The sequence below is a fragment of the Hyperolius riggenbachi genome, chromosome 2 (assembly GCF_040937935.1).
Source record: "Hyperolius riggenbachi isolate aHypRig1 chromosome 2, aHypRig1.pri, whole genome shotgun sequence".
NCBI lineage: Eukaryota > Metazoa > Chordata > Amphibia > Anura > Hyperoliidae > Hyperolius > Hyperolius riggenbachi.
In genome coordinates, this window is record NC_090647.1 from 130,881,623 (window position 1) to 131,025,801 (window position 144,179).

The 144,179-nt window shown below is 46.7% G+C and overlaps 1 protein-coding gene and 1 long non-coding RNA gene across 2 annotated transcripts; one reads left to right on the forward strand and one right to left on the reverse strand.

Moving 5' to 3' along the window:
• Positions 1-32,534: 32,534 nt before the first annotated feature.
• On the reverse strand, positions 32,535-98,669 carry LOC137544081 (glycoprotein-N-acetylgalactosamine 3-beta-galactosyltransferase 1-like). Its single transcript, XM_068265145.1, has 4 exons — positions 98,612-98,669; positions 64,527-64,704; positions 59,338-59,996; positions 32,535-33,935 (listed from the first exon to the last, which is right to left on the reverse strand). Exons 2-4 carry the CDS (start codon positions 64,693-64,695, stop codon positions 33,711-33,713), a joined length of 1,053 nt encoding a protein of 350 aa, XP_068121246.1. The 5' UTR covers positions 64,696-64,704; positions 98,612-98,669; the 3' UTR covers positions 32,535-33,710.
• Positions 98,670-107,269: 8,600 nt separating this feature from the next.
• Positions 107,270-111,399, forward strand: LOC137544082 (uncharacterized). The gene is made up of 3 exons (XR_011025720.1): positions 107,270-107,349; positions 107,604-107,705; positions 111,316-111,399. It is a non-coding gene; the product is annotated as an uncharacterized lncRNA (long non-coding RNA).
• Positions 111,400-144,179: the final 32,780 nt, after the last annotated feature.

The following is a 144,179-nucleotide window of genomic DNA, read 5'->3' on the forward strand; positions in this document are numbered from 1 at the left end:
CCCAGCATGGCACCACAGCATCCAATATGCTCACACAGAGGCACCATAGCACCCAGCATACCACCATTGATGTACCACAGCTCCCAGCATGTCTGCCATTGAGGCACCACAGCTCCCAGCATGCCCCATAGAAACTCCACAGCTCTATGGGAGTATGCTGGGAGCCGTGGTGCTTCAATGGGGGCATGCTAAATGCTGTGGTGCCTCTATGGGGCATGCTGAGTGCTGTGGTGCCTCTATGGGGCATGCTGATTGCTGTGGTGTCATGCTGGGTGGTGTGTAGTGCCTCAATGGCGCATGCTGGGTGCTGTGCTGCCTCTACTCTACCTGGGGTACATCTGGGGCACCCTAGAATAGATCAAGGGCACGTGCCACTGATATTTGGGGTTAGCAACGCCCCTGATGTACAGGTCCTTCTCAAAAAATTAGCATATTGTGATAAAGTTCATTATTTTCTGTAATGAACTGATAAACATTAGACTTTCATATATTTTAGATGCATTACACACAACTGAAGTAGTTCAAGCCTTTTATTGTTTTAATATTGATGATTTTGGCATACAGCTTATGAAAACCCCAAATTCCTATCTCAAAAAATTAGCATATCATGAAAAGGTTCTCTAAAGCTATTAACCTAATCATCTGAATCAACTAATTAACTCTAAACACCTGCAAAAGATTCCTGAGGCTTTAAAAAAACTCCCAGCCTGGTTCATTACTCAAAACCGCAATCATGGGTAAGACTGCCGACCTGACTGCTGTCCAGAAGGCCATCATTGACACCCTCAAGCAAGAGGGTAAGACACAGAAAGAAATTTCTGAACGAATGGGCTGTTCCCAGAGTGCTGTATCCGGACCCTGAGGAAGATTGTGGAGAAGGACTGATTCCAGACCTTGGGGGACCTGCGGAAGCAGTGGACTGAGTCTGGAGTAGAAACATCCAGAGCCACCGTGTACAGGCGTGTGCAGGAAATGGGCTACAGGTGCCGCATTCCCCAGGTTAAGCCACTTGTGAACCAGAAACAGCGGCAGAAGCGCCTGATCTGGGCTACAGAGAAGCAGCACTGGACTGTTGCTCAGTGGTCCAAAGTACTTTTTTCGGATGAAAGCAACTTTTGCATGTCATTCGGAAATCAAGGTGCCAGAGTCTGGAAGAAGACTGGGGAGAAAGAAATGCCAAAATGCCTGAAGTCCAGTGTCAAGTACCCACAGTCAGTGATGGTCTTGGGTGCCATGTCAGCTGCTGGTGTTGGTCCATTGTGTTTTATCAAGGGCAGGGTCAATGCAGCTAGCGATCAGGAGATTTTGTAGCACTTCATGCTTCCATCTGCTGAATAGCTTTATGGAGATGAAGATTTCATTTTTCAGCACGACCTGGCACCTGCTCACAGTGCCAAAACCACCGGTAAATGGTTTACTGACCATGGTATTACTGTGCTCAATTGGCCTGCCAACTCTCCTGACCTGAACCCCATAGAGAATCTGTGGGATATTGTGAAGAGAAAGTTGAGAGATGCAAGACCCAACACTCTGGATGAGCTTAAGGCCGCTATCGAAGCATCCTGGGCCTCCCTAACACCTGAGCAGTGCCACAGGCTGATTGCCTCCATGCCACGCCGCATTGAAGCAGTCCTTTCTGCAAAAGGATTCCCGACCAAGTATTGAGTGCATAACTGAACATAATTATTTGAAGGTTGACTTTTTTGTTTTGAAAACACTTTTCTTTTATTGGTCAGATGAAATATGCTAATTTTTTTATTAGGAATTTTGGGTTTTCATGAGCTGTATGCCTAAATCATCAATATTAAAACAATAAAAGGCTTGAACTACTTCAGTTGTAGTGTAATGAATCTAAAATATATGAAAGTCTAATGTTTATCAGTACATTACAGAAAATAATGAACTTTATCACAATATGCTAATTTTTTTAGAAGGACCTGTACAGCCTGAGCTTCCTGATTGGTTTCTCACCATGTAACATCCAGGATGTTTGTGGAAAAGGATGGAAGAGCTTTATAGGAAATTATTCTTCTACAATTACATTGAAAATGAAAAAGCAGTTCATCCTCCACTTTTATCAGGTCCATTTCTTCACATTTTTGTGAAGAAATGGACCTGCACTCGTCTGGTGGTAACACATAATGTAAACATGGTGTGTGCATGGTGTGCACTCGTTGTCTGGTGGTTACATGTAATGTAAACATGGTGTGTGCATGGAGTGCATTCGTTGTCTGGTAGTTACATGTAATGTAAACATGGTGTGTGCATGGTGTGCACTCGTTGTCTGGTGGTTACATGTAATGTAAACATGGTGTGTGCATGGAGTGCATTCGTTGTCTGGCGGTTACATGTAATGTAAACATGGTGTGTGCATGGTGTGCACTCGTTGTCTGGTGGTTACATGTAATGTAAACATGGTGTGTGCATGGCGTACACTCGTTGTCTGGTGGTAACACATAATGTAAACATGGTGTGTGCATGGTGTGCACTCGTTGTCTGGTGGTTACATGTAATATAAACATGGTGTACACTCGTTGTCTGGTGGTTACATGTAATGTAAACATGGTGTGTGCATGGTGTACACTCGTTGTCTGGTGGTTACATGTAATGTAAACATGGTGTGTGCATGGTGTACACTCGTTGTCTGGTGGTTACATGTAATGTAAACATGGTGTGTGCATGGTGTGCACTCGTTGTCTGGTGGTAACATGTAATGTAAGCATGTTGTGTGCATGGCGTACACTCGTTGTCTGGTGGTTACATGTAATGTAAACATGGTGTGTACATGGTGTACACTTGTTGTCTGGTGGTTACATGTAATGTAAACATGGTGTGTGCATGGTGTGCACTCGTTGTCTGGTGGTAACATGTAATGTAAGCATGGTGTGTGCATGGCATACACTCGTTGTCTGGTAGTTACATGTAATGTAAATATGGTATGTGCATGGTGTGCACTCGTCTAATGGCAGGTCAGTTTCTAGGCTAAAAATGCACCCAGGGCGAGGGTGTAAAAATCCAGCTTCCCCCCCCCCTTCCCCCAGTATAGGTAGCCAGGGATAGGTACCCCAGTATAGGTAGCCAGTTATAGGTCCCCCCAGTATAGGTAGCCAGGCATAGGTGCCCCAGTATAGTTGTCCTCAGTATAGGTTAGCCAGGTAGGTGTCTCCAGTATAGGTAGCCAGTATAGATGCCCCCAGTATAGGTTAGATAGGCAGGCGCCCCCCGGTATAAGTTAGATAGGTAGGTGCCCCCAGTACAGGTTAGCTAGGTGGGTGCACTTAATATAGGTAGCCAGAATAGTTGCCCCCAGCATAGGTTAGATAGGTAGGTGCCCCCAGTAAAGGTTAGTTAGGTAGGTGCCTCCCAGTATAGGATAGATTAGGTAACTGCCCCCCAGTATAGGTTAGATTAGGTAGCTGCCCCCCAGTATAGGTTAGATAGGTAGCTGCCCCCCAGTACAGGTTAGGTAGGTAGGTGCCCCCTAGTATAGGTTAGATTAGGTAGGTTCCCCCCAGTATAGGTTTGATTAGGTAGGTGCCCCCAGTATAGGTTAGATTTGGTAGCTGCCCCCCAGTATAGGTTAGATAGGTAGCTGCCCCCCAGTACAGGTTAGGTAGGTAGGTGCCCCCCAGTATAGGTTAGATTAGGTAGGTGCCCCCAGTATAGGTTAGATTAGGTAGGTGCCACCCAGTATAGGTTAGATTAGGTAGCTGCCCCCAGTATAGGTTAGGTAGGTAGCTGCCCCCCAGTATAGGTTAGGTAGGTAGGTAGGTGCCCCCCAGTATAGGTTAGATTAGGTAGGTGCCCCCCAGTATAGGTTAGCTTAGGTAGGTGCCCCCAAGGATAGGTTAGATTAGGTAGGTGCCCCCAGTATAGGTTAGATTAGGTAGGTGCCCTCCAGTATAGGTTAGATAGATAGCAGCCCCCAGTATAGGTTAGATAGGTAGCTGCCCTCCAGTATAGGTTAGCTTAGGTAGCTGCCCCCCAGTATAGGTTAGATAGGTAGCTGCCACCCAGTATAGGTTTGATAGGTAACTGCCCCACAGTATAGGTTAGCTTAGGTAGCTGCCCCCCAGTATAGGTTAGATAGGTAGCTGCCCCCCAGTATATGTTAGATAGGTAGGTGCCCCCCCCCCATAATGGAGGGGGAGCCGCGGGGAGAACAGCCCGACCTCTCCCCGGGCCACCCTTCGTACTCCCCCCTCGGACTGCAGAGTGATTGCAGCAGGGAAGCGCTCACTGTAAATAGTCACCTCAGCGATTGGAACCAGGTAGGTGAGTTACTATTTACAGTGAGTGCTTCCCTGCTGCAGTCCGAGGGGGGGGCATGGAGGGCAGCCCGGGGAGAGGAAGGGAGGGAGAGGTCGGGCTGCCCTCCCCGCGGCTGTGGCTCCCCCCCCCCCATTACAGCGCACCCCTCGCAATAGAGCTCAGGGTGACCGCATGGGCCGCACGGCCCTAGAAACGGGCCTGTCTGGTGGTAACACATATTCTAAACATTGTGTGTGCATGGTTTGCACTCGTCTGGTGGTAACACGTAATGTAAATATGGTGTGTGCATGGTGTGCACGCGTTGTCTGGTGGTAACACGTAATGTAAATGTGGTCTGTGCATGGTGTGCACTCATTGGGCTTGATTCACTAAGACAAATAGGGTGCCTTATCAGAATTAACATGCCTTATCAGAGTTAACACGCCTTATCAGAGGACCATAGTAAGCGCTACAAACTTATGTCTGCTAATTGGCAATGACGAGAGCTCCATTCGTCCTGCCCTGAGCCCCTGCGGGTCCATTCACTTTAAAGGACATTATCCCCACACTTTGGTCCAATAGGCTGCCTGTCACTTGACAGGAAACTTGACAGGCAGCCTATTGGGCCAATTAAAGTGCGGGGATAATGTCCTTTAAAGTGATTGGACCGCAGGGGCTCAGGGCAGGACGAGTGGAGCTTTTGTCATTGCCAATTAGCAGGCATAAGTTCGTAGCACTCACTATGCTGATAAGGCGTGTTAACTCTGATAAGGCATGCTATTTGTCTTAGTGAATCAAGCCCATTGCCTGGTGGTAACACGTATTATAAACATGGTGTGTGCATGGTGGGCACTCATTGTCTGGTCATCATTATGCACATCGTTTGTTAAATCCAGTATGCTTTGTTTGCAGCATAAACATTTGACAAAATTGTTTTCTTAAAAAAATAAACTTACAGAGGGAGCAAGTCGCCTTCTGAATGAATAAGGTATGCTTTGCCAATGCAAATAAAAAAATGAGGAAATTATCAGAGCAGCTCTAACACCTATTTGTCAGCACAGACTGGAATTGGAGAGCAGTAAGGTGGATAGGATATCTAGCAACCTAGGACTGTATTTTTTTAATCTGCTATAGTAAGGTTAAAGCTTGCCATACATTGGCAGACTGTCACCCAATGTGATTGACATTAAATCCGAGAGGAATCTAATACTGCCACACACTAGCGCTAGCTACATGCTTCCCCCTTCCCTTCGTTATCCCTCCCACCCCTCCGATCGCCGCCGGTGCTTTTACCCTGCAGGGAATCCCGTTCTAAACGGGATTCCCTGTAGGGGCTTCCCCATCGCCATGGCGACGATCGCGATGACGTTATCGACGTCGTGACGTCAGCGGGTGTTCCGATCCAACCCTCAGCGCTGCCTGGCACTGATTGGCCAGGCAGCGAAATGGGTCTGGGGGGGGGGGGCGGCGTGGCGGATAGTGGTGAATCGGCGGGTAGCGGCGGCGATCGTTATGCACACACAGCTAGCAAAGTGCTAGCTGCCTGTAGCAAAGAAAAAATTATGTAAATCGGCCCAGCAGGGCCTGAGCGGCACCCTCCGGCGGCTTACCCCGTGTCACACACGTAGTTACTGCCAAGGAGGTTAACGACACTCACCTGTCCAGCTGGCACCCTTCTTCTTGTGTGCCTCCGTCATCTCCCGCTGCCTGTACTCAGTGACCCAGAGGTGTTGACCCAGCAACCAGCCAAGGCAGAGCTGAAAGCTATGACGGGTGAGGTCTGAAGTGGGAGGCAGGTTTTTATGTGGACATCAGACAATGGATGCAGGCATGCAAATTCCCACACAGCTGAATGGTAATTACTCAATCCTGAACTAGTCTGATTGAAAGCTGCAAGCTGACTGTGAATGGAAAGAACTCTCATAACAAATACATGCAAAATTATGCAACAACATGCATGTAGGAAATCCAGGGCTATCTGGCTGCAGTTCAACTGCAGCAAGCAATAGGTGGAATCATGACAGTATTCTGAGCTGCTCTGAACTGCAGAGTGATTGCAAATGACAATGAGATCCATTGCAAATGCAATCCAAACTGAGCAACCGAATGCAAGCATAGAAGTCAGAACTGCCCGGTTGCAGTTCCACTGCAACCGACAGAACATGCTACAGGAGAGATCCTGACAGAAATGTTTGTTTTGGCCCACAAAGGGTATTGAATGATAATTGAATGTGTATTATCATTCAATGGGTATTGAATGAGAATACACAAATATAAAAAAAAAATAAAGGAGCTTAAAAATACAAGTAATCAGGGCTGTGGAGTCGGAGTGGGAGTCAGAGCACTTTTGGGTACCTGGAGCCGGAGGTTTCTGTAAACTGAGGAGTCGGAATAGGATTAATTTTTTAACATCTCCACAGCCCTGCAGGTAATGGTATAAATATAAACACTACTACAACATATAGAAGTCCATAGAGAATATATAAATAGACCATCTCACCTGCGCGTCACCCAGGGCCGGATTTACCATAAGGCACTGTAGGCACGTGCCTACAGGCGCCTGATGATGGAAGGGCAGTTCACTCCCTTCCCTAAGTGCCTCATTCTCTATGCAGTGTCCTGATGAGAGTGTAAATGAAAGTTTACTCACCCTGCTCTCGGCATTCTACTAATGAGATCTCTCTTCAGTGAGGAGCACCTCTAGCTACCTAATACTGAGGTTCTGCTAGCTACCTAATACTTGGGGACATCTCTAGCTACTTAATATTGAGGATAGCTTTGGCTACCTAATTCAAAGGGGCACCTGGAGTAAGCATGGCAAGAGAAGTAAGGGAGAAGTGACAGCTGGGACAGCCAGCACACTTGCGGTGTGATTCTGCGTGTATTTGTGGGTTCATGGAGGGCGAAGTCTACAGTGCCACGACATCTGTGCCTATAGGCTCCTGTGAGGTAAATCCGGGCCTGGCGTCACCAACAGTCTCTCCTCTGTAGTGACGGCAGAGCGGAATCGGGTATTCTCTTTACAGAGGTCAGAGCCTAACAGCTGCATTAGTTGATCAAATCTAAAAAAAAACCTAGCTATCAAGACCTATCCCACTAGCATTTTAAAAAAACTGTATCTTCATTACTTCTATATTATTTACTACATAAAAGTACTTACGGTGCTGTGGATATCCGTGTGTACTCGATGAACTTGCCTGGATGAGTCCTCAGATCTTCATAAAGAGCAGTAAACTGCCCTTTCATAGGCCTCTCCACAACAAGAGGATGGACCCAGAAACGGTGACGTCTCCGAGGTGGAATCCTCCTCCTCCGCATGCTCATCATCAAGTTGGTCAACATAGATAGCAGCAAGACCTCTTCAAAATCGCAAGAATCCATCCTTCCAACAGCACACCACAAAACCACAACCTACTCAATCGCCTTCTCAAAACCCACAAGGAGAAACAGGAAGGAAGTCCTTACATGTAAATTTCAGTAAAAAAAAAATCTTCCTGAGGTGACAACTTCCTTCCTGGAGCTTCCTGGAGCTCAGAGGCAGTGAGAGGGTTAAAAACGCATACATGGAAAATGCATGCGAATTCACATGAAAATTTGCATACAAACACGTACGAATTCGCATCCGCATGCAAATTCATTTATGCGTTTTCCGCAACAGAATCACACAGCACTGGTGGAAACTGGCCCTTCCTCTTTCTATTGTGATCTCAATCATACTTTGGACTTTGCTGGTCTTGAGCACGTAGCTTCCTGCAGAGGTCCATACATTAGCAGCATTATCCATGGAATTCCTCATGTCACAACATTGAATCTGAGTGCCTGCCTCACTCCTCTTTGCAATTTTTGATGATGTTATGAATAGGTTTCCTTTGTATGTTCTTTGGGAAAATATTACATTTATATTGAATCATTTAAGCTTTATTCTGGTTGTGCACCTTCCTGTATCTTTAAAATCCTTGCTGAGAGCAGAGATTTTATGACTTGTTTTGCAAACAGCTTGGAAAGTAAACTTTTAAAACCATTATCTGCATGTAATAGATCCATTCCCCATGTCACTAGATGCATTATTAACATGCCAAGAAGCAAAGATGTAACAAAGAATGTCACCTCTGGCTCACACTACTACATTTTCTCATTTAAGTGTATGAGACAGGTCATGCTGTGATTTTTGGAATTCTGCCTGGGTTGACTAAGCCCAAGTTTTTATTTCCAGTCCATCATTTGATGACTATATTATCTGTATGTCACAAGGCTGTCACGGATGTCAGTAGTTAGCAGCATTATTCATGCATGCTAACAAGCTAGACTATGTGACACACAGACACAGACAGGGTCTCTTCTGGGCCACACACTACATTTTTTGTTCATTAGTATTTCGCTTGGTACTGGTCTCCATTACGACAACACATTTTTGGAAACTCCACCGATTTTGCTTGTGTCCAAATTCTGTTTTGAATTAGTAAGATGTTGAAAATGTCACAAAAATATGTGTCAACAATTGCTTCTGGAAAGCATTTCCAGTGATCTTCGACTTTTTTCACTTTCCTTCAGTCAGGGAGGAGAAGTCAGCCAAGGTGGGGAGAGGGAAGTGAAGAGTGAGTATCTGCACTCATGTGGGGAGTGGGAGCAGGGAGGAAAAGGGGGCACCACCACAATCAGTGTACAAGGGGGTACATGGTATACAGCGCACATGGAGAACATAGTACACTTGCCCCCAACACAGTGAAACCCAGGCCTTGGCAAGGATTAGGGTCCGGGATGAATCATCCTCACTTAGGCAGACACTACTGCTCATGTTAGCCAGCAGAGTGTCTGTGCACTGCCAGTAGACACTGCTTTTCCAGCAGTGCCAGCAGGACCTCTGAATTACTGATGGTCATGTCTAGGGGAACTCATGGAGAAGCATGTGATTTGTTTACCCCACTTCCACTCCCATGGGACGAGTAACTACGTCCCTGCAAAATGCCATAACTGCTTGCAGGGGCGTAGCTACTACATCCCTCTCCGCCGCGCGTTCCCACGTGCCCTCCTGCACCCCATGCGTCCAGTGAAAAATGGCACCGGTGAAATAATGGCGCATGCTTCCGCCCGATATTTGTTTAAAACAATATTTATCATTTTAAAGGTTACAATAGTACAGACCTTGTGAACATAATTTATCGTTTTAAATACTGCTTTTTTTGTCCTGCCTGAACGTTATTTATCATTTTAAGCCCTGCTTTGCTGCTGTTTGAAAATATGTCTGCCCGCCGACTTTAACGTTTAATAGCAAAGCCCCCTTAAAAGCTAGAAACACCAAATTTTCAGGTTATGTTAAGAAGAACCATGGACAAGGGGCTCCTCCCCACCTCTGGTGCCCCAGAAGCAGGTGGAGGCGATGACTCCCTGGGGGGGTTCATGGTGGCATCTGGGAGTCCCCTTTAAGAATGGGAACCCAGGTACCCACTCCCCTCCCAGGAGAAATGAGTATAGGGGTACAAAGTACCCCTTACCCATCTCCATAAATAAAATAAAAACCCAACAACCAGATCTTTAAAAAAAAAAAAAAAGACGACGTGGGGTCCCCCTCCCGAGCCTCTGTAACCCCTTGTCTCCCATGCAGGCTGGGATAGCCAGAATGCGGAGCCCCGGCCGACTGGGGCTTCGCACCCTGAGCTATACCAGCCCACATGGTCCATGGTATGGGGGGGGGGGCTCCAATCCATGGACAAGGGGCTCTTCCCCACCTCCTTTGCCCAAGGAGGAGGTGAGGGCGACAACTCCCTGGGGGTTTCATGGTGGCATCTTTAAGTCCCCTTTAAGAATAAGAAGGAGACCCCAGATGCCTACCCCCCTCCCAGGAGAAAAGAGTATAGGGGTACAAAGTACCCCTTACTCATTTCCATAAACGGTTAAATGAAATAAATACGTAACAACGAGATCTTTTTTCTAAAAAAAAAAAAAACGTAACCCCTTGTCTCCCATGCAGGCTGGGATAGCCAGAATGCGGAGCCCCGGCTGACTGGGGCTTCACACCCTGAGCTATACCAGCCCGCATGGTCCATGGGACTCCAGGAGGAGGGGCGGCCAAGCCTTCCCCTTGCCCCCGGAGCCCTTGTCCAATCCATGGACAAGGGGCTCTTCCCCACCTCCGTTGCTCCAGGAGGAGGTGGGGGTGATGACTCCCTGGGGGGGAGATGCCCGCCCCCCTTCCAGGAGAAATTAGTATAGGGGTACAAAGTACCCCATACCCATTTCCACAAAGAGTTGAATGAAATAGAAATACAACAACGAGAAAAGTCCTTTAATTTTCTTAACCAGAAATACTTACCTGTACCTTTAAAAAATGTTCTCACGCCAATACCCTCTATCTTGTGAGCTTCAATTAAATTGATTGAAGATCTCCGCACCTGACGCCACACACGCCACCCCATGCGCAGCTATACTAGTAATTAGTATAGCTGAGAATGCGTCCTTTAGGATGCATAGCCGCTGTCTCCCGCTGTCCTCCCTGCCTCCTCACCTGTCACCCTCACCTAGCCTGTCACCTGCTGCAACCCTGGTGCACCCCCACCTCCTCCTCTCTGCCTCCCACACCTGTCACCATTACCCATGCTGGAACTCTGTGCACCCATAGGGTAAACCCCCCCCCAGGGAGTCGTCGATCCCACCTCCTCCTGGGGGAAGAGCCCCTTGTCCATGGATTGGACAAGGGCTTCAGGGGGGGAGGGGAAGGCTTGGCCACCCCTCCCCCCCAGAGCCCCCCCATACCATGGACCATGCGGGCTGGTATAGCTCAGGGTGCGAAGCCCCAGTCGGCCAGGGCTCCCCATTCTGGCTATCCCAGCCTGCATGGGTGACAAGGAGTTACAGAGGCTCGGGAGGGGGGACCCCACATTGTTGTTTTTTTGTAAAGATCTCATTGCGTTTTTATTTCATTTAACCTTTTATGGAAATGGGTAAGGGGTACTTTGTACCCCTATACTCATTTCTCCTGGCAGGTGGGTAGGCATCTGGGGTCCCCTTCTTAAAGGTGACTCCCAGATGCCACCATGAACCCCCCCCCCCCCCGGGGAGTCGTCACCCACACCTCCTCCTGGGGCACGGGAGGTGGGGAAGAGCCCCTTGTCCATGGATTGGACAAGGGCTCAGGGGGGGGGGGGGGAGGAAGGCTTGGCCGCCCCTCCCCCCCGAAGCCCCCCCATACCATGGACTATGCGAGCTGGTATAGCTCAGGGTGCGAAGCCCCAGTCGGCCCAGGCTCAACATTCTGGCTATCCCAGCCTGTATGGGTGGCGAGGGTTTAAAGAGGTTCGGGAGGGGGGAACCTATATCATTTTTTGGGGGAAAATTACCGACAATCAGCACACATTTTTTTTTAAATATTGTTTCCCACTATCTTTTTAACATATCCTGCAAATTTGGTGTTGCTAGGATGTAAGAGGCCTTTGCTATTAACTGCTAAAGTCGGCGGAAATTGTTTCCCTAAAGAACTGTCATTTACAAGCATTTAAATGTAACTTTTTTTTCCTTTGAAACTTTAAAATCGATTTTCTGAAAAAGTATAAGGTCTTTTTGAAAAAAATTTGTTTTTCCTCTTGTTCCCACTGTTCTTCTTAACGTAACCTGAAAATTTTATGATTCTTGCTTTTAAGGGGGCTTTGTAATTAACCGTTAAAGTCGGCAGGCTTTTAATTTTCCCACGGTCAGAAGAATTTTAAAAACTATTTTCTCGAAAACTATAAGGTCTTTTTGAAAAAAATGTTTTTCCTCTTGTTCCCACTGTTCTTCGTAACATTCCCTGAAAATTTGGTGTTTCTAGCTTTTACGGGGGCTTTGCTATTAAACGTTAAATTCGGCGGACAGACATTTTCCAAACGGCTGCAAAGCGGGGCTTAAAATGTTCAGACAGGACAAAAAAAGCAGGATTTAAAATGATAAATTATATTCACAAGGTCTGCATCATTTTTTAACATTTAAAACAATAAATATCGTTTGATAATGTAAGTGAATGGGGTGCCATTTTTATCTGTCGGTGCTGTGTGCCATTTTTCACTGTTCTGTGGATCTAAGTCCCCATGTGAATGACCGCAGCCATCTATGCGTCGGCACTGCCATTCACAAAGAGTGTCCACGCATCACTTCTTCTACGATATGCGTAGAATTACTATGCATCAGAAAGTGAGCGGTGAGGACATCTTGTGGTCAAAATGTAAAATTACATCTACATTTTTTTTTCAATAAAGAACCTATTTTTAACATTGATGTCTTTGATGAACAGAGGCGCCAGCAGAATAAAAACAATAATTAAAAGTTTTAAAATATGCTGGGGAGGCAGTGGTGGACTTACCTCCGAAAGCAGACTAGACTACTTGTCTAACATAAATAAACACTTTATTAGTACCCCAATAGATGCAACGCGTTTCACAGGACCAAGCCCGCTTCATCAGGCAATAAAACAAGGGAAAAACAGTAGCTCTCAGGTAGCACGTATAGCATATAGCAGAGGGATAAGGTGGCAACTCTGGTGCTGCGTTGCAGAATAAATCTTCATTTTCACTCACTGCCCATACAGTTCTATGAGCCTGTTCTGCCTTGTACCTGATTGTGTTATTCTAACTCGCTGCATGCAGGCTTTGTATTAAAGTCTATGTCTATCCTACATTGAAGTTCACACTCGTAACACATACATTATGCAAATGACCACTGTAAACCTAGCCTCAGTGCTATTGCATGAAAACATATAATACATTATTTACCTCTCTATTGATCTTGTTATGCAGTACTGTGTAAAGTGGTAGTGAATAATAGTAAAACAAATTATACTATAAAACACTGCAATAAAAGAAATAGAATTAGAACAACAGTAACAATCAGCAGTATGGCCACCAGGTGGCAGCTGTGCGCTTCTATGAAAGCATTTACTGCAATGTCACAGATGTGTTCAGTTGCATAAAGTGACCTGAAATTAAAAGGGACAATGTGTTCATTGTTCCATGAACTTACCTGGTCTTCCTTCATGCCCCCTGTAGGCTAGGTCCACACTAGGTACATTAACGTACCTGTGGCTCCGTTTTTCAGACCGGATCAAAACCGGAGCTACGGATACCAGTGTTTAAAATAACAGCTGTCTTCACCCATAAAAAACGGATCCGTCTGCGTTTGCGGGGACCTGTTTTCAAAACCTGAACAGAAGTTCCGGATCTGCTGCGTTTTCACGCAACAGATATGGATCCTGATACACGCAGGGGTACTGAAGAGCAATAGGAAAACGGATTCCCTCTACACAGGCATCTTTGGACACAGTTTTCTGTGTCACAGCCTGTGGGGGAAAAGGCAACCTCGATGCTGGTGGGGTATAGCATATTTATTTCCTTTTAAGCAATGTCAGTTGCCTGGCTATCCTGCTGATCTATTTGGATGCAGTAATGTCTGAATCACACCAGAAAGAAGCATGCAGCTAATCTTGTCAGATCTGACAATAATGTCAGAAACACCTGATCTGCTGCATGCTTGTTCAGGGCATATGGCTAAAATTATTACAGGCAGAGGATCAGTAGGGCAGCCAGGCAACTGGTATTGCTTAAAAGGAAATAAATATGGCAGCCTCCATATCCCTCTCGCTTCAGTTCTCCTTTAAGGGGCTTACTTTCTACATTCAGACCCCCCAAGCCTGGCAGGGAGGAGGGGCCCAAGCTTCCTCCTCCTCCACAAAGGCCCCCCCCTCCATTTCTGCCCTGGCTGAGCCACAGATCAGTGCAGCAGCAGTGGCGGCCAGGGCATACCTCTGCAGCCACTAGGTGTCCTCTGCCTTCCTCTTGTTCTCAGCGAAAGGCAGAGGACACTACATCAGGTCAATCAGACATGATGTGGATATGGGAAGGCACAGAGGATGAGCTATTGCAGCTGTAGTTGCATAGCTACAGACCTCAGGGCCCCAATGCAAAATTTGGACTGGGGCCCACCCCAAATCTGGGAAGAAGCACATTATTTAATGTAGGAATGGAAGGCCATTCCTACATTAAATACTGTGCTCCCTTCCAGACCATTATAGTAGCCAGATGGTAGCTAGTTGTGCCTCACTCCCTCACCTCCCCCCATAGCTAGCCAGGTATAGGTGCCCCAGTATAGGTAGCCAGGTATAAGTCCCCTTAACAAGCAAACTGCGCCTGCCCCAAGTTTTTAACTTCAATTGTCTACACTAATCCCAGTCAGAGTGTTCGGGATCAAAAGTCCAGCCAGGTTCATACATAAATGATGAATGACAGCGCTTAGTGTAACAAACATGCTGCCCCTGTGATATCTGCGCCTGATGCAAAGAACCGACCCTGATGTTGCATTTACCACAATATTATGATTATCTAATTTAGAACAACATAATAAATTCTATTGCAAGCCACCACTCACATTTTTCATCCCCTTATTGATACAGGTACATGTATTATATCCCATCCGTTTCTCTCAATCATCAGCAATGAAGCAGATCACGCTAACCTCTGTTATGTCCCCTTGGACTTTGCTTTTTTAGTTTGAATATTCATTGGGTCGCCAGCTGTGAGATTTCTCTCAGCTTTTGTCACCCACGCCATCTAGTGGGCAGCCTTCTGAATACCACAAGATGCATCACATTCTAAACTGCATATTGTAATACAACAGAAGAAATGGAAAAACGGAGGAGCGCTCCATAGTGTAAAACAGATTTATTAAGTTAAAATGCGCATAAAACAATTGCACTTACTGGAAAGTAGATGCATAAAAGCATATCAAGTGAGGGCAAAGCCCTATTCCTGGAACCCTGGAAGGCCGCCTTCTACGTACTCCGTGGCCTGCGGAGATCGTGGTCCAGATGGAAAGGACAGGAGGTGGCTGACCCTGGGGAGTGGTGCGTGCTGGCAGCGTCACAACGCGTTTCGGCGAATCCTCGCCTTTATCAGGTGACGCCGCCGACCAGCACGCCGGTTTAAATAGAAATTGATTGTGGGTTGACCCAATAAGGGTTGCCATGGCGACCAGTGGGAGGTCACAAGGGCGGGCAGTGTTTGTTGGACTGCTAATATGTAAGACCAATGATAAGGCTTGTAGTAGTGGGAGTGCTGACCCCAGTGGAGGGAAAGTTGACCACTGGCTGAAATGGCTCAGCTGTCCATCCGGGGGAGTGGCCAAAGGCAACAGCAGCAGCAGCAGGTTGCCTGGCAACCCCTGTATACAACAGGGGGGAAGGAGGCTGATCTGAATCTCAGGCTGCTCCGCTGGAGCTACAGCGTTAACTGTATAGTCAGAAAGTGTGCCTCAAATGAGGATGGAGGAATGGGGCAAATGGGATAAGCAGATGTCTACTTGCGGAGACTTGTGTAAACGAGCGATGGGCGGGAATAGCATAAACTCCGTGGTCTCTGTCCGGTGATAGGAAGAGGTGAAACCAGAGGGGCGGGGCCCTGGGTACGTCAAGTCTCCAAGACGGGGTGACTGTGGGCGGGCCGGGGGAAGCCTCCGTGTAATAGAGAGGGGAGGGGAGTAATACAACAGCACTGCTTAAACAATGTACACCAATGTTTGATCATCCATATCTCTACCCATCAAAAATTCCTCCCTTTAGTATTACTTATCTATCTGTGAGATGAATCCGATGAATCTTTAATTTGGTGGCATATATACAGTAGTGGTGTGTGGCCTGATATGAAGCAATGGCTCAAGGGTCCAGTGTGAATTGTGGCATGGTGGAGGCTCAGTGGTTTATACACAGTTTGCCCAATTTATGTTTTTTCGAGGAAAATCAAAGTGGAGAAACTGAATGAAGAATATGTGGACTGGATGACAAGCAGGATTTTGAGAGTGCCAAGCAGAACAGCATATGTGAGAACAGCATTTGTGATTATGGGGCCGATTCAGCGCGAACTCCATGCTGATTCAGCGCAAGCTCCATGACCAGCACCGTAACCTAAATCCAGGGATGCACGCTACATTCGCTCTTGCAGCACAGTGTGTGTTCCTTAGTTCCACGTGTTCCTTTACATGCCGGCCGCTGCTGTGAAGTGTCGCTACACTTCACTAGTGTGGCTGCTACAATGTTAATTGACATAGTTACCAGGGGCGTAACAATAAACCCTGCAAGGGATGCAGCCGTAGGGGGCCAGATGCTGCAGGGGGCCCCGTGGGGGGAGAGGTTTCTTTTCCCTGTCCTGAGACACTGACAACTAAGAACACAGAGAGAAAAAGTTTTCTGCTCTTTGCACAATTGGTCTAATGACTTTATCTGCTCAGTCATTGATGACGAATCATACAAAGTTTTTTAGACAGTCCCCATTCATTGTGCAGCAGGCTCTTGTGTACAGCCCCCAACCTCTCTACCCCTCCACAAGTGCTGTGTACAGTAATGATGCTGGAGATCTCTACTGAGCTGGAGCTCTGCTCCATCAGAGGTGGACAGTTTGAGTGTAATAAGCTGAGGGTGGGAGCACACTCGTCTGTCGGTTTTCTGTATCCATTTTCTGCACACCATGGGCTTAATACACTAAACCGTGATAACTCAAATGTGATCACACCTTATCAAAGATATCACACCTTATCAAGTTAACATGCCTTATCAGAGTAGCACAGCGAGTGCTATGAACTTATGCCTGCTAATTGGCAATGGCACTCTTCCTGCCCTGAGTCCCTGTGGGTTCGTAGCACTCACTATGCTACTCTGCTAAGGCATATTAACTTTGATAAGGTGTGATATCTTTGATAAGTTGTGACATTTGAGTGATCACTGTTTAATAAATCAAGCCCCATGTGTGCCTGTATGTGTGAAAACATGCACGTTTTATCACAGGAGCTTATGTAATTGATAGAGAAAATGCGTGCAATGCTTCACTGCTGTCTGTTTTTGTCTGCATGGGGAGAACACATTCAAGTGTGCACTAGCCAATTCAATAACATTGGTTCTTTGTTTACCTGTGCAGAAAGTGAGGTGGGGAAGGGGGAGGGGGCCCATTCAAAGTTTCGCAGGGGGACCCAGTGATTTCTAGTTACGCCCCTTATAGTTACTATGTTAATTACATAGTAACTATATGAATTAACATTGTACCTATGTTAATTAACATAAAAGCAACGGCTCTTATGAAGTATTGTGGCCTAACGCCAATTGGCGTCAAGTCCTGGGGCTCTAATTTGCATGAGATCGCTGCGCGCGCATCTCATGCTCGGAGGGGACGGAGCTCCACCCCCTCTTCAGTCTCCGAGCTGCAATTGTAGCCCGGGAGACTGTTAGACGGCATGATCGCCGTCTATTTACTTGTACAGCTCTGCCATCAGCAGCAGCGCTGTACAGGGGACAAGAGAGCGATCGGCTCTCATAGGCAGAAGCCTATGACAGCCGATCGCGTGATTGGCCGGCTGGGGGGAGGGAGGGGATTTGTTAGGAGAAAAAAAAAGAGTTAGTTAAAAAAAAACCATAACATAAATATTTATTAAAACATAAGTAAACACAAGGACGACCCCACAAACAGAGAGCTCTGTTGGTGGGGAGAAAAGGGGGGGGGGGGGGAATCACTCGTGTGCTGAGTTGTATGGGCCAGCAGCTATGCCTTAAAGCTGCAGTGGCCCATTTCGTTAAAATTGCTCTGGTCTTTAGGGGGGTTTTCCACTGCAGTCCTCAAGTGGTTTTAAAGAAACGTGCGTTGCTATGTAAGCAACACGCATAGGTAACCTACACTGCAAAAGCAAGGATAGCATGCAACCCAAGATTTAGGTCGTGGTGCTGGTCATGGAGCTTGCACTGATATAGCAGCGCAGCTTCATGAATCAGCCCCATGGCCCTTATTCAATTCACTTCTTCTCCCAAGTTTTCTCCTAGGAGATAACTTATTCTGAGTATTTTTTTGCATGTTGGTCATTTTATTGTTAAAGCCCCATTTGCAATTAACTTTCTCTCCTGAGCTTTCTTCATAGTAGCTGCTGTATGACTGGTTCATTCTTCCGGAGAGGTGGATCTACCCATTCTTCTCTATTTTAATCTTTTAATGTGTTATATTATCCTGGGCGTCTCCTTCCTATAGTTGTTATAATCTAAACCTTAGAATTAAGGTTATATTTTTTAGTTTCTCGCCCTGTTTGAAATTCTGCCCATACTTGCCTCCTACATCGAAGAGCCTCCTCCTACATCGAAAGCGAAAGACAAAACTCAACCAATGAAAAAGGGTTTCAGGGCAACAAAGCAGTGTATACAGATATACAGTAAATTACTTTTCATATAAAAACAAATTCAGTTGATTGCAAATGATTTAAGATTGGATACTTAGTGTTATAAAACAATATTCATAAAAACACAGGACAATAGTAATTTTGCAAATGGGTAGTATTCAGGGTCCTTTCAAACTTTATACGTTGCAGGGTGCAACTGACAAAATCATTGTTTTGTGACGCAGATGCAATGATTGTCCTATACCCCATCACATTGATTGCAGTGCGTTTCAAGGGGTTCCATCGAGATAACGCAGTGGATACACTTGCATTTACAGGGTAACGTACATATATCCACTGTATGGTCGCACTGCACCGTTATTGTGGGATGCAACTTTTCTGTAATCGTTGTGATGCGATTAACCTCCTTGGCAGTAATCCTGAGCTCGGGTTGGGGCGGAAAACCGCAGGTTAGCAGCCGCTGCCGGAGGCTGTGTGCAGAGTATAGCCTTACAGCGGGCGTTTCTACATACCTCCCGGGGGATCCCGACATCAGCCGCCATTCTTCTTCCTCTGCTCCGGGGCTCCGCTTCCTCCTGGTGAGGTTGCCGGCTGTCGTCATGACGACAGCCGTCAATTTCACTTTAGAGTTGCAGAGCCACCCGGATGATGGAGGCATAACTGCAGCGCGGGAGCCCAGGGAGGTGAGTGATTGCAGAACTGCAGATCTCCCTGGCAGCATGATTTTTTCCAGGTTTTAGGGTTTGAAAGAGTGCAAAGAAATTGCACCGCTTTTAGACCCCAATATCCGGAAAGAATCATACCGCCAAGGGGGTTAAAGAATAATCTCATCTTATTGTTGATGGTGTGGAAGGAGCCTAAAGCCTTTTACACACTTTCAATTATGATTGGCCAATCACTGACCAATTTTAACACCTCCATGTAGTATGAGAGCTTATCTACACCAGTGTTCCCCAACCCGGTCCTCAAGGCCCACCAACAGTGCATGTTTTGCAGGAAACCACAAACATGCACAGGTGAGGTAATTAGTATCTCAGCAGAGCTGATTAACTACCTCTGTGGATTTCCACAAAACATGCACTGTTGGTGGGCCCTATGATCACCGGCATCAATGAGATGCCTCCGTCACTTCCGAAATAACGTATTACTTCCTATTTGCGTACTTATAGCACACTAATAGAAAATAAATGCGTGAGGACATCTTGTGGCCAAATAGTAAAATTACACCTACATAATTAGGGACTGAATTTTTTTTAATACGGTATGTATGTCAAGAGGGTATATTACTGTTAAATTATGGACTTTTAAATAGTGATGGATGTAAAACTGAAAAAATGCACCTTGATTTCCAAATAAAATATTGTCACCATACATTGTACTAGGGATATAACTGAAATGTTGCAATAACTGGAACTAATAGGAAAATAAAATGTGTGGCTTTTATCCACAGTAAAACATTTAATTGTAAAATTATAAATGGCCGAAAACTGAGAAATAATGATTTTTTTTATTAGTCCCATTAAAATGCATTTATAGTAAAATAATACTTATTATAATGTACCACCCAAAGAAAGCCTAATTGGTGGTGAAAAAAACAAAGTATAGATCATTTTGTTGTGATACCTAGTAATAAAGTTATTGGGGAATGAATGGGAGAAGTGCTGAAATGTGAAAAATCCTCTTGTCCATAAGGTGAAAACAACCCACTGGCTGAAGTGGTTAAACCACCAGCAAGCAAGAAAATACTCAAAATAATTTTGATAGTGCTATTTTCACCTACTTTTTAATATGTTTTCAGTCACAAAGTACTAAAAGGTTATTTTAAAGAGAAGATAAACAAATTTTCTCCTAGGAGAAAACTTGGGAGAAAAAGTGAATTGCATAAGGGCCATAGGCTCTCCTAGGGCATACATTCAAAACTCTGTGCGATAATTTGAGCGTGGGCATAAACAAGAAAAAACCCAGTTAAGAGAGCCATTTATAGCAGTAGTAGAACATTGGTAAAATTACCAATATTATACAACCTAATTGATATAGTAAAATATCGATAATATTTGCCTATATTTCACTGTGACCTCCCTACTCTACACACAACCCTGCCTGGTAAACTACTAATAACCCCCGGCCTTCCCTCCAGGCAACTACGGTAATAACCCTCCCCCAGCACCTGACCTTAAACCCCCCTCCCCCCACGACAAGAAAATGGTTGCCTGCTGTGCAAACTGAACCAGAACCGTCTGCTATGCAAACTGCGGTTACTAATAGGGGTCGCTTCACACCCACTATTTATTCCTACAGTTCATATAGTGGGAGGCCCGGAAGCCATTTTGTCATGCTACAATTAGCTTTTCCGTTCCTGCATGATATTTCCCAACTTATCACTAAAATGCCTTTTAAGTCTCCAGGAAGCAAGAAAATATTCAAAATAATTGACAGTAATTCTTTTTTTACTTACCATACTTTTTACTGAAAAGTTATTTTAAACAGAAGATTAAAAAAAATCTCCGAAGAGAAAACTTAGGAGGAATGGTAAATTGAATAAGGGCCTACATACAAAAAGGGCATTGAAGGGCTGAAGGTTGTTACTGTGCAGTCTTTCCGACCATCACCTCTGTATGAAAGTGGTCGTCACTCAGGGTGCTGGAAGCTGCTGGCATGCACTTGCTATGCTTGTGGTGAGAAGAAGACTATGTGAATAGAAATGTGCAGACTGTTTGTGTTTTGTAGAAAGGCAGCAAACTATGTTGGAACCTCTTTTTATTTCCAGGGTTGCAATGCTGACCTGCTTATGTCCCTCCTCCCTTTTATCACAAAGCACTTCTTTCTTGACTCCCAGCATGTATCTCTACAGAGCTTATTACTAAACTGCCACCCGAAAGAATAGTCCATTGATTGTTTTAGGTGACAAAGGTGACAAGTCTTTTGCAGGTTTACAGTCTTTTCCAACTAATATGATAGCTAAAATGTAATGTCAGTGCCTCCTGGTCGATAGGTTTTTGGATTTATTTCTATTCAAGAATTCCTTTGCAAAAACCATCATAATTGAGAATATATATATAACTTAAATGCTATTTTATTTTATTTTTATGAATTAGAGGCACTCATTCCAACCTCATCCCCACAACATGGCACATTTGTTACAGACCTGAAGAAGCAGGGTCAAGCTGCAAAACGCGTTGTCCACTCTTGTGCAATAAATACCTCTTCTAGTAGCCGTGGTATGACTGGTTTATTCTTCTCGAGAGGTGGATCTACCCATTCTTCTCTATTTTAATCTTTTAATGTGTGTTATTATCCTGGGTGTCTCCTTTCTATAGTTGTTATAATCTACACCTTAGAATTAAAGTTATATTTTTTAGTTTCTCACCCTGTTTGAGAGTTTGTCCATACTTACCTCCTACATCAAAGAGCCTCATTATCTTTAGAATGACCACCGAGGGTCGATACCCCGACTCAAGCGGAAGCGGGAATCTTCCATGATCGCTGAAAGAAGTTGCCATTCATTAACAACCTGAAAAACAGGAGTAGAACACCTAACCTCCATCTTATAAGTTGTTATTTACAGTTTGGTATCTCCCTTTGTCCTTTTTTCCAGTATACTGGGAGTCCCAGGACAACCCACCAGGCTTAAATTAGAGAGGAAAACATTTTATAGTAAACAAGAAAGCGAAAGACAAAACTCAACCAATGAAAAAGGGTTTCAGGGCAGCACAGCAGTGTATAAAGATATAAATGACTTTGCATATAAAAACAAATTCAGTTTATTACAAATGATTTAAGATTGGATAATTAATTTTATAAAACAATATTCACAAAAACACAGGATGACAGTAATTTGCAAATGTGTAGCATGATTCTGGGTCCTTTCACATTTTGTACGTTGCTTGGTGTTGCAATGGACAAAATCATTGCTTTGTGACGCAGATGCAATGATAGTCCTATGGGGTTATCACATGGATTGCGGGATAACACCGTGGATATCCTTGCATTTACAGGGTAGCATGCATGTTTACATTGGCAGTGAGGCTACTCTCATGCCACTGTATGCCTCACTGCACCGTTATTGTGCGATACAACTTTTCTGTAAACATTGTGATGTGATTAAATAAAGAATAATCTCATCTTACTGTTAATGGTGTGGAAGGAGCCTAAAGCCTGGTACACAGGGCTGTTTCTTGGGCAGTGCGGGCGGGGTTACTGCATGCAAAGTATATTATACTAGACACTTGCGCCACGGGTTTGCATGCAAAGTATATTATACTAGACACTTGCGCCATGGGTTTGCATGCAAACCATATTGGAAGCTAAAGTTCCTTCTAGTTTAATAAATGTTAGCACTTGTCTTGGATGCAGGGCATGCATTTTTCAGTCTGGCAGAGGCGGTGTATGCCTGTGCGATTAACCATTCAATTGCAACATGTGTTTAGGGATGCGCAGCCTTTCCCCCCACCTTTCCTTAACTTTGTAACTATGTAACTGTCAGGTTAGCTGCTCCCAACCCCTCCTCCTGAGTTTCCTGTTTGCATGATAAGTAGTAGCAGATTTGCATATGATTTGCATCTGAATTGAATGCGAAGTGTGCAGAAAATCTATTTAGGTGCTGCACACTGAGCTGGTGGTCATTTCAGATGCAGCCTTAGTGGTATGCGCTGGCGTTCTCCTCGCAGATCTACTTGTGACCTGTGGCTGTGTGACTGTCCCTAAAGAGTAAGGGTTCACTAGTCCACGGGGGGTGGGGGGAATGGGGCGCAGTTTTTACACCCTCGCCCTGGGTGCAATTTTGCCTAGAAACTGCCCTGCTGGTACACACTTTCAATTATGATGCAATGATAGCCCTATGGGGTTATCACATTGATTGCAGTGCGTTGCAATGAGTTCCATCGAGATAATGCAGTGGACACACTAGCATTTACAGGGTAACATGCATATATCCACTGTATGGTCTCACTGCACCGTTATTGTGCGATGCAACTTTTCTGTGAACGTTGTGATGTTTATATCTCATCTTATTGTTAATGGTGTGGAAGGAGCCTAAAGCCTGGTACACACTCAATAATGATTGGCCTATCCCTCACCAATTTTACCACCTCCATGTAGTATGAGAGCTTATGTACACAGTATGCTCATAGTATTCAATATCTGTTGACCCTCATACTACATGGAGATGGGAAAAATTGGTCAGGGAATGGCCAACCATAATTGAAAGTGTATACCAGGCTTTAATGGCCATTTGTCAGAATAAAATTACACACTGTCAACCAACTTTTCTGCAGGATTGTGAAACCTGATGCACAGATATGTAAATCACATGCATACAGTAAAGGTACCCATACAGGGGCAAACCCGGGATTTTCAAGGGGGGTATGGGGATTCCTGAAAGGTCTCCCTCAGCCACGCACAATAGAGCATAATAATATGGCAGGACATCATTCTGGGTATACAAAATGTAATTCTCCGTCCGACCAACCAACAATGGGATGGATCAGGAGCAGTTTGAATACAGATAATAATGAGGACAGCCGACATTAGTATCGAAGGGGAAAGTGAAACATTTCACACAGCAGGGCACAGGGCTGTGCTCATACCCGACTCTGTTAAGTTCCCCAGATTCCCCAGAGCTGCTCCATGCTCCGTACAAATGCTGCTGCTCCATCCAAAGTCAACTGTAGCAGAGAAAGAAAGGGGGCGGAGCTGTGAATTGCAGGATACCTGCAGTTATTCTGGTGTCTCAACTTGTGCCTGTCCCCAGACACTGCACCGGCCCTGGTCTGAGGGGGGATTCTGGGCAGCTGTAATCCCCCCCCTGCGTTTGCCTATGCCATACACACATCAGCCTTCCCATTCCATTCCTGGCAGATGCAATCACTCTGGTTGAATCTGCCAGAAATCTGTTGTACCAACATGTCTGAATGATCAAATTTAGGTCAGTTTTGGCCTAAAATTGATCAGAAGTATCAATTGGACAAGATGGAATATTTGCATCGATCAGGGAAGAGGCAAGAGCTGTGGTTGACGGATGGGCCTTTCCGCTACATTGAACAATGCAGCGCTGCTATTTGATTGTTTTGTTTTTTAACCTCCCTGGCAGTACGCAGTTTTAGAGACTGCATCCCTGGGAGGATTTTTTAAAATAAAAATTGTCACTATATGCCTAAGCTAGTACTTCGCTAGCTAGTTATGTCCCCCAAGCCCCCCGACACCTAACTAAACCCCCCAATCGCCGCCGGTAATATTTACCCCTCCGCGATCCAGCAAGAGCCGCAGCTTCACGACCCAGCTTCACTGTCGCTATGGCGACGATCGGACATGACGTCATAGACGTTATGACATCATGCGCAGTCCCGATCCTCCCCATAGGGAAGCCTGGAGCTGATTGGAAGGCTGCGCCATCGCAGGATCCCTGGGGGGTACGTATTACGACGGTGATCAGGGGCGATCGGTGGGGACCGGAGGCACTTGGGGGACATAATTAGATAGTGAAATGCTAGCTGAAACCTATTGCACAAGTTTTATTTAAAAAAAAAATTGACACAGTGTCGGGCTTACCGCCAGGGAGGTTAATCTATGTCTTGTGTGTGGTAGAAATCTATCACAATCGGATCAGATTCTGATCCGATAATTATCAATTGGTTTGCTACAAAATTGATGAATGTATGGCTACTTTAAAGCAAGTCTGAAACGAAAAATAAAAAAAACCAAAAAACAGATCTCCCCTAAGGAGACGGAAGGCTCTGGGTCCAATAGAGCCTCCCCGTTCTCCTCACTGTGCCCGCGTTCCAATGCTGTGTCCCCCATTAGCAGCCTCCAACAGATGGGTCAGAGACTGCTCACATCTGCTGCTGTGGGAGGCTTCCGTAAGACGGGTGGCTTCGTACTGCGTATGCACGAGTAGGGATTGGCTCACCGGTAGCTACCTACTCGAATTTGTGATGCAAATGAGGCTTAATTGCCTCAGCTGTGTGCATGGGTGATGGGGGAAGAGAAGTTTAATTACCCAGAATTCCGTCAGCTTCTATGCGTCCCATACGTCTTGCACGCGGCCTATGGGATGCGTTGCAAGACTCTCTACCGCGCACTTCCTCCTTCAAGCCAGAAGGAGGAAGTGCACGGTAGTGAGTCTTGCAAAACATCCCATAGGCCCAGAGCCGGGCCGAGGCAGAGGCTAGGTGGGCTCCAGTCTATGAGCGCAGGGCTGCAGGGGCGGGGAGAAGGGGGGCCAACATCTATATCTAATTTCTCCCTTTCAGCCCCTTCTCCTGCAAGTTGTGTCTTCCTTACTGTCCTGAGCTGAGTTATAGAGCATCAGGCAAATGCTGGTCACCAGACCCTGCTCAGCTAGGAAACAAGCAGATAAGAAGAAGGAATGTGAGAGAGCTGTGTAGTGCATATAAGGGAACCCCCGCATCCCTACAGACGTGCATACTCCTCTGGGCACAGGCTGCTTGCTCTGCTCATTTCTATATACTCCACCAATATCATAGCTCCCAACTGTCCCTTTTTCGGAGGGACAATCCCTCTTTGGGAGCCCTGTCCCTCTGTCCCTCTTTCACCCTCAGTTGTCCCTCTCAGGGCCGGTTTAAGCAACAATGGGGCCCCAGGGCAAAATAAACCTGGGGGCCCCCCCAACATACACCCCGGAACAAAAATCGCCATTAGGGGACCTTTTTTGCAGCTGGTATAGTCAGGGTGTGAAGTCCCAATCGGTCGGAGCTCCACATTCTGGCTATCCCAGCCTGCATGGGGGACAAGGGGTTAAAGAGTTTCAGGAGGGGGGACCCCACATAATTTTTTTTTTTAAATTCCCACACTCTAAACATAAAAAAAAATTGGGAAAATAGGAAAAAATGCCAGGGATCTTCATACAGCCATATTGCGGCTGTATAGCGATCCCTGGCCAAAGCGCTGCGGCTGCGTATGGACCCCCTGGAAACCCCGTCAGGAAATTTATTGCGCTTTCATTTGATGCATGTAAAATTACACTACCGTTAGGTTTGCTACTAAAAGTGACATTTACCGCATTTAAAAGTATACTTTTTTACTTCGAAACTTTAAAATCGATTTTCTCAAAAACTATAAGGTCTTTTTGAAAAATTATTTTTTTCCTCTTATTCCTAATGATCTCCTTAACATATCCCGCAAATTCAGGGTTTCTAGCATTTAAGGTGGATTTGCTATTAACCATTAAAGTTGGCAGGTTTTTAAATGTGTATTTTTTTTCCTTTGAAACTTTAAAATCGATTTTCTCAAAAACTATAAGGCCGATTTGAATTTTTTTTTCCTCTTGTAGCCACTGGGGGCCCCTACAAGCTCTGGGGCCCTGGGGCAGCTGCCTCCTTTGCCTCTATGGTAGCGCCGGCCCTGGTCCCTCTTTCAGGACTTTGTCCCTCTTTCTATGTAATATATATATTTCTCTACTAAAAATGTGTTTGATAGACGCTAAACTTTATTCCCAACCTTTAAATTGATATATTACTAATTTTAAAATGTTACTATGAAGGAAAATGAACCAGGATAGAAAGGACCAGCGTGGTTTGAATTATAAAACAACATTTTTCTTATGAAATCTTTATGGTATGTGTGACTAGAGGCGTGGTGAGGGTGTGGCCAGGGGTGTGGCAGGGGCATGACTTAAAGAGAAACTCCAACCTAGAATTGAACTTTATCCCAATCAGTAGCTGATACCCCCTTTTACATGAGAAATATAATGCTTTTCACAAACAGACCTTCAGGGGGCGCTGTATGACTGATTTTGTGCTGAAACCCCTCCCACAAGAAGCTCTGAGTACCGCGGTACTTTTGGCAGTTTGTTACAATGTAACAAGGTTCACAGACAGGAATTAGCTGTTTATAGCTGTCTCCAACAGCCAAAACAGCTAGGAGCAGCTACATAACCTGCCCACAGTAAAAATGTCACCATGTAATAAATGTCACCATGTAAATTGGGGAGAGGAAAGATTTTACAATGGGAAAACACTGACTAAATCATTTACACATAATTATGGTAAAAAATGAAGCACTTTTTTTTACTACATTATTTTCACTGGAGTTCCTCTTTAAGTGTCCCTTTTTCTAATTTTAAAAAGTTGGGAGGTATGCAATATTGTTTAACTGGTTCACCCCCAAGGGTTTTTACTCTAACGGACCAGAGCAATTTTCGCTCGTCAGTGCTCCTCCCTTTTATTCCCTAATAACTTTATTATCTATACCTCTTTTTTTTCGCCACCAATTACGCTTTCTGTGGGTAGTACATTTTGCTAAGAATTTGTTTATTCTAAATGCGTTTTAATGGGGGGGGGGGGGGGGGGGGAGAAACAAAATTTGAAAAAAATAATTATTTCTCAGTTTTCAGCCATTATAGTTTTAAAATTAAACATTCTCCTGTGGTTAAAACACACACATTTTATTTGCCGCGTTGTCCCAATTATTAAACCGTTTAAATTATGTCCCTATCACAATGTACGGCGACAATATATTATTTTGAAATATAGGTGTTAGTTTTCTGTTTTTTTTTTTTTTTTGTTCTGGCCATAATTACAAGCCCTATGTAATAAATTCCCCAATCACTCAGCACGGGATCCCGACGGAAATGGTGGTGGCAGCGCCGCACACACGTGCGGAGCAGCGGCGGGAACGCGCGACGTATTAAAACGTCGTGTTGCCATTATCAGGCAAAAGCATGACATTTTAATACGATAGATTGCCGTTAAATGGTTAAAACTGTACTGACAGTGCTCATTATGTCCTTGGCCTATGGCATCTTGCATACCTCCCTCATTAGGGGGTTTGCACCCATCACCCTGTGCTCCTCACAGTCCCAGTATTTGTTGAGGAGTAGGGACGCAGCGGTAGCCATGCTTATCTCACCTCCTCTGATCTCCAGCAATGTCCTCTGCAGCTCACCGCTCACTCAAGTGCCTGCACTGCCTGATTCTGATGCATAGCATCATTACACACAATGGGCTCGATTCACAAAGCGGTGCTAACCCAGTTAGAGACTTTAGGGGCTCAATTCACAAAGCGGTGCTAACCCAGTTAGAGACTTTAGGCGTGATAACCATTGCACCATGCTGGTGAAAAGCCAGTTTAGGCGTGATAAGTTTAGGTGTGATAAGTTTAGGTGTGATAAGTTTAGGCATGCTAAGTTTAGATAAGTGTAGATAGCGTGCAAAGTCCCGCACGCAAAGCAGCACCATTAAATTCTATGCAAAGTGCACCAGACTTTGCTAGCGCAAAACTTTTGATCAGCTGTGCACTGCGGTGTTAACGCAGTTGGTGCTTAAACTTACCACACCTAAACTTATCATGCCTAAACTTATCACACCTAAACTTATCACACCTAAACTTATCATGCCTAAACTGAGTTTAGGCGTGATAAAGGGCTTTTCACCAGCGTGCTAACTGTTAGCACCGCTTTGTGAATCAGGCCCTATGGGCTTGATTCAGTAAACGGTGCCAACCCAGTTAGCACACTTAAAGACTTTGGGCGTGATAACTAGGGTGCTAACTGGGTTAGCACCGTTTACTAAATTCACATCGCGTGCAAAGTCCCACGCTGAAAACTTTGCGTGCGCACAGCGCGGTGTGCATGAAATGTCGCATCGCGGTGCGACAAAAACGGTGCACCCGATGCGGCTATAAGGTCGCATCAGGTGCGACTTTAACGTCACATGGGGCCTGATTCACAAAGCGGTGCTAACAGTTAGCACCCTGGTGAAAAGCCCTTTATCACGCCTAAACTCTGTTTAGGCATGATAAGTTTAGGTGTGATAAGTTTTTAGGCGTGATAAGTTTAAGCACCAACTGGGTTAGCACCGCAGTGCACAGCTGATCAAAAGTTTTGCGCTAGCAAAGTCTGGTGCACTTTGCATAGCGTTTAATGGCGCTGCTTTGCGTGCGGGACTTTGCATGCGATCTAAACTTATCTAAACTTAGCATGCCTAAACTTATCATGCCTAAACTTATCATGCCTAAACTTATCATGCCTAAACTGAGTTTAGGCATGATAAAAATGGTTATCACGCCTAAAGTCTCTAACTGGGTTATCACCGCTTTGTGAATCGAGCCCAGGGTGTGACGTTAAGGTTGCACCCAATTCGACCTTATAGGCGCATCGAGTGCGCTGTTTTCGCGGTGCGCATGAAAAGTTTTGCATGCGGGACTTTGCGCGCGATGTGAATTTAGTAAAGGGTGCTAACCCAGTTAGCACCCGAGTTATCACGCCCAAAGTCTTTAGATGTGAATTTATCATGCCTAAACTAACTTTAGGCGTGATATAGGGCTTTTCACAGGCGTGCTAACACTTAGCACGGTTTACTGAATCGAGCCCAATGTGAGAAGTTCAGAATGCCGGCCAGAGAGCGAGCAGTGATTTGTAGTAGAACAGACTGTAGACATTGTTTGAACGCCCAGAGGAGGTGAGATAAGCATAGCTACTGCTGTGCCCATACTCTGCTGAAAATACAGAGGCTAATGGAGCACAGGACAGGGAACCATTAGATACTAGGGAGGCTTTATGTGGGAGGGGGGAGCCACTAGACACCAGGGAAGCGAAATGATAAAGAGAGGGAGGACCATCAGACACCAGGGAGGACCAATTATAAGAGAGGGGTGTGGTATATGTAAAATTAGGGTGTGGCCTGGGTTGGATCTAAGGCCTGGTGCACACCAAAAACCGCTAGCAGATCCGCAAAATGCTAGCAGATTTTGAAGCGCTTTTTGTTATTTTTCTATGGCGTTTTGCTAGCGTTTTGCGGATTGCTGCAGCGGATTTCAGTATAGCAGATTTCATATATTGTTACAGTAAAGCTGTTACTGAACAGCTTCTGTAACAAAAACGCCGGCAAAACCGCTCTGAACAGGCGTTTTTCAGAGCGGTTTGCGTTTTTCCTATACTTAACATTGAGGCAGAAACGCACCTGCAATCCAAAAAATGCCTCACCCCGGCATTTTTCGTTTCTGCAAAACGTCTCCTGCTCCACCGTGCACCACCCCATTGAGATACATTGACCAAGCGGATCCGCAGCCGCAAGCGGCTGCAGAAACGCTGAAAAAGCCGCTCGGTGTGCACCAGCCCATAGAGTCCCTTTTTCCTGATTTCAAAAGTTGTGAGGTATGACCAATATGGGGGGGGGGGGGGGGGCATTTTAAAATCCCAGCCTCTAGTACTAGAGGACCTTGTCCCAGCCATGCATAGGCCGCCTGCAAGACATTTGGGATTCATAGAAGCCGACGGAATTCTGGGTAATTAACCCCCACGTCTCCCATGCACGCAGCTGAGGCAATTAAGCCTCATTTGAATCACGATTTTTAGTAGGTAACTACTCGTGAGGCCATCACTATGCACAAGTGCGCAAGAGAGCATGCTCACGCATGTTCAGTATGGAGCGGCCAATCTTCGGGAGCATTCGGCACCCAAAGATTGCTAAAGCCTCCCACAGCAGCAGAAGTGAGCAGTCTCCCACCCCTCTGTTGGAGCGTGCTAATGGGGGACACAGCTGTCCCTCTCCTTAGGGGAGTATCGCTTTAGACTTGCTTTAAGTTGTAACTCATGTAACTATAAACAAAACAATCAAGAACAAATGTCAAAACTTATCTTTGCTCTTGAATAAAAGCAGGGGAGCCTCTAGGCGTAGGCAGTACAGGCCATTGCCAGGAGTGCCATTGGTCCTGGGGGCGCCATGTTGCTGGATTAAGACATGCCCCTTGGATGAAGTCATGCCCCTGAATAAGCCCCACCCCCACAGGGGTTCTATTACTTGCTTTTAATGCGTCTGCTTAGCATAAATTGCAGGAAGCTGCCAATGTGTCCCTCTGTGCCTTGTACATCCCCCCCCCCCGTGTGCCTCCTTCTGTTCCTTTTGTGCCTCCTGTCTCCTTGTGCCTCCTTCAGTCCCTTGTGCCATGTCTGACCCCGTTTTTCCTTCTGTCTCCCTTTATGCCTCCTGTCTCCCTTTGTGCCTCCATCTGTCTCCATGTGCCTCCTTCAGTCCCCCTGTGCCACCTCTGCCTCCTTCTGTCCTCTTGTGCCTTTTTTTGTCCCCCTGTGCTACCTCTGCCCCCCTATTCCTCATTCAGTCCCACGCTGCCTCCTTCTGTCCTCATGTGCCTCCTTCTGTCTCCATGTGCCTCTTCAGTCCCCATGTGCCACCTTTGTCCCCCTGTGCCTCCTTCTGTGCCCTTTTGTGCCTACTGTCTCCTTGTGGCTCTGTCTGTCCCCCTCTGCCTCCTTCTGTCTCCCTGTGCCTCCTTATACCCCCTCTGTTTTCTTCTGTCACCCTTTTGTGGGTCCTTCTGTCCCCCTTTGTGCATCCTTCTGTTCCCCTTTGTGTCTCCTACTGTCTCCCTGTGCTGCCTCCTGGTCCCTTTGTGCTTTTTTCTGTCCCCATTGTGCCTCCTTCTGCCCCCTTTGTGCTTCCTCCTGTCCCCTGTGTGCTTCCTTCAGTCCCCCTGTACCTCCTTCTTTCCTCCTGTGCCTTCTTTTGTTCCCGTTTGTGCATCAATCTGTCCCCCATTGTGCCCCCTTTGTGCCTCCTTCTGCCTCACTTTGTGCCTCCTTCTGTCCCCCTGTGTGTCTCCTTCAGTCGCCCTGTGCCTCACACTGTCCTTTTTTTGTTCCTCCTTCTGACCGTCATGCCTTCTTCTGTACCCCTGTACTGCCCGTTGCCCCTCTGAGGACCTCCTTCTGTCCTCCTGTGCCTCCTTCTGTCCTCCTTTGTGTCTCATTTTTCCCCCCATTGTGCCTCATTTAGTTGCCCATTGTGCCTCCTTGTGTCCCCCTGTGTGCCTCCTTCTGTTCCCTTATGCCTCCTTCTGTCCTCTGTGATTTCTTCTGTCCCTCATGCCTCCTTCTGTCCCCCTGTGCCTCCCTATGTCGCCCTGTCTGCCTTATTCAGTCCCCCTGTGCCTCCTTCTGTCCCACTTTGTGCCTCATGAAAGTGGAGCCCTGCCTATGTGTATTTTCTGGTGAAACGCTGCCGCATATACGTTTATTTTTATGGTGAAAAGCTGCCACAATAAGTGTAATTTCTGCTGAAACAGTGACGCATTAGGATTATTTTTAGGTGAAACACAGCCGCATTATGTTTCTTTTAATGGGGGGGGAGGGGGGGGGGGACGCCACAGGTCTTCTCGCCTGAAGTGACAAAATGGCTAGGGGCGCCCCTGAATACAAGCATACATTGTATATCATCTGCGTTCCTCTTCTTTTGATTGTAGTTTGTTTGCATTTATAAATGGTTTAAACACAATCTGCGTTGAAGTAACTAAACCGTCTAGGAACAAAGCATCAGGTTGTGTGTTCCACATCAGAAAAGGACACAGACTATTAAATGATTATGTAATAAAAACAGAGCTTGGCTACTGTGAACAATATGATAATGTACATAAATAAAAATACAAAAATACAACCACATACATTAATAGGGATGGGCAATGAGATGCAAATAATTCCAAATTGATGCAGGATTATTACATTTGTATGCAAAATGCTTGAAATGGACCAATCGAGTGAAGCTGAGGTAGGATCCTATATTGGTCCATTTTCAAGATGCATATGTATGCATGAAAAATGTGCATGACACTGCATCAACTTCCTCATAATATTCAACACCCCTGTCCCCTCCCCCTCCAAACACACACATACACAACATTGTTCCCACAACTTAATGCCACTTGTGGATCACTCCCTGCATAGAGCAGAGCATACTAATAAGCTACGAGTCAAATAGTGTTTCTGTACAATGATCATTGGAAAACAGCCACCCAACAACAAATAGGTATGTTTTGGGCGACAAATTGTGCAAATGTAGACGTAGCTCAAAGTAAGGGCTAGGTGACACTTGGGCGCTTTTCAGTGCTTTGCTGATTGTCAGGTGATCAGCAAAGAAATTTTACTAATGTATCCCTATGTGATCGCCGCGTTCACGCTTTGCATATATATCGCAAACGTGCTGCATGCAGCTTTTTTGGGGCGATTGGGATTGGATTCTGGTTCTATTGAACGGGAATCACAAATGCAAAGCGCAGTAATTTCACAACGCAAAAATCGTGGTTGCAGTTGCGATTTGCATCCCAAGTGTGAACCAGCCCTGAGTGAAATCCTTTTTGTGACGTTGTGGACGTTTTTATCAATCAGAAGATTCATACAGGTTTTTTTCATCTTTTTGTCAATAAAAGTGCAAGTATTTGTGATATACTGTATATATTATATATACACAGTAATCAGTGCTATCACACAGGTCCCAGTACAGTACACTGAAGAGCAGCAGTCGATCAGATTGTGAGAAACAGTCCCTCACTTAATTCCCTGGAGTTGCTGAGTTGGCTGAAGTACTTGTATTTGTGGTTTCAGTCACATTAGCATTATGATATGGCATTCTGGCTGCATTTTCTGGCAATGGTAGCTGATAGCGGTACTGGTATCCATACGCCCGCAAGTGGTATGTGAAATATTCCAGAGTGTGCATAAGTTCTGCATTCACATAGTGATATGTTATCACCAGATCCGAGCAACACTGTGGGCCCTGTGAAAAAATAAGAAATATACATAGTCATTCATTAATAATGAGGAACTTATTGAACAGAAACGTTATGACATATTAGAACAAATAATGACCTGACTGATTCATATAAATCAAGAATGAATCCTGATTGGGTGGGTTTATAGATCATATCAACCTTAATCAAGACGCGGTTATGAAAGCTGCCCTTTCACAATCTTACCAAATCTGCATAGAAGAGGAGGGGTTCCCCCTGCTCTGCTAGCCTTTCCTTGTAGAGTCGCTCTCAAGTCACATGTTTTGCTTAGGGCCCTTTTCCATTGGCGAAAGTGATGTGATGCAGCTATGCATCACTTTCGCCTGCGCCCACCTCACTTCCTCATTTCCGGATGTGGAAGTCAATTGAAGGGATGAGACGCGGCTGCGGGCGGATGCAGCTGTGCGAGAATCTGCAGCATGCTGCAGATTCTCGGATCGCTCCGCACCACTCCCACAACATGCACACAGTGGAAACTGTTCCATTGCCGTACATGTTTTTCTGCATACCCGCGGTGCAATGAGGCTATGTAGCCGCATCGCACCACTTCTAGTGGAAACGGGCCCTTAGAGTCCTGTCCAACCTACATCTCTGACCTGGTCAGCAGATACACATCTGGCCGCTCCTCCAACAACCTCCTCCAAACCACCCCACACAACTTGCAATCCCATGCACGACTACAGGACTTTTTCTAGAGTTGCCCCCATCCTGTGGAACTCTTTCCCACTGCCCATGTCTATGCTCTCCTTACCAGGGTGCAGTTGAGGTGCTTCTGGGTTATGTGTGTGCTTAGGGGTGCTGCTTGTGTTGCCCCCTTTTCCTGGGGGCATAGGAGGCCTACATGCAGCACCCCTGTTAATGTGCAAGCATTTTTGCATGGACTAACTACCACAGGGCATAACAGTGTAGTTAACCCTCCTGGCGGATTGCTAAAAATCCGCCAGGGGGCAGCAAATCGTTTTTTTTATTTTTCATGTAGCGAGACAAGGTCTCGCTACATGATAGCCGCTGCTCAGCGGCATCCCCCCAGCCCCTCCGATCGCCGGAGGCGATCGGAGATCAGGAGATCCCGTTCAAAGAACTAGCTGCGTGTAGCAAAAAAAAAATTATGCAAATCGGCCCAGCGGGGCCTGAGCGGTGCCTTCCGGCGGCATAGCCCATGCTCAGCACGGGCTTACCGCCAGGGAAGTTAAAGTCTGGTACCTACCAGCAGCACTTTTTTTTAAGGGGCAGTGTTTTGAAAAGCTCTAGCTGATGTAATTCTATGTGTGTGATCCCATTTGAGCGATGTGATTTTTAAAAAATACCCCATAGCATTGTATTAGCAAGACCTTTACAAATCACAAGCACTTACAAAAGTGCTGCTAGTGGGTCCAAGGCCTAAGCCCTGCAAATTCTGGCAAGCGGATACAAATTGGCGCATGCTGTGTTTTTAATTAGCCGAGATGCTGATCTGCAGCGATTATAAAACTGGTGCTTCTTGGTCGTGAGCACACACCTTGCCAGTCTTTTGCAGCACTACATAGAAGAGTAAACAGGGTGAATATGTTACGGCCAGAACCCGAAGTGTGGCCACTTCTAGTTCTGGCCGGCCACTTCGGGTTCTGGCCGGCCAATGCGCGAAGTGGCCGCAGCGCATCGGCCAATGTTAGAAATGGAATGTTTCCTTTTAATATGAATGTAGTTTTCCTGGCCGTCTCTGGCCAAATGTAGCAAAAAAAAAAACAGTTTGTTCATTGAATGAGATGAAGCCGCCCGGCTTCTGCTCCGCCTCCTCTCCTCCGCCCCTGCCTCTCTCTCTCTTCTCCCCGACACTGGCAGCGGGGGACATGCGTGTCCCCTCCAGAGTCGTTAGTCGCGGCAGGCAATCCTGTCGTTCGTCCCTGCAGAGCGGGGGCTGGCAGAAGCAATGTCTGCAGCCTCCCCGCTCTGCTTTCCTGGCGCCACGAACGACTCTCGGGGACACGTGTGTCCCCGCCGGCTGCCCGAAGAAGATAGAGAGAGAGAGAGAGAGAGGCAGGGGCGGAGGAGAGGAGGCGGAGCAGAAGCCGGGCGGCTTCATTTCATTCAATGAACGAACTGTTTTTTTTTTTTGCTACATTTGGCCAGAGACGGCCAGGAAAACTACATTCATATTAAAAGGAAACATTCCATTTCTAACATTGGCCGCTGCGCTGCGGCCACTTCACGCATTGGCCGGCCAGAACCCGAAGTGGCCGGCCAGAACTAGAAGTGGCCACACTTCGGGTTCTGTCCGTAACATATATATTTTAAATGGATACTTTAGGTAGCCCATCATATTACACAGTGGTAAAACTGTGCAGTAGCGATTGTATCATTAATTGGAACCTTAAAACTCTGAGACACAGAACCAGAGGGATTAATGCAGTAAATGGAGAAAGAACAACTGATGAACAAAGCGGGGGCTCAGTGGCAATGTTGGACAATGACGTCAGGACCTTTAGGATCTCAGCTGCTCCAAGCATTGGGTCTGCCTCACAGATAGATCCTTCTGGAGTAATCACTACATAGGATGCAGCTGCCGGCGGGACTATTATTTCACGTAGGCCTCTTTCAGACAGGCAGCTGACAGGCAGTGAATTCACTGCCTGTCAGCTTCTCTCCTGCACCGGCTAGGTGCTTGCTAGAGCTCGGTCTTGGCATTAGATAGGCATCGTCATCATCACCCAGCACACGGAGCTTGCCTGGACTCCAGACCTACCATGGCCCGAACGGTTCGGCGGCGAATGGTTCCAGGCAAACTTTCGATGGTTCGCGTTCGCCAGCGAAGGCGAACTTTTGCGGAAGTTGAGTTCGCCCCCATAGTGCGCCATTAGTGTCTACTTTGACCCTCTACATCACAGTCAGCAGGCACATTGTAGCCAATTAGGCTACACTCTCTCCTGGAGCCACTCCCCCCTTATAAAAGGCAGGCAGCGCTGGCTATTACACTCACTCGTGTACCTGCAGTAATTAGTGAAGGAACAGCTGCTGGCAGACTCTCATAGGGAATGATTCGTTAGGCTCTTGTAGGCTTGTTAGCTTGCTCCTGGCTGATTGTTATTGATAAAATAGAACCCCTCAACAGCTCTTTTGAGAGCTAATGTTCTCCTGATTTTTTTTTTTATTGCCCACTGACACTGCATTATACAGCCATATCTGTTGCAGCTGGACCTTGGTAGTTGCTATTACGGTGTCAGCCAGGCCCTGCCTAACTATCTATACTGGGACACCTACCTACCTATACTGGGTCTCCTACCTATGGCTAGCTAACTACTGGGTCACCTACCTATGCCTACCTACCTATACTGGGACTCCTACCTATGCCTAGCTAACTACTGGGGTGCCTACCTACCTATACTGGGACTCCTACCTATGCCTAGCTAACTACTTGGGCACCTACCTATGCCTATCTACCTATACTGGAACACCTACCTATGCCTACCTATCTATACTGGGACACCTACCCATGTTTACCTACCTATACTGGGACTCCTACCTATGCCTAGCTAACTACTGGGGCACCTACCTACCTATACTGGGACACCTACCTATGCCTACCTACCTATACTAGGGCACCTACCTACATACAAGAAGATAATAAGGTTGCTTCATTGTGGACAGACCAAATTTGACCAGCTGGACAGTCACGGTTGTTCTATCATTGAGCTACCACAGCCGGGCGACCATATGGGCTTGAACACCGCCACGGCCTGCACTCTCGCCATGGTGCGCACCAGTCCAGCACGGCCATCACTACACAAACAGCAGTTTGCGGTGCGTTACACAGTGAGTTTGTGGTGTCAGTGTGAAGCAGTACTCTAATTACACTACCTGATTAATGTATACACATGCAAGATGTTTGAAAGCACTTTAGGCCTGCAATTTAGCATTCAATGTGATTTCTGCCCTTAAAAAGGCTGCTTTGCATCAAATCCAGATTTTTCCCCGGGACTTTTGGGGGTCTATCCCACTCATCTATGCCCCCCTCCAGGTGTTAGACCCCTTGAAACATCTTTTCCATCACTTTTGTGGCCAGCATAATTGTTTCTAGTTTTGAAAGTTCGCATCCCCATTGAAGTCTATTGCGGTTCGCGAACGTTCGCGCGAACCAAACCTTTTGCGGAAGTTCGCGAACCTGAAAATCGGAGGTTCGGGCCATCTCTACTACTACCATGTACCCTTGTTGATGTCTCTCGCTGGCCACGGTCAATGTCCGAAAAGTGGAACATTCAGCATGTGAGATATGCTTGCAAATTTATGTGATCTTGTACATTCATTTCTTTTGCAATTTGCAAACTGAATTAAAGGTATTGCACCGTGGAGTGAAGTTCTCTCTCCAGTTTCTGATACAGACACTTGTAAAATCCCATCGCTGAGAGAGCTGCACTGGATGCTACCTTTCCTCCTTTCATTGCTTGACACTGGCCTTGGAGAACTGATTCACTTTGGACATAATGGGCTCTATTCACAATAAGCAGTTTGGTAAAAGCATTTTGGACAGTAAAATACCTCCTGCGATATTTTACACTTTTTTCTAAATTCACAAAAGTTTTCCCCCCCATGATGCAGAAGTTCGGTAATTTACAGAACAAACATGCCTCAATTCACAAAGCCCTGGTCAGTAAGTGTCATTTACCAGCCTTCTAGCAGGACAGCAGGCATGCAGGGAGCTGTGTGCGACTCTGAGGGCCCATTTCCACTATTGCGGTTTCCGCCGCGATTCCGCAGAGTTTCCCCGTACATGAATCGCACGGAGAAACTGCCATAGGGGATGACGGCGCCGCGGCGGAATCACTTGCGGGAGCGATTCGGCCGGGACCCCCGCAGAATCCGCAGCGGAGGCTGCGAATCCCATAGCCGTGCATGGCACGGCTCATGGGATTCGCCTGCGATCCCGCCCACCCGCTCAGTGCGGCGTGCGTCTGCGAGACGCACGCCGCACTAGTGAAAACGAGCCCTGAGGTTTTCCATCCTGTGCATATTTAAACTCATCCATTTAGATGTGCTGCAGCCACCAGGGGGCAGTCTTCTGTGTGCTATTATACGAATATGCACATCTAAAGGGATGCAGGGATGCCTGCACAATTGTCAAATTCTTCTGCTTTGATACACTGAAATATCCACCGGCATCCCTGTTGCATCCAATCACAGTGAGAAGCAGATTGTGTGGCTTTCCCTATTGTTAGCCTGGCTCTACCCAAAGGCTGTCTGTCGAGTTACTGCACAGAAACAGCAGGGGGAGAGCCAGTTATCGGCTGCTGTGAGCTGGAGAAAAACAATGAACACTTTTTGCCGGTAATTGAAATGCTGAAATCTTTGTGAATTGACATTTCTTGACAATTCCCAAGGTAATTACCGCACAAGTCGGTAATTTACCTCACTAGCAGGGCCGGATTTGTGGGAAGGCACTATAGGCCCGTGCCTAGGGTGGAGCCATGGAAGGGGCGGGCTAACAAACAGTCAATCTGCTAAACAATGTCCCGTCTCCCAACAGGAAGTGGGCTACCGTCCACACCGTTCCCCACAATGATTTATTGCCACAAAGTTTGTTTGCAGCCACCCCGACCTACCCCTGTGTCGCTCTGCACAAAGCATGTATTTATAGCTGCTCTCCGGTGTACCGATCATGTGTGGTGTCTCCGGGGGCATCCATCGTCTAGAATCACATTTCGCTCCCCGCCCCTTTCAAATTTCTACTTTCAGTGCTGAGTAGTAGCTCGCATGTGCCCATTTATGCACTGCTCAAAGAGGAAGGAAGGCTGTCACATTTTGCTGCCCTTCTGCCTCGTGGTTCACTCGTGCTGCAGTAGCTTCGAGGTCTGACACTTCCTATAGCAGTGTGCTCTTCTCTTCCCACACCTCGTATAACACACTCACAGAGAGAAGATAATAGCTGCAACTGCAAGATCACTCATCGGAATGTGTTGTGGGGGGATGGGAGCCGGACCACTGTGCAGAGATTTAGCCTAATGCAGGCAGCCCAGTCCTCAGCTTCTCACTGTTCTTGTTCCTGGAACCACCAAATACGGTACTCATCCATCCTTCATCAGTTTGTCCTTTGTTTATTTGAAGTGTACAGAATTGTGAAAACATTTACTAGTGTGAACCAGGGTCGAACTGGGCCACAGTAGTACAGTTTTTTCCCTCGGTGGGTCCCGCCTCCAGGTCTTGGATGAACCCCCCCTCCTTGACTGACAGAGCTCCAATTGCTGCCTGCAGCACAAAAATTATCTTCTCAGTGCTGTAAGCACTCATGCTGAGAGCAGTGGTGTAGCTAAGGAGCTGTAGGCCTCGATGCAAATTTTACAATGGGGCCCCCCAAGCACTCTATACATAACAATTGATACGATGCACCAAAACCTGCCAATGGCAACAACAGTGTCAGAGGTGCAAGTAGGGGATGGGGAACAGCTTGTTAATGATTACCACTGTTCAAAGTATCTATAGAAGTGATTATTATGAGCACAGGACCAATAGAGAGGTAATACTGTAGTTGAGTTAGGGCCCTTTGGCCCAAGGGCCCCGACTTGCAACCTCTGTGGTCGCAACCTCTGCAAAGTAGGACATTACTTTATATTGAAGGAGGGGAGGGGGCTGCCCAGCAAAGTTTTGCTGGGCAGCAGTGTCTCTGAATTACAATGCTGCTAAGATCATGTACATTTGGCCCTGTCCATAATACATCATGACCACGCCCACCTTCTGTTGCATTGGCACGCCCTTTTTTACCGCAATCATGGGATGTGTGGGCCCCAGGTTGAAATTTCTTTGGTGGGCCCCCAGTGTCCCAGTCCGACCCTGGTGTGAACTGTATGCCCAGCTCCTAATGTTGTGTTAATATATATAGGGACCCTTCTGGGTGATTGCTTTCTGATCAATGCTGTTTTGTTCTCAGTTTTAAAAAGCAGAGTGCCATTTTAAGATTATAAACTGGCAGTATTTTTTCTTTACAGTACAGGAAAGTGCTGTGATTATTGTAAGTAGAAATGTCATCCACTAGCTTTATCAGCACTAAAATGATCAAAAAGGCAAAAAATAGATCCGCAATTATATAAGAAAACACGAAATCTCTGTATAGCCAGACATATTAAATTACAATGGGCACAAAGAGCCAAAGTTGTCATGCTTCGGACCTTAAAATGTACCTCAGGTGAAACCTGCAAGAAAAAAAACCAAATGCTTACCTAGGTAAAGCGAAGTCTCTGGATAGTCCAGAGTCTTCCTGTGTCCTCCTCCTCCTCACTAGTGTTGGGCGAACATCTAGATGTTCGGGTTCGGGCCGAACAGGCCGAACATGGCCGCGATGTTCGGGTGTTCGACCCGAACTCCGAACATAATGGAAGTCAATGGGGACCCGAACTTTTGTGGTTTGTAAAGCCTCCTTACATGCTACATACCCCAAATTTACAGGGTATGTGCACCTTGGGAGTGGGTACAAGAGGAAAAAAAATTTAGCAAAAAGAGCTTATAGTTTTTGAGAAAATCGATTTTAAAGTTTCAAAGGGAAAACTGTCTTTTAAATGCGGGAAATGTCTGTTTTCTTTGCACAGGTAACATGCTTTTTGTCGGCATGCAGTCATAAATGTAATACATATAAGAGGTTCCAGGAAAAGGGACCGGTAATGCTAACCCAGCAGCAGCACACGTGATGGAACAGGAGGAGGGTGGCGCAGGAGGAGAAGGCCACGCTTTGTGAGACACAACAACCCAGGCCTTGCATGAGGACAAAAAGCGTGCGGATAGCATGCTTTGTACCGCCATGTAGTCATAAATGTAATAAAGATAAGAGGTTCCATAAACAGGGACCGGCAACGGTAACCCAGCAGCAGCAGCAGCAGCACACGTGATGGAACAGGAGGAGGCGCAGGAGGAGAAGGCCACGCTTTGTGAGACACAACAACCCAGGCCTTGCATGAGGACAAAAAGCGTGCGGATAGCATGCTTTGTACCGCCATGTAGTCATAAATGTAATAAAGATAAGAGGTTCCATAAACAGGGACCGGCAACGGTAACCCAGCAGCAGCAGCAGCAGCAGCAGCAGCACACGTGATGGAACAGGAGGAGGCGCAGGAGGAGAAGGCCACGCTTTGTGAGACACAACAACCCAGGCCTTGCATGAGGACAAAAAGCGTGCGGATATAGCAGCAATGCTTTTTGCCGCCATGCAGTCATAAATGTAATACAGATGAGAGGTTCAATAAACAGGGACCGGAAACGCTAAACCATCCCAGATGTTCATCGGTCATGTTACTTGGTTGGGGTCCAGGAGTGTTGCGTAGTCGTTTCCAATCCAGGATTGATTCATTTTAATTTGAGTCAGACGGTCTGCATTTTCTGTGGAGAGGCGGATACGCCGATCTGTGATGATGCCTCCGGCAGCACTGAAACAGCGTTCCGACATAACGCTGGCTGCCGGGCAAGCCAGCACCTCTATTGCGTACATTGCCAGTTCGTGCCAGGTGTCTAGCTTCATGCCCGGTTTCAGGTCCAGCGGTGCCAGCCACAAATCCGTCTGTTCCTTTATTCCCCTCCAAATTTCCTCCCCTGTGTGCTGCTTATCCCCAAGGCAGATCAGCTTCAGCAACGCTTGCTGACGCATGCCAACAGCTGTGCTGCACTGCTTCCACGATCCTACTGCTGCTGGTGCTGGGTTAGCATTTCCGGATGAGGTACAGCTTTGAGATGCGTTGGAGGAGAAGGAGTCAGAGAGGTAGGTGCTGCTGTTGTTATCCAGCTGTTTGCGGCGTGGGCAACACCCGCGCCGTAGCAGGTGAGGAATCGCTGCCAGGCTCCACAAGGTTCACCCAGTGCGCGGTAAGGGAGATGTATCGACCCTGGCCGAACGCACTCGTCCAGGTGTCAGTGGTGAGGTGAACCTTGCAGGCAACGGCATTCTTCAAGCTTCGGGTTATTTAACTGACCACGTGCTCATGCAACTCAGGCACTGCAGAGCGCGCAAAGTGGTAGCGGCTGGGAACCACGTAACGTGGGATGGCCACTGACATCATGCCCTTGAAGCTGTTTGTCTCCACCACTCGATATGGCAGCATTTCGCAGGCCAGAAGCTTGGCTATGCTGGCTGGCTGTTACTGCCACGGCCCGGGGGTCATTTGCTGGCAATTTCCTCTTGTGCTCAAACATCTCAGAGACAGACAACTCAACCGTAGCGCTGCACACCGAAGGGCTGTTGGTTGTTGTGTTTGATGAACACTGGGAGACCTCAAGAGCACTAGTCCGGAAAGTGACAGTGTCAGCATCGTCTGATGTTTGTGAATGTTGTGAACCACGCAATGGCTGGGCTACTGCTGCTGCTGAGGCGGGTCTGGTGGTGAGTCTGGTGAACCCAAGGGAGGCAGTGTTGCTGGTGGTACCCTGTCCTGCCGCGTTTGCCCACAGAGTGGGATGTTTGGATAGAATGTGGCGGCTCATGCTGGTGGTGGAGAGGTTGTTAATACTTTTCCCCCTGCTCAGGCGGGTCTTGCACACCTTGCAAATCGCCATGGTAACATCCTCAGTGCAGTCTTCAAAGAAAGCCCAGACTTTAACTGGCTGAGGACTCGGACCTCGTGCGTGATGTGCTGGTGCTGCTTAACCCACTGCTGGACGCTTGAGAGGTCATCCAAGTAATTATCTGGTCCTGTTCTTTTGGATCTGTGAGGGTTGTTGTCCTGGACAACATGGGCAGTATTGAGTGGGTTTTCTTGGGTGCTCCCCTGTGGCCTGTACGTGAACCGTCAGGGGAAACACCTCTTCCCTTGCCCCTCCCTCTTTCACCGGATTTCTTCCTCATTTCACTTATCCTTAAAGTACACGCTGACTGGCAGCAGTACAGTGGCAGTACAGAAATGCTATACAGTGGTGGGTGAGCGGTGTACCACTATTGTCAGCAGTGACACAGAGCACAATGCTATACAGTGGCGGGTGAGCGGTGTACTACTGTTCCCAGCAGACACAGAGTGGAAGTAAACACAATGCTATATAGTGTGGCTGAGCCGTGTACACAGAGTGGCATTAAACACAATGCTATATAGTCTGCTATATAGTCACCCCGAACAGGGTGATGTTCTGCAGAACCCAAACAGTGGCAAACACTGTTCGCCCAACACTACTGGGAGGGAACGCAGATTTTAGTACCTAAACACACGATACAACATGTTTTCCGGGGTCGGACTCTGAGGCACATACAGATGGTCCCGATCATCATCCTCATCATACAACTCTTCTCCTGAGTCTGACCCACCCACCACCTCTGCCACCCCAACATCCCCAGACACAGACCCCTCATCGTCCTCAACATTAACTTGGGATGCTGGCCTGAGCCAGACCTCCTCCTCCACATCAGGCCCCATCATCTCCTCAATGGCAGCCCTCATTAATCGCTCTGGCGACGGACTGATGGACACAACGTTCTCCTCCGGGGAGGGCTGCTGCTGACCACTGGCTGCTGGGGTGGATGTTATAGCTTGCGTGGGGCGTTGGCTGTTGCTGTTGTTGGGAGTGCTGCTCACAGCGGAGGTCTCTGGGGAACTCATGTTGAGCTCATATAGTGGTTGACGGTGAGTGGAGTATTACTGATCCCAGCAATATACACACTGACTGGCAGAGTACGCAATGCTATATAGTGTGGCTGAGCGGTGTACACAGAGTGGCAGTAAACACAATGCTATATAGTCTGGCTGAGCGAGCGGTGTACTACTGTTCCCAGCAGAATCAGAGTGGCAGTAAACAATGGTATATAGTCTGGCTGAGCGGTGTACACAGAGTGTCAGTAAACAATGGTATATAGTCTGGCTGAGCGGTGTACACAGAGTGGCAGTAAACACAATGCTATATAGTCTGGCTGAGCGAGCGGTGTACTACTGTTCCCAGCAGAATCAGAGTGGCAGTAAACAATGGTATATAGTCTGGCTGAGCGGTGTACACAGAGTGTCAGTAAACAATGGTATATAGTCTGGCTGAGCGGTGTACACAGAGTGTCAGTAAACAATGGTATATAGTCTGGCTGAGCGGTGTACACAGAGTGGCAGTAAACACAATGCTATATACTCTGGCTGAGCGAGCGGTGTACTACTGTTCCCAGCAGACACAGAACAGTAAACAGAATGCTATATAGTGTGGCTGAGCGAGCGGTGTACCACTATTCCCAGCAGACACAGAACAGTAAACAGAATGCTATATAGTGTGGCTGAGCGAGCGGTGTACCACTATTCCCAGCAGACACAGAACAGTAAACAGAATGCTATATAGTGTGGCTGAGCGAGCGGTGTACCACTATTCCAAACAGACACAGAACAGTGAACAGAATGCTATATAGTGTGGCTGAGCGAGCGGTGTACCACTATTCCCAGCAGACACAGAGTGGCAGTAAACAGAATGCTATATAGTGTGGCTGAGCGAGGTACACAGAGTGGCAGTAAACAGAATGCTATATAGTGTGGCTGAGCAAGCGGTGTACTACTATTCCCAGCAGACACAGAGTGGCAGTAAACAGAATGCTATATAGTGTGGCTGAGCGAGGTACACAGAGTGGCAGTAAACAGAATGCTATATAGTGTGGCTGAGCAAGCGGTGTACTACTGTTCCCAGCAGTGACACAATGACAGGGGGGACCCTGGCTAGCGTGGCTGGAGCGCGAACTACCCTGCCTGCCTACCCAAAGCTAAACCCACAGACAAATGGCGGAGATATGACGTGGTTCGGGTATTTATTTACCCGAACCACGTGACCGTTCGGCCAATCAGAGCGCGTTCGGGTCCGAACCACGTGACCCGTTCGGCCAATCACAGCGCTAGCCGAACGTTCGGGGAACGTTCGGTCATGCGCTCTTAGTTCGGCCATGTGGCCGAACGGTTTGGCCGAGCACCGTCAGGTGTTCGGCCGAACTCGAACATCACCCGAACAGGGTGATGTTCTGCAGAACCCGAACAGTGGCGAACACTGTTCGCCCAACACTACTCCTCACCATTGTAGCGCACAGCACTGGACAAAAAGCTTCTGCACTCTCCACTGTGTACGACCAGGGCTGTACTGTGCCTGCACAGGTATGGAGACGCCTGCGAGGTGAGCTGGAACTGCATGTACACAAGAAACTCCTTGTTACTGAAAAGGTGAGGCCATACTCACGCAGGCAGTACATCAGTCCTTGTGTATGAAGAGGAACGCTGCTGTGATGTTCCAGAGGGTCCTAGGCTGTGGGGGAGGGCAAGGAGGACACAAAAAGCCTCTGGAGGATTCCTAGGTAAGTATCTGTATTTTGCTGCAGCTTTCACCTCGGGCTGCCTGTAAGTAATGACCGATTGGTCTGAAACTTGTCCGCTTTTGGTTTTGTCTTTTTATTGTATAAATATGTCAAAGAAATGTTGTATTTTCCAACATTTTTTGCCTTTTTGGACATTTTAGGTGTGTGTGTAGGGGTGTGTGTGTGTGTAGGGGTGTGTGTAGGGGTGTGTGTGTGTGTGTGTGTGTGTGTAGGTGTGTGTAGGTGTGTGTAGGTGTGTGTAGGTGTGTGTAGGGGTGTGTAGGGGTGTGTGTAGGTGTGTGTAGGTGTGTGTAGGTGTGTGTAGGGGTGTGTAGGGGTGTGTAGGGGTGTGTGTAGGGGTGTGTGTGTAGGTGTGTGTAGGTGTGTGTAGGTGTGTGTAGGGGTGTGTAGGGGTGTGTAGGGGTGTGTAGGGGTGTGTAGGGGTGTGTAGGGGTGTGTAGGGGTGTGTAGGGGTGTGTAGGGGTGTGTAGGGGTGTGTAGGGGTGTGTGGGTGTGGGTGTGTGTGTCTAGGATTTTTTTTTTGTGAGACACTAAAAGGAACCTAAGAACCCCTTTACATAGAGTGTGGTAAGATTGGACAACATTGTACAGACTAGCTTCCTAACAGCATGTCTGTACAGTAGTCATTCTGAAACTGGCTTCACTAGGATGATTTGAACCACAAGGAATATTGCCATCTGAGAGGGCTGCACCCAGAGGCCTAATGCTAGCCAAACATTTTGAAAGGTTAAGTAACTAACCTGTCTTTCCAATTCATTCCTACTTGTACCTTAGTGCATCTAATTTCCATGGCTTCCCCACAACTTAGCTGTGTTTCTGAACCTGTGACCTTGCAGCGCTGGGTCAAATCCCACACTGGGCACTAGCTGCATGGAGTTTGCATGTTCTCCCCATGTCTGCATTGGTTTTTTCCAGGCGCACCAATTTCCTCCCACATCCCAAAAACATACAGATAATTTAATTGGTTTCCCCCTAAATTGGCCCTAGACTATGTTGGTCATATGAGCATGTAGGGATTAGATTATGAGCTCCTCTGAGGACAGTCAGTGACATGACTATGTACTCTGTAATGTGCAGCAGAAGATGTCAGTGCTATATAAATACATAATTATATGGTAGGACATTAGACTGTGATTAATAATTGGAAGATTTGTATAGCCATTTTCTCCTGTTGGACTCAAAGGGCTCAAGAGCTGCAGTCACTGGGACTCAAGAGGCCACCCTGTAGTGTTAGGAAGTCTTGCCATGAACTCCTTACTGAATAGGTACTGACTGTAGCCAGGATTCAAACCCTGGTCTCCCATGTCAAAGGCAGTGCCCTTAACCAGCACACTATCCAGCCACCGCCAGTGACATGACTATGTACTCTGTAAAGTGCTGCAGAAGATGTCACTGCTATATAAATACATAATAATAATATGGTAGGATATTAGACTATGACTATGGTAGGATTAGATTGTTAGCTCCTCTGAGGACAGTCATTGACATGACTATTTAATCTGTAAAGTGCTGCAGAAGATGTCAGTGCTATATAAATGCATAATAATAATAAAAATAATCAAGTTGCTCATGCCGATGGGGGAAACATGGAAGCTTGAGGAGGAAATGTGTTGGGTGGGTGGGGGAACGGATGAGGGGAGGGGGTGTTAATTAAGATGCTGTTGGTTGGGGGGCGGTTGGGGAAAGTTGGCCTTGGGTGGCAAAAAGTACAAATCCGGCCCTGCTCACTAGTAGGGAACTGTGATTTTCTGAGCAGAGATACGTTTAGTGAATTGTAACTTTGGAAGGTGATCACAGTAAAAATTAGCAGTTTTCAGCATTACCAAATGCTTTGTGAAAAGAACCCAATATCCTTTATCAGTCCTGGTTGTAAAACGCAGCGCGCATATATTTGTCTATTATTCTGTCCTGTGCAAGAGTTCAGGTCCACTTAAAGCATTGTCTGAAATTAGTTTTCAGGTGATGAGGGGGAGGCATAAGGTGCTGTAGTTAAGAAGATTTCTGTGGATTTACGCTCTTAGAAATTGAGTGCCTAAGATAATGGCTACACCCTTCGGAACATGCACATTAGCAATGCACATTAGGTTGTGTGAGAAATGACTCACATGCTGTGTCTCAGGCTGCTCTATTAGTAGGTCTGCCTATCATGACAAACATGCTACGCCCAAACATGAACACATATTGCACAACAGTACATGTGACCATTATCTACTACTAGATTTACATTACAAATCAAACAAAGAGGCCATAGATATTGTAATAGAAAAAAAGAAAGGAAAAAGAATTGCATCTTTTTTTACCTTGGCAGGCACACCTATAATACAGTACCTGAAAGTTAACTATTTCTATAGGTTCCCTTTCTAGTATTATGGAATACTTACAACAGCAGGTATTTGTGATCATTCAGATTTAAGTGTGTAACTGGTTACCCACAATGCATCACTACTGAATATGCAAATTATCTCTTTATGCCCCAGAAGCCATACCCACATCCAAAACCGCTGGTGTGTAGCAAGCCTATAGCTTTCAATTGTAAAGAGCCACACCAACCCAACATGCAGACAGCCTGTTTCAGACTGTTGGAATATTATGGAATACTATGGTTGTGAAATAGACTTGGAGAAAATACTCCACAGACTGTAGACAGACACACATTGGAAGTGCAGGTTTCATCATTTTTCTTATTAGTGGGCCCGTTAGGCCATCTGTTAAGGTTAGGCATCCGCAAAAGGGTGGTTGTTATGGTTAGTAGAGATAGCCGGAACAGTTCGCCGGCAGACCGTATGCGCGAACTGCGAACATATGGCGTGTTCGACCCACCCCCTATACAGCATCATGGAGCCAAACTTTGACCCCTTACCCCACAGTCAGCAGACACATGGCCAGGGCCGGCGCTACCATTAAGGCAAAGGAGGCAGCTGCCCCAGGGCCCCAGAGCTTGTAGGGGCCCCCAGTGGCTACAAGAGGAAAAAAAATTTTTGGAAATCGGCCTTATAGTTTTTGAGAAAAACGATTTTAAAGTTTCAAAGGGGAAAAAAAACACATTTAAAAACCTGCCGACTTTAATGGTTAATAGCAAATCCACCTTAAATGCTAGAAATCCTAAATTTGCAGGATATGTTAAGGAGATCATTAGGAATAAGAGGAAAAAACAATTTTTCAAAAAGACCTTATAGTTTTTGAGAAAATCGATTTTAAAGTTTAGAAGGAAAAAAAGTATAGTTTTAAATGCGGTAAATGTCACTTTTAGTAGCAAACCTAAGGGCCCGTTCAGACTACAAAATGCGGACCGCAACGCATGCGGACCGCAACGCGTACGAACGCACGCATGTCCGCGTTCGTATGCGTTGCGTGGCTGATCCCATCACTGAAAAGTGAATGGGACAGCCGCGCGTTTTTGTAAAATCTGCGTGCAGCATGCGTTCCCGGACCGCATAGGTCCGGAACGCATGCTGTGTGAACATCAGACATTGCACTCTATGCAATGTCTGATGTCGTGCGTTTTGGCCACCTGCACGCGTTTCCAAAACGCGGCTGGAAACGCGTGCAGTGTGAACGGGCCCTAAGGGTAGTGTAATTTTACATGCATCAAACGAAAGCGCAATAAATTTCCTGACGGGGTTTCCAGGGGGTCCATACGCAGCCGCAGCGCTTTGGCCAGGGATCGCTATACAGCCGCCATATGGCTGTATGAAGATCCCTGGTATTTTTTTCCTATTTTCCCAATTTTTTTTTATGTTTAGAGTGTGGGAATTTTTTATTTTTTTTTTAAAATTATGTGGGGTCCCCCCTCCTGAAACTTTGTAACCCCTTGTCCCCCATGCAGGCTGGGATAGCCAGAATGTGGAGCTCTGACCGATTGGGATTTCACACCCTGACTATACCAGCTGCAAAAAAGGTCCCCTAATGCCGATTTTTGTTCCGGGGTATATGTTGGGGGGGGGGGGGGGCCCCCAGGTTTATTTTGCCCTGGGGCCCCATTGTTGCTTAAACCGGCCCTGCACATGGCAGCCAATCAGCTAGCACCCCATCCTGAACTCCCCACCCCCCATCAAAAAGCATTTGTGGTGGCCATATTGGATTCATTCTCTGCTGGCTGCTGACTATTAGAGAGCAGGGTCAGACTTGCTGCAGATAGGTAGGGAACGCAATAGCTAGGCCTGTGTTCTTGTGCCTCACTTGCTGCGAAAGCACTCCAAACAGCCCTTTTGAGGGCTAGCCCTGTGCCCTAGCCAGTGTTTTTTTTTTTTGCGTGTGTGATACTCCACAGCCCACTGACACCCAGAACTCTGCGCACACTACTGCTATTTTTGTTGCCTCATTAAGTTGCACGCACAGAACCACTCCAGTGCATTATTTAACTGTATTCTGATAATACTATTGCATTTCTCTGTGTGTGACACTCCACAGCCCACTGACACCCAGGGTTGTGCATAATGTGATTTCTGCCATTTAGGGATTAAAACCAGACTTTGCGTCAACTCCGTAATTTTTGGTTGGACTTTTGGCATGGATCCCCCTCCGGGAGTACATTTGAAATCAGCGCCGGTAGACTTGGGCGCAGGATACAGCGGTATATGGCTGATCCTGCTTCTGCACAAGTCCCGGCCGTGTTAAATACTATTCCCCCTCTAGGCCGCCATGGATAGTGGGGGAATGAAATAATTCGGCTTCCAGCGATTGCTGGAGGCCGAACTATTATGCTTTTAAGCAACCTCGGCTCCGTCTTGTGACGGAGCCTACGTTATTAACTGAGCGCTGCAATAGGAGTGATTCCTATTGAAGTCTATGGAGGCGCCGGCTGCGCCCAAATCTAGCAGCGCTGAAAAGCACTGCTCCGCCCTCCGGCATGCCACAGTCCAGGTGTTAGACCGCTTGAACCAACTTTTTCATCACCTTTGTGGCCAGTCTTTGTAGGTTTTAAAATTCACCTGCCCATTGAAGTCTATGGCGGTTTGCAAACATTATCGGAAGTCCGCAAAAATATTATGTTCGCGACATCGCTAATAGTTAGACATCAGAAGGGGGTGGTTAGCGTTAGCCTTTGGCAGAGGAAGTGTTTGTTCTGTATAAGAATAGGGTTAGGTTTAGCTCTTGTAAAAGATCAGTATCATTTACTGATAATTTACTATCAGAATTAGCACTGCAAAAGAGTAAAAATAGTTGAATATTTCCGGCGAATCAGGTAAAAAGGGTACAGGAGCCCTTATAGGAAAAAAATGGTCAGCCCTTTTAGCGGTAGAAAACAGAAACTTGGGTGCATGGTGGCGCCCGCTATCAGGTGTCTGCAGGAGCCGAAATGTACCATTTTTGCTGCAAATCGCGGCTTTTTAACTGGCTAACATATTAAATTTGGGCGCCGGGAGGCACTGTCAACTAGCCCTTGGTATACTGTATTTTACTAAATATTTAAAAACTATAAATAAATTGGAGGACGCGCGTTTGGCGTTCTGACCTCCATGCCTCTCTGCTCCATGGACCCAACGTGACTACCCTCACCCACTCCTTCACCTGCTCAACAGCACCAGCGGTAAATGCCTAGCAGTACCAGCAGCAACACTATCATAAGAAGCCCAGTGGGCATTACAGTTAACAAGATGCTTAGTTTGTTTTTGCTTGGCATACTGCTGTCATCTGGGACTTGAGGTCTATATGCATCTCGGGGTGATCTGCATCTGGGTTGTTGGACTTGTCTATGTGACTGGCTGCCATAACTTGGACGGCATAATGCTTTCTGCATGCGCTGCTGCTAGCTTTAAACTTATGCAAACTGGAGCACTTTAGATCACATCCATTCAAAGGCGTTAAAGCTGAAATCATTCTGCTCACATGAACTGTGCATCATCATGGTTTGTGCATTATGCTGGTGATGTGCAATTTTACTTGCTACACTGTGCAACTATACATGCTGGTTTCTGTATGCATGGCTGCATGCTTTACACTTATGCAAATTGGAGCCACTTGTACCACACGCATCCAAAGCTGCTAAAGCTGAAGTCTATCCTGCTTACATGAACTGTGAATCACCACTGCTTGTGCATTGTGCTGGTGCTGTGCAGTTTACACTGTGCAATTATACCTGCTTGTACCTTGAATGAAGTGCCTTATCTGCTTTTCTACCAAAGTTGAATCTACATCGGCAGCTGTTTATTCAGGACACTGAGCACTGAGCAGCTACCACATTCTACCCGAAACATTACCAAGGTGTACACCTTAGGCAGGGGGAGGGGGGGGGGGGGAGGTCATGGAGCTTGGGAGCACATTTTATGGGATTTTTTTAAAGTAATTATTATGTGAAGGATTAATAAAGATTTTGTGATAATTTTCAAGTAAATCGATGTTTGTTTTCAATCGGGTCATATCCACCTCCATTTTCATCTCATAGTTTTTGCTCTATAAATATTTAACAGAACATGGTTTAAAAGGCTAACCCGCTGTAGCCAATTTAAAGGCCTTGTGCATCCAGAGCCGAGACAAGGCCCTCCAGCACCCAAGTCTGAGACACCAAAATGCACCCCTCCATCCCTCCCACCTCAGCCATCACATTGATTACTATTGGACTAAGAGGCGTCTCAGGGCCCCTAAGCCCCCTCCCCCCCCCCCCCTCCCAACGCCTTAATCTCTAGTTGCCTGGCTTGCAGTCACTGCTGCCATGTATCCTCTTTTCTTATTTCTCTCTGCTTCAAACACAATAGGGGAATGATAGCTGATGAGTTGTGCGCCACCTTCTACACTGCACTCTGAGGCTGGAGCCTCTCTTGCCTCTGCGTCAGCCCGGCCAAGTCTGCATCTACACATGATACTAAATCATAGTCTTGTGCCTCCTCAGTTCTGTAAGCTTAGGGCTAGTTCACACAGAGGGTTTGACCTGAGTGGTCGCTCAGGGCGTCATGTTCAAAGGTGCCAGCAAGGGCACTAGCTTCCCAACAAGATATAAATGCATGTGGAAGGGGGAGGCCAGAGCAGCAATGGGTCCTGGGGACGGAGTGAGGGAAGGAATAAAGCAAAAAAGTCCCTTTGGTTTTTTATTTGATAGAACCAATTATTCCGGTTTCGCAGGTAAATCATAATACAACAAAATATACTTAAATGTTTTTTAAAATCAAGTTTATCTAGTAACAATTAACCTTGCTCTTAATTGCGGATTTGGTTTGAAGAAATGATAGACTGTCTCTCTAGTAATGACTTACATTCACACCCTAATCTTTTCATTGTCACAACTTGTTTAGTCATACTACTAGCAAACTGGAACGCCCACGAACAATGCATACAAGAGGAGAGGCATTACTACGACAGCAGTCATTAAATAACTGATAGCAAAACAAAAGAATATAGTATATGACCCGGATTCTGGCCAAAGGCCCTGTGAGGTTTCTATTAATAAACTTCACTGGCTTCTACTGTTCACATGTTCCTGCAGCATATACTGAGAGTCATGATGCTCTGAAAATACCTGGAACTTCCTCCAGCCTGATAGCTCCCTTGCCTTCCTCCTGCGCCACATGCGTTTTCTGCAAATTGTCCTGGAAAGTCCTTCAGACTGGGACGTACTGCGAATGCGTGGCCCGGGCCAGACATGTGCCCCCATCGCTCTGAGTGTTCTGCGTTTGCACACTGCTACTGCACAGGCTCAGAAAGCTCCCGTCCACAAGAGGGAGCACGGCAGGGGAGTGCGCACGACCAGACTGCACTGACTAAAGGACTTTCCGGGCTGAATTGCAGAGGATACAGGCGGTGCAGGGGGATGACGAGGGAGCAATCAGCCTGGAGGGGGCTGGAGGCAACCGTAGGTATGTTTTTTTTTTTTTTTTTTTAATATCCCGTCTCAGGTGCACTTCAGTTATTTGTTTTAAGTCTCGTCCACAGCGGCTGTTTGTTCCCTGTGACAGCAGGAATGCAACGGATCGGGACAGCGGCGCCATGCGTTAGACCCACATTACATCAGGTACAGTGAAGCATAAAAGGAATGCAATGGATCGGGACAGTGGCGCCATGCGTTAGATCCATGTTACATCAGGTGCAGTGAAGCATAAAATCAATGCAAAGTATGCTTCACTTCTACTGTTAACATTTTCATTTACCAGTAATGCACAACATGCAATGCGTTCCCATACAGCAACCAGTTATATCGCATCACACCCACTGGTGGTTGTCTGTCACATAGGAGGTGCAGCAGCTGTTACACTGCACCCCAATGCACCACTGTGAACATGGCCTAATGTGCAGGTGAAGTACAGGCATTCCGCAAAGCTGCTAAAAGAAACTGGTGGCTGGATAGTGCACTGGTTAAAGGTGGCCATACACTGGTCGATTTGCCATCTGTGGTGGTCCCCCCCCCCACATACATTACCTGCTCCGCCGGCGCGTGTCCGGGATGTCACCGCTGTCTTCTTCTCCGCTGGGCTCCGGGTTCCGGCAGGCTTCACTTCTTTCTGTCCCGGGAAGTTTAAACAGTAGAGGGCACTCTACTGTTTAAACTTCCTGCCGAGACAGGAAGAAGTGAAGCCTGCTGGACTCGGACCCCAGCGCGAAGACGGAGCAGCAGTGATGTGGAGTGGTGGTAATGTATTGCCGCTGTATTGCGTTGGTCGTCGGGCATTCGAACGCCGCTATCGACGCACTCCCGACCGGCCGACCATCGAGAAAAATCTTCCGCACAGACGGCTCGACGGGAACGATTGATTTCGGACGGAAACCAATAGTTTGCGTTTGCGCAACGATTTCACAGTAGATTCGATCACAGTGATAGAATCTGCTGTATATCGGCGGGAAAATCGTTAGGTGTATAGGCGCCTTAAGGGCTCTGCTTCTGACACAGGAGACCAGGGTTAAAATCTCGGCTCTGCCTGTTCAGTAAGCAAGCACCAATTCAGTAGAAGACCTTAGGAAAGTCTCCCCAACACTAATACTGCCTTTAGAGCGTGTCCTAGCCGCTTTGTTCGCCAGGAGAAGAGAACGATATTAAATGTTATTTGTCTTGTCTAGTGTCAGTTTGCTGCCAATCCTTGGATTTGAGCAGGTGTTGCTTTATTAACAGGCAAATTCTTACAGGAAGAATTCTTCCAGTAAAGTTAACACTATTCTCTCCAAAACCACAATAAGGCCTAGTGCACACCAGAGCGGTTCGGCTGCAGTTTGCGATCCACTTGCGGGTGCGGATCTGCTAGGGTAATGTATTTCAATGGGCTGGTGCACACCAGAGCGGGAGGCGTTTTGCAGAAACGCATACTCCCAGGCTGCTGCAGATTTTAGATTGCGGATGCGTTTCTGTCTCAATGTTAAGTATAGGAAAAACGCAAACCGCTCTGAAAAACGGCACTTCAGAGCGGTTTGCCAGGCGTTTTTTGTTACAGTAGCTGTTCAGCAACAGCTTTACTGTAACAATACATGAAATCTACTATACCAAAACCGCTACACAAAACCGCAAAACGCTAGCTGAAACGCTGCAGAAAAATAAGAAAAAGCGTTTCAAAATCTGCTAGCATTTTGTGGATCTGCTAGCGGTTTTTGGTGTGCACCAGGCCTAACTGTTTATCCTATACAGGGAGTGCAGAATTATTAGGCAAGTTGTATTTTTGAGGAATAATTTTATTATTGAACAACAACCATGTTCTCAATGAACCCAAAAAACTCAATATCAAAGCTGAATATTTTTGAAAGTAGTTTAGTATGTTTTTAGTTTTAGCTATTTTAGGGGGATATCTGTGTGTGCAGGTGACTATTACTGTGCATAATTATTAAGCAACTTAACAAAATTCAAATATATACACATTTCAATTATTTATTTTTACCAGTGAAACCAATATAACATCTCAACATTCACAAATATACATTTCTGACATTCAAGAACAAAACAAAAACAAATCAGTGACCAATATAGCCACCTTTCTTTGCAAGAACACTCAAAAGCCTGCCATCCATGGATTCTGTGAGTGTTTTGAGCTGTTCACCATCAACATTGCGTGCAGCAGCAACCACAGCCTCCCAGACACTGTTCAGAGAGGTGTACTTTATTCCCTCCTTGTAAATCTCACATTTTATGATGGACCACAGGTTCTCAATGGGGTTCAGATCAGGTGAACAAGGAGACCATGTCATTAGTCTTTCTTCTTTTATACCCTTTCTTGCCAGCCACGCTGTGGAGTACTTGGACGCGTGTGATGGAGCATTGTCCTGCATGAAAATCATGTTTGTCTTGAAGGATGCAGTCTTCTTCCTGTACCACTGCTTGAAGAAGGTGTCTACCAGAAACTGGCAGTAGGACTGGGAGTTGATCTTGACTCCATCCTCAACCCGAAAAGGCCCCACAAGCTCATCTTTGATGATACCAGCCCAAACCAGTACTCCACCTCCACCTTGCTGGCGTCTGAGTCGGACTGGAGCTCTCTGCCCTTTACCAATCCAGCCACGGGCCCATCCATCTGGCCCATCAAGACTCACTCATTTTATCAGTCCATAAAACCTTAGAAAAATCAGTCTTGAGATATTTCTTGGCCCAGTCTTGACGTTTCAGCTTGTGTGTCTTGTTCAGTGGTGGTCATCTTTCAGCCTTTCTTACCTTGGCCATGTCTCTGAGTATTGCACACCTTGTGCTTTTGGGCACTCCAGTGATGTTGCAGCTCTGAAATATGGCCAAACTGGTGGCAAGTGGCATCTTGGCACCTGCACGCTTGACTTTTCTCAGTTCATGGGCAGTTATTTTGCTCCTTGGTTTTTCCACACGCTTCTTGCGACCCTGTTGACTATTTTGAATGAAACGCTTGATTGTTCGATGATCACGCTTCAGAAGCTTTGCAATTTTAAGAGTGCTGCATCCCTCTGCAAGATATCTCACTATTTTTGACTTTTCTGAGCCTGTCAAGTCCTTCTTTTGACCCATTTTGCCAAAAGAAAGGAAGTTGCCTAATAATTATGCACACCTGATATAGGGTGTTGATGTCATTAGACAACACCCCTTCTCATTACAGAGATGCACATCACCTAATATGCTTAATTGGTAGTAGGCTTTCGAGCCTATACAGCTTGGAGTATGGCCCAGTGCACACCGAGCGGTTTTTGGAGCGATCCGCCGGCCGCATCCGCCTGGAAAAACGCTTGGCTAATGTATTGCAATGGGATGGTGCACACCGGCGGTTTGAGTTTTTTGCCAAGCCGCAAACGCGCCTCCTGCTGCGCGTTTGCGGATTTCTGAAGCGTTTCGTCCTCAATGTAAAGTATAGGAAAAACGCAAACCGCTCTGAAAAACGCTACTTCAGAGCGGTTTGCCAGGCATTTTTGTTACAGTAGCTGTTCAGTAACAGCTTTTACTGTAACAATATGTGTAATCTGCTACACAAAAACGCACCCAAAACCGCTAGGTATGTTTAGAAAACCTCTCTAAACATACCTAGAATCGCTCTGAAATCAGCTCCCAAAACCACTAGCGTATTGCCGATCTGCTAGCGGTTTTGGTGTGCACTGGGCCTAAGACAACATGCATAAAGAGGATGATGTGGTCAAAATACTCATTTGCCTAATAATTCTGCACTCCCCGTATTATCTTTGTCTGCTTAAAATAATAAGAAGAAAAAGGAGAGCAGAGGAGTGTTACCTTTTACAGCTAATATTCGTTGAAAGACAAACCTTTTTTAGAAGAGCAAAATTACAGTTAAGGTAGCCATGCATCTAGCGATGATGGGCAGATTCGACCAAGAGACACATCTCTCTCTAATCAAATCTGATTAGAGAGAGAGAGCTGTCGGCTGCCCATACACCACAGGCTGATTCCAATTTCATGCTGAAATTGATCAGGAATCCGCCTTGTGCGCTGCATCTGCTGCCTCGACGACGCCTTCTCCCCGAATGTATAATGAGCCCCCACCGGGGGCGTAGCAATAGGGGTTGCAGAGGTAGCCACCGCATCAGGGCCCTTGGGCCAGAGGGGCCCCGAAGGGCCCTCCCTCAACTACAGTATTAGCTCTGTATTGGTCCTGTGCTCATAATAATCACTTCTATAAATACTTTGAATAGTGGTAATCATTAACAAACTGTTCCCCATCCCCTTCTTGCACCTCACACACTGTAGTTGCCATTGGCAGGTTTTGGTGCGCCATATCAATTGCTATGTATAGAGTGCTTAGGGGGCCCATTGTAAAACTTGCGTCGGGGCCCACAGCTCCTTAGCTTCGCCACTGAGCCCCCCGGTGCACTATACTTTTCCTGTCCCCTGCTTGTCTGCTGCTAGCTCTTGCTCCATACATGCGCCCCATGTTGTTCATCCCAATATCGCTTGCCGTTAACGCCAAGTATATGATCAAGCAAGCCCGAGGCACCAGGAAAGCAAGGGGAGGGCTGTAAGCAGCAGGATGGCAGTAGCAGTTAGCCCGCTGAACATTCGTTCTGCTACACTGAATTTGCACATAGCGGTGGGCGGCTACAAACAGCTGGATTTGGCATTCGAGGGATGAAGGGGCAGTGAACGGGCACTTACAGTGATCTCTGAGCTGCCTGTCACTCACCGGATGTGCCACTCGCCAAAGAGCATATGATCTAATCCCTGCTATCCTGTCACTTACTGTCCTCAGAGGACCTTATAATATAAATCTACAATCCAATCCCTGCCGGGTTGGGGGCAAATTTGGAATGCTGTCGGTCCTAGGGCAACTGGTGATAGTGGGCCTTGGGTGTTAAAAAAAAAGTACAAAGCCGGCCCTGCCTGTTGCTCTTTAGTTAAGCCACTGGTTCGTAAAGCATAGTAAAGGAAACACTTTTTGGAAGAAATGGTAATAGGTGAATTGAGGTCTTGCTCACCATAGGTGCCCACACCTGCGACTGTTACAGACTTTGTTATCGACCTGTGGAAGCAGGTTAGTACCCGTGAAACGCATTGTCTTTACACTGTCAGGGTGCTGGAGTGTAATGGGAGACATTCTATGTGCCCTTAGTCCCACAACCAACAACTATGGCATGTTAGGGAGGAATGTACTTCATTCCCCTACACAATGGATGTTACAATCAGAGACGCCACCCTCTACATTTACAGTAACTTTCTTTTGTCATGGAATGTACTGTTATTTTTATGGCGGTTAGTGTAGAATACCAAAAGCTGTCTGCAGAATTCTTCAATAAAAATCAAGAAAAGTTGAACTCACCTCTATGATGGGATAGTAACAGTAGCTCTCATAGGAGCTGCCTGCGGGAAAATGCCCAAACATATGAAAATCGGGTATGAAGGGGTTAAAGCGCTCTCTTTTCTTATTGTCTCTTGTGTCTACAGGGGTAACACCCATCTTCTCCATACAATAACCCAATTCCAGATCCTCCACAGACGATCTGTGAGTGCACACTCCCTTGCTAAATCCGTCTATAAAGCGTTGTAGGGCCTCCTTGCTGAGGACATAACCAGCTCCACCACTCATGTAGCCTTGATCGACAAAAGGTTTAAAACGTTTGCCAAAATAGACTGGCTGGTCAGTTGTGTAATTGGAAAGCATCAATCGCAAGTTCTCTATAGCCACATAGGTGTCATCATCGGCCTTCAAGAACCAGTCAGCTTCGTGAAAGTGATGCTTGTGTATGTATTGGAAGGCCCGAATGGTTTTCCAGTAGAGTTGCTCTCTTCCCTCTTGGACGTCCAACCCAATGGTGGGGAAACTCTCACTGGTGGCAGAACTCATGAATAAAACCTTATTGCAGTGACGAGCCCAGGTGTTCTTCACGTGGATGGTTCTAGACTCCAAATGCTGTGGTGCCGTCATAACCCAACACAACACCCGTACTTTATGGAAAAGTTCCTCCCTCACGATGTCATCTAAAATATCCAAACAAAAAGACATTAGTAAAAAGCAGTCACCGCTGATTGCATGAATTTGAAATGTTTGAAATTAAAGGGGCACTACAGTGAAAAACTGTAAAATGTAATATATGTGCAAACATATACAAATAAGAAGTACATTTTTTCCAGTGTAAAATGAGCCATAAATTACTTTTCTCCTATAATGCTGTCACTTACAGTAGACAGAAGAAATCTGACAGACGTGACAGGTTTAGGACTAGTCCATCTCTTCATAGGGGATTCTCAGCAAGGCTTTTATTCTTTATAAAGATATTCCCTAAAAAGGATTTAAACAATGATGCTGGCCAGCCTCCCTGCTCACTACACAGTTTTTTGGCAGTTGGACGGAGCAACTGCCATTCACTAAGTGCTTTTGAAAAAAAATAGATCCCTGAGAATCCCCTATAAAGAGATGGACTAGTCCAAAACCTGTCAGTTCTGTCAGATTTCTACTACCTACTGTAAGTGACAGCAACATAGGAGAAAAGTAATTTATGGCTCATTTTACTCTGGGAAAAAGTACTCCTTATTTGTATATGTTTGGACATATTTAACATTTTACAGTTTTTCGCTGTAGTGTCCTTCTGTAGTGTAACTTCTTGTTGCTAGACATTACACAAAAGACCACAGGATATTACACAAGCTCCTTTTTGCACACCTTAAATTGAAATTCATGCAAAAGGTTTTTTACATTTTTAGCGCTTACAAATGAAAATTTTACTTGTAGAGCAGGGCTAGAGGGGAGTGGCCAAATGACACATGATGGATTATTTAAACAAAGCCCACTCCACATAAATGTTCTGCAATATGAACATACTGCAATAAAGTACTATTATGTGCCTCTAGATTTCTACTGACTTAACCCCTCAACTACCCCCCTCCCCCATCATAGAGCAGTGGATCCTCCTACTTTACCTTTATCCAGCGAAGCGACAGGTCCTTTCTCCTCTCTTCGCTGTAGCCGCTGTACAGCCTATCTCCTTGTGGCTCCCATCTCTGCATGTCATGTGACATACATCAGGAGTCACAAGGAAATAGACTGTACAGTGGCTACAGTGAAGAGAGGAGTGAGGACCTGTTGCTCTGCCTGTAGAAAGTAAAGTATGAGGCTTCGCTCTGCACTTAGGCACAGGATCGGGCCCCCTTAGCCCCAGAGGTTACAGGGGCTTTTGTTAGGCCCCTGCCTGTGCACTTGGCTCCCTAGGAGGGAGTGCAGCTTCCCCAGCCCTCAGAGTGAGTTCAGCTCTCAGGCCTGGTGCACACCAAAAACCGCTAGCAGATCCGCAAAATGCTAGCAGATTTTGAATCGCTTTTTGTTATTTTTCTGCAGCGTTTCAGCTAGCATTTCGCGGTTTTGTGAAGCATTTTTGGTGTAGTAGATTTCAGATATTGTTACAGTAAGGCTGTTACTAAACAGCTTCTGTAACAAAAACGCCTGCAAAACCGCTCTGAACTGCCGTTTTTCAGAGCGGTTTGCGTTTTTCCTATACTTAACATTGAGGCATAAACGCAACCACAATCCAAAAAATGCCTCACCCCGGGAGTATGCATTTCAGCAAAACGCCTCCCGCTCTGGTGTGAACCACCCCATTGAGATACATTGACCAAGCGTATCCGCAGCCGCAAGCAGCTGCAGAAACGCTGAAAAAGCCGCTCGGTGTGCACCAGCCCTCAGTCTCTGGCATGTCGGTCACAAAAAACATAACAAAAAAAATTTCACGGAGTTTGTTTATATCACAAGGTCTACAGTGATCAAAAATAGGCTTTAGAATTCTAATTCATTGCTATGGGTTATTGACTTTTTCACATTGATATGAAACAATTTTATTTTTTGATTTAAAACAACAAAGTATCTCACCTTCCTTTGGAGACTATGAGACACAAGCAACTAAGTTGCAGCAACAAGACTTCAGTACAGTTCAGTGTAGATTTCAGTGATTGCAAGCAGTATGGTGTCAATCTCTAGTCAGATACTGAGCATGGTGGCATGCAACAGGTTGAGGCCCGATTCCAGAAATGAGCTCCGGAAAAATTCGGATGAAAGCCTAATGAGTTTCATTCATTCAGTTTCATCCTCTAACTAGTGCAGGTGTGCGTGTGTGCGTGTGTGCGTGTGTGCGTGTGTGCGCGTGTGCGTGTGTGCGCGTGTGTGCGTGCGTGCGTGTGTTTAAACTTACCCGGCAGCCTCCTTCGTTAACCCATTTCACGCTGCGCTCCAAGCCGTGGTCACATGACTACAAACACTTCCTCCTTCCGGGTTGAAGGAGGAAGTGTAGTAGTCACATAATGTGGCTTGGAACGCAGCGTGGGACGGGTTAAAGAAAAAGGCTGCTGGGTAAGTTTAACACATCCAAAGCTTTAAATATATCCCCTGGAGCACCATCAAACCCATCATCTTCAAATGGAAAGAACATGGTACCACAACAAACCTGCCAAGAGAGGACCGCCTGAAACACACACTGGCTAACGAGTGCCTTAACCTCCTGAGCGTTTCACCGCTCAGGGGGTTTTGCTAGCCTGAGTCCCCATAGTTAATTTATTAGATCAAATGGCTGCAAAAGGATTAGCTAGCACTAGGCTAGCTTGTATAGGTGGCCAGCACCCCCCGATCACCATTTACACATTACCCAGCCTGGTTCCAGCGATGGCCGCAGCCTTCCCGCGCAGCTCTGGTCTTCTCTGTGGGGAGGATTGTACATGACGTCTCCAACGTCATGCGCAGTCGCGATCCTCCCCATAGAGAAGACTGTAGCTGTGCAGGGAGGCTGCGGCTACTGCTGGAACCAGACTGGGTAATGTATAAACGGCTGGATGGGGTGATCGTGGGCGGTCAGGGGGGGGGGGGCTGGCCACCTATACAAGCTAGCCAAGTGCTAGCTAAACATTTTGCAGCCATTTGATCTAATAAATTAATCATGTGGGACTCCTGAGGCTACCGAGCGGTATGCCTGACAGTGTCAGGCATACCGCTCAGGAGGTGAATCAGAGAGGCAGCACAGAGAGCAAAGGTAACCCAGCAGGAGTTGCAGAGTTCCACACTAGAGACTGGAGTATCTGTCCATAGGACCATAATAAGCCATGCACTCCACAGAGCAGGGCTTTAGTTTCCAGAAAAAAAGCCCTTGCTTTGCATTACAAATAAGGCACATTTTGAGCTTGCCAAAAGGCATGTTGGCAACTCCCCTAATGTTTGAAGGAAGATGCTCTAGTCAAATGAGACTAAAAATTGAGCTTTTTGCCCACCAAGGAAAATGCTATGTCTGGTGCAAACCCAACAAATCCCATCACCCCAAGAACATCATCGCTACAGTGAAACATGGTGGTGGCAGGATCATGTTATGGGGAGGTCTTCAGGAGCAGAGACAAGGGAGTTGGTAAATACAGGAATATTCTTGAGCAAAACCTGTGTCAGTATGCCAGACTAGGATGGAGGTTCATCTTCCAGCGGGACAATGACCCAACGCATAGTGCTAAATCAACACTTGAGTGGTTTAAAGTATAAGAGAAATGTAGTTCCAGCCCCTAGAAGTCATTTGTGCCCCTCTCTGCAGCTTCGGTCTTCTCCGGGGTCCCACTGGCATCCTCTAAGGATCGCCGACCCCCAATGGATTGGCATCTTCTGCCCATGCATGGGTGCGTGCAAGAGCCCGCTTCACCAGGAGCATGCTGCACAGTACGCTCCCGGTGACATGGGCGAATTCTAGCATTGGGCAGACGCATGCGCAGGAGGCGCTGATCCATCAGGGGTTGGCAATCCTTACAGGCTGCCAGTGGGAACCTGTAGAAGACCGGAGCTGTGGCGAGAGACACAAATGACGTCTAGGGGCTGGAAGAGGCCCCAGGTAAGTAAAACTACATTTCTTTTCTTGCTTCACTTATCCTTCAAGGGGAAACATTTAAAATGTAGGAATCGCCTAGTCAAAGTCAATCCAATTAAATTAAAATAAAGTTGAAGATTGCTTTTCACAAGCGCAAACCATCCAACATGAAGGAGCTGGAGCAGTTTTGTCATGAGGAATGGGCAAAAATCCCAGAGGTAAGATGCGGCAAGCTCATAGAAACTTATCCAAAGAGACAAGGTGGCTCCACAAAGTACTGATTTTAGAGGCTGCAAAACATGAAAAATGGGGGAGGGGGTAAATACTTTTGCAAAGCACTGTATTTATGCCCCTAGCCTGACTGCACAGGCATCACTCAGACACCCTGCTACACACAACTAGTTTGTGATAGGCAAACGTTTTGTTTCAGAGCTAACAAGCTATTTAGATTCAATAAGGAAGAGGAAGTTGGGGTTAATAAATCACTGCTGGAAGCTGTGATATGCTAATCGTGATGTCTGCTCCTTGGGTGGAGCCAATAAACAAACTAGGATCATTTTTTGTGCAACGACGATCTTGGACAATTTGAGTTATATGTGAGCGTGTCTTGCGCGTCATACTTGTTTCCATTTTTTATCATGAAATATAGGCAAATAACTGTAAAGATGAAAGAAAAGGCTATAGTTACCCCGTATTATAGTGAAATTGGCTGTCTTCCTCCAGTACAATACACGGTATGGTAACAGCAGATGACTGATGTCTATTGTATCGCTGGTCCAGAGGAACGTTATAACAAAGCCCACAACAAAGCCAAAACTGCACGGCAGCCAAGATATCTGAGCTCCACAACAAGACATTTCCCAGTTCTGTGGAAATAATAATAATAATAATAAAATATATATATAGTGTAACAGGATGTAAGATGGATATCAAATACGGTAAAAAAAAAAAAGTTGATGACAGTCCGAAACATGGTGTCAGTGATATAGCAGCACTGAAGCAATTTTTCGACTAGACAATAGATTGTAGAGAGAATAGAGAGAGCCAGCGCACACCAAAAAGCACTGGCGTAATCGCAAATGCTCAGCGCTTTTTGAGGCGACTTTTTCACAGTGATTCTGGGCATTTGCCTAGCAATTCTCTAATCATGCCTAGCGATTTTTGGAGCATTTGTGTAGCGTTATTTTTTTTTTTTTTTACAGTAGAGCTGAAACTGAACAGCTTCTGTAACAAAAATGTTTGGAAAAGTGCTCTGTTCTAGTGCTTTTCCACTTTCCTATATTTAACATTGAGGCTGAATCACCTCAGAAAAGTGCAAAAATGCTGCAGAACACGGGAGAAAAAAAAAAAAAAAAAAAAAAAAAAAAAAAAATCACATCGCTTTGGTGTGATCCATCCAATTCAAATACATTAGCCAAGCACTTTTCAAAGCGCTAGCGTTTTTAAAGGTGCTCAGAAGCGCTCTTGGTGGAGGGGGAGAGGGACCTGCCAGCAGTAAAGAGGTCTCCTATGATGCATTCCAGAATGTAAATCAGAGAGAGGAAAGATTTACAATGGTAAAAATAATTATTGTAAAAATTACGCATTTTCATTACGTTATTTTTACTGTAGATCCTCTTTAACCATTTCAGCCTGCGGGTATTTTTCACCTTATGGACAAGAGGAATTTTCCCCTTTCACCGCTCCTCCCTTTCATTCCCCAATAACTTTTTTACTACTTATCACAAATAAATGATCTATACCTTGCTTTTTCTGCCCTGAATTAGGCTTGCTTTGGGTTGTACATTATGCCAAGTATTATTTTATTCTAAATGCATTTTAATGGGTTAAGTAAGAAAAAAATTGGAAAAAAAAATTATTATTATTTCTCAGTTTTCGGCCATTATAGTTTTAAAATACTACATGCTACCGTAATTAAAACTCACACATTTTATTTGCTCATTTGTCCCAGTTATTGCAACGTTAAAATTATATCCCTAGTATAATGTATGGTGACAATATTTTATTTGGAAATAAAGGTACATTTTTCAGTTTTACATACATCGCTAATTTCTATACATTTATAATAATATTTCCCTCTTGAGATACATATTATTTTTATTCCCTAAAGTCTATAGATGTAATTTTACTATTTGGCCACAAGATGTCCCTGCGGAGCAAAATACTAAGTAGTGTACAAGTACGCTACAAGGGAAACAATGTGTTGCTACATTATAACTAGGGAAGTGACGCTGGCTTCAGTGGAACCCTACATCACAGGTGGGCTGCGGGTAGATTAATAAAAGGAGACAAAGTTCCCATTCATAAATCTAACGATCAGGAGGCGGAAATCATCAGCGGGAGGAAGCGCGGCCGCTCTATTTAAGAATAAACACTGTTTTTGAGCAAAACCAGTGTTTATTCTCAGCGGATATGTTCGGATTGGCACAGGGGACCCTGCAGCCAATCCCCCCTGCTACTAGCAACATCATGATTGCAGGCATTTGCCTCTCACGATCTCGTGCAAACACCCCCAAACTGCAGGGACCTGACTAGCGCGTCCCTGTGCAAAATCTTGTCAGAAATGGAAGGAATCATTGTAAGAAGAAAATAGTGAGCTTCTGAGAGGAACTGACGGCAAGGTAAGTATGTAATATTTATTTAAAGCTACATCATGTGTTAATTGTACTCGGTTCAGGTCCAATTTAAAGTGTACCTGAAGGCAAGGTCTGTCATGTGACAAATGGTGATCTCACCCAAGGGATCGAGAGCCTCCAATGACCAGAAGAAAATGGGCAGCGAGCATCCAGATCCCAGGGGAAGGCAAGTTAAAACCGCTGCTGCACTGTCTGCACATATCTCCCGTCAGCTTGTTAATTGTCTGTTTGCCATCAGCCCTGACCGCAACCTTCCTACTAGATTCAGGCTCCTCTTTAGCCTGAACTACTTCATGTTGCAGCACCTCTGGTTTTCCTCCATCATCAGTCTTTGGGGTTGTGACCTGGGGGTTGACAGGCAGCCCGTTGCCCACTAGTGATGGTGGCCCATTATGCCTTACTGGTGCTCTGGTAAAGACTCATAGCCACTTAGATGCCTTGGAGGGCACACACCTGCCTTTCCTTTTCATTAGTTAATTGCAACCATTTTGTAATGGCCATTAAATATTTTAATAATTAAATACAAAAGTTTGCTTTCTTAAAACAGAAAGAATTTGCAATAATTTAGGTTGGAGTGAGCTTGAGATGTCTCCCAGTGCATCACTGCTGAATATATGCAAATTAACCATTGTTGCCCTTAGAAGCTAGACACACCTCCAGAACCACACCACTGGAATACAATTATGTGTCAACTTGATTTATTTGTACAGAGCCATAATAATCCAACATACATACAGACTGTTTCAGATTGTTTGACCCTCATCAGTGCATGGCATGGATTAATTTGGCTCTAGTGTAAGGGGCTACAATGGTCCTAAAAGTTCCCTCTGGGTGTTTCAAGCCCTACTTCATAGAGACATATTAATCCATGCCATGCACTAATGAGGGTCAAACAATCCGTAACAGTCTGTATGTATGTTGGATTATAAAGGCTCTGTACAAATTAACAAGCTGACACATCGTTGCATTCCAGCGGTTCTGGAGGTGTGTTTAGCTTCTAAGGGCAACAATGGTTAATTTGCATATATTCAGCAGTGATGCACTGAGAGACATCTCAAGCTCACTCAAACCTGAATTATCGCAAATTCTTTCTGCTTTAAGAAAGCAAACTTTTGTTTTCCATAGCATTTTAGTAAGGGGGCTTTTAGGACCATTGTAGTCCCTTACACACTCCAATGAGTTCTGGGTCACCATGAGCTTGCTGGATAGTCTGTACCAATAATTAAATAGAAAATACACTAAAATATTGTAACCCTTTAAGGTACACAAGGTATTGTACAATTGCTTACTATCTTTACTGGTCACTTTACTTACTGTATATGAAGGACTGGTGCCATCTGTCTGCCATTCTCACCCACTTTTTCCTAAGATCTTACTTATCTGCAGGTTAGTGTTACCAGAAATCATTCCCTCTTCTTGCAAAGCTCTTTTTGTCTGTGCGAAAGACAAGGAACTAATTCCCACCTCTTGTGATGACTTATGGCAGAATCTGGAAGACTTCTTTAATAAGGGAGCCTTTAGCTGTCCACGGTCCACCGCCCCCTGGGGTTTGGAAGGAGTATAGCGGGATATCGGTACCCATTCCCCTAATCATTATATGCCTCATTTGCTTATATAAATCACTGCTTTTGTAAACTCAATGAAAAAAAATAAAAAAGGAAACAAAGGCAAGTTCTTACTGGGCTTGGTACTGTATGTACTCAGGTTTATCCCATGTCAGTTCAGGAACGCTTTAAAGGACAACTGTAGTGAGAAGAAAATGGAGGCTGCCATATTTATTTCCTTTTAAACAATACAATTGCCTGGCAGCCCAGCTGGTCTGGTTGGCTGCAGTGGTGTCTGAATCACAACAGAAACAAGCATGCCACTAATCTTGTCAGATTTGACAATAATAATTTAAATCGCTAGGCTTACTTCTTTAACATAGAAATCGCAGTAGGTATTTTCCACTAACGCAATTAATTTTTTTACAAAGCGCAATCACTTTCTGGAGCAATTTTGAGAGTGATTTTTCAATGCAAATGCATTGTGTATGTAAAATCGCAATTGCTTAACTAAATTAATGAAAAATCACAATCGCTGGCATTTGTGATTAGCAATTGTTAGTGGAAAATGGCCCTATTAGAAGCAAAGGATCTGCAGGATAGCCAGGCACCTGGTATTGCTTAAAAGGAAATATACCGATATATGGCAGTCTCCATATCCCTCTCAGCTTCTACCTGAGGAAGATTCTTATTGGTCAGGCCACTGGGTCAATGAAAATCCTCAGAAGAAAATTTAAAGATGCCTTTTGCCAAAGCTTTCTTTTCTCCTCACTGGGTTGCAATATAGAACTTTTGGTAAACTCTGGCAAAAGCATTTTTTCTATCTCCTGCGAGGGTTATCTATTCAATATTGTGGCAATCAATCAGAATTCTTCCTGTAAAAAGAATTAGGCTAGGTTCACAGTGGTCGGTTACATAACTTACGCATTATAATGAGAGAGTGAACAGCAATGGAGACTGTACATAGACTTAAATACAAAGCCTGCATGTAGTGAGTTGGAATAATGTGATCGGTTACTGTGAACAGGCCTACAGAATTGTATGGGTAGTGAGTTGACATGCAGAATTATTCTGCAACACAACTGACCACCGTGAACAGGGCTTTAAGAAAACAACTGTAATGAACGATGGAGAGGCAGCGGCGGGGAACAGCGCTACCACCGCAGCTGCCTCCAGCTCTCTGCCTAGCAATGTATTCGTGCCTCGGGCGTCTAGCACGCCGAGGACGGGTCTGTCAGCCGCACATAAGGTCGCATTGTCGCGTGCGCGCGCACAGACAGGACCTTTATGCGGGGAGGAGGCGCGTCAGCTGACCGGCCGATCGGCTGACGTCAGAGGAGACGCTCGCCGCTCCTCATTGGCTGATTAGAGGGGGAGTGCCGAAGGGGTCTCCTCTGCCTTATAAGCCTAGCTGATTCATTCGCAACTTGTCTGCTGTTGCGAATACTTTGTGTTAGCGCTCAGACCTTAGATAGTTCCGGTGTGCTTTGATCCGGGAGGAAACCGGGAATTTCACACAAGATAGAAATTATTTGATAGCTGTTAATATACTTCATTACTGTACTAACAGATTCAAAGATAAAACAGCAATGTGTGCACACAATGAGGCCTTGTGGAAAAACAGGTACAAACTTGAAACCGACACAGCTCTTGCAACTTCTCTGTGCCTCCACGTTTAAGAATACAACAGTCCAATCTTGTTCATCACAGGCAAAGAAAAACGTGGGCACCAGTAAAATGCACACCTCTGGTTTTAATGATGCATAGCAGCAAACATTCCAACAGATTTGACAGCAAATAGGCAATACTTCACCCCATCCAGGTGCACCCAGCATAGAGACCCCTCGGTCAACAATTGTTTCACATCAGAGATGCATCATCAAGGACCCTTCAGATCTTGGCAGTGTGGGACAGAGCTCCACGCCAGCAAGACAGCGCTTCCCTTTTAAAGAACTTCCGGGTGCGCTCACATGATCCCGCCAGCCAATCAGATTCTCCTGTACGCATGACACGGCCGCATGCGTACAAAAATACGCATGCGACATATGGGTTGGCTGCCTCCCACGGCTGAGTGTCGCATACCATGCGTCCATTCATCCGCGTGGGATACTTCATTACTGTGTTATTATCTGTGTATGACTCTGGCTCGTTCTGACTACTCTTCCACTCAGTGATTCTGTACTTCTGCCCATCTGATCTTGCTGCAAACTCTGCCTGTTTATATCTTCCTGCCTCTGCCTTCCGATTTTGTACTGCATCTGTCCGTCTGTTGCCAACTCGATCAGTCTGACCACTCTACTCTCACCAGAGGGCCCCTTGACTCTGGTGAGGGGTTCTGTACTGTGAGTACCCACCAGCTCCTCTAGGGAGGTTTAAGCTAAACCTATCAGTACTACTGTTGCACCAATCACTATACTTGCTATTAGCTATCTCATCAGCTGTCTGGTATATCTGTATTATAGGTGATACTGCAGATCACCTGATAATCAGAACTCTGTTCATGCTGACACAAATCGTTACAACAACATAATAAAAATAAATAAAAAATGTATTACAAAGTAGCAGCAATTTGAGCTTTGTACCAGACTAACACAGATGAAAAGTTTAGCACATCTGTCAGAGGAAAGGACAGTCTGAATAAAAAACAAAATGGGTTGATCAACGTATAGCTGGGAGGAGGACATTTTTTGCACGGCATTCTTTCTTAAAAAGGAGCCTTAGGTGAGAGGCAGATGAAGGCTGACAAATTTGCCTTTACACAATGCAAACTATCTGTCAGGCACGCAGGGCCGGATTAACACACTAAGCACCTCAAGCAGCTGCTTGGGGCCTCAGTCAGAGTGTAATGGGCCCCATCAGCATGTAATCAGGCTCTTCACTGTTCCTCCTTTTTCCTCCTGGCAGGAGGGGAATCACACTCACACTTAGCAGCCTGGCCCTAGCAAATGACACTGATAACAGCTGAAAGCAGAGGGGCTTTTTAAATTAACCTCTTCAGTAGCACAGGCTGTATTGTAGTGTGCCTGTCTGTGCTGTTTTCCAGTTACAGGCGTCTCTTGGTCACTGAGGGCAGGAGCTGTGACACCATGTGGAGAGTAGAGATGGCCTGAACCATTCGCCGAGCGAATCTCTCTGTGCCCTGTACTACTTCCGGGTTGCTATGACCCGTAGTAGTACGCCTGCGCTGGCCCGGCGGTGCACGTCTTTGATAGCGTGCCTGTTGCCGGACAGTCTCTGCGCATGAGCGTGACGTCACTCATGACGTCACACACATGCACAGAAAGTGCCCGGCAACAGCAGCGCGATCTAGGACACGCACCGCCGGGCCAGTGCAGGCGTACTACTCCGGGTCATAGCGACCCGGAAGTAGTACAGGGCACAGAGAGACAGAGATGTTCGCCGGCGAACAGTTCGGGAACCGTTCGCGACATCTCTAGTGGAGAGAGCATGGACAGGCATACACAGAATACAGCCTTTGCTGCCTGAGGGGATAACCTATAGCCCTGCTGCTTCCAGGTAGGTAAGGTGAAGGGGACAACTTGTAGAAAAAGTGCAGCTACAAAGAGCGTATTAAACAAAGTAAATTGGGCTGGGCAAACTTTATCAGCCCCCTCCCCCCCAATTAGATGTATCAGTTGCTGTCTGAATTATTATTATTTAGTATTTATCTAGCACCGACATCTTCCACAGTGCTGTACAGACTATATACAGTTTTGTCACTAACTGTCCCTCAGAGGAGCTCGCAATCTAAACCCTGCCATAGTCATGTGTCTGTATTGTAGTCTAGGTATATACAGTATATATGTATGCCAATGTAGGGGGAAGCCTATTAACTTATCTGTATGTTTTAGGGATGTGGGAGGAAACCAACATGCCCAGAGGAAACCCACGTAGATATGGGGAGAATATACAAACTCCTTGCAGATGTTGACCTGGCTGGGAATCAAACCGGGGACCCAGCGCTGCAAGGCGAGAGCGCTAACCACTACGCCATCGTGCTGCCCTGTATCCCCATCCCTCAATCCAATGGAACAAGGGGCCACACACCTGCCTTTCATTCAAACTGCTCACACCAGAGCCTTCTCACCTGTCCAGAAGGAGCACTACCATTCTTTATGCTGCGTCCTCTCACCTATAATAATAAATATATATATATATATATATATATATATATATATATATATATATATATATATATATATCTATCATTCAGATATTCGAGGGGGGCCCAAATCTGCTACTTTGCTTAGGGCCCATTCAGCCTTAATCCGGCTCTGCAGGCACGACTGATAGGGGAAGGGGGAGGAGATTTCCCCTGGGTTGCCTCTTCTAAAACATTTGAGGCTGGTGTGATGCCCTGACAATTTTAACTACTGTTAGTAGAGCTCTGCATCGTCCCCAGCCACTTGTTTCCAAGCCCCGCCCCATTGTATATACAGTATATGTATTTCTAGCTCATCTAACTTGGGGTTTGAGGGGGAAAGAATTTTTCTCCCCTTTTTGGATGACCCTTCTAATGGACTACCAGCACAGAATTAAAGACTAAATGAGCAGTGTATATGTAAAAAAAAAAACCTGTGTGATCCTACTTTGAGAGGTGAACTGAAAGGGAATAAACAACCAGTCATGCCCATTTTGAGGCATACGTATGAATTGGCAACCGGGAGTTAGCTTATCCTGCTGCACAAGTTCCCGGTGGCGTTAAATACTATTCCCCCTCTAGGTCCCCGTGGATGGTGGGGAATGATGTAATTTGGCTTCCAGCTTTTGCTGGAGGACGGCTTACAGTGTTTTAAATGTAACTTCTGCTCCGTTTTATGACGGCGCCGAAGTTACGCAGTGTGCACCACTATAGCCATAATTCCTATTATGGCCTATGGTGACACCGGCTGCACCCAAATCTCCTGTGCTGTAATTACAGCGATCGCACTTTGAGGGCTGGACACCTCCTAATTGCTATTGTGTTTTTTTATTTGTGTGGGTTGTGTTTGTGTGTTAGAGGGTGGCATGCAGGCTAGACTCCTAGTGATTCTTTTTTTTTTGGGGGGGGGGAGGGGGGGGGAAGAGGGGAGGAGGGGGCACAAGTGACATGCTAGTTTATTTTAAGCCCCCTGGTTGGGGGGGGGGGCTGCTCTATGGGGGGGATATTGGATGCATGCTGCATGTATGAGCAGACACCATACTGAGCAGAGCATGTGAGGAGGTATCTGTGAGAGTACTGGGGGTGTGGGGCAGGCATAGTGAAATATTCAGGGAAGGGGGGAGAGGCAGTTAATGGCAGACAGTGTGGCTGCATTATGGAGGAGGAGGCAAATGTGACATGTAGGGGCATAACTACCTAGTGGCAGGCCCCACTTCTGATGTCTGTTGGCTGCCCTCCCCCCCCCCCCCCCCCCCTCAACCTCATCATAAGGTGGGGGTGCAAACTAGAGATGATGGTCCTGTGGGCATGCAGAGTGACAATGTAGCATTATATGTTACCTGCTCCCAGCAGCAATACAGGTCCTCTTCACACCCCTTTTGTGTATGAGTGCTTTGCCACTCAATATGCAGCTTCTGTCACATGAGGAGGCAGGAGGGAGGTAGGAGGCAGGAAGGGCAGGCTGCAATTGAGGGGAATAGTGAAATAATGGGGTAAGAGTGGATACAGCAACAGGCAGTGTGGCTGATTTATATGGGAGGAGGTGAATACTGAGGCCCCATTCACACTTAGAAACGCAAAACGGCGGAGATTTTTTTCGGGGTTTCGCAGGAGTGATTTTTCCGCAATTTCACATGGAAAAATCACTGAACAGTGCGGCGATTTTGCCGCGATCGCATTTAGCGCTTCTAAAGGACTGAAACGCGATCATCGGTAAATCGCCTGAAAATGGTGCAGGCAACGCATTTGCGTTTCGCGTTTTTGGGCGATTTGCGCCGATTAGCGCACATTGCCCAAGTAAGAACGGGCCCGTAGGGTTTCATTTAACGTTTGAGCGTTTTGCCGAAATCGCGGCAAAACACTCTAGTGCGAATGGGGCCTTAATTTAGGCTCACCAAGTTGATGGGGGAAATGGCTGCATGACTGAGGGGACCCTAAGGGCTCGTTCCCACTGTTGCGACGCGATTTCGGCCGCATTCCGACGCTTGTAAAAACGCATGCGGATGCGTTTCCACATGCGTTTTTACCCGCGATTTCGCATGCGATTTCGCATGGCAGGGTGCCATGCGAAATTAACCATGACACTGCCAGGGCTAAATAAAATTGAAAAAGGTGCGAAATCGCACGCGAAATCGCGGGTAAAAACGCATGTAACAAACGCATGCGTTTTTACTATTAAATACATTAGCGGCGATTCGCACGGATTCCCGACGCAGGCGAAATCGTTGGCTCTTTTGTGCGTTTTTTTCACGCTGAAAAAAACGCACCTCAACAACGCTACAGTGGAAACAGGCCCATCCACTTGTATTACATGTGCGGATCTGCATGCGTTGGACGCATGCAGATTCGCGATAGTGGAAACGAGCCCTCACTGCACACAACACCACACTGAGTACTTAGAGAGGGAAGGCGGTGTATTGTGTGTTGTGTGCTGATTATAGAAAAAAAAAATCCTATCTGCCAAGCATCTGGGAAAGGAAAGCAGATGCAGTGGAGCAGATTATGTAGCTGGTGAGCATTCTTGTTGATCCTTCAATCCTTATCAGCTGGAAGATCCACTCCACTATGCCTGGTGAATTAGTACAGGCTTCGCAGATAGGAATTTTCACAATGCTACTTGTGTGTGTTTGTCACATTATTATACAGCATTAAAGCAGACCTGTAATTAGAGGGGAGCAAGAGCAGGGGCGCCTCTGGCTATTTTGTCACTCCAGGCGAGAAATCCTGGTGTCCCCCCCCCCCCCCCGGAGCGCCCACCCATGAAAATAATCATAGTGCGCCAATGTTTCACCAGAAAATAATCGTAATGCGGCAGTGTTTCACCAGAAATTACACTTATTGCAACAGAGCGAGAGCATCACTAAAAAACACATGTAAATGCGGCAACGTTTTACCCGAAAATACACGTAATGTGGGCAGAGAGGGCACAGAGGGACACAGCAACAGCTGCCTGCAACTTACGCTAAGCAGATGCAGCAGAAGCAAGTAATAGAACACCCACAGGGCAGGGCTTAGTCCGTGGGCAGTGCTTTATTCAGGGGCGGGACTTAATCCAGCAACATGGCCCCCCAGAGGCAATGGCACTCCAGGCAATGTACTGCCTATGCCTAAAACTGCCTAAAATCGCCTGAGCAAAACGCTAGTGTGAATGGGCCCTTAAAGTTATTTCACTTTCTACCCTGCCTGCTGTCTCACCTGTTGGGAATGTCAGTGTTGCACTCAAATAATGTAAAAGAAAAGGATGACCTTTTACACTGTGGGGTTTGAGTGTACACAACTCTCAGAAAGTTATCACTGCCTGGAATCTATATAAATTCTTTATACAACTATTGAGCGACAGAAAAACTTGAAAGTCTGGAAGGCATGGGTGTGTGGATTGTCCCCTTCACTCCCAGTGTCTATCTCCTTAGACAACACATGTAGCACTAGCAATGTCAAGGTTTCACTGGGCACTTCAGTAGCAAACATACACTCCTTGTATTCGTATTCATCCATTATTGTGTCAGGTTAGAAATGGACACAGCCGTTTCACTACATATAGAAGCCCTAGCCTGCAGGAATATACAGAAGCCCTAGCCTGCAGGAATATACTGAGGCCCTAGCATGCAAGAATACACAGAAGCCCTAGCCTGCAGGAATATACAGAAGCCCTAGCATGCAAGAATACACAGAAGCCCTAGCCTGCAGGAATATACAGAAGCCCTAGCATGCAAGAATACACAGAAGCCCTAGCCTGCAGGAATATACTGAAACCCTAGAATGCAAGAATACACAGAAGCCCTAGCCCGCAAGAATATACAGAAGCCCTAGCATGCAATGCAAGAATACACAGAAGCCCTAGCCTTAGGGAATATACTGAGGCCCTAGCATGCAAGAATACACAGAAGCCCTAGCCTGCAGGAATATACAGAAGCCCTAGCATGCAAGAATACACAGAAGCCCTAGCCCGCAGGAATATACAGAAGCCCTAGCATGCAAGAATACACAGAAGCCCTAGCCTTAGGGAATATACAGAAGCCCTAGCATGCAAGAATACACAGAAGCCCTAGCCTGCAGGAATATACAGAAGCCCTAGCATGCAATGCAAGAATACACAGAAGCCCTAGCCTGCAGGAATATACTGAGGCCCTAGCATGCAAGAATACACAGAAGCCCTAGCCTGCAGGAATATACAGAAGCCCTAGCATGCAAGAATACACAGAAGCCCTAGCCTGCAGGAATATACAGAAGCCCTAGCATGCAATGCAAGAATACACAGAAGCCCTAGCCTGCAGGAATATACAGAAGCCCTAGCATGCAATGCAAGAATACACAGAAGCCCTAGCCTGCAGGAATATACAGAAGCCCTAGCATGCAATGCAAGAATACACAGAAGCCCTAGCCTTAGGGAATATACTGAGGCCCTAGCATGCAAGAATACACAGAAGCCCTAGCCTGCAGGAATATACTGAGGCCCTAGCATGCAAGAATACACAGAAGCCCTAGCCCGCAGGAATATACTGAAGCCCTAGCGAATATATGGACCTTTCCACCATTAAAGGGAACCTAAACTGAGAAGGATATGGATTTTACCTTTTAAAATAATACCAGTTGCCTGACTCTTCTGCTGATCCTGTGTGTCTAATACTTTTAGCGACAGCCCCTGAACAAGCATGCGGATCAGGTGCTCTGACTGAAGTCAGACTGGATTAGCTGTATGCTTGTTTCAGGTGTGCGATTCAGCCACTTCTGCAGCCAAAGAGATCAGCAGGACTAACAAGCAACTGGTATTGTTTAAAAGGAAACATCCATATCCCTCTCAGTTTAGGTTCCCTTTAACTAGGGTTTCATCAGGTATGCAAGTGACAGTTTCTGTCCAGTTCGGGACCAGGTCGGACTGGGTCAGACTATAGCATAACCCTCACTGATAATTACAGCCATAAAACACTTTCCTTTCAGTAAATGGCTTCTGAGAGCAGGAAAGAGATCAATAGGGTCAATAATAATTCAAGGATTTGAGCTCTGGCATACTTCAATTAATGTGTCATTGAGCAGAGACAGTGAAACAGTAAAAACTATAAAAACTAGATTTAAATATAAAATAAACTGTGAGATATCTAAAAAAAAAAAAAGTCATTTTTAGGAGACTGAGGATAGATACAATTGTTTTTCTCAGTTTATTTTCACCTCTGATGTCCTTTAGGCTACTTACACACTAATACATTGCGTTTTAGGGGACGTTATGGTTGCATAACGTGCCCCTAACGCAATGCATGGTGGTGCGGGAGAGGACGTTAGAGTGAGCCGCGTTAGGCGGCTCTATCCGCATAAGGTCTCCCAGAGTGGCGCGGATTTACCAGCGGGACCACGTGATGCGGATTGCGGAGCGAGACACTCCGCATCACGTGGTCCCGCTGGCCAATCAGTGGCCGCCAGTGCAGTGCATATTAAGTAGCCATGTGCGCGGCTACTGTAACGGCAACTCCCCACCTCCTCTCCGCTCCCCACTGAGCATGTGCAAACAGTCTAACGTTGAACGCACAGCATGCTGCACTTTCAATACAACGTGCAGCGTTACATGTAACACAACGTGGGCACTGTGAACAGCCCACTTGTGTTACATTGCTGTGCGTTGGGGGAGTGTTACAGGCTGCACTAACGTGCACCTGTAACGTCCCACTGTGAAAGCAGCCTTAAGGTGCGTACACACGCACTACAAAAGGCAACGACGGGTCCGCCGGACCCTCCTGCTGGGCGGTCTTTTAGCCGACAGTAGCGCATGTGTATGCGCTGTCGGCGGACTGATAATGCTGTTTCTGAACGATCCGCTCAGCGAAGCAATAACACAAGGAAGTCTAACCACAATCTATCACTTACTGCAATGGAAGGTTCACATTTGCCAGTGTGGAAGACGTTTTTTCCCACTCAAGTTTTGAAAATGTGCAGGGTGAAGAAGTATTACCCACATGTGAAAATCGCATTTAGATTTGAACAAGTTCCTTGACTTATATTTGTTGTGAGTGCTAATACGAACTTGCATGCAAGACAACAAATCGATTGATCTCTGCCTAAGGGTTCATTGCTGCATATGAATAGGCCATGTTCACATCTTTAAATGCAGATGCCTTTCTGTGTAACGTTTGTTTTAACTACGGCCGTTTTTTGACATAGGCAAACCGGACAGATCGCTGAAGTAACAACTGTTGGAGTGGCACTGTAGAGCTATTCTTAGCACACTGATAAAAACGCGCCTAGTTAAAAATGGCGCCGGCAAAAAAATGGCGCCCCCTTCTGCCCGATATATGTTTAAAACGATATTTATCGTTTTAAAGGTTAAAATAGTGCAGACCTTTTGAACGAAATTTATCGTTTTAAAACTTTTTTTTTTGTCCTGCCTGAACGATATTTATCGTTTTAACCCCTACTTTGCTGCCGTTTGGAGAATATCTGCCCGCCGGCTTTAATGTTTAATAGCAAAGCCCCCTTAAAAGCTAAAAACACCAAATTTGCAGGGAATGTTAAGAAAAAAATTGTGAACAAGAGGAAACTTTTTTTTTTCAAAAAGACCTTATAGTTTTTGAGAAAATCGATTTTAAATATTCTTCGTCTGACCGTGGGAAAATTAAACGCCCGCCGACTTTTTTTTTTGTAACACTATTTTTATTGTTTGGATTTAAAGAGTAGCATATGATCACATCATCCAACTTTCGTAGTCATTAAAGTATAGTACATTCAATATAAACTTAGGTAAGACAGTAATAAGTAACATTTGGTTGGTTTGACAAATATCAACTTGGGTAAACAGGATGATGTCATAAAGATATTAACATTAACATTATCTTCGGTCTAACATATTAGACTCTGATAAGTTCCCTTTTGTGAAAATGAAATAGAGCATCATGTGTCTATCGTATAATTTTACTATAGTCTAGGAAGGTAGGGAACATAAACCTATAGGGGAGGGGGGGGGGGGAATTGTGAAATGCCCGCCGACTTTAGCGGTTAATAGCAAAGCCCCTTTAAATGCTAGAAACACCAAATGTGTAGGGAATGTTAAGAAGAATAGTGGGAACACGAAGAAAAAAAATTGTTCAAAAAGACCTTATAGTTTTTGAGAAAATCGATTTTAAATCTTCAAAGAGGAAATGTATCTATTTAAATCGCGTACTGACATTTCCGTGGAAACTTTTTCCGCCGACTTTAGCAGTTAATAGCAAAGTCCCCTTAAATCCTAGCAACACCAAATTTGCAGGATATGTTAAAAAGATACTGGGAAACAATATTTTAAAAAAAAATTGAATTTTTTTTTTTTAAATCTAAATTTTTGGGTTATGTTCAGAGTGTGGGAAATTTTTTGAAAAAAATGACGTGGGGTCCCCCCCTCCCGAGCCTCTTTAACCCCTTGTCTCCCATGCAGGCTGGGATAGCCAGAATGCGGAGCCCCGGCCGACTGGGGCTTCGCACCCTGAGCTATACCAGCCCGCATGGTCCATGGTATGGGGGGGCTTCGGGGGGGAGGGACGGCCAAGCCTTCCCCTCCCCCCGGAGCCCTTGTCCAATCCATGGACAAGGGGCTCTTCCCCACCTCCGGTGCCCCAGGAGGAGGTGGGGGCGACGACTCCCTGGGGGGGGGGTTCATGGTGGCATCTGGTAGTCCCCTTTAAGAAGGGGAACCCAGATGCCTGCCCCCCTCCCAGGAGAAATTAGTATAGGGGTGCACCCCTTACCCATTTCCATAAAGGGTTAAATTAAATAAAAACACAACAACGAGAAAAGTCCTTTAGGGCTGGTGCACACCGAGCGGCTTTTTGGGCGTTTTCAGATCTGCTTGCGGCTGCGGATCTGCTTGGTCAATGTATCTCAATGGGGTGGTGCACACCAGAGCGGCAGGCGTTTTGCAGAAACGAAAAATGCCTGGGTGAGGCATTTTTTGGATTTCGGATGCGTTTCTGCCTCAATGTTAAGTATAGGAAAAACGCAAACCGCTCTGAAAAACGCCTGTTCAGAGCGGTTTTGCAGGCGTTTTTGTTACAGAAGCTGTTCAGTAACAGCTTTACTGTAACAATATATGAAATCTACTATACTGAAAACCGCAGCAGCAATCCGCAAAACGCTAGCAAAACGCCTCATAAAAATAAAAAAAAGCGTTTAAAAATCTGCTAGCATTTTGCGGATCTGCTTGCGGTTTTTGGTGTGCACCAGCCCTCAATGTTCTAAATTAACCAGAAATACTTACCTGTACCTTTAAGAAAAAAACCCCACGTCAATTAGGTCCCACGACAGTATCCTCTATCTTGCGACCTTCTGTTACATCTTGATTGAAGATCTCCGCCGCCCCGACGCCACACACGCCGCCTCCGCCGCACTGCTTTCAACTATACTTAGTATAGCTAAGAGCAAAAAGCATCTTTAAATTTTAGCTCCAATGGTCCCCATTGGTTCCTTAACAGACCAATGGGGATCAGGAGGATCCCCATTGGTCGATAAGGAACCAATGGTGAGCCTTGGAGCCAAAATTTAAAGATGCTTTTTGTTCTCAGCTATACTTAGTATAGCTGAGAGTTGCGTCTATGCATCTATATAGACGCATTAGCGCTAGCTGCCGCTGCCCTCCCTGCCTCCCCCCACCTGTCACCCTCACCCATGCTGGCACCCATGGGTGCATTGGGTGCCAGCATGGGTGAGGGTGACATGTGGGGGGAGGCAGGGAGGGCAGCGGCAGCTAGCGCTAATGCGTCTGTATAGACGCATAGACGCAACTCTCAGCTATACTTAGTATAGCTGAGAGCAGTGCGGCGGAGGCGGCGTGTGTGGCGTCGGGGCGGCGGAGATCTTCAATCAAGATGTATCAGAAGATTGCAAGATAGAGGATACTGTCGTGGGACCTGATTGGCGTTGGATTTTTTTCTTAAAGGTACAGGTAAGTATTTGTGGTTAATTTAGAACATTAAAGGACTTTTCTCGTGGTTGTGTTTTTATTTCATTTAACACTTTGTGGAAATGGGTAAGGGGTACAAAGTACACCTATACTCATTTCTCCTGGGAGGGGGGGTGGGCATCTGGGGGTCCCCTTCTTAAATATTGTTTCCCAGTATCTTTTTAACATATCCTGCAAATTTGGTGTTGCTAGGATTTAAGGGGACTTTGCTATTAACTGCTAAAGTCGGCGGAAAAAGTTTCCACGGAAATGTCAGTACGCGATTTAAATAGATACATTTCCTCTTTAAAGATTTAAAATCGATTTTCTCAAAAACTATAAGGTCTTTTTGAACATTTTTTTTTCTTCGTGTTCCCACTACTCTTCTTAGCATTCCCTACACATTTGGTGTTTCTAGCATTTAAAGGGTCTTTGCTATTAACCGCTAAAGTCAGCGGGCGTTTATTTTCCCACGGTCAGAAGAAGAATATTCAAAATCGATTTTCTCAAAAACTATAAGGTCTTTTTGAACAATTTTTTTTCTTCGTGTTCCCACTATTCTTCTTAGCATTCCCTACACATTTGGTGTTTCTAGCATTTAAAGGGGCTTTGCTATTAACCGCTAAAGTCGGCGGGCGTTTATTTTCCCACGGTCAGAAGAAGAATATTCAAAATCGATTTTCTCAAAAACTATAAGTTCTTTTTGAAAAAAAAAATATTTTTCCTCTTGTTCACAATTTTCTTCTTAACATTCCCTGCAAATTTGGTGTTTTTAGCTTTCAAGGGGGCTTTGCTATTAAACATTAAAGCCGGCGGGCAGATATTTTCCAAACGGCAGCAAAGCAGGGGTTAAAACGAAAAATATCATTTGGGAGCAATACAAATATAATTATAAACGATAAATATCGTTTTTAAAGCCGGCGCCATTTTTTAGCTGTCAAAAACGAAAAATAACTAGCGATAGTTGTTCTCTATGGGGCGCCGTTTTTTAACTACGATAACTGGCGCCATTTTTAACGGACCCGGATAAAAACAACTAGATTGCAAGGATTACTCTTGATTTGAATTTGATATGGTCACATCCCTTTGCACAACCCTTTCCTCCATATGGTCTGTGTAGGATGAGCACCGCCTTTTTGTATGTTAGGGGTATATCAGACAATGGCACCTCCAGCGGCAGCCATTATGCTCCTTGTCTGACTATGTCCGGTATCTGAAGCTGGAGAGAGCAATCCACTGTTCAAATAATAAATAAACAAAATGATAATAAATATAGATTTGCGTTGCTTTTTTTTTTTTTCTTACAATTTTACATTGTTAAAAATGATCATCCCATATCAGTGTTTTTCTTTTACATTTGCTCTGAGAAACACCCACCTTGCTGCAGGTGTAATTGGCTGCACAGAGCAGATTGCACTATTAGGGCTGGTGCACACCGAGCGGGTTTTTGGGCGTTTTTACAGCCGCTTGCGGCTGCGGATACGCTTGGTCAATGTATCTCAATGGGGTGGTTCACACCAGAGCGGGAGGCCTTTTGCTGAAACGCATACTCCCGGGGTGAGGCATTTTTGAGATTGCGGAGGCGTTTTTGCCTCCAATGTAAAGTATAGGAAAAACACAAACCGCTCTTAAAAACGGCAGTTCAGAGCGGTTTTGCAGGCGTTTTTGTTACAGAAGCTGTTCAGTAACAGCTTTACTGTAACAATATATGAAATCTACTACACCAAAAACGCTTCATAAAATGCTAGGTGAAACGCTACAGAAAAAGAAAAAGCGTTTCAAAATCTGCAAGCATTTTGCGGATCTGCTAGCAGGTTTTGGTGTGCACCAGGCCTTAGGGTGCGTTTCCACTAGTGCGGTGGGGAATCGCAGCGGATTCTCCACGGACGAATTCGCATGCAGGAGCAAAATCGCATGCGGTTATATGCGAATTTTACAGCGAATTCACATACGATTTCGCATGGATGATGCTGTGTGCGAATTTAACCATGTAAGGGTGCGTTTCCACTAACGCGAATTCACATGCGAACCCCGCATGCAAATTCGCATAACCAATAAAAGTAAATGAGCCTGTGTCCACTTGTCAGGAAAACGGAGCGTTTTCTTGTGCAGGAAAAAACTGCACAGCAGAGCCATCCGAATTCGGACACCACACATACCGCATGCGATTCCGGCCGGCGCGAGTCCCCTGGTCCCTGCTGTCTTCTTTCCGCACTGGGTTCCGGACCGGCTGCAGCTACACATAACTTCCTGTCCCGGCAGGAAGTTTAAACAGTAGAGCGCCCTCCACTGTTTAAACTTCCCCTGGACAGGAAGTTCAGTAGCTGCAGGAACGGTCTGGAGCCAGTGAAGAAGACAGCGGGGACCAGGGGACTCGCGCCAGCCGGAACAGGTAATGTATGCAGGGGGGGGCGGCAGGAGCAGCAGCTCCACAGATTGTGATCAGTTTCAGGCTGAAATCGATTCACAGTCTGTTTGCAGTAAAGGTGGCCATACGATCCCTCTCTGATCAGATTCGATCAGAGAGGGATCTATCTGTTGGTCGAATCTGATGGCAAATCGACCAGTGTATGGCCACCTTAACCTCCTTAGCGGTATGGACGACCATTACCGCCGGAGGGCGCCGCTCAGGCCCCGCTGGGCCGATTTTGTTAAAAAAAATTTAAAATCGTGCAGCTTGCACTTTGCTAGCTGCAAGTCATACTAATCTCCTGTGTAGTCTACTCCTCAATCTATTTTTCCTCTCCTGCGTCCTGTTTGTCCACTGTGATCAATGGAATTCTCCGTCCTCCATTTTGAAAATGGCTATTACCCCATAACAGCTTCCTGGTCAGCACACTGTTAAACTGTAACATCGCCCACTTGAGCCATAGGGAAACATGGACACATCAGTTCTCCTCTCAGCTGTAACTGACAGCAACTGATATATAACTGACAGCAACTGATATATTTCAGTTCTGACAAAATGTTGTAGGAACTGGAAGGGATCACTGTAAGAAGAAAATGGTGAGCTTCTGAGAGGAACTGATGGCAAGGTAACTATGTAATGTTCATTTGAAGTTACCTCATGTGTTTATTTTAAATAATTTTACTCAGTACAGGTTCTCTTTAACCCCCTTGGCGGTAATCCCGAGCTGAGCTCGGGGTATGCCGCCGGAGGTCGCCGCTCAGGCCCTGCTGGGCCGATTTTCATTCTGTAAAGAGCAGCACACGCAGCCGGCACTTTGCCAGCCGCGTGTGCTGCCCGATCGCCGCCGCTCCGCGGCGATCCGCCGCGTGCAGCGGCGAAAGAGGGTCCCCCCAGCCGCCCGAGCCCAGTGCAGCCGGAACAAACAGTTCCGGCCGGCGCTAGGGGCTGGATCGGGCGGCTCTGACGTCAGGACGTCGACTGACGTCCATGACGTCACTCCGCTCGTCGCCATGGCGACGAGGAAAGCAAAACAAGATAGGCCGCTCGTTGCGGCCTATCTTGTTACTTTCGATTGCCGGAGGCGATCGAAAGTGCGGATCCGGAGCGCCCTCTAGTGGGCTTTCATGCAGCCAACTTTCAGTTGGCTGCATGAAATAGTTTTTTTTTAATTTAAAAAAAACCCTCCGGCAGCCTCCCTGGCGATTTTAATAGAACGCCAGGGAGGTTAAGGAAGCCCCAGGTAAGTAGGGTACCTGAGACGAGAAGCTTGAAGCAATGGAGTTACAACATAGAGACACAGGATTGGATTCTTAACAATCAAACCAGTAATTCACTGTAACTCCTCAAGAATGAGGGATTATATACACTTAGGTGCTACCAGGGGCGTAGCAATAGGGGGTGCAGAAGTAGCGACCGCATCGGGGCCCTTGGGCCAGAGGGGCCCCGAAGGGTCCACCCTCTATCACAGTATTACCTCTCTATTGGTCCTGTGCTGGTAATAATCACTTCTATTGATGCTTTGAATAGTAGTAATCCTTAACACACTGTTCCCCAACCCCTTCTTGCACCTCTGACACTGGGGTTGTCCTTGGCAGGTATTGGTGCGCCGTATCAATTGCTATGTATAGAGTGCTTGGGGGGGCCCCATGTGAAACTTGCACCGGGGCCCACAGCTCTTTAGCTACGCCACTGGGTGCTACGTGCTGATGCCATGTATACCGCTAATGGAAGTGCGGCAGATTCAGAAGAGGGATGGGCACCGCGTTACAGGACAGGTAGTGTATAAATGCACACATACATGTACATTTATACACGGGGGACATCGCCCGGGATTTTGTTGCGTTCGTCCCGATATCACTTACCGTTACCATCGCACACCCGATTGACCACGACGGCACGACATCTTGAAGCACAGTGGTGTAGCATATACGACATGCTCAGCCCGAAATTGGTCACATTGTCGATCCGGCATGCACTTGGCAGCACTGATTTTCTTCCGATTCAATATAATTATTGAATCGGCTAAAGGAAATAAACTTCTGGTATGCACTTTGCTAGCTGCGTGGGGGATTCGATTCGATCGCCGCCGCTTGCCGCCGCTCCGCCGCTACCCGACGTGAAAGGAGCCCCCCCCCCCGCATACCCCGTGCGCAGCCTAGCCAATCAGTGGCAGGCAGCGCCGCGGGGTGGATCGGGACTCCGGATGACGTCACGACGTCGATGACGTCATCTCGATTGGCGCCATGGCGACGGGGGAACCCTAAAGGAAATCTTGTTCAGAACGGGATTTCCGGACGGGCTAATGCGCCGGCGGCGATTGAAGGGTAGGGAGGGATGCCGCAGGGAGGGGGGGGAATCATGTAGCTAGCGCTAGGTTAGCTACATGATTTAAAAAATAAATAAATAAATAAAATAGTGCTGCGCTGCCACCCTGGCAATGTTGATAAAACGCCAGGGTGGTTAAGTGAGATCTTAACTTAGTTGCCTGTTTTTGTACCCGTTTTAGAAGGTCCATGTCCTTTCCATAGTGTGGTGTCATAAAATTGTATCCCGTATCCCATACCCCAGATGTGGCCTCACAATTGATTTATAGTAGGGATTAGTATACTACCATATCGAGATTTTATTTCCCCTTTTATGCATACCAGAAGTTTATTTGCTTTAGCCGATTCAATAATTATATTGAATCGGAAGAAAATCAGTGCTGCCAAGTGCATGCCGGATCGACGATGTGACCAATTTCGGGCTGAGCATGTCGTATATGCTACACCACTGTGCTTCAAGATGTCGGGCCGTCGTGGTCAATCGGGTGCGCGATGGTAACGGTAAGTGATATCGGGACGAACGCGACAAAATCCCGGGCGATGTCCGCCGTGTATAAATGTACATGTATGTGTGCATTTATACACTACCTGTCCTGTGACGCGGTGCCCATCCCTCTTCTGAATCTGCCGCACTTCCATTAGCGGTATACATGGCATCGGCACGTAGCACCTAAGTGTATATAATCCCTCATTCTTGAGGAGTTACAGTGAATTACTGGTTTGATTGTTAAGAATCCCATCCTGTGTCTCTATGTTGTAACTCCATTGCTTCAAGCTTCTCGTCTCAGGTACCCTACTTACCTGGGGCTTCCTTAAAGAGAACCTGTACTGAGTAAAATTATTTAAAATAAACACATGAGGTAACTTCAAATGAACATTACATAGTTACCTCGCCGCCAGTTCCTCTCAGAAGCTCACCATTTTCTTCTTACAGTGATCCCTTCCAGTTCCTACAACATTTTGTCAGAACTAGTGTTGGGCCGAACAGTTCGCCTGGCGAACCTCTCTGGGCCTCTTACTACTTCCGGGTTGCAATGATCCGGAGTAGTACGCCTGCACTGCCCGGCGGAGCGCGTCCTAGATCGCGCTCCTGTTGCCGGGCACTCTCTGCGCATGAGCGTGACGTCACTCATGACGTCACGCACATGCGCAGAGAGTGCCCGGCAACGGGGGCGCGATCTAGGACGCGCTCCGCCGGGCAGCGCAGGCGTACTACTCCGGGTCATTGCGACCCGGAAGTAGTAAGAGGCCCATGGATTTAGAGATGTTCGCCGGCGAACGGTTCGGGAACCGTTCGCCACATCTCTAGTCAGAACTAAAATATATCAGTTGCTGTCAGTTATATATCAGTTGCTGTCAGTTACAGCTGAGAGGAGTGTGTCCATGTTTCCCTATGGCTCAAGTGGGCGATGTTACAGTTTAACAGTGTGCTGACCAGGAAGCTCTTATGAGGTAATAGCCATTTTCAAAATGGAGGACGGAGAATTCCATTGATCACAGTGGACAAACAGGACGCAGGAGAGGAAAAATAGATTGAAGAGTAGACTACACAGGAGATTAGTATGACTTGTGTATGTTTATTTTGACTTTTAATTTTTAGTTCAGGTTTTCTTTAAAGGAAACATCCAAGCTTACAAAAAAAAAAAAAGATCCACTTACCTGGGACTTCCTTCAGCCCGTGGCAGCTGCCCTGTGCCCTCGCAGAACCAGACCTCGCCAGGTCGGGTTCCGAGTCAGCGTCTTCTGGTCCGGCCGACGTCATCAGGACGGTACTGCGCAGGCGCAAAAATAGTAGTTCTGCACCTGTGCAGTACCGTCAAGTGTGTACACAGCTTTAGCACTTGTGATTTGAAAAACTCTTTCTAATGCAATGCGATGTGGGATCACACATATAGCATTGCATAAGCAAGAGCTTTTCAAAACACAAGCGCTTAGAAAGGCACTGCTATTGGGTTACAGGCCTTAAAGGAACACTTAAACCGCAAATAAAAAAATCAGTTTTACTTGCCTGGGGCTTCTACCAGCCCCCTGCAGCCGTCCTGTGTCCTCGCAGTAACTTACTGAGCCTCCGATCCCCCCGCCGCAAGCTAGGTTTTTTTTTAGTCGCTGACAGGCCCTGACAGGGTGTCGGCAGGCTTTCTGCACAGGCCTGGCCAGTTGTATCCTTCTTCCAGTGGCGTAGCTAAGGAGCTGTGGGCCCCGATGCAAGTTTTACATGGGGCCCCCCAAGCACTCTATACATAACAATTGATACGGCACACCAAAATCTGCCAATGGCAACTACAGTGTTTGAGGTGCAAGAAGGGGATGGGGAGCTGTTTGCTAATGATTACCACTATTCAAAGCATCTATAGAAGTGATTATTATGAGCACAGGACCAATAGAGAGCTAATACTGCAGTTTAGGGAGGGCGCTACTGGGCCCCTCTAGCCCAAGGGCCCCGATGCGGTCGCAACCTCTGCAACCCCTATTGCTACGCCCCTGCCTTTTTCATGTTCCCATCCTCAATAGCATCCTGCACAAATGCAGGATGCCATTGCGGACAAGAACTCGAAGAAAAATATGCGTGGCCAGGCCTGTCAGGGAGAACAAAACTAGCTAGCGCCGGGGGACTGGAGGCTCTGTGAGTGACTGCGAGGGCACGGGATGGCTAGAGGGGGCTGGTAGAAGCCCCAGGAAAGTAAAACTGGATTTTTTTATTCCTGGCTTAAGTGTCCTTTTAGGCTACTTGCACACCAAGACGTTGTGTTAGGTGCTACGTTAAGGTCGCATAACGTGCACCTAAGGCAACGTATGGTGGTGTGGGAGAGGACGGTAGAGTGAGCCGCGTTAGGCGGCTCTATCTGTATAAGGTCTCCCAGAGTGCCGTTGATTGGCCGGCGGGACCACGTGATGCGGAGTGAGACACTCCGCATCACGTGGTCCCGCCGGCAAATCAGCGGCCGCCAGTGCAGTGAATATTAAGTAGCCATGTGCGCGGCTACGTAGCGGCCTCTCCCCGCCTCCTCTCCGTCCCCCACTGAGCATGTGCAAACAGTCTAACGCGGCTATAGCCGCTCTAACGCCGTAGCATGCTGCACTTTCGGCAGAAAGTGCAGCGTTACATGTAACGCAACGTGGGCTGTGTGAACAGCCCACTTGTGTTACATTGCTGTGCGCCTGTGACGTCTTGGTGTGTAAGCAGCCTTAATGTGCAGTTCAGCTGCTTACTGATTTGCCAGGGGACGTGGCCCACACAGTTGCTATGTAATGCAATGTGTGTCGCAGCCAGTTGACATGTGGGGCCATATGCAATTCACCCCTCCACCCCTCAGCCTGGTCGATGGCAGAGAGACCTACGTAATCTCAGCCCAAATGTCCTAGCAAGTCCCCTTCTCTCCCTCTCCTCCCACCTACCCACACTAACATGCCCCAATGAAGCGGCTGCACAATATAACCTTGCCCTCTCATCTGCTTTAGATCAAGCTGCCCCCTCAATCTTCCGCCCTATCAAGCCCCCCAACCCCCAACCCTGGCACAACACCCACACACGTAACCTCAGGAAAGAAACTCGAGCAGCCGAACGGAAATGGAGGAAATCACATCTCAATGCTGACTTCCTAGATTACAAGGCCAAACTGTTACTCTTCCACACTGCCCTCTCCGAGGCTAAACAAAGGTACTTTGCAGCACTGATTGTAACCCAAGCTTCCAACCCTCGACAGCTTTCTGCTACCTTCAATTCCCTCCTCAACCCCACTCCTCCCCCTCCCAGCTCCTCCCTCTCAGCCAATGACCTTGCCAACCACTTCACCACTAAAATCGCAACAATACGCAATGAAATTTCCCTCCTCCATCCCTCCCTTACCAATGCGTCTCAGGTTGTCCCCTTGCCTTCCCTCCCAGCGGCTCCCTTGTCTCATCCACCCCTCGCCTCTTTTGCTCCTGCCACCATTGATGAAGTCAGCCTGCTGCTAGTGGCTTCCCCCCCCACATCCTCTCCCTGTGATCCGGTACCCGCGAATACTATTCGTCCCCACTTCTCTGACCTGGCCCCAGTCCTCACCTCCTTGTTCAATCTCTCCCTTTCCACAGGCATCTTCCCCAAAGCATTCAAACAGGCCACTGTGCTTCCCCTGCTGAAAAAACCCTCACTCGACCCATCCCTACCCTCAAACTACCGCCCAATCTCCCTCCTTCCCTATGCTTCTAAACTCCTCGAACGCCTAGTCCACCAGCGCATTACCCAATACATCAACACCAATGCCCTACTTGACCCCCTACAGTCTGGATTCCGACCTGCGCACTCAACTGAAACAGCCCTCGCCAAGGTGGTCAACGACCTTACCCTTGCCAAGGCCAAAGGCAGTTATTCCATCCTGCTCCTCCTTGACCTCTCTGCAGCATTTGACACTGTTGACCACTCCCTCCTCCTCCAATCACTACAGTCCATGGGCATCCATGGGCTTGCCTTGGCCTGGATCTCCTCCTACCTATCCAATCGCTCCTTCACCACTTCCTTCAATGGCTCCTCCTCAACTCCTGCCCCCCTTTCAGTTGGGGTCCCCCAGGGCTCTGTTCTAGGCCCCCTTCTTTTCTCCATATACACTTCCTCAATTGGCAAGCTTATCTCCTCCCTGGGCTTCAATTACCACCTTTATGCAGATGACACTCAGATTTACCTCCATACCCCTGATCTCTCAGCCACCACCATAAACAAGGTCTCCTCGTGTCTCTCAGCAATTTCCTCCTGGATGTCAGCTAGGTTCCTAAAGCTTAACCTAGACAAAACTGAGCTCCTGATCCTTCCACCCCATGCTGCTGCACCCATCCCAGGCTTCCACCTCACAATCGACAACACAACCATTCTCCCTACCTCCCAGGCCCGCTGCCTGGGTGTCACCTTGGACTCTGACCTCTCCTTCATCCCACACATCCAAAACATCACAAGAGCCTGCAATTTCCACCTCCGTAATATCTCCAAGATCCGCCCATTCTTAACCCCGGACACGACCAAACTGCTCATCCATGCCCTCATCATCTCCCGCCTTGATTACTGTAACTCACTCCTTTCTGGCCTCCCCCTGAAACGCACTGCCCCCCTTCAATCAGTGATGAACGCGGCTGCAAGACTCATCCATTCTTCGCACCGCTCTGCATCCACATCTCCCCTTTGTGAATCCCTGCACTGGCTCCCTATCCGTCTCAGGATAAGTTTCAAGATTCTATGCCTGGCGTATAAATCTGTGCACAAAACATGCCCTACCTACATCTCGCAGCTTGTTCACAAGTATACACCAGGTCGCCCCCTCCGTTCCTCCAACGACCTTCGCCTCACCACCCCGCGCATTTCACACTCCCATGCCCGCCTGCAGGATTTCTCAAGAGCTGCCCCCACCCTCTGGAATGCCCTTCCACCACCCATCAGACTTGCTCCCTCTTTCAACACATTCAAGCAAGCCCTCAAAACCCACCTCTTTATGATGGCCTACCCACCTCCTACCACACAGTAACTCTCTAAGGAATATTTAACAGCCCCCCCCCCTAGTGTTTCCACCCCTCCCTTTAGATTGTAAGCCTCTGGCAGGGTCCTCCACTCCCTAGTGTAATCTACAGGATCATGTGCTCCTGTCCTATGACAGCCTGTACTTGTATTACTGGGCCTACCTAACCAGCCCATATTGCATGATCATGTATTTTGTACAATTTGTATGTATAACTTTGTTCTATGTATGTCATCCTTGTATCATTGTATATATTTATTGTCCAGCGCTGCGTAATATGTTGGCGCTTTATAAATACAATAAATAATAATAATAATATGCAATTCACTTTTTCACCTGAGTTTTCTCCTAGGAGATCATTTTTCATTTTCAATTTAAATTGATTTTCCAGCACTGTTCCACTAAAAAAAGTACCAAAAAGTAGGTGAAAAAGTGATCTCAAAATTATTTTGAGTATTTCCTTGCTATATGTTGGCTTAAAAGGCATTTTATTGACAAGTTTAAAAATATCACCTCGGAGAAAACTCAGGAGAAAAAAAGGTAATTGCATATTGGTCATGGGCCCGTATGCAATTCACTTTTTGGGCTGGTGCACACCGAGCGGCTTTTTGGGCGTTTTCAGATCCGCTTGCGGCTGCGGATCTGCTTGGTCAATGTATCTCAATGGGGTGGTGCACACCAGAGCGGCAGGCGTTTTGCAGAAACGAAAAATGCCTGGGTGAGGCATTTTTTGGATTTCGGATGCGTTTCTGCCTCAATGTTAAGTATAGGAAAAACGCAAACCGCTCTGAAAAACGGCACTTCAGAGCGGTTTTGCAGGCGTTTTTGTTACAGAAGCTGTTCAGTAACAGCTTTACTGTAACAATATATGAAATCTACTATACTGAAAACCGCAGCAGCAATCCGCAAAACGCTAGCAAAACGCCTCATAAAGATAAAAAAAAGCGTTTAAAAATCTGCTAGCATTTTGCGGATCTGCTAGCGGGTTTTGGTGTGCACCAGCCCTTTCTCCTGAGTTTTCTTCTAGGTGATATTTTCATAACTTGCAAATAAAATGCCTTTTAAACCACCAGCAAGCAATCAAATACTCAAATAATAATATTTGTATAGCGCTTTTCTCCAATCGGACTCAAAGAGCTTCAAGGCAGCCACTAGAGCGCACGCAGTAGGCAGTAGCAGTGTTAGGGCCAATAACTGAATAGGTGCTGGCTAAACCTACGTACACACATGCGACAACGATCGTTCGTTGTCAACGACGAACGAACTTTTAATTGACGAAAGAACAACCTAAGTAAAGTTAGTTTTAGAACGTGTGTAACGATCACATCGTTATAACGAACGTTATATCACGTAAAAGCACCTATTGTGCCTGCGCATAAAAATGAAAAGTTCCATGGAGAAATAGTGAAATGCGCATGTCAAGCCTAGTACGAACGACCGTTTCCAACGATGTACTACTTTTGCAAACGATCGTCGTTGGGAAAAATCCGCCAAGCTAGATCGCTTGTTTTTAACGATCTAGCTCGTCTGTCGTTAGACTTCATGGTCGTTGGCTGCTTTTTTCTAAAAGATCGTCGTTTGAAACGATCGGGGAACGATTGTTTCAAACGACTATAGTCGCATGTGTGTACGCACCTTTAGGCTCTTTTCCCACTTGTTGCCGAGCAGGAGTGTACCGTGTAGTGTTCGCTCTAATGGTCCGCTGTGGTCCGGCTGGAGCCCAGGGATGATGTGTAACGTCACACATGTGACGGGTGCTACATGCCGATGCCATGTATACCGGTAATGGAAGTGCGGCAGATTCAGAAGAGGGATGGGCACTGCGTCACAGGACAGGTAGTGTATAAATGCACACATACATGTACATTTATACACTGGGGGACATCGCCCGGGATTTCATCGCGTTCATCCCGATACCACTTACCGTGACCATCGCGCAGGGACGGATCTAGGGGAGGGCAGGCGGGTATCTTGCCCAGGCGCAGTTTGTTGAATTCTTAAAAAGGGGGGCAAAATTTGGATGGGGAATGGCAGTTTAGGCGCCAAAACCTGACCTTGCCCCAGGCGCAACTTGGTCTAGATCCGTCCCTGCCATCGCGCACCCGATTGACCACGACGACCCGACATCTTGTAGCACAGTGGTGTAGTATATCCGACATGCTAAGCCCGAAATTGGTCACATCGTCGATCCGGCATGCACTTGGCAGCTCTGATTTTCTTCCGATTCGAAGAACAGTGGTTAACCTTTTTGAAACCAAACTGGTTTGGTTTGGAGAGCAGACCAGGGCCGGTTCTCTCATGAAGCAAGGTGAAACATTTGCATCAGGCGCAGAGATTACAGGGGCAGCATTTTTGTAACAGCATGCAGTCAGAGTAGGAGGAGAAGCGAGAGGTGAGCGAGGGGAAGAGGTCAATATTGGGGAAAAGCAGCTTATTGTGTTGTGTGAGGAGTCCGAAAGTGAGTGAGGAGGGGGGGAGCTAGGAGGGCAGCAGTGTTTCATTTGACTTGCACAGCAAAAGGGAGGAGGTGGCACTGTTGTCCTGACTGAGGAGGGGGTGCATCCCCACAAGTTTGCCTCAGGCAGCAAATAGTCTAGAACCGGCCCTAGAGCAGTCAAAACAGTTTTACATGACCGTATGAACCAAAAAAAGGCATCAATGGTGGGTTTTAGTCACATCCTTCAAAAGTGGAAAAGCGATACTGAGATATTTATAGCAGTAGCCGTGTACATGTTTTCAGGAGTGTAAGAATTATGAAATAGTTTTCCTTCTACATTCCATCATGTATTCAACGGTTCACACAAAATTAGGTTTTATCCAAATTAAATAAAAGTGGGGCCCAGTGCACACACCGAGCGGTTTTGGATGCAATCCGCCGGCCGCTTCCGCCTGTAAAACAGCTTGGCTAAAGTATTTCAATGGGATGGTGCACGCCGGCGGTTTGAGGTTTGTAGCAAACTGCAAACGTGCCTCCTGCTGTACGTTTGCGGTTTGCAGAAGCGTTTCTGCCTCAATGTACAGAATGAAAAGCTCTGAAAAACGCTACATCAGAGCGGTTTGCCAGGCGTTTTTGTTACAGAAGCTGTTCAGTAACAGCTTTTACTCACCGGCGTACCTACCGGGGATGCGACCCCCTCAGCCGCAGGGGGGCCCGGGGCTGCTCTGGGGCCCGCTCACTGTGCGCGGGGGGAGCGCTGCTCTGGACCCCCCAGCAAGGTGCTCAACTGGCCGCAGCGTCTGATAGACGCTGCGCCAGTTCATTCCCCGCAGCCCCGCTCCAGCAGCCTGCATAGTCTCCGGCAGGCAGAGCAGGGCTACGGCAAGATGGCCGCCGAAGCCCTGTACGATTTTCTGGTGACTGCTGCCCACATTACGATTTTCTGGTGACTGCTGCCCACATTGTGATTTTCTGGTGAACTCTGCCCACATTACGATTTTCTGGCCCACATTACGATTTTCTGGTGAACGCAGTGCCCACATTATGATTGTCTGGTGACTGGTGTCCACGTTACAATTTTCTGGTGACTGCTGCCCACGTTACAATTTTCTGGTGAACTCTGCCCACATTATGATTTTCTGGCCCACATTACGATTTTCTGGTGAACTCTGCCCACATTACGATTGTCTGGTAAAATGCTGCCCACTTTACAATTAATTTACAGTGAAACGCTGCCCCATTATGATTATTTGGCACCTATGGGGGGGGGGGGGGGGCCCATCCAAATATTCGCAGGGGGGCCCAGTGATTTCTAGTTACACCCCTGCTTTTACTGTAACAGTATAAGTAATCTGCTACCCAAAAACGCTCCCAAAACCGCTAGGCATGTTTAGAAGACGACTCTAAACATGCCTAGAATCACTCTGAAATCCGCTCCAAAAACCGCTAGCGTTTTGTGGATCTGCTAGCGGTTTTGGTGTGCACTGGGCCTAAGACAAATTGCCATCCTATGCTGGCCGATAACATGATAACATTGTATGATTCCTCAACACCACAGACCCTAAACAAGCGTGCAGATTTGACTGCATTTTCCACATGCTGGTTTTAGGTGTGCGATTTAGATATTACTGATGCATGAAAAGGTCAGGCAACTGGTATTGTTTAAAAGGAAATAAATAGGTCAGCCTCCATATCTCTCTCAGGTCATGTGTACTTTAAAGGGGCCCATACGCTGGTTGATTTCAGCCATCAATCAAGTCTATAGAATTGATCAGAAATCGATTCTATCAAATCGATCCATTTGCGGCCAATTTCGATCGATTTGATCCATCTGACAGGATGGAAAATCTAGGTTGATCTGCTGCTGGCAGGGAGGGAGTAAAAAAAATGACCAAACCATCTGTTATTTACGTTGCCTGACAAAGCTTCCCTATTCTGGATTTATAGGTACAAAAGTCCACCAGCGTAGATGCAGGAGTGACATATACAGGGGACAGTGACATGTGGATTTTTAAAGGGATCATGCTAAAACATGACACACAGTGTAATAAACAGTATATCTAATATATCGAATTAAGTACAATTAGTAAAGAACAGTAATATTGTACTGGTTTAGAGCACCTTTATGCCACCTTTATGTAATATGTGCGGAAATGAAGCTTTTTTGACCACTGGAGGGCAGCCCATATGCTTGCCCCCCCATTACACAGAGTTACTATATATCTAAATACTGTATATATCTATATAGAACACATATATGACACATACATATGAAGAAACAGATGTATATAGATTTAAATCTACAAAGATAGAGAAAATATTGATACTCACCAAAGTATAAAGCCACCAGCAAGCTCACCAGATTGAAATGCATCAAACAATCCTGATTGACGCAGAATGTGAGAGTCGTGATACGACCCAGGATAGGCTGTCACAACATTTAAAGTGGACCTGAACTCTTGCACAGAACAGAAGGAAACCTAGAGAAATACACCCTGAGTGTATTCAGAGAGTTTAGCCTGTCTAATTCCCCTTATCTGTGACTAATCACAACTGTAATTTGATCTCTCAGCTGTGTCAGCTGGCTCCCTCAGCAGAGCAGCTAATTTGTAAAACAAAGGATGTTAACCCTATGCCAGCTTCCATGAAAGCAGCAAGTAGACACACTGCAGATATATTGCAGGATTTGTATCAACTGTAAGGCCTGGAACCCACTGAAATCAGCAAACGCAAAACGCAACCGCTAGCGTTTTGTCTGAGCGGTTTGCAAGCGGATTCATGCGCGTTTTTGGTCGTGTTTTGCAACATTGTATTTTTTTGCCCAGCGGTTTTGCGTTTTGCGTTTTGCGTTTTCATCCTGATTGGTCCTGTGAATTATTTTTCATTTTGTTACAGTGTGCTGAACCGCAAAACGCTAGCAAAACCGCTCAGTTTAGGTTTTGCTGAGCGTTTCTGCTAGCGTTTCAATACTTTACATTGAAGCGCTAACGCTCCCAAAATGCCGCAGGTCCTGCGTTTGCGTTTCTGGGAAACGCAAACGCTCCTGTGGAAGTTGCCCCATCCATTAACATTAGCCCAGCGTTTTGGCAAACTGCTAGCGTATCGCAGTGCTGCCAAAACGCTGCCAAAAGCGCTCCTGTGGGTTCCAGCCCTAAGGGCTCGTTCACACTAAGGGCGTTTTTTCCCCTTTTTTCAAGCGCAGACGATTTTCACCCTAAAACGCTTGTGCAATGATTCCCTACAAGAGAGTTTACATCTGAGCGGTTTGTTTGCGATCCGCTCAGCAAAGTATTTTTTTTTTAGGCGATTCCATCTCAATGGAAGGTATAGGAAAAAATAAAAAAGGCAGAACGCTTACAAAATCGCTTTGTGCAGTGATTGCGTTTGCAGAGGAGGAATTTCCTCCTTGGCATCTGTAAAATCATCTAACTGTACATGGTCTGAAAGTGCGCCTGAAAATAAGACACACTCCGCTTCTCTGCCTCCTTGGGCTGGCGCACACCTAGAGCGCTTCTGCGCGCTTTTTAAAAACACTAGCGCTTTGAAAAGCACTTGGCTGATGTATTTGAGTGGGATGGATCACATCAGAGTGATGTGATTTTTTTCCAATTGCAAACGTGGATTATGCAGCATTTTTGAGGCGATTCAGCATCATAGGAAAGTGGAAAAACTTGCTAAAAAGCGCTAGAACGGAGCAGTTTTCCAAGTGTTTTTTTTTTTGTTTTTTGTTTTTTCTACAAAAGCTGTACACTTCTTGCTCTACTGTACAAAAAAATAAATAAATAAACACCAAAACACTTCAAAAATCGCTAGGCATAAGGGCTTGTTTCCACTGTTGCGACGCGATTTCGGCCGCATTCCGACGCTTGTAAAAACGCATGCGGATGCGTTTCCACATGCGTTTTTACCCGCGATTTCGCCTGCGATTTCGCATGGCAGGGTGCCATGCGAAATTAACCATGACACTGCCAGGGCTAAATAAAATTGAAAAAGGTGCGAAATCGCACGCGAAATCGCGGGTAAAAACGCATGTAATAAACGCATGCGTTTTTACTATTAAATACATTAGCGGCGATTCGCACGGATTCCCGACGCAGGCGAAATCGTTGGCTCTTTTGTGCGTTTTTTTCACGCTGAAAAAAACGCACCTCAACAACGCTACAGTGGAAACAGGCCCATCCACTTGTATTACATGTGCGGATCTGCATGCGTTGGACGCATGCAGATTCGCGATAGTGGAAACGAGCCCTTACTAGAAAATGGCTAGGCATATGCCTAAAATCGCTTAGAAAAATCGCTTCTAAACATGCTGAGCGTTCAAGCTTACGCTAGCGCTTTTACGTGTGCACCAGCCCCTTCTCCGTAAAATACTTATAAACTCCAGCAAACACAGCTCAAAAGGCAAGGCTCCATCCTACAAGTCAGGAGTGGAGGTGTGAAATATATCACCTGCTATTTGTAGGGGATTTAAAAAATAAAAAAATCAATCAATAATAATAATTATAGTTTAAAAAAAATCCATAATTAAGATCAAGTGAATACACTCTTTTTCAATTGAGAATTTCATTTGAGTGAAAAAAAAATAATTTTTTTTACCGCACATTTATCGCACGCGGTAATTTAGGATGAAAATGAATGTACGTTTCAATTAAGCGAGACTTTGGTTGGTAATTTTCACACACTTCATTTCCACATGCGGTAACTTATTGTGGACAGAGCCCATTGTAGCATTAGTATACAAAACATGTACATCAGTGAAACGTACGCACTATTGCTATATATTGGTAAAACTTGATAAAAGAACTAAATCACAGCACATTTTCTATCTGATTCCTAAATTAACATTTATAAATATTTCTTAGCTAAGAAGAGACAGGATAAAACAGAGACTTTTGTACTTACAGCCCTCTGACAGGTGCATATGGAAATTCTTATGCCAGGTATTGTAATAAGAAAGGACATACATTTCCCTCAGGTATTTTAGTGCCTGTCAGTGATTGGAGCCACATGTTTTCTGTGAGATAATGTGAAGGATTCACCAATCAGCTTCCCAGGGCTATAGCATATTAACATGCCATTCACAAAGGAAGCCACACCCAGCTCCCAGCCCAGCATTCAGGTGTCATTTTACTCTCTGTAGGTGAATGCATGTGGAAGGGACACACCTGTAAGCATCACCTTACACTTTTCTCTCCTTGCTGCATGGACCATTTATTATATATTTTTTTGTAGATTTGGAGCAAAATATAAAGTACAGTAAGTCCTCTTTCCATTCATGTTTAGGGAGTGTGTAATGTGCCTTATTGTACTTTACGCTTATGACCTATTTTAGAGCAGGAACCCAAATCCTTGCACAGTATGTGTTTTATATGCCATGTCAAATTTCACCTCATGGACATTACACTGGCTCCTGTCTGACTGTTGTTTAGTGAGGGCAGTTTATAGGTACATGTGTTATTTGGCTGCCTAGTCTGTTGGGCTCAGGTTGAGCCAAATGATGGCTCACTCTGCAGCCGCTGAAATACCGGGCAGTGTTAAAGAGAACCTGAACTGAAAATAAAAAGTCAAAATAACCATACACAGGTCATACTTACCTCCTGTGTAGTCTACTCTTCAATCTTTCTCCTCTCCTGCGTCTTGTTTGTCCACTGTGATCAATGGAATTTCCTGTCCTCCATTTTGAAAATGGCCATTACCCCATAACAGCTTCCTGGTCAGCACACTGTTCAATTGTTATATCGCCCACTTAAGCCATAGGGAAACATGGACATTACCTTGTTGGACTGGGAGGTGGAAAAACTGAGAAAATCCACCTGCTGGCCAAGCAGCAGAAACCATCTGTTATCACTTCCAATAGAAACCTGCAGCAAGTCTTCACTGTGAGCAGCAGCACCTGATTACTGCTGCTTGGTCAACAAGTGGCTTTCCTCAGCTTTTCCATCTCCCAGTCTGACACTGCTAGAAACTGATCTGGTTACTGGTTAGCCATAGGCAGGGAGGGATTTGTTTTTTTTACCGCCCCAGACCCACTATCTCCAGCCGCCCAATGACAACAGTGGGGATATGAAGGGGTTATCCGACATACGGAGGTGGGTGGATAGATATACTTAATATAGGGTGACCATATTTTGATTTTCAAAAAAGAGGACGATCACCACAGCATGTGGGTGTGGTCATGGGTGGGGCCAAATATACAAGACCTTAGCAGTGTGCTGTCCAACTTCGTGGGCATGGAGGGCCGTTTTTTTTTCTTCCAGACCACATGGTGGAGGGCCGGCCAACCACAAAATGCAATCAGATTTGCAGAAGATTTCCCCACAAAATGCAATGAGATTGGCAACAGATTTCCCCACAAATGGAATCAGATTGGCAGCATATTTCCCCACAAATGCAATCAGATTGGCAGCATATTTCCCCACAAATGCAATCAGATTGGCAGCATATTTCCCTACAAATGCAATCAGATTGGCAGCATATTTCCCCACAAATGCAATGAGATTGGCAACATTTTCCCCCACAAATGCAATCAGATTGGCAGCATATTTCCCTGCAAATGCAATCAGATTGGCAGCATATTTCCCTATAAATGCAATGAGATTGGCAGCATATTTCCCCACAAATGCAATGAGATTGGCAGCAGATTTCCCCACAAATGCTATGAGATTGGCAGCAGATTCCCCACAAATGCAATCTTATTGTCAGCAGATTCCCCACAAATGCAATCTTATTGGCAGCACATTTCCCCACAAATGCAATCTTATTGGCAGCACATTTCCCCACAAATGCAATCTTATTGGCAGCACATTTTCGCACAAAGTGCTACGACATTGAAACGGAAAGGTCTCCTGTGCTGAATAACGACACGCAGCAGTGATATCACACGTGTCTGAGCACCCCGGGGTGTTATATATTCTGTGAAGCCGCATACCTGGCCGGTGGGGGCACCCGTGAGGTCCGGTTTCGGCTTCCCCTCAGCATGTTGCTAGCGTCTGGAATATACCTTCGTCCTTGTACGCGGCTGTGTCAATGTAATTGCGTCAGGAAAGCCGGCTCTTTGGGAGCCGAGCGGCCGAGCCAAAAGAGCCGATGCTTAAAGAGTCGGAATTCTCATCACTAGACTGAGTCTCAGTGATGGGAATTCCGGCTCTTTAGAAAGCATCGGCTCTTCTGGCTTGGCCGCTCGGCTCCCTTTAAAGAGCCTGCTCGTATTTGGCTCCCAAATGGCTCTTTGCCCGGACATTTCAAAAACCTGCCAGGACACCCCGGACAGGTCGGAAAAAGTGGACCTGTCTGGGCAAAAGAGGATGCCTGGTCACCCTAACTAATAGATTAGGAGATTAGACTCTGATTATGGTAGGGATTAGATTGTGAGCTCCTGAGGACAGTCAGTGACATGACTATGTACTCTAATGTGCTGCAGAATGTTAGTGCTATATAAATACATAATAATATGGTAGAACAGACTCTGACTATGGTAGAGATTAGGGTGTGAGCTCTTCTAAGGACAGTCAGTGACATGAGTATGTACTCTGTAATGTGCTTCAGAATATGTTAGTGCTAGATAAATACATAATAATAATATGGTGGAACAGACTCTAACTATGGTAGAGATTAGAGTGTGAGCTCCTCTGTGGACAGTCAGTGACATGACTACGTACTCTGTGAAGTGCTGCAGAAGATGTCAGTGCTATATAAAAACATATTAATACGAATATGGAAGGACATTAGACTGACTATGGTCGGGGTTAGATTGTGAGCTCCTCTGAGGACAGTCAGTGACATGACTACGTACTCTGTGAAGTGCTGTAGAAGATGTCAGTGCTATATAAATACATATTAATAAGAATATGGAAGGACATTAGACTGACTATGGTCGGGGTTAGATTGTGAGCTCCTCTGAGGACAGTCAGTGACATAACTACGTACTCTGTGAAGTGCTGTAGAAGATGTCAGTGCTATATAAATACATATTAATAAGAATATGGAAGGACATTAGACTGACTATGGTCGGGGTTAGATTGTGAGCTCCTCTGAGGACAGTCAGTGACATGACTATGTACACTGTAAAGTGCTGCAGAAGATGTTAGTGTTGCTGGTGGGGAAACAGACTGCAAGATAGGATAGAAAAGAGGGGAAGAGAGCACTACATGGCAGAGAGGGGGAGGGTAATGCTGGGAACACACGGGTCGTTTTTGCGGCAGATAGATAGTTAGATCATTTCCGACATGTCCGATTTCTCGTTTTGCCGCTCGATTCCTGATAGAGTTGAATGGAAAAAGATACGAAAAATGAGCGGAAGATAAGAGAATAGAGTGGGGAATTGAGCGTCAAAATCGATCAAGCGGAGAATCGAGCGGGAAAAACGGCCTGTGTATTCCCAGCATTAGAGACAGATTATGATACTGAGGAAAGTGTGGAAAGAGGAGGAGGAAAAGACATTTTTATTACCAGGATTGCAGTCTGAGCTGCACTGTTTGTCTTGGATATGCTAGGGGAGGAAAGACCAGTAAATAGCAACAGCCTTAGTTTCCCCTCCCTCCAGTATTGGAGCTTATCTTTATTGCAGATATCTTTATAATTGCTTTACTTGCCTGTGACTTCTCCCCCATTTAGGATCTGATCACCTTGGGTGACAGTTGGGCCAGGCTGCACACACGTGTGTCATGTCAGCTATAGCTGGTGACGTGCTGTGTTGCTATCTGCCAGGCGGATTGCTCGGGGCTGCCATACAAGCCTGATTATCGGCTGAGGCGATCGTTATCGGTCGCCTCGGGCCACTTAAGTCAGGCATGTGTACAGCCAGGCCTATACATGACTTAAAGGACAACTGTAGTGAGAGGTATGTAGAGGCTGACATTTATATCCTTTTAGCCTTCTGGGGACTGGGCAGCGTAAATCCTATACCGCACTTGTTGCTGCCTAACTCTGATGCGGCGTAGGATTTACGCCACCTGCCATTTCTGCTCCCGATGCGATCGTGTGCACCCGAGGGGGGAGATTAAGCTGACATCTCCCCTCAGTGATCAGGAACCATCGTGATTGGTGTCAACTAGTAAAAACAATTATTTGCTCACCTGACGTCATCACTAAAGTTCTTTGTTTGTTTGTTTTTTTGCGGTGCAGTAAATGCAGCGTTTTGTCTGTGTGAACCGGGCCTAACCCTTCCATTACCAGATCGACATGTATGCACGCCGGAAATTTTAAAGTACTTTAAATACTTTATTCCACAAATTTAGGAATGTAATTTCTGCCCTTTAGAGATTATGCCACACCTCTACCTAAAATCCATATTTTTTTCGTGCAAATGTTGGCACTGTGTCCAGGTGTTAATACGTTTACATCTGTTTTGTGGCCAGAAATAGTCCCTATAAATGTTAGAATTTGCCTGCCCATTGATGTCTATGGGGGTTCGTGAACGGATGCCATCACTATACATGTAGTATCAGCTCAGGTGTCCTTTAAACATTGACAGTTTATCACAAAAAGGGAAGCAAACTGCATTTTTTCCCCTGCAGTTTGTCTTCTAATAACTGTAGGAGCTGAAGGACAGATCTTAACCACTTGAGGACCAGAGGTTTATACCTCCCTAGTGACCAGGCCATTTTTTACAATTCCACACTTCACAACTTTAACGATTTGTTGCTTGGTCATACAATTTGGCACCCAAATTAACCTCCTGGGCGATACAATAACATCGCCAAGAGGGCGGGGCAGCACTTTTTTTAATGTTTTTTATTTAATCATGTAGCTAGCCAAGCGCTAGCTACATGATGGCCGCTGTGCAGCGGCATCCCCCCACCCCTTCCGATCGCCTCCGGCGATCAGAGCAAACAGAAAATCCCGTTCAGAATGGGATTTCCTATTTGGCTTCCCCCATCGCCATGGCGACGATCGCGATCATGTCATCGACGTCGTGACGTCAAAGGGAGTCCCGATCCACCCCTCAGCGCTGCCTGGCACTGATTAGCCAGGCTGCGCATGGTGTCTCGGGGGGGCCCTGTAACGAGGCGGGTAGCGGCGGATCAGCGGCGAGCGGTTGTTGCATGCAGCTAGCAAAGTGCTAGCTGTGTGTAACAAAAAAAAAATGCAAATCGGCCAAGCAGGGCCTGAGAAATCCTCCGCGGCGGTATAGCCCGAGCTGAGCTCGGGATTATCGCCCAGGAGGTTAATTTTACCTCCTTTTCTTCTCGCAAATAGAGCTTTCTTTTGGTGGTCTCTGATGCTGCGATTGGCTGCCGCTGGCAGGCTGATCGTTGCGGCCATCTGTTTACAATGACAGGAACTCGCACTCAAACGAGCGCGTCTAATCTCACTCCTCGTGAGATGACGCTATATGGCGTGATGAAGGAATCAACAGAGCCACTCTGCGGTCGCCAATCAGCGTTCGCAGAGAGGTTGAGTCAGGAAAGAGTTAACTGAAGCATAGATCACTGCTGCTATTAAACTCTCTGGCTAGCAAGAAAAAACAATCATAAATTTAGGTTTAGATAAGAAAGTCATTAACAGAGCTGGGGTCAGTCTGCAAGCTATAGGAGAGGGGGAGAGCAAACTAGCAGAGCTGATATTCAGTCTGTAAATGCGTGCATTAAAACTCACCCAATCTCAGTTCTGTCTGCTCTGTACTGTGCCCATACACTCGTCAGATTGGCAGCAGATAGATAAGAAATGCATCTGATGATCTATCTGATGCGTTTTTAGAACATTTTTTACCAGGATAGAATTCCAATAGATTTCAGTTTGAAATCTATTGAAATTCGATCTGATGGCATTTTTTTGCCATCAGATTTCCATTAAGGCCAATGCAAACTGATAAGCAATCTCATCAGATCGACCTAAATTTTCCATCCTGCCAGTTCGATGGAAATCCATCGAAATCGATCAAAATCGGCCATCGATCGGTCGATTGGCCAACCGATTTTCAATCGATCAATCGATCGATCGATCGGGATCGATCGGTCGGCCAGAAAATCGGCTGAGTGTATGGGCCCCTTAATCCCTGGTATTTCTCACAGCTTGTATGTCCATCATACAGAGGACATGCTGACTGTCATAACACAACTGGAAGTGAGAGAGATGCAGGGCTTGGGGAACTCTGGAATTCAGGCATTAGTGCCTGATTTCTATGGACCAGAAGAGATTTATTTATTTATTTATTTATTTATTTATTTATATAGCGCTGACATAGTACGCACCGCTGTACAGAGTATATTGTCTTGTCACTAACTGTCCCTCAGAGGCGCTCACAATCTAGTCGCTACCATAGTCATTTGTCTATGTATGTATCATGTAGTGTATGTATCATAGTCTAGGGCCAATTTAGGGGGAAGCCAATTAACTTATCTGTATGTTTTTGGGCTGTGGGAGGAAACCGGAGTGCCCAGAGGAAACCCACAGAGACACGGGGAGATCATACAAACTCCTTGCAGATGTTGACCTGGTTGGGATTCAAAGTGGGGACCCAGCGCTGCAAGGTGAGAGCGCTAACCACTACGCCATCGTGTTGCCCTTATGATGTACTTTGACATATGACCTTCTGATTTTATCTGATTTCATCACCCAAGGCCTTGGCCTTTGTGGCCATTCCAGAAATCCTGTAAGTAACACCGCCCCTGTGTAAACCTATTTAAAGGGAACCTGAGATGGGGGAGTGGCATTTAAAAGAAAATGTACATACCTGGGGTTTCCTCCACCCCCTCTAGGCTGATCGCTCCCTCACTGTCCTCCTGCGCCGTTTGGATCTTCCGTAATTTGGCCATGAAAGTCCTTCGGCCTGGGGCGTACTGCCCATGTGCAGCCTGGCCACGCGTATGCTCCCATCACCGGGAGCCCTCTGAGAAAGCCCCCTGTGACTGGGGAGCATGTGCAGCCGGTCTGTGCCTGCAACGACTGGCCCCGACTGAAGGACTTTATAGGCTGAATTACGGAGAATTCAGGTGTCGCAGGAGGACGGCAAGGGAACGATCAACCTGGAGGGGGCTGGAGGAAGCCCCAGGTATGCAGTATATATATATATATATATATATATATATATATATATATATATATATATATATATATATATATATATATATACACAGTATATAGTATATAGTCCCCCGTCTCCGGTTCACTTTAAATAGGTTTACACTGGGGTGTTTAAAATGGAGCAATTGAATCAATCCTCGGTTACTTTCCATTTCAAGCAGCATACATTTGCATCAGGGCCGGCGCTACCATAAAGGCAAAGGAGGCAGCTGCCCCAGGGCCCAGAGCTTGTAGGGACCCCCAGTGGCTACAAGAGGAAACATTTTTTTTTCAAATCGGCCTTATAGTTTTTGAGAAAATCGATTTTAAAGTTTCAAAGGAAAAAAAATACACATTTAAAAACCTGCCGACTTTAATGGTTAATAGCAAATCCACCTTAAATGCTAGAAACCCTAAATTTGCAGGATATGTTAAGATCATTAGGAATAAGAGGAAAAAAACTATTTTTCAAAAAGACCTTATAGCTTTTGAGAAAATCGATTTTAAATTTTCGAAGGAAAAAAGTATACTTTTAAATTCGGTACATGTCACTTTTAGTAGCAAACCTAACGGTAGTGTAATTTTACATGCATCAAACGAAAGCGCAATAAATTTCCTGACGGGGTTTCCAGGGGGTCTATACGCAGCCACAGCGCTTTGGCCAGGGATCGCTATACAGCCGCAATATGGCTGTATGAATATCCCTGGCATTTTTTCCTATTTTCCCAATTTTTTTTTTATGTTTAGAGTGTGGAATTTTTTTTTTTTTAAACTATGTGGGGTCCCCCCTCCTGAAACTTTATAACCCCTTGTCCCCCATGCAGGCTGGGGTAGCCAGAATGTGGAGCTCCGACCGATTGGGACTTCACACCCTGACTATACCAGCTGCAAAAAAGGTCCCCTAATGCCGATTTTTGTTCCGGGGTATATGTTGGGGGGGGGGGCCCCCAGGTTTATTTTGCCCTGGGGCCCCATTGTTGCTTAAACCGGCCCTGATTTGCATAATTCTGCGCCAACTGAGTTATTTGCATCTCATTGACCATCTCCAAGACGTGCTTACATTTCCTGCTAGATTTATTTAGATCATCTTAGATTTTATTGCTAGCTTAAATGCTGCTGCTAAGGCCCCGTTCACACTTGCGGTTTTGCAAAAACCGCACCGGATGTCCGGACCGCACCGGAGCCGGATCGGACCTGAACCGTACGGTTCCTGTCCGGATCCGGTCCGGATCCGGTCCGGTTGCATACGGTTTCCGTGCGGTATGAACACGGTTGCGGTCCGGATCCGGATTCTTAAAGAGATAACAACCTGTATAAATACCTGGGGTTCTGGGAGGTCAGCAGAAGCTCTGGGGTCATTGTTGGAGACAGCTGGACGTGTGGAGACCATCCTTGGATACAGAGACAGCAGTTGGGACCATGGATCCAGTCATTTTTTACGCTTATTACCTGGGAATTCTCTCCTTCCTGTTGTTTACCTACTACTATGTGGGGAGAAGGCGTGCTCCTCGCAGGAGATGGTGGGTGCACCCTCTACTAGCCAGGAGGCAGAGGAAGAGAGAGTTCCAGGCCCTCTACCGGGACCTCAGACGACACCCACAGAAGTTCTACAGCTACACTCGGATGTCTATTCCCCTGTAAGTATATAGGCCTAAATACACCAACCCCCACCATTCCTAAACACCCCACCCTCACCCCCACAACACCTCATCCCTGTATACCTAGCTAAACACACCACCCTGACCCCCACACCCCTGTATACCTAGCTATACACTACACCCCCACCCTCCACAACACTCCCAAACCTCTGTAAACACACCTCCCCCATCCTCCACCCAACACCTTGTCCCACAACATACTTTACAGCTTCTTCCTTTCCATCTCCTGACAGGTTTGATACCCTTTTGGAGATGGTGAAGGATGACCTTAGGAAGAAGGATACCACGTTCAGGAGAGCAGTCACACCACAAGAACAACTACTCATCACACTGAGGTATGTAAAAACAAATTTTTTTATTGCAAAAACAACCACTTTCCAACATGGAAACATTCTTCCAACATGGAAGACAAAAAATTAACATATCTATGGTATAGCCCGGTCAGTTTTAAGGAACACCAACCACCAACTTTGTGCTGGAAGAGTTGTAGGGCATAGCTGCCCAAGTGTCTTTCGGGGACACCAGGCCCTAAAATTGAAGTGCTTCAAAAACCTAACCACTGGCACATGACCCTCTGAGCCATAGATGAAGGACACAGGGCAGTGAAAAGGCTAGGCCTCTCACCGACCAGTCAAGGTGTCCTTCATCCATGGCTCCAAGGGTCTTGTGCAAGTGGTTAGGAACAAGAACAAAGTGAGGAGCAAGAGGAACCGATGGCAGAGGTGCATGACTACAGGTGCAGTGCAACAGGCACAAGGTTGTGACCCAGGTAGTGTCTTTCGGGGACACCAGGCCCTAAAATTGAAGTGCTTCAAAAACCTAACCACTGGCACATGACCCTCTGAGCCATGGATGAAGGACACATGGCAGTGAAAAGGCTAGGCCTCTCACCGACCAGTCAAGGTGTCCTTCATCCATGGCTCCAAGGGTCTTGTGCAAGTGGTTAGGAACAAGAACAAAGTGAGGAGCAAGAGGAACCGATGGCAGAGGTGCATGACTACCGGTGCAGTGCAACAGGCACAAGGTTGTGACCCAGGTAGTGTCTTTCGGGGACACCAGGCCCTAAAGTTGAAGTGCTTCAAAAACCTAACCACTGGCACATGACCCTCTGAGCCATGGATGAAGGACACAGGTCAGTGAAAAGGCTAGGCCTCTCATCGACCAGTCAAGGTGTCCTTCATCCATGGCTCCAAGGGTCTTGTGCAAGTGATTAGGAACAAGAACAAAGTGAGGAGCAAGAGGAACCGATGGCAGAGGAGCAGGACTACAGGTAGTGTCTTTTGGGGACAAAAGGCCCTAAATTATTAGTGCTTCAAAAACCTAACCACTGGCACAGGACCCTCTGAGCCATGGATGAAGGACACAGGTCAGTGAAAAGGCTAGGCCTCTCACCGACCAGTCAAGGTGTCCTTCATCCATGGTTCAAAGGGTCTTGTGCAAGTGGTTAGGAACAAGAACAAAGTGAGGAGCAAGAGGAACCGATGGCAGAGGAGCATGACTACAGGTGCAGTGCAACAGGCACAAGGTTGTGACCCAGGTAGTGTCTTTCGGGGACACCAGGCCCTAAATTATTAGTGCTTCTAAAACCTAACCACTGGCACAGGACCCTCTGAGCCATGGATGAAGGACACAGGTCAGTGAAAAGGCTAGGCCTCTCACCGACCAGTGAAGGTATCCTTCACCCATGGCTCCAAGGGTCTTGTGCAAGTGATTAGGAACAACAAAGTAAGGAACAAGAGGAATCAAAGGCACAGGAGCAGGACTACAGGTGCTGTGCAACAGGCACAAGGTTGTGACCCAGGTAGTGTCTTTCGGGGACACCAGGCCCTAAATTATTAGTGCTTCTAAAACCTAACGACTGGCACATGACCCTCTGAGCCATGGATGAAGGACACAGGGCAGTGAAAAGGCTAGGCCTCTCACCGACCAGTCAAGGTGTCCTTCACCCATGGCTCCAAGGGTCTTGTGCAAGTGATTAGGATCAACAAAGTAAGGAACAAGAGGAATCAAAGGCACAGGTGCAGGACTACAGGTGCTGTGCAACAGGCACAAGGTTGTGACCCAGGTAGTGTCTTTCGGGGACACCAGGCCCTAAATTATTAGTGCTTCTAAAACCTAACGACTGGCACAGGACCCTCTGAGCCATGGATGAAGGACACAGGTCAGTGAAAAGGCTAGGCCTCTCACCGACCAGTGAAGGTGTCCTTCACCCATGGCTCCAAGGGTCTTGTGCAAGTGATTAGGATCAACAAAGTAAGGAACAAGAGGAATCAAAGGCACAGGTGCAGGACTACAGGTGCAGTGCAACAGGCACAAGGTTGTGACCCAGGTAGTGTCTTTCGGGGACACCAGGCCCTAAAGTTCAAGTCCAGCAAAACCAAAAGTTAAAAAGCCCTGTGATGGTATCCTTCCTCCGAGGATCGGAGGTATTCAGAGGAGCATGTCCAGGAACAATTTGACTCTTTTTTTCAAATTGTATCGGCACCACTACTAGAAAAGGTGGGAGTTGCTGCCTGGAAATCTGGACTCTCTTGGGTGCTGGTCGTGGATGAGCTGGACCCTGACAGCGGTGGCCCATATTGACTGCCTCTGTAGCCGGTGTACATCTGTGATGATTGCCAGGTGGGCACCGCTGTTGGTTGTGGGGGTCTAAAAATTGGTGGTTGCAATAATGGCGTGTCCATGTGCTGTTTAATCACCTCCAGCAAATTGGAATGGCACGCCATCAGGTTTTGTGAAGGCACCTTTTCAAGATATGGTATTAGAGACATCACAGTGTGAAAACACGGGTGTGCCTGCAATTTCAGTAGTTCCTTGCTTTGTTGATGCATTTGCTGCATCATGTTCTGCAGCTGGCCCACCGACTGATGATGCTGCGCACGCAGTTGGTCGATTTCTCCTCTGTGCATCTCATGCATCATTTTAAGCTCGTCCCTGTAGTGCCCATGTACAGCGTCGAGCTCACATTGCAGTGTAGTGATGTGGGACTTGTACTGCTCCATGATATGGCCCCTGTCCTCATCTTGCAACTGCCGGGTTATGAGAGTTTGGTGGCTCTGAAGAATCCCGAGAAGTCCGGAGACAGCCCCGGACATCTCGGACTCTGTCTCTCTCCTTGTTGGGGGGAGGGTACCTCGACGCCTCACTGGTGTGGTGGTCCTCACTGGTGGTGTGGCAGCATCTTCCCGTCCTCTGGCCTGTGTCGGGGTTGCCCTGCGCGCTGGTTGTGCTGCAGTCTCTCGGTGCTCCTCACTTTGTTCTTGTTCCCCTGGAGCTTCCATAGCGGTCGATTGTGGAGGTTCAGCTTCTTCCACACTCGGTCCTGCAACCTCAACATCCAAGCTCTCTTCTGCCAAGTCATCATCAAAGGACGGAGTTGTGATTAAGGACTCCCTCCTCCTACTCCTCGCCTCGGGGCAATAGGTTACATCGGCGACGTCATCATCCACCAAGCTCTCCTCACTGCTGAACCGTGCCTCCTGGGTCGGTTCCTCTTGCTCCAAATTGTCTTCAGTCCTGTAGATAAAAAAAATATTTATTGGTGTGCCAAACAGCATGTGGCGTCAATTCACAGAGCTAGCAAACACTAGCAATCACTTTATCACCCGTTTCTACCCAACATTTGATAAAGCTTGTGAGAAAAGTTCGCTAGCCATGGGAATTGAGGCCATAGCAATACATGGCCGAAGTCATGGTAAATGAGCTCTCAGTTCCTGCCCACAGTAGTGGTACTTACAGTCTAGGTTCCAGGCTTGCATTGATGAAAGACAATTGCTTGGCAAATTGGTAGTCTTTTTGTCGCCTTCCCCCGCCACTGCCACTTCGTTCGGCAAGTTTTTTCTTCCGTAGCCATTTCACATATGCATCCCGTATATTGCGCCACCTTGTCTTGTACCTTTCTCCTGTAACGACATGAAAAATTGATTTCGATTATTTCTCTTGTAGGTACATCGCAACTGGACAAACATATACATCGCTACATGTCACATTTCGTATTGGGAAGAGCACGGTGGCAGGCATCGTCGTGAGGACTTCGAGGATCCTTTGGACGCGACTGAGGGCCAGATACATGCCTGTGCCGGACACCACGAAATGGGAGGAGATCGCCCAGGGCTTCTGGACCGAGTGCAAGTTTCCTAATTGTGTTGGCGCACTGGATGGGAAACACATCCGGATTCAGAAACCCGTGGGGAGTGGCAGCCATTATTTCAACTATAAAAAATACTTCAGCATTGTTCTAATGGCAGTGGCAGATGCGGACTACAAGTTTGTGTACGTGGACGTGGGGTCGTACGGTAGTTCCAATGACTCTGGAATTTTCCAGCGTACGACCCTTTGCCGGCTGATGGAGGAAGGCAGACTGCGTCTCCCCCGTGACAGACCCTGGCCTGGGACAAGGGCACCGGCCTACCCCTATGTGTTTGTGGGGGACGAGGCCTTCGCCCTGTCCGACCATGTAATGCGTCCGTACCCAGACAGGGGACTTGATGCCAGCCAGCTACACTTCAGTGCTCGGTTGAGCCGTGCAAGGAGAATGGTGGAGTGCACATTTGGGATCCTGGTGTCAAAGTGGAGGGTGTTCCACACGCCCATGCTGCTGAAACCGGGCAACGCAGTTGTCGTGGTGAAGGCAGCATGCATCCTCCACAACTTTGTGCGGCAGGAGGAAAGAGAGACTCCGGAACCCCCGAATGTGCTTCCACTAATGCCCCTGCGGAGGTATGCAACCAGGCCAAGGGTAGTGTCACTGCGGAACAGGGACCAACTGAGACTTTATTTGACCACACCACCTGGACGAGGGTGAATGTTTGGTTTTTAATATGTTTTGTTGAAATGTGTTTATTTTGGAGTTTCAAGTTTGAGTGATTTTAAATGTATTAATTTTTTAAAATAAATTGATGTATAATAATTGGTCATTGTGTATGTTTTATGTGCACAGGTGGGGTACATCGCAGGTGGGTGGGATACATCACAGGTGGGATACATCACAGGTGGGGTAGAGGTGGGTGGGATACATCACAGGTGGGGTAGAGGTGGGTGGGATACATCACAGGTGGGGTAGAGGTGGGTGGAATACATCACAGGTGGGGTAGAGGTGGGTGGGATACATCACAGGTGGGGTACTGGTGGGTGGGATACATCACAGGTGGGGTAGAGGTGGGTGGGATACATCACAGGTGGGGTAGAGGTGGGTGGGATACATCACAGGTGTGGTTACAGGTGGGTGGGATACATCACAGGTGGGGTACAGGTGGGTGGGATACATCACAGGTGGGGTACAGGTGGGTGGGATACATCACAGGTGGGTGGGATACATCACAGGTGGGATACACCACAGGTGGGATACATCACAGGTGGGATACATCACAGGTGGGGTACAGGTGGGTGTGATACATCACAGGTGGGTGGGATACAGCACAGGTGGGGTACAGGTGGGTGGGATACATCACAGGTGGGATACATCACAGGTGGGGTACAGGTGGGTGGGATACATCACAGGTGGGGTAGAGGTGGGTGGGATACATCACAGGTGGGGTAGAGGTGGGTGGAATACATCACAGGTGGGGTAGAGGTGGGTGGGATACATCACAGGTGGGGTACTGGTGGGTGGGATACATCACAGGTGGGATACATCACAGGTGGGGTACAGGTGGGTGGGATACATCACAGGTGGGGTACTGGTGGGTGGGATACATCACAGGTGGGATACATCACAGGTGGGGTACAGGTGGGTGTGATACATCACAGGTGGGTGGGATACAGCACAGGTGGGGTACAGGTGGGTGGGATACATCACAGGTGGGATACATCACAGGTGGGGTACAGGTGGGTGGGATACATCACAGGTGGGGTACAGGTGGGTGGGATACATCACAGGTGGGGTACTGGTGGGTGGGATACATCACAGGTGGGATACATCACAGGTGGGGTACAGGTGGGTGTGATACATCACAGGTGGGTGGGATACAGCACAGGTGGGGTACAGGTGGGTGGGATACATCACAGGTGGGGTACAGGTGGGTGGGATACATCACAGGTGGGGTACAGGTGGGTGGGGAACAGGTGGGTGGGCCACGGGTGGGTGGGCAACACGTGGGTGACACAAATCCATAGCAAAAGTTGAATACATCACAAGCTTAAACCACAAGCCCCCCCCCAAAAAAACTTCTAGTCAACATACCCTCTGTGCCTTGCTGTCTCTTGCTCAAGTTCTCAAAGTCCTCCACATACAGCTTGGCAATTTTTTTCCACAGGCCTCTGCATTTTTTGATGTTGCTGTGGTCCGCATCCCCCTTGTCCCACAGGGCTGGTACCTGCTGCACCTGTAGGATGAGGTCTTCTGATGTGTAGGGCCTCACCCCCTCGCTATCAGACAGATCCTGCTCCATATTGCTGCCAAAGAGCTCCAGCATGAAGTCACTGCTGCTCCACTCTGTGAACGCTGGTGCCATGTGGTCCCCATCCAAAATGGCCACCATACCATAGAGTCAGCATAGGAAGTGTGGTACAACATCCGGTTTTTATAGCCAGTGTGTTGTGCGCTCTCCGGTTCTCATTGGTTTCCATTGGCCGGATGCAACATTCCGGCTCCGGTCCGGATACGTCAGCCGGACCAGCCGGACCAAAAAATAGCGCATGTTGGAACGGACGCCGGAGTCCGGATCCGGTCCGGCTCCGGTCCGGACGAAACGGACGCATGTGAACGGTCGCATAGACTTTCATTGCTATGCCGTGCGTCCGTTTCGTCCGGTCCGCATGCGGTCCGGCTCCGGCACGGCTCCGGCACGGCGATTCCGGATAGCAACCGCTAATGTGAACCGGGCCTAACAGTCCGACCGCCTCTGCCGAGAATCTAGTGCGTGTACAGCGGCCACTGATCAGCCCAGCAGTTTGATTTGGCTGACAGCATCGTTCTCCCAGACCACCGCCTGACTTCCCTCTAGTGCTGCACTACCTGCCCTAAAGAGCCCTCGCATAGCAACAGCCTCTGCTGTGCAATGTCACCCGCCAAACGACAACACTCATACGTGTGTACGAGGCTTCCTAACCAAAGATACAGTTCAGCCCAGGGAGATCTCATTGTAAAAGGAAAATACACTGCCGAGTTGAATTTCACTTGATACCTCTTGTGCATACTGGCATCGTCCATATAATATAGGATATTCTATAGAATTTCTATGCTGCTGTGCCCTAAGAAAGAAAAGGATATAGTTGTGATCTAGGATTTGTAAGTGATCTCTGCAGATTCACATGACTCCATATACTCGTCTATTGTTGTGAGGCAGTCAGTACAGGTTTTTCTGCTCCTTCATCCTGTCGTGCAATGAAAGCATTGAACTTGACTTGCTAAACAACTATTCGCTGTGATACCCATTTTAGTCACTGTTAACAAATGTAGGGCTTCCTGAATTGAAGCTGTTATTATCACAAAGTAACTAAGGAATTGCTTCTTTAATAGGAGCTGCTCCTCTTGCTCTTTACATCTTTTGCAGCTTATTTAAAGCAGTCAGTTTTATGTGCGCGTTTTTATGTGTGTGATGTAATCGATAGGGAAAATGCACACAGTGCTGCATTTGAGTTTGTTTTTGTTTTCTTCTGCATGTGAAAAACACATTCGCCTTCATTCAAAATGAGTTTCTGCATCAGTAAACATATGTTGGTAAATTACCGATTGCGGTAACCACAAGTTAAAATCCAATCCTTTCTGCCTAAAATTACCGATTGCGTAAAAAAAGCACAATAACATGTTGCATAACGTGCATTAAATGCTGTTTTAAAGGTACATGCCACAAAAATGTAATTCATCATAAGAGTGCATTGTTTTATCGTTCATTTTGTTTGTTTTTTGTTTTTTTTTATACCTCCTATAAGTACCTGGCACTATTTTTTACTTTACATTTGATCAGATGTTGTATAGAGCCCTTTCAATGATGAGAGGCGCCCACACCCGCTACTGCTGCAGACTTAGGCACTTTATTATTGACACGAGGAAGTAGGATGGTACCCATGAAACACATTCTAGTACATTATTGTTGTTTATATGGACCATATAACCACAACGTTGGCCAAGTCTTATTTCAGTGGGCTCTTAGAACATATATTTATATGTTTTCATTGTAGGCACTTTATTACTGACCGGAGGAAGCGGGCCAGTACCTGTGAAACACGTTTTGGTCTTTTTTTGGGCATCATTAAAGTTTTTCTCAACCCATATGACAAAAGACCTCTAACGACAGCAACAAACAATATTTCTCTCTTCTTTTCGATCCATCCCGGTGGATCTGACCTGCAGACGGCTGTTCATTGAACAAGGTGTGTATGAGATCTGCAGATATTTCTTAACTTTTGTGTGCACACACATGCGTGAAAAAGTAAGTAGACTATGAAAGCATTTTGATCTATAGCCGGAACTGATGTTTTGCGTACGTGCAGCATCTTTAGAAAGATCAGTCTTTCAAACCTCCCTGACAAACCTATGCAACAGATTAATTCCTCAGTTTGCAAAGATTTTCATTTACTCAGCTTAAAAATAGACTCTGTAGATATGCTCTCATAGTGATAACATTGGACTTTGATCTTTCATTTTCCAAAGAGTTTTATCTCATGTGTGAACCTAGCATAATTAATTACAGGTGAATCTCTGCCCTCTCCATCAGCAAAACAATCCCAGGCATTTTTTCCAAAGCCTTCTGAAGATCTGGCCACCCCCACCTGCGTTGGTGTGGCATGCCCCCAGCTTGGCAGCCACTAATTAGGCTGCAGCTGCCGAGCTGGGGCAAACCACGGGAATGCAGGTGAGGGTGGCCAGAGCTTCAGAAGACTCTAGAAAAAGCACCAGGGTGGCTTTGCCTAGGAGGCGGGTGGAGTTTCTGACACTGATGAACAGGGCCGGATTTCTGGAAAGGCCAGAAAGGCCACGGCCTAGGGCGATAAAATTAGATAAGATAAGAAGGGCGGCATGACTTGGAGAGAGAAGAGGTCATATGTCAAAGTAAATCATCTCTTCTGGTCCCGCAGCGCAGCCATCCAGCGCCCTGCTCTGCACTAATAGCTGAATTCCAGAGTTCCCCAATCCCTGCATCTCTCTCTCACTTCCTGATGTGTTAAAACAATCAGGATCAATCATAACGGTCTCCTGATAATCCATTCCTTTCTTTGTATGATAGACTTACAGATCGATGTGAGAAATACCAGAGAATTACATTACAAAGCAGATAGAACTAAGTTCCGCTGAGTTTTAATGTAGGCATTCCCAAACATCAGAGAGCTCTGCAGTTTCTTCACCTCTTTTACAGCTTTGACCCCAGCAGCTGTTAATTTATCTAATCATAATTTATGACGGTCTTTCTTTTTTTTTTTTCCTAGTAGCACTGGTCGCTTCTCTTCCTTAGTTAACTCTTTCCTGACTCATTTTCTGTCCTGCAGCTCCTACCATCTATGAGACTGCAGGATAAAAAATGCTGTTTTCTTCCCTTTCATTGCTAAACTGTTATTTTAAATACACCTGAGCAGTGGTGCTCATCCAATATTTGGGTATCCGAACTACCCAGATAATCTGAACTTTTTCCACTATCCGAACTTTGAATAGCAATTCGGATATTTTTTAAAATCTGAAAAGCACTATCCGAGCAAACTCGGATTTTCCATCTGAGAGAGAGAGAGAGAGGGATTTTAAGTCCCCACATCATTAAAAAAACATGATGCTACATGCAGTGGCGTTCCTACCGTCAAGCGGCAGGGGCGGCCCGCACCGGGTGTCTTGATGCTTAGGGGGTGACACCGGGAGTCCTGTGTTGCCGCCCCTGCCGCTGCAGTCAGTGCACATGTTGTGCAAATTTGGGATTTTACACCCTCCCCCCGTGGCCGTCCCCGCTGACAACCTATGTGTGCCCCCCCCCCCCCCGGGGCCTTCCCCGGTGACAGGCAGGACTCAGGAGCAGCCCAGCTTCAGACCTCCGACCAGCCGGCGACCAGTATGCGGGCGCTAGGACCCAGCGGACACCGCACTGATATGCGGAAGTGACATCACTTCCGCATATACGGCGTGGTGTTCACTGAGTTCGGTGCGCCCGCATACTGGTCGCCGGCTGATACTGAGGTCTGAAGCTGGGCTGCTCCTGCCTGTCACCGGGGAAGGCCGGTGAGGTGAGGGGGGGGGGGTAGGTTGTCAGCGGGGACGGCCACGGGGGGTGTAAAATCCCAAATTTGCACAACGAGTGAAGGGCACCTGTCACTATCTAACCTGGGGGGGATCCCTATTACTATCTAACCTAGGGGGTCCCTGTCACTAACTGGGGGTCGCTGTCACTATCTTACCTGGGGCAGTGGGGGGTCCCTGTCACTATCTAACCTGGGGTGTCCCTGTCACTATCTAACCTGGGGTGTCCCTGTCACTATCTAACCTGGGGTGTCCCTGTCACTATCTAACCTGGGGGGTCCCTGTCACTAACCTGGGGGTCGCTGTCACTATCTAACCTGGGGGGGTCCCTGTCACTATCTAACCTGGGGGGGTCCCTGTCACTATCTAACCTGGGGGGGTCCCAGTCACTAACTAACCTGGGGGTCACTGTCACTATCTAACCTGGGGGTCGCTGTCACTATCTATCCTGGGGGTCGCTGTCACTATCTAACCTGGGGGGTCTCTGTCACTATCTAAACGGGGGTCGCTGTCACTAACCTGGGGGTCGCTGTCACTAACCTGGGGGGTCCCTGTCACTGCCTAACCTGGGGGGTCCCTGTCAATGCCTAACCTGGGGGGTCCCTGTCACTGCCTAACCTGGGGGGTCCCTGTCACTGCCTAACCGGGGGTTGCTGTCACTAACCTGGGGGTCGCTGTCACTATCTAACCTGGGGGGTCCCTGTCACTATCTAACCTGGGGTCGCTGTCACTAACCTGGGGGTCCCTGTCACTATCTACCTGGGGGGTCCCTGTCACTATCTAACCTGGGGGGTCCCTGTCACTATCTAACCTGGGGGGTCCCTGTCACTATCTAACCTGGGGGGTCCCTGTCACTATCTAACCGGGGGTCGCTGTCACTATCTAACCGGGGGTCGCTGTCACTAACCTGGGGGTCGCTGTCACTAACCTGGGGGGTCCCTGTCGCTATCTAACCTGGGGGGTCGCTGTCACTATCTAACCTGGGGGGTCGCTGTCACTATCTAACCTGGGGGGTCCCTGTCACTATCTAACCGGGGGTCGCTGTCACTATCTAACCTGGGGGGGTCCCTGTCACTATCTAACCTGGGGGGGTCCCTGTCACTATCTAACCTGGGGGGGTCCCTGTCACTATCTAACCTGGGGGGGTCGCTGTCACTATCTAACCTGGGGGATCCCTGTCACTATCTAACCTGGGGGATCCCTGTCACTATCTAACTGGGGGTCGCTGTCACTATCTAACCTGGGGGGTCCCTGTCACTATCTAACCTGGGGGTCGCTGTCACTATCTAACCTGGGGGGTCGCTGTCACTACCTAACCTGGGGTTTCCTGTCACTATCTAACCTGGGGGTCGCTGTCACTATCTAACCTGGGGGTCGCTGTCACTATCTAACCTGGGGGTCACTGTCACTATCTAACCTGGGGGTCACTGTCACTATGTAACCTGGGGGGTCCCTGTCACTATGTAACCTGGGGGGTCCCTGTCACTATCTAACCTGGGGGGTCCCTGTCGCTGTCTAACCTGGGGGGGGTCGCTGTCTAACCTGGGGGGGTCGCTGTCTAACCTGGGGGGGTCGCTGTCTAACCTGGGGGGGTCGCTGTCTAACCTGGGGGGTCGCTGTCTAAACTGGGGGTCCCTGTCGCTATCTAAACTGGGGGTCCCTGTCACTATCTAGAATTCAAATATACCAGCACTCCAGCTTTCTCAAAGAATCACGCTCTTTTATTGATATTGGTAACCACACACGCCTTGAGAAAGGGGGACCCTGCGAGGCCCCGAAACAATTGTCGGTCATTTCTGTGGATATGTTAGCTCAATAAAAGAGCGTGATTCTTTGAGAAAGCTGGAGTGCTGGTATATTTGAATTCTGGACTTATACTTTGGTGGTTTGCCTATACCACAATACCAAGCACCCTACCAAAGATGGTGTGCCCAGTCACAACTTTTCCTGTTCCTGTCACTATCTAAACTGGGGGTTCATGTCACTACACAAACTGGGGGGCACCAGTCACTAGCTGAACTGGGGGGCACCAGTCACTAGCTAAACTGGGGGGCACCTGTCACTAGCTGAACTGGGGGGCACCTGTCACTACCTAAACTGGGGGGTACCTGTCACTACCTAAACTGGGGGGTACCTGTCACTAACTGAACTGGGGGGCTCCAGTCACTAATTGAGCTGGGGGGCTCCTGTAACTACTTAAACTGGGGGGCTCCTGGCACTACCTAAACTGTGGGGCACCTCTCACTACCTAAACTATCTAGACCAGCCAGCCCAACATAACCACCAGCCAACCAGCCCAGAATCACTGGCAAAAAGGCCACAGCATCACCACCAGTCAGGCCAGCATTTACTTCAACCAGCCAGTCCAGCCACAGCATCACCGCCAGCCAGCCCAGCCACAGCATCACCGCCAGTCAGGCCACAGCATCACTGCCAGGCCTTTCAGCTCACACATCATCGCCAATCCAGACAAAAATAGTATTGCCAGCCAGGCACAGCAGCCAGTAGAGGAGAATTCAGAAGCCAGGTGAGAGGTGTCTACCATATTAATGGGGCATTTTGCCTATTTATTTGAAATGCTGTCTATTTATGTGCCTCATGACTGCTGAATTTGTCTTGTTGGTGGCCTCATGGTTACTGGATTTGTCTTTTTGGGGGCCTCATGATTTGTTGTGGGCCTCAAGATTGCTGAATTTGTCTTGCTGGGGGCCTCATGATTGCTGAATTTGTCTTGTTGGGGGACTCATAATTTATTGGGGGCCTCATGATTGCTGAATTTGACTTGTTGGGGGCCTCAAGATTGCTGAATTTGTCTTGTTGGGGGCCTCATGATTTGTTGGGGGCCTCAAGATTGCTGAATTTGTCTTGTTGGGGGCCTCATGATTGCTAACTGCGAGACTATGGGAAAAGCGGAATCAACCTCATATGAGACAATAGCATTGAGGCCTGGAACCCACTGAAAACCGCAAACGCAAAACGCAACCGCTAGCGTTTTGTCTGAGCGGTTTGCAAGCGGATTCATGCGCGCTTTTGGTCGTGTTTTGCAACATTGTATTTTTTTCCCCAGCGGGTGCCTAGCGTTTTGCGTTTTGCGTTTTTATCCTGATTGGTCCTGTGAATTATTTTTCATTTTGTTAGTGTGCTGAACCGCAAAACGCTAGCAAAACCGCTCAGTTTAGGTTTTGCTGAGCGTTTCCGCTAGCGGTTCAATACTTTACATTGAAGCGCTAACGCTCCCAAAATGCTGCATGTCCTGCGTTTGCGTTTCTGAGAAACGCAAACGCTCCTGTGGAAGTTGCCCCATCCATTAACATTAGCCCATCGTTTTGGCAAACTGCTAGCGTATCGCAGTGCTGCCAAAACGCTGCCAAAAGCGCTCCTGTGGGTTTCAGCCCTAAAGGAGTTATCCGGGCAGTTTTAATAAAATTAACCGGGGGCTTCCTCCAGCCCCAAGCTCCCAGGACCTCCCTCGCCGCATCTCTGCTCTCAGCCGTTCGCCGGAGCTCCGACCCGGTCCCCGGCGATGATGTCAGAGCGACCTGGAGGTTGCTCTGTACTGCGCCTGCGCGATCGGCGCTGTCAATCACCGCCACGTGGGCCGGAGCGGACTGCGCAGGTGGTAGTAGTTCTTAGCCTCCGGCGAGCGGCTGAGAGCAGAGATGCGGCGAGGGAGGTCCTGGGAGCTTGGGGCATTCATTTTATTAAAACTGCCCGGATAACTCCTTTAAACCTACTTTTTTTTTTTTTTTTTTTTAGCTTTTTAAAACAGAAAATAAAACTGGGGGGGTTTTAAAAAAAAAAAAAATACATTTTTCAGGAGTAGGATGGATGAAATTGTTTATCTTCACAGTTTATTTTCAACTTGGATTTTCCATAATGTTCATGTATGAGTTAAAATGTTTGTATTTAGTTTAAATTGCTGTTGGCACTTTGCGATAGATAAGTGACTTTTCGCCACCACTGTCCTAATCTAATGTCCCACCATTGCTAAGTTCATGTAAACTAGTCTCCACCCGTGACCACACCCACATTTTGGTATATGACCACACACATTTTTTGCGCAACGTAGCCCCAATTACGGGGGGGCAGGGCTGTGGAGTCTGAGTCGAAGAGTCGGAGTCTGGGCAATTTTGGGCACCTGGAGTTGGAGTTGGAGTCGGAGTCGTTGATTTCATAAACTGAGGAGTCGGGTGATTTTGGTACAAAATCCACAGCCCTGTTAAGTATTAAGACTAAGGAGTCGGAGTTGAAGCTATTTTGGGTACCCGGAGTCGGAGTTGGAGTCGTGGTTTCATAAACTGAGGAGTCGGAAGATTTTTGTACCGACTCCACAGCCCGGGGGGGGGGGGTGACTGTGGATAACCAGCACCGGGTGCCAAATACCCTAGGTACGCCACTGGCTACATGCCTCATTTACCCTAAAAAAACGTTTTAAAGGCAATTTAAATAAGCCTTCTTCAGACTTTGTTCCCGTATACTGTCAATATGTTAGAGCACACCACCATATGTACATTCAGCATTCAAAAGAGATGCATAGATTTTTCAGCAAATATAAATATATGTCATTCAGATGCTTTAAAGTGGAGCTGAACTCTTGCACAGGACAGAAGGAAAACAGAGAAATGTACCATTTATGTATTTAGAGAGCCTGTCTAATTCCCCCTCCTCTGTGTCACAAGTTGTAATTTGATCTCTACACTGTGTCACCCGACTGCCACAACAGCTAAGCTCATTTGAAAGCACAGGATGCTAAAAAATATGTCTGCTTCCATAAAAGCAGGAAGTAGACACACTGCAGATTTATTGCAGGATTTGTATCAGCTGTAACAAAAATGTTTTTATTGAAAGGTTATGTTGTTGCGTATCTTTTAGAGCAGAGAGGAAGTTCTGAGTTCAGGTCCACTGTAATTACAACAGAACATCCAAAGTGGGTCTTGATAGGATGTTTGCTACTTACCTGTTCTCTGTTTTGGATGGGCTTCTCTACATTGCACTGCCCTGCCACCTGTTTGTGGCTCCGACTGCAGCCAGTCGCACAGAGGACAAAGAAGCAGTGCATGCTCTGGCCACTCGCGCTCCCTGTAATTTCTCGCTCCTGCCCAGATGTGCACAGCAACCGAGGCCGGTACAGTGTTATGCATTCTTGACAAGTACCGGTCATACATCAGCGTCATTTCTCAAGTATGCAAGCCCAGAACACTATCGGCTGCTGTGCACATTCGGGCAGGAGCGCAAATTACAGGAATTATTTGTTGAATGGGAGGCAGAGCAGCACAACTGAGATGGGCCCATTCAAACCAATGATCGCTGGTCAGAGTGTTGGACATTTTTTTTGGGGGGGGGGGGGGGGGGGGGGGGGCGCGCTTGGTGACAGCAGGCCTAGGGCTCTGGAAAGTACAAATCCGGCCCTGCTGATGAATTAGAGGAGTATTAATAGCCCTGAGACTCGCCGATCCTGGCAGCATTAATGACAGGCACTGCCTTTTTCACTGGAAGTGCACGTTGCATAATGCACAGATTATATCGTGTTAGAACTGCAATAGACTTTATACAAACCCTGCATGCAGTGACTAATGCGATTAGTTACAACGCAGAGGTGTGAACAGGCCCATAGCAGTAGCGTAGTATGGCTACAGAGGCACCAAAAGGATAAAAGTATCTAAAAAGTTTAAAACATGAGGAGGCAGTGGTGGACTTACCTCCTCCAAGCAGTCACAAAAATGGTCAATGTGTTTGTCAAATACAAGAAGTCTATTAACCACTTAAAGAGAACCCGAGGTGTGTTTAAAGAATGTTATCTGCATACAGAGGCTGGATCTGCCTATACAGCCCAGCCTCTGTTGCTATCCCAAACCCCACTAAGGTCCCCCTGCACTCTGCAATCCCTCATAAATCACAGCCGTGCTGTGAGGCTGTGTTTACATCTGTAGTGTCAGTCTCAGCTGCTCCCCTGCCTCCTGCATAGCTCCGGTCCCTGCCCCTGTCCCTTCCCTCCAATCAGCAGGGTGGGAAGATATGCAGGCGGGGACTGGAGTTCTGCAGGAGGCGGGGAGAGCAGCAGACTGACACTATAGAGATAAAAACAGCCAGCTCTGACAAGCTGTTTGTCAGCAGTGTGGCTGTGATTTATGAGTGATTGCAGAGTGCAGGGGGACCTTGGGGGGGTTTGGGATAGCAACAGAGGCTGGGCTGTATAGGCAGATCCAGCCTCTGTATGCAGATAATATTCTTCAAACCCACCTCGGGTTCTCTTTAAGGACTGCGGTGTTAAAACCCCCTAGTGACCAGGCCATTTGTGACTAAATAGGCCACTGCAGCTTTAAGGCCTCGCTGCAGGGCCGCACAACACCGCACACAAGTGATTTCCCCCCCCCCCCCTTTTCTCCCCACCAACAGAGCTCTCTGTTGGTAGGGTCTGATCACGCCCCAATTATTATTTTTATTTTTTTTATAAATATTTTTATTCGTTTATTTGCATTTTTTCCCTCCTCCTGCCCCTGTCAGCCTATCATTGCGGATCGCTTCCCTGTGTCCCAGGGGGACAGCCGTGTCACACGGATGTCCCCAGTACAGCGCTGCCTCAGATCGCAGCGCTGTACAGTCTTATTAGACGGCGGGTTTTCGCCGTCTAACAGTCTCCGAGCAGCGATTGCTGCTAGGAGACTGAAGGTGGAGCGGAGCTCCTGCAATGCTTATAGGAAACCATTCACGCCAATTGGCATGGAGTGGTCGGCAAGAGGTTAAGGGACAATGCAATGCATTTCGCAGGTTTGGTCCCGCTTCATCAGGCAATAACGGAGCAATAGCATATGTGGTCAGTAGAAGAGCCAGGCACCTCGTTGTTTTGCAAGTCTCTAGGCCCATAGCATTGTATGGGCAGTGAGCTGACATGCAGAAGTATTCTGCTACGCAACTGATGCAGCGTGAAAGGGTTCTTACACAATTTCATGCCACTGGCTGCATACTTGTCATAGATGTGACTGACAACCTACTGAAGACAAAAGATTAGCATAATAGCTGGTTATTTTTAAAATGAACATTTTCATAAGAGATTGTGTTTCCACAAGGGTTTTGCATAAAGAGAATCACCAGCAAAGGATTAACCAAATAAGCTTCTATTTGTTAGCATAGCATTAAAAGCAGTGGGATAATGCTCAGGTCCATTGCCAACATTTAACTGTGACAATCTGAGCAGCTTATTCACCTGCTGCTAGAGACGCTGTGCCGCAACTCCACTCTGCTGCAATATACTCTCTGCCTTTACACACTGGACTGGGGGAGCGCAGGAGGGGACGGAACAGATAGTGGGACAAGAGGACAGAAGGAGGCACAGTGGGAAAGAGGGAGGCACACAGGGACGCACACAGAGCCGGATCATCCACAAGGTAACTTAGGCAGGTGCTTAGGGCCTAAAGAGAGTCTAGAGGTCCGGTTTATGCTAACCCACAACTAATCTTGCCAAAAAAAGCCAGGTGGCCATCAAGCAAGGGACAAGTCATTGCTTGCCTACTAGGGCACCATTTCACTTCAATCCATCTCTGGATGCAGAAGAGCACAGGGGGACGGAAGATGGCACAAGGAGACAGAATGAGGCGCAAGGTGACAGAGGGACACACAGGGGGGCAGAGGTGGCACAGGGGGACTGAAGTTGGCACAAGGAGACCTCCTGTCTCCTTGTGCCAACTTCAGTCCCAAGGGACAGAAGGAGGTATAAACACATGTTGGGGTATGGCTTAACCACTTCCCGACCGCCTAACGCACAGCGGCGGCCGGGAAGTGGAGCCCTTAAGGACCAGCTCACCCACAGAGGTGGCGGTCCTTGTAAGGGCATGGGCGGAGCGATCGCGTCATCCGTGATCCGGGATGTTAACCCCGCGATCGCCGCATACAAAGTGTATAATACACTTTGTAATGTTTACAAAGTGTATTATACAGGCTGCCTCCGGCCCTGGTGGTCCCAGTGTCCGAGGGACCACCAGGGCAGGCTGCAGCCACCCTATGTCGCACCCAAGCACCCTGATTTCTCCCCCCCTGCCCCAGATCGCCCACAGCACCCCTCAGACCCCCCCTGCCCACCCCCCAGACCCCTGTTTGCACCCAATCACCCCCCTAATCACCCATCAATCACTCCCTGTCACTATCTGTCAACGCTATTTTTTTTTTATCCCCCCCCTGCCCACTGCCCCCTCCTGATCACCCCCCCACCCCTCAGATTCTCCCCAGACCCCCCCCCAGACCCCCCCCCCTGTGTACTGTATGCATCTATCCCCCCTGATCACCTGTCAATCACCTGTCAATCACCTGTCAATCACCCATCAATCACCTGTCAATCACCTGTCAATCACCCATCAATCACCCCCTGTCACTGCCACCCATCAATCACCCCCTGTCACTGCCACCCATCAATCAGCCCCTAACCTGCCCCTTGCGGGCAATCTGATCACCCACCCACACCAATAGATCGCCCGCAGATCCGATATCAGATCACCACCCAAGCGCAGTGTTTACATCTATTGTCTCCTCTAAACACCCACTAATTACCCACTAATTACCCATCAATCACCCCCTATCACCACCTGTCACTGTTACCCATCAGATCAGACCCTAATCTGCCCCTTGCGGGCACCCAATCACCCGCCTACACGCTCAGATTGCCCTAAGACCCCCCCCTTATCAAATCGCCAGTGCATTAGTTACATCTGTTCTTCTCTGTAATAACCCACTGATCACCTGTCAATCACCCATCAATCACCCCCTGTCACTGCCACCCATCAATCACCCCCTTGCACTGCCACCCATCAATCACCCCCTGTCACTGCCACTCATCAATCAGCCCCTAACCTGCCCCTTGCGGGCAATCTCATCACCCACCCACACCAATAGTTCGCCCGCAGATCCGACGTCAGATCACCTCCCAAGTGCAGTGTTTATATCTGTTCTCTACCCTAAACACCCACTAATTACCCATCAATCACCCCCTGTCACTGCTACCTATCAGATTAGACCCCTATCTGTCCCTAGGGCACTCAATCACCCGCCCACACCCTCAGAATGCCCTCAGGCCCCAGCCCTGATCACCTCGCCAGTGCATTGCTTGCATCTATTCCCCCCTCTAATCACACCTTGAGACACCCATCAATCACCTCCTGTCACCTCCTAGCACACCTACCCATCAGATCAGGCCCTAATTTGCCCCGTGTGGGCTCCTGATCACTCGGCCAAGCCCTCAGATCCCCCTCAGACCCCCTTCCGATCACCTCCCCAGTGCATTGATTGCATCTATTTTCCCCTCTAACCACCCCCTGAGACACCTATCAATCACCTCCTGTCACCCCCCTAGCACTCCTATCCATCAGATCAGGCCCAATACAACCTGTCATCTAAAAGGCCACCCTGCATATGACCGTTTCCACAAAATTCGCCCCCTCATAGACCACCTGTCATCAAAATTTGCAGATGCTTATACCCCTGAACAGTCATTTTGAGACATTTGGTTTCCAGACTACTCACGGTTTTGGGCCCGTAAAATGCCAGGGAGGTATAGGAACCCCAGAAACTGACCCCATTTTAGAAAAAAGACACCCCAATGTATTCTGTTAGGTGTATGACGAGTTCATAGAAGATTTTATTTTTTGTCAAAAGTTAGCGGAAATTGATTTTTGTTTTTTTTTCACAAAGTGTCATTTTTCACTAACTTGTGACAAAAAATAAAATCTTCTATGAACTCGCCATACACCTAACGGAATACCTTGGGGTGTCTTCTTTCTAAAATGGGGTCACTTGTGGGGTTCCTATACTGCCCTGGCATTTTAGGGGCCCTAAACCGTGAGGAGTAGTCTAGAAAACAAATGCCTCAAAATGACCTGTGATTAGGACGTTGGGCCCCTTAGCGCACCTAGGCTGCAAAAATGTGTCACACGTGGTATTGCTGTACTCAGGAGAAGTAGTATAATGTGTTTTGGGGTGTATTTTTACACATACCCATGCTGGGTGGGAGAAATCTCTCTGTAAATGGACAATTGTGTGTAAAAAAAAATCAAACAATTGTCATTTACAGAGGTATTTCTCCCACCCAGCATGGGTATATGTAAAAATACACCCCAAAACACATTATACTACTTCTCCCGAGTACGGCGATACCACATGATTGGCACTTTTTTGCAGCCTAACTGCGCTAAGGGGCCCAAAGTCCAATGAGTACCTTTAGGATTTCACAGGTCATTTTTGTTTCAAGACTACTCCTCACGGTTTAGGGCCCCTAAAATGCCAGGGCAGTATAGGAACCCCACAAATTACCCCATTCTAGAAAGAAGACACCCAAACGTATTCTGTTAGGAGTATGGGGAGTTCATAGATTTTATTTTTTGTCACAAGTTAGCGGAAAATGACACTTTGTGAAAAAAAAAAATTAAAATCAATTTCCGCTAACTTGTGACAAAAAAATAAAAACTTCTATGAACTTACCATACTCCTAACGGAATACCTTGGGGTGTCTTCTTTCTAAAATGGCATCATTAGTGGGGTTCCTATACTGCCCTGGCATTTTAGGGGCCCTAAACCGTGAGGAGTAGTCTTAAAACAAAAAGGACCTGTGAAATCCTAAAGGTACTCATTGGACTTTGGGCCCCTTAGCGCAGTTAGGCTGCAAAAAAGTGCCAATCATGTGGTATCGCCGTACTTGGGAGAAGTAGTATAATGTGTTTTGGGGTGTATTTTTACACATACCCATGCTGGGTGGGAGAAATACCTCTGTAAATGACAATCTTTAGATTTTTTTACACACAATTGTCCATTTACAGAGTTATTACTCCCACCCAGCATGGGTATGTGTAAAAATACACCCCAAAACACATTGTACTACTTCTCCCGAGTACGGCGATACCACATGTGTGGCACTTTTTTGCACCCTAACTGCGCTAAGGGGCCCAAAGTCCAATGAGTACCTTTAGGATTTCACAGGTCATTTTGAGAAATTTTGTTTTAAGACTACTCCTCACGGTTTAGTGCCCCTAAAATGCCAGGAGAGTATAGGAACCCCACAAATGACTCCATTTTAGAAATAAGACACCCCAAGGTATTCTGTTAGTAGTACGGTGAGTTCATAGAAGAATTTATTTTTTGTCACAAGTTAGCGGAAATTGATTTTTATTGTTTTTTTTCACAAAGTGTCATTTTCCGCTAACTTGTGACAAAAAATAAAATCTTCTATGAACTCACCGTTCTACTAACGGAATACCTTGGGGTGTCTTCTTTCTAAAATGGGGTCATTTGTGGGGTTCCTATACTGTCCTGGCATTTTAGGGGCTCTAAACCGTGAGGCGTAGTCTTGAAACGAAATTTCTCAAAATGACCTGTGAAATCCTAAAGGTACTCATTGGACTTTGGGCCCCTTAGCGCAGTTAGGGTGCAAAAAAGTGCCACACATGTGGTATCGCCGTACTCAGGAGAAGTAGTATAATGTGTTTTAGGGTGTATTTTTACACATACCCATGCTGAGTGGGAGAAAGATCTCTGTAAATGGACAATTTTGTGTAAAAAAAATTAAAAAATTGTCATTTACAGAGATAAATTTCTCCCACCCAGCATGGGTATGTGTAAAAATACACCCCAAAACACATTATACTACTTCTCCTGAGTACGGCAATACCACATGTGTGGCACTTTTTTGCAGCCTAACTGCGCTAAGGGGCCCAAAGTCCAATGAGCACCTTTAGGCTTTACATGGGTGCTTACAAATTAGCACCCCCCAAAATGCGAGGACAGTAAACACCCCACAAATGACCCTATTTTGGAAAGTAGACACTTCAAGGTATTCAGAGAGGGGCATGGTGAGTCCGCGGCAGATTTCATTTTTTTTTTTGTCGCAAGTTAGAAGAAATGGAAACTTTTTTTTTTTTCTTCTTTTTGTCACAAAGTGTCATTTTCTGCTTACTTGTGACAAAAATTAATATCTTCTATGAACTCACTATGCCTCTCAGTGAATACTTTGGGATGTCTTCTTTCCAAAATGGGGTCATTTGGTGGGTATTTATACTATCCTGGAATTCTAGCCCCTCATGAAACATGTCAGGTGGTCAGAAAAGTCATAGATGCTTGAAAATGGGAAAATTCACTTTTTGCACCATAGTTTGTAAACGCTATAACTTTTACCCAAACCAATAAATATACACTGAATGGGTTTTTTTTAATCAAAAACATGTTTGTCCACATTTTTCGCGCTGCATGTATACAGAAATTTTACTTTTTTTGAAAAATGTCAGCACAGAAAGTTAAAAAAATCATTTTTTTGCCAAAATTCATGTCTTGTTTGATGAATATAATAAAAAGTAAAAATCGCAGGAGCAATCAAATAGCACCAAAAGAAAGCTTTATTAGTGACAAGAAAAGGAGCCAAAATTCATTTAGGTGGTAGGTTGTATGACCGAGCAATAAACCGTCAAAGCTGCAGTGGTCTGAATGGAAAAAAAGTGGCCGGTCCTTAAAGGGAAGGTTCAGGGAGGGTGGAGGAAAAATAAAAATCAATTTCCACTTACCTGGGGCTTCCACCAGCCCGTGGCAGGCAGGAGGTGCCCTCGCCGCCGCTCCGCAGGCTCCCGGTGGTCTCCGGTGGCCGACCCAACCTGGCCAGGCCAGCTGCCAGGTCGGGCTCTTCTGCGCTCCAAGTCCTGGTACTTCTGCGTCCCACGCCGGCGCTCTGACGTCATCGGACGGCCGCCGGGCTGTACTGCGCATGCAGGTAATAAAGGTACCCCTTAATACTGAGGAAACCTCTGGCTGCCTCATACTAAGTAGCTAGAGATGCCCCAGCTGAGAGGAGATCTTGTGCCTTATGGTAAATCTGGCCCTGCTGTCATCGCTCCAGCTTGCATCCTTGTAGTGGTGATTGTAATCTGCTGATTATGATTACGCACAATGTTGGGTACATTTTCGCAAATACGGCCATTCGTAATTCCGATTTGGGCATTCAATTGATTTTTCGTACTCCAATCCTAATTTCGTGTAATTTTATGTTGACTTAAGCGGTTAACAGCAAAGCCCTCATACATGCTATTGTCACCAAAATTGCTAGGTACGGTAACCGCTAAAGTCGGCACTAAATTACGCAAACATTATGCAAAATCACAGTTCCTGATTACATTTACAAACAAAATGAATTATGATTTTTCCTAGATTTCTCATTACAATTTGTCATCGTAATGCAGATTATGGTGTGAAATTAAAATTATGTGCAATTTGTGCTCATCACTACATCCTTGCATCTACCCAGCAGCTGAACTGGCCACTAGAGCTCCAGGCTGACTGCAGTCATATGACAGTGAGCTGGAGCTCTAGTGCCCAGTGCAGAAGCTGCTGAGCAGACGCAGGGACTTGAGCTGGAGAGAGAATGAAGAAGAGCGGAGGCGCCCAAAAATAAATATCTCTGAGTAAACGTTTTAAAGACATAAATAAATACATGATGCATCTTACCTCTCCAGATGATCTAACCCAGAAAAACAAGGGTTTAGATCAGGTAAGGTTTATTCAAGCACAATTAAAAAAGACTGTGTTTCTCGGGTCTATGCCTGCTTCTTCAGGTCAATAAAGTGCCTTAAAGAGGAACTGTTGAGAAAACCTTAAAATTTAAAACACATACAAATAAAAAGTACATTTCTTCCAGAGTAAAATGAGCCATTAATTACTTTTCTCCTATGTTGTTGTCACTTACAGTAGGTAGTAGAAATCTGACAGAACTGACAGGTTTTGGGTTAGTTCAGGCATGGGCAAACTCAGCCTTTTATCTGTTACGGTACTACAAGTCCCACAATACATTTGACTTTGAGTCATGACTGGGGCTGTCAGACTCCTGCAATGCATTGTGGGACTTGTAGTTCCTTAACAGCTAGAGGGCCAAGTTCGCCCATGCCTGGGTTAGTCCATCTCTTTATGGGGGATTCTCAGCATGGTCTTTATTCTTTATAAAGACACCTCCTGAAAAAGATTTATACAAAGATGCTGGCCAGCCTCCCTGCTCGCTGCACACTTTTTTTGGCATTTGGATGGAACAACTACCATTCACTAAGTGCTTTTAAAAATAAAGAAATCACTGAGAACCCACTTATGAGAAGATGGGCTAGTCCAAAATCTGTCAGTAATATCAGATTTCTACTACTTACTGTAAGTGACAGCAACGCAGGAGAAAAGTAATTTATTGCTCATTTTACTCTGGAAAAAACGTACTTCTTATTTGTATATGTTTACATGTATTTTAAATGTTAACATTTTCGTGACAGTAGTCCTTTAACCGCGGGAATTGGACCGGCAAGGGGGCAGCAGTGCACTTTTATTTTTATTTTTTTAAAATCATGTAGCGAGCCCAGGGTTCGCTACATGATAGCCGCTGAGCAGCGGCATCCCCCCACCCACTCCGATCGCCTCCGGCGATCTGAGTAAGCAAGAAATCCCGTACAGAACTGGATTTCCTGCTGGGCTTCCCCGGTCACCATGGCGACGGGCGGGATGACGTCACCGACGTCATGGACGTCGGGATGTCAGAGGGAATCCCGATCCACCCCCTAAGCGCTGCCTGGCACTGATTGGCCAGGCTGCGCAGGGGTCTGGGGGGGGGGCGGCTCGGCGCGACGGGTAGCGGCGAATCGGTGGGTAGCGGCGGCGATCACGTACCACACGCAGCTAGCAAAGTGTTAGCTGAGTGTAGGGAGAAAAACATTTTGAAAATCGGCCCAGCGGGGCCTGAGAAATCCTCCTGCGCAGGTTACCCCGAGCTGAGCTTGGGATAACCGGCAAGGAGGTTAAGGAATTGTTCGCAAACAGGGCCTCTGCAGAGTCTTTGGCAGAGTAGCGTCTGACCTGTGCTGGTGGGCACACTGGGCAGGTGAGACGCTGCTCTGCAGGGGCACCGAGGGGCTGCTGCTGCTGACTCAGGCTTCTGACGAAGTGGGAAGACCCGTGAAACGGCGGTCAGGCTGCTCTGTCGCTTCTTGATTTGCTGTAACTGTATGTACCTTATGGATTAAAAGCATTGATGAAATTATACACTGGTGGCCGGCTTGCTACTCTTTGAACGTGCTTAAAATAACAAGATTAATTGCTTTTTTTTTTTTTTTTTTAAATATTTATTCATAAATTATTTATCACAGGTGGTGACATCCTTAGTACTGGCAGATGATCTCTGTGGAGTGTTTGTTTACCGAGAATTGTGAAGCAAGTGCAACTGATTCTTTGTTTCCCAGAATGTTCTGGAGGTTCAAATTCCACATAATAAACAGCCTATGCCCTGCTTTTGGGAAGGCGGGGCTACACACCAGTATGCAGCAATATATAGATATAGGAAGTGTTTCTGATGCTGAAAACAGATCAGGGGCGCTCCTAGCGTGAGGCAAGCCAGGCAACGGCTTGGAGCGGCAAGATAGGGGGAAGCGCCGCCGCGGGGGGCAAGATTGGCCGCTAGTACTGCACACACACTGTCTCTCTGTGTGTGTGACATGGAGCCCGTGGTTTACATGCTGCAGCTGAACCACGAGCTCCGCCTCTGCTGCCGCCCCTATGCTCTCCCCCAGCCTATTGGCATGACGCTAGCCAGCTCTGGACCACCCCCTGTCCTCCTCCTCTAGCCTGGCCAGCCCCCTCTTCATAGCAGCAGCCGCACGGGTTCTCTGAATCCCTTGTGCGCGTGCCGCCTTTAACTCCGCCCCACGCAAGCGTGACTCGCCGCCGGATTGCCCTCCTGCTGAGCCCTCTGACGCTGTTTGTCTGCGAAGTGCGCAGCATCCTCCTAGGTTCCCTCTGGCCCCTCAAACACCTGTGACCCACCCAGCCAGGATTCAGGCAAGCAAGCAGCCTAGAGTCTAGCAAGGCTGCAAGAGGTAAGCCGCAATCCTTGCTAGCCATAGCCCAGACTCACTGATGGGCGGGATGGCTGTCTTGTGAAGTTGCAGCTCGCCTCAGACTCAGATCATCCTCTCTCCTGCTGCTGTCTGCTCTAAATACAAAAAGCAGCATCACAGCATAAACGCTAGTTTCAGCAGCCAGCAGCAGCTGATACAAACAAGTCCTAAAATAAATCTGCAGTTTCTACTCCCTCATGACTCTGACAGTGCCACATTACGATTATTTTATGGCAAAACGCTGCCACGTTACGATTATTTTATGGTAAAACGCTGCCACATTACGATTATTTTATGGTAAAACGCTGCCACATTACGAGTATTTTATGGGGAAATGCTGGCCACATTACGGTTATTTTTTGGTAAACCGCTGGCCACATTACGATTATTTTATGGGAAACGCTGGACACATTACGATTGTTTTATGGGGAAACGCTGGCCACATTATGATTATTTTATGGTGAAACGCTGGCCACATCACGATTATTTTATGGGGAAATGCTGGCCACATTACGATTATTTTATGGCGAAACGCTGGCCACATTACGATTGTTTTATGGGGAAACGCTGGCCACATTACGATTATTTTACTGGGAAATGCTGGCCACATTACGATTATTTTATGGCGAAATGCTGGCCACATTACGATTGTTTTATGGGGAAACGCTGGCCACATTACGATTATTTTACTGGGAAATGCTGGCCACATTACGATTATTTTATGGCGAAATGCTGGCCACATCACAATTTTTTTATGAGGAAGCATTGCTGTATTGCGATTATTTTTTGTTTTCTAGCGCGCCACAGGTTTTCTCGCCTGGAGTGACAAAATGGCTAGAGGCACCCCTGAAACAGATATTTAACATAAAAGTTGGTATCCTAAATAATGTACTGCGGAAGGGGCATTGCTAGCCCCAAAGAGATCAGTGGCAAGTGTCCCAGATCTATTCTAGGGTACCCCGGATGTCCCTCAGGCAGAGTCAGCTGTGGTGCCTCAGTGGCAGGCATGCTGGGAGCTGTGGTGCATCAGTGAGGGTTGTGCTGGGTGCTGTGGTGCCTCTGTGGGCATACTGGGTGCTGTGGTGCCATGCTGGGTGCAATGTGCTGTGATGCCTTTTATGGGGGCATGCAGGGAGCTGTGGTTCTTCTATGGGGTAATGGTGGGACCTCAATGGGGGGTCAGAGCATGGGAGGGAGTCCACTAGGTCAGGGAATGTTATGGGGGAACTGCCAGATAACCCGGCAGCAGGCTAGACCGCCCAGTAGAAAGCCAAACCAGTCAGCACAGAACCCAGGTAACTCTGCCTAGTTATGTTTTTTTTTTATTAATGGAGAGGGGAGTTTCATCCAAAATTATACTCAGCAGGCCTACTTAGACCGCTGTTAAGTTCATGTAAATTTGGCTCCACCCATGACCACACCCACATTCTGGTGCGTGGCCCCACCCATTTTCCATCTGGAGTGCCCAAAAGTGCCCCAGATCTGAGGATCCTAGCAATGCCCCTGTACTGCGGTCTACTATATGCTGTTACAGCTCCTCCATAATAAATCTGTCCCCCTGTGCATTACTAAAACAATACTTCCTTGTGGATGCGCTCCAGAAGAGGAACATGTAGTTCAGGTGTACTTGACAGCCCTTTTTGTCTTTTTTAAAAGTAATTGTTGTTTCCACCATTAATGATTGGCATGCATTTCACTTTCACAAAATAATTGTACAATATATTTTCATGATAGGTTTCTCTGTTTTTGTTTTTTCAGAAATTAATACATTTGTTGTAATCACTTGTAATCAAATTACCCAGCACAGAGCAGCACTAAAGTTTGCTTGTTTGAGCACTAATCCAGGAATGGTATATTACTGAATGGAAAAAACAATAATCGCTGTTTCAAAAATGATGCATCTATTTTTGTCACCTGCTCAAATTTACAATGGATACAACGAAAGTCATTCCTGCTAAACCAGTGTGTCTGCAATGAGCACATAAAGGTGTGTGCGTCACAAATGGATTCAGAACAAAATGTTCATTCTGCTTAGTTTTCCTTGTATCTTTCTTTGGCATTTAATTATTATTTACTAGGAACGTCTGCAAGCTATTGAACAGGAAATAGAGACCTTTTAAATGCATGATTGCCCTTTTGCTTGTTTAGCAAAATTGTCTAGAGAAGAACAAATGTCATTCATTGTTGCCAGACGCTGAGGTTTGGATACTGATCGGATTACATTTTTTTTCTTGGTCTGACACCTATTGTTTACTTTTGTTAAAAGCTTGACTCTATACCTATTTAGCATTAAACTATTAAATTGTGCAGTGTAACTCTCTGTACGCTCACGTGCCCGCCAATTGCATGTATGTGAAGCCTGTGCATGCGTCATGCGTGAGATTTCACTTATTTTTCTAGTATTAGTTTTTAATTTATTTTTTCACTTTTGAAGCACAACATTGTCTTACGAACACAGAAAGTCATAGGCTTTATCTTCCAGGAGAAATCCCCCTCCCCCCCCCCCAAAAAAAAAATATCTACCAGGGTGCAAGGCATAATACTTGCCCTGGGGTGCCAGTATCTATGGGGCAGATTGACTGCTAGTCTAGACCCAAGACCTGTAGCCGGCCTGCAAACCAGGTGGCCCAGGGGTGCAGGGGTTAACTCAAAGGCGTTCTGATGTGGAAAAAAAAACAGATACTTACCTAAGAAGAGGGAAGGCTCTTGGTCCTATAGTGCCTTCCCGTTCCTCTCCTGGTCTCCTCATTCCATCCCTAGCCCCCCTGTTTAGCAGTCTCTACCAATGGGTCAGAGACTGCTCTCTGCTGCTGAGGTAGGCTTTGGAAGTCTTCTAGACCAGGAGTTCACCTGAAGACGGGTGGCTCTGTACTGTGCATGCTTGGGCACACGCACTTGCACATGCGCAGTACAAAGCTGCCCATCTTTGGGAGCACTCGGGCTCCCAGAGACTTCTGAAGCCTCCCACAGTGGGAGATGTGAACGAGGAGCCAGCGGTGGAACGAGGGGACCAGGAAAGGAACGGGAAGGCTCTATAGGACCCAGAGCCTTCCCTCTCTTTGGGTAAGTTTTTTTTTTTTATTATTATTTTATTTATTTTTATATAGCCTGTGCGAAGAAAATGCCACAGGTGCCTTATAGCAGAGCCCCATTTTCACCAAGGACATGTCTACGGAGGACTGTCCCATGCACAGATAGGGGTGCATTTCCTGCTCATCCACACTATAGAAGCAGTCCTCACTTACACTTGGGGGAGACCCGATAGCAAGGCGATTCCTTATGATTTTCATGCTGAAATCACTGTGCAGTTTGTGGCCATAAATCAGATTGGATTAGAGAAAGATCTAGCCAATGGTTGATCTGGTCATACATCGAGTGATGTGTGGCGACCTCCTTTATCAACTCACAGTTCAGTTGCAGAATTTCTTTGCTGTTGATAGCTGTGATGTCTTATCAGTGAGGGTTCTATAACAGTCCAACAATAGTCCAACTGAGAGAAACTGTTACTTGCATACCTGATGTTAACTCTTTCAGGCAGAAAAAGACACAAGTTATTAGAATGATTAGCACTGTACATACATGCTGTAGGTTTATCTCATGTCACGTGTGACCTCAGGTATCATTTAAAAGTTATCCTTGCAAATGAGCTTGGAGGGGATGGGCTTTTGGTGAAACTTGCTACAGGGAGTAAAATGATTGTTACATTGGTAATGTGCGTGACATTATGGCGGGGAAGCATGTGCGCATGAATGTGTCTGCTTGACTGATCTGTGGGCATTGTAAGCGAAGACATCACAGCATCATCAAGGACACTGGGAAATCAGATGTTATCTTCCTATGGGCCATTTACAGAAGCATTTTGTTGGTTGTGTTGCTGGCTATTGTTTTTGGGAGCGGATCAGGCGTAGATTCGCAGAAACAAACCCATGCCAAATCTTTGAGAAATCTTGTTCAGTATTTTGAGGACTACGCATGCGCGGGAGGCTTATGGCAACAGGTGCGTGATCGATCCGGGTGTGTGGATGGACCACGCATGCACAGTTGCACACAACTTTGGAGGAAGTTGCCTGACTAACGGAGCTTGCACTAGGACCATGGAGGGGACCCAGAGGACACCAAGGGACCTTTCAGGCTACGGGGGGCTGGAAGAAGCCCCAGGTAAGTGCAAGTTTTCATTTTTAAGTGCTGCTCATGGTCCCTTTAACACAGGAGTGTCATCTCAAATACAAAGTGGGCCGAAAGTTAAACACTAGGGCCAAATCGTGGGCTAGCCTCAATGTTTAGTGGTCATCTCCCTCACTTATAAAGTTTCCTAGTATCTTATGGCCCTCCCTCCCCTATACAGTTAACTGGTGTGTAGTGGCCCCCCTCCTTTGCAATTCCTTGGTGTCTCGTGACCTGCTCTTCCTCTCCTACACAGTTCCCTCTTGTTGTCTAGTGCTTCCCCTTCCCTTTCCATGTGACTCCCTGGTGATCTAGGTCTTTACCTCCAATATAGCTAGAGAGGGCCAAACATAATGCGAAGTGGGGAAACCACCTGAGGGCCAAATCTGATGGCTCTGGGGACCAGATTTGGCCGAAGTTTGACATGTATGCTTTAACAGAATAAATTTACAGTTATTCATCAATATAGCAAGAAGTAACCCCCATAACTACGGTAATCACTTCTTGCTTAAAGCGTAATGAAACCCAGCATTTCTTCTTTGCTCTAAATTATTTTCAGCATATTATATTTTTTTTTTACTAAAACCGCATTCAAAGGGTTACACACAGGGCTGGAAAGTTCAGTGCAGAGAAATGTGGACGCATCCGAAGTTGTAGTTAATGTTGTCTTAAATGTATCAAGTGAGGAATGTGTGGAGAAGCTGCTGGACACAAAGAGACACTGGAAGCATTTCTGCCTTCAATACAACATGAATAAAACCAGTTATGAATAAAATGCAAAGTCAGTTCATAAAGCAAAAAGCTGTACTTTTGGGAACGTATAATTTCTAAATGAATAATACCTATGCACAAATAGCAAATATGATAATCATATGGCATATAAAAAGTAGGAAACCATGCCTTTATTGAATATTATGTCAAGGTTTTATACCGCTTTAAGTGAAGCTTAGTACCTGAAAATACTTTCTGTTTTAGAGTGGAGAGATAGAGAGGAGCCAGCACTGCTAATGGGGTAATTTATTTCAGCAGATAAAAACAGTGACACTTACAATCAGCGTGGTCGGATGCAAAGCGGGAGGGTGGGCGCCAGGTCTATGTCCCCCTGCGGACGTCCGTTTCGCGCTACAAGCGCTTGTTCACCGCAATGGGGAAGAGTAATCAAATTCGAAAGGGGATTTAATTGTTACAATCATATGCTGATTATGGTCAAGTCCAGACCCTTGCTGTTATCCTAAGAGTGCTGAAGATTCATCTGCTCTCTACTTCCACTGACATTTTACTTTCTGTTTTAGTTTGGGAAAATTGTTCTCAACATACTGTAAATTTTTAGTAGGGGGCTTCTGGGTTCCTTTAGGTCAGGAAAGTCAAATTCAAATACAAAAACAATCTCAATGTTTAGTGGCCACCTCCCTCACTTATATAGTTCCATGGTTCTAATGCCCCCCCCCCCTCCTCCTACCCCTATACAGTCACCTGGTGTCTATTGCCTCCTGCCTTCCCTATTCAATTCCCTGGTGTCTAGAGGCCCCCTCACTCCCCTATACTGTTCCCTGGTGTCTAATCACCCCCTCCCTTCCTATATAGATCTCTGATGTCTAGTGGTCTTTCCCCCCCCCCCCCCTCCCTCTTTTCACGCACCTTTACAGCTCCCTGGTGTCTACTGCTTCTGTCCTCTTCCAAATATGGCTTCTTAGTGATCTAGGGGTTCAACTCCAATATAGCTTCTCTGCTGTCTATTGTAAGCCAAACATAATGCAAAGTGGCGAAACCACTTGTGGGCCATATTTGATGGCTCTGCGGGCCAGATTTGTTCTATGGGCCAGAGTTTGACATGTATGCTTTAAGTCCTCTGCAAAACTCCTAGTGATTATTCTCTGTAACTTAACTAGTAGGTACTCTGTTATACTCCAAAAAAGATACATACACAATATGTAAAATGAAATCATTTGACACTATTTTTATTAATTATGAATATACTTTATTTAGAAAGTATCATTACGCAGCACTGTACAATAAATAGTACAATAAAATGGTATCTTCCTGATTCAAAACTCTGTACAATAAATAGGGGAGACATTACCACACTAAAGAGTGAGAGTGAATGAGCCTGGCAGCTGCATTCATGAAAGATTGCAGGGGTTGGAGTCTGGTCTCAGGGAGTCCGGAAAGGACGGCATTGCAGTAGTCCAGACGGGAGATGGCCAGAGCATGGACCAGGTGATTGGCAATGTCAGGAGTTAGGTTGGAGCACATTTTGGTGAAGTTACTGAGATAGAAGTTGCAGGGCCTGGAAATTTTCTGTATGTGTGGAGTAATAGAAAGTGCGAAGTGACACCGAGGAAGCAGATTTGAGTGACAGGGCGGATGGATGTGTTATTGATAGCAATAGAGATGTTGGGGGGGAAGGCTTGATGAATGTGGTGGGAAGATCATGACAGTAATAGGATATAGAAGCCGTCTCTGCTGTCATTTGATATCTATTCACAGCCTGTCCAATCGATCTAGCATTATTTTCAAACATGCTTTAGGCTCTAAGCTTCGACTTGTAAAGTTTTTTTATTAAGTAAAAACTGTGTGCTTTTAGTTAGCAAAGGTTTTTGACTTTTGCCTACGTCATTTAATACCACAGGAGATATTTGTAAAAGGTTAGTACAAATAACGGCTGTGTAATTTAATTTAATTTTGACAAAACCCACCTACACTCATTAACCACTTGCCGACCAGTGGATTTTACTCTGATCGGTGCTGCGTGGGCTCTGCAGCCCGCAGCACCGATCAGGAGTCCAGCAGGGCGATCAGACTACCCCCCTTTTTTCCCCACTAGGGGGATGTCCTGCTGGGGGGGTCTGATCGCTGCCGGCCATCTGCGTTTTGCGGGGGGGCTTTTCAAAGCCCCCCTCCGCAGCCATTTCCGCCCTCACGCTCCTTACCTCCCTCCCTCCCTCTCTCCGTTATGCGCATTCAAGGATAGGCTTCAGCCTATCAGATGCCGGCGATCCCCGACCAATCAGAGGCCGGGGATCACCGATCTGCCTTACAGCGCTGCTGCGCAGCAGCGCCGTATGATGTAAACAGCGGGGATTTCTTCCCCACCTGTTTACATTTTGCCGGAGAGCTGCGATCGGCGGCTCTCCGGCTGTTCACGGAGACACCCTCCGTGAACTGACATGGAAAGGCCGCTCGATCGAGCGGCCGTTTCCATGGTAACCCGCAGACGACCAGTTTACGCCAATCGGCGTTAGCTGGTCGTCAAGAGGTTAAGAACGTTTTGCAGTAGATTCGGTTGCGTGTGGTCCAGTGTTAGTCATGGAGAGAATTCAAAGACACAACAACAAAAGTTGTTTAGGTGATGCCTTTAATGCCTGGTACACACCATACAATTTCCCTTTGGATAGATGGGTTAAATAGATAATTTCCAACAGGTCCGATCTGATTTCCGATTCGTTTTCTGATCAATTTTGCATAGAAGTGATTGGAAAATTGATCAGAAAAACGATCGCAAATCAGATGGGACCTGTTGAAAATGATCTATTTAGCCCATCTATCTGAAGGGAAATTGTATGGTGTGTACCAGGCATAGTGACTAACTGTACAAGATTTTGCAGTAAGTTTCTTTCTGTATCATGCCTGAAGAAGAAACTTAAGGCCTCGTTCACATCATCACATGCAGATGGGTGTGTGTTCGGAACGCAACGCCTACAATTGCACACCATCTGCGTTTGCATGCATTGTGTGGCTGATCCCATTCACTGTAGTGACTGGTTCAGCCGCGTGTTTTGCCAAAAAATGCGTCCAGCATGCATTTGCGCACTGCACTGGTACGGAACACATGCAGTGTGAACATCAGACAGTGCAGTCTATACACTTCTGATGTTCGTGTGTGTATGCCTCCTACACGCGTTGCCTAAATATGGACGGCAACACGTGTAATGTGAACAAGGCCTAAAGGTTTCGAAAGCTTGCCTAGAAATCTTTTACAGTTAGTCATTAAAGGAATGACCTAAACAACTTTTCTTATGTCTTTAGTAAATCCAGGAGAACTTAACCACCTTGGCGGTATGGACGAGCTCAGCTCGTCCAGTACCGCCAGGCTGAATATCTCAGCCCCTGGTGGGTCTTTTTTTACGATTTTTTTTAAAAACACGCAGCTAGCACTTCGCTAGCTGCGTGTTTTACTCGATCGCCGCCGCTACGCGCCGCGAAAGAGGGCCCCCCCATACCCATTGCGCAGCCTGGCCAATCACCGCCAGACTGCGCTAAGGGGTGGATTGGGACTCTCCCCTGACCTGACACGACTCCTCCTGCGGCGCAAAATCCACCGCCATGGAACCACTGCCAGATCCCAAAGCTTACGCAACACCTCCTGCGGTGCCAAAACCACCGCCATGGAACCACAGCCAGGTCCCAAAGCTTACGCGACACCTTCTGCAGCGCCAAATCCACCGCCATGGAACCACCGCCAGGTACCATAGCTTATGCGACACCTCCAGCGGTGCCAAAACGACTGCCATGGGACCACTGCCAGGTCCCATAGCTTACGCGACACCTCCTGCGGCGCCAAAATGACTGCCAAGGAACCACCGCCAGGTCCCATAGCTTACGCGACACCTCCTGTGGTGCCAAAATGACCGCCATGGGACCACCGCTAGGTCCCATGGCATAAGCGTCACCTCCTGCAGCGCCAAACCGACTGCCATGGGACCACCGCTAGGTCCCATGGCATAAGCGACACCTCCTGCGGCGCCAAAATGACCGCCATGGCACCACCGCTAGGTCCTATGGCTTAAGCAACACCTCCTACTACACAGAAGAAAAAAAAATTACCGGGGGAACAGCCACTAGGTCCCATGGGCTACCATTTAGCATAAACAAGGTTTCATTTGTGATTACTTTCATTTTTCCACCGGAGTGCGGAATTCCGCAGAAATTCGCAATATTCCGCGGAAATGTAATGGCGACGGAATTTAGCGCTGGCGGAATTCCGCAATTCCGGCGGAACGGAATTTGCTCATTCTGATCATCCCTGGCGGGAGGGAAATTTCTTCACAATATCTGTGCAGCTACGTGGGGGTTTGCAGAGACAAGCAGCAGCCGTCGGGGAGCTCTGGGGGTCTCCTTATTAAAGGAGACCCCCAGATGCAGCGGTGACGATGTGTGTTAGCATGTTTAGACCTGCTTTTTGCAGGTCTAAACTCAGGGCCCGTTTCCACTATCGCGAATCCGCATGCGTTGCCCGCATGCGGATTCGCACAGTCAGTACAAGTGGATGGGACTGTTTCCACTTGTGCGTTTCCTCGCACGTTTTTCTGTGCAGAAAAAATCTGCAGGGTAGGGCCCTCAGAATTCGCCTGTGTGTGGAATGCAGGCGAATCGCACGCAATGTATTTAATAGGGAAATCGCATGCGTTTTCCCCATGCGTTTTTTGCCGCGATTTCGCATGTGATTTCGCATAGGTATTAATGTTAATTTACACACGCAGTGACATGGTTAAATTCGCATACAGCCTTACCTATGCGAAATCGCGGCAAAAAACGGATGCGGAATCGCACCCGCATGCGATTTGCCTGCGGTGATTCGCCGGCGATTCCGCAACGCTATAGTGGAAACGGGCCATAGCGCTCATGTCTGCCGGGAAGCATTGTTTCCCGGAGGCATGCAAAATGTAATAGGATAGGGTGTAAGGAACTTGCTGGGCGATAATTTCGCCCAAGCGAGTTTTTTTTTTTAACACCCTTCCTAGGGCTAAATGTAATTGGATCAGACTACTTTATTGTTGTCGCCTGATTATCAGACTCACCAGCGTTTAACGCTGGCGAGTCTGACAATTGCATCTGGCCCTTTGCCTCATCTGATTCTCCTATAGTCGTACCAGATCACCCATTTGAACACAAAAGCTTCAATTCTATAATGGGAGGTATGGAACAGTTCGTCTAGCCTACAGACATCGTTTAATTTAGTGAAAACCTGCAGGATAGTAGGGATGGTTGTAGTCTTCCAATTTTGAGCAATTAGTAATTTCGCAATAATCATTTTTTTTTTTTTACAGTAGAAATTTTCCTGGGAAGTAAATTCATTAAGGTTATTTCAGGTTTAAAAGGAAGATGTTCAAAATATAAGGAATCATTGAGAATGAAAATCTTCCTCCAGAAGGGTTGGATAGATGGGCAAAGCCACCACATGTGAAAGTGCCCACTTGTGACTGACATCTCCAACACATGTCCGACTCCCCTACCCGAAATTTTGCAATTTGAGAAGGACATCGATACCACCTGGAAAGTATCTTATAATTACGTTCCTGAAAGGTGGAAGCGATCAAGGATTTATGCGTAAGAGTGAAAATATTTTCCTTCTAATTCGTATCCAAAGTTTTTCTCTCACTTGTCAGTCATGTGGAGGAGCTGGGGTTCACTTTGGGCATAGACTAGATCAGACTACAGAACAGATATCTTATGATCTGTGGAGACTGACGCTGAGCACATGGATTCAAATGTAGTAAGCTTTCTGTGAATATGAGAATTGGGCTTAAGTGAAGAATAAAATTTGCAAAGTTGCATCCACTGGAGCCAGTTTATATTGGATATATACGCTCTCGGTTTCCAAT

What these genes read in the sequence shown, in the direction of transcription:
- LOC137544081 (XM_068265145.1), bottom strand. Translation starts at nt 64,695, where the DNA reads ATGTCTTGTTGTGGAGCTCAGATATCTTGGCTGCCGTGCAGTTTTGGC. An exon ending in CAATTTCACTATAATACGGG is followed by an intron (nt 59,997 to 64,526) that starts GTAACTATAGCC and finishes TGGATATTTTAG; the next exon opens with ATGACATCGTGAGGGAGGAA. An exon ending in GTTACTATCCCATCATAGAG is followed by an intron (nt 33,936 to 59,337) that starts GTGAGTTCAACT and finishes ATTTTTTCACAG; the next exon opens with GGCCCACAGTGTTGCTCGGA.